The sequence below is a fragment of the Grus americana genome, chromosome 2, assembly GCF_028858705.1.
Source record: "Grus americana isolate bGruAme1 chromosome 2, bGruAme1.mat, whole genome shotgun sequence".
NCBI lineage: Eukaryota > Metazoa > Chordata > Aves > Gruiformes > Gruidae > Grus > Grus americana.
In genome coordinates, this window is record NC_072853.1 from 151,297,630 (window position 1) to 151,410,221 (window position 112,592).

The 112,592-nt window shown below is 38.1% G+C and overlaps 1 protein-coding gene across 1 annotated transcript; it reads right to left on the minus strand.

Moving 5' to 3' along the window:
- Nucleotides 1-17,683: 17,683 nt before the first annotated feature.
- Nucleotides 17,684-103,194, minus strand: ODAD2 (outer dynein arm docking complex subunit 2). Its single transcript, XM_054816445.1, has 20 exons — nucleotides 103,001-103,194; nucleotides 102,646-102,888; nucleotides 101,324-101,481; nucleotides 99,771-99,966; nucleotides 99,101-99,207; nucleotides 98,507-98,643; nucleotides 97,368-97,484; nucleotides 94,348-94,569; nucleotides 92,515-92,651; nucleotides 92,164-92,308; nucleotides 73,255-73,401; nucleotides 72,760-72,969; nucleotides 72,361-72,597; nucleotides 70,882-70,992; nucleotides 70,206-70,360; nucleotides 66,559-66,801; nucleotides 58,848-58,962; nucleotides 45,322-45,510; nucleotides 44,515-44,736; nucleotides 17,684-18,055 (listed from the first exon to the last, which is right to left on the minus strand). The coding sequence occupies exons 1-20, from the start codon at nucleotides 103,012-103,014 to the stop codon at nucleotides 17,942-17,944; spliced, it is 3,219 nt and encodes a 1,072-aa protein (XP_054672420.1). The 5' UTR covers nucleotides 103,015-103,194; the 3' UTR covers nucleotides 17,684-17,941.
- Between the last annotated feature and the right edge of the window lie 9,398 nt (nucleotides 103,195-112,592).

Genomic DNA, 112,592 nt, shown 5'->3' on the forward strand with positions numbered 1-112,592 from the left:
TCCCATCTACGCCCCTAAATACAGTCCTCATTTCTGGTTTGCACTCCCAGCAAAATGTTGCTTTTGTCCCTTGCTTCGTGCTCCAGTTATTTTTTAAACGTTTTCAGCAAACATTTCCTTGGCGCTGCATTCTCACAGCTCCCCTCTCCAGCTGCGGATTCCTTCACAGTAAACATATATGTTTGAAATTCAAAGAATTTCCTCACATCCCTGGTACACTCTGCACTATGGCATGCTGGGTGGCTAAATAACTACGGCCATGTATGTCGAAGGGCCTGAGAAGTCAGGTAGGTGAGAAATTGTTTAGGATTATGCAAAATGCGGTGCTATCTACATTGCAAAATAGACACACTCGCAGGGAGAGCAGCTGCAGAGACCTGTTGCCATCCATGGCAGCAGCTGGGTCAGTGCTGAGCAAAGTCCTGAGGCACATGTAGGCGAGGATGAACCTGCTTAACCAATTTGGCTGAAATGGTGCCTCAAGGGGTGTGCTCTGCTTCTGCAGGCAGCCAGAGCTGGCAGAGTCACAGCCTTAGCAGAGGCTCTCCTTGATCAGCCTGGCAGCCTCCAAAATGCTGGGGCGAAATAAAGTAGGGGTGAAGTTAAATCTCATAACGTAGAGTTTTGTTAAATATAATCCTAAGGAAGGAAGAAGAATTGTCCCCTTTGAACATTTTGCAGAACCAATGCCTAGAATAGCCCTGGCTTAGAGCAAGGGGGGCTCAGTGCTCCATCCTTGGGAGCAGTGGGGTTGTCATGGGGTTATCATACTAGGCATATGACATCTAAGAGGGGATATAATTCTGTTGTTGTTCTATTAGAATGGAAAGATAGGCTTCGAAGTTGCCACCTAATTTTTTACTTTTTTACATGCAAAGAGCTTGGAGAAAGGAGCATTGGAAGGTTTCTCAACAGCATTGAAGTAGCACCTGAAAGATAAAATGTGTGCTTATTTCTCTTCTTTATGGGTATTTAATTTGGAGGAACTGGTATGAGGGTATGCTGAAATGGAAACTTGTCTGCAGGAAGCAAACACACCATAACCTGTGACCATCCCTAAAGCAGCTTGGCTGGTGGTGCTGCGGCTGGTGGTGCTGGTGGCGCTGCACGTCCTGTGGGGTGGCGTCCCTGGGGACACCCTCAAACTCTGGTAAAAGCACTGGGGTTAGTGGCAGCAAAAGCCCCAGACAAACCACAGGTAAAAAAAACCCCTCAGCCTATAGCTGTTGCTTCATCTAGGAAGCAACTGGAGGACCCGGTTCTGTTCTGAATTTTCTGCATGAGAATTCCTAAGTATTAATAAATAAAAATGTAACATGAGCTCCAAAGAAGGACTAGATCCCAGTTCTTTCTACTTTCACATGAATCTCTCCAAAGAGTTGGACAAACAAGCTCCTGACTGGTGCTCAGGGGCTTTATTTTTTCTCGCCACTTTATTCCATGTCCCTTTTTTATTGCATTTTTTTTAGATTTCCATCCCCTGGGCCGTGTAAAACAAAGCACCTTCCATAGGGCTTCTGCTGCACTTTGGCTGCTGCATGCGGTGGACACGGAGAAGGAGGAGGGCCGCGATGTTTGCAGGAGCCGTGTTTTCCCACCACCCCTTAATTCAACCTCTTTGTGAGCTCTGTGACCAGCCACAAGGGCAAAAGGGCTCCAGAGAGGGGCTGGATGCTTTTCCTGGGAATGACAACGGTGTGTAACACAGTGTTAATTAGGGGGAAATGTGGTTAGCGGGAGAAGCTGTGCAGTTTGGTCTGGGACAGAGTGGGTGGCTCAGGGCCAGGCCTTTTTGTTATTCAGCTTCCTTCACGAGCGAGAGCTCCTTCTCCATTTTGTGCTCTTAGGAGGCAGGTGGGATCTCCTGTGTGTGCCTCACTGAAGACCCCACTCGTGGGTCCCCAGTTCTTTGCCCTCCTTCAAGTCAAGCTGTGTGGTTGCTCCAGTCTGCGCCATCCCCCCTCTGCTGCTCATTTTCACTTAACCTCAAGGAATACAAAGCGAGAGACTCAAGCCTTACATACGTACATGAACCCTTTTTTCTGGACAAACTGGAGTTGAAACATCCCAAAAGAGGCTGATTTTCCTAATTATATGATAATGTCTCAATATAATCAACATCGATAATTTTGCTGTTATATATACTTTATTCTTTTCATAACCATGTTTCTTTTAACTGAGTTTTAAAATCTGCATTTAATATTACCTCAGGAAATTCACATCTGCAGTGCCTTTACTGGCCAGGGAATGATTCAGTTCCATTTAATGTAGTATCTCAGATGGCTGATGGCTCTGCATTTGAAAAATGAATGTGGATTTGATGGATTTAACCTTAATGGTTACAGGTCACATTGCAGAAATCACTGCATTGAAAAGTTAAGGATAAATGTTGAACAGTTGATAACAATAATAATGATAATTCTAATTTTTCTTCAGCCACCTGTGCAAATATAAACACTACACGCTATGTTATTGAATTCACTACTATTTATTCCTATTTTTCCATCTAGCGCCATGGGAAAGCATAAAGTCAGGTATTTTTACAACCAATATTCTTCAGTATTACAGATATAGAGGTAAATTCATCATTTTAAATAATTTTCTGCAGAATGGTTGCAACCACGAGGAATATTTTCTCAAGTCTGCCTTTTCTGGGCAGGGAGACAGAAGGATGTGTGTAAGTGAAGGTGATGCAATAACACGCAGGGACACCGTGACTCACGTGGCATCTGCCTGGGACCTGTCCCCTGGGATTTACCCTACCAGCCCCAGCTCTCGAGCATCCCCAAATACCTGAAAATGCGAACCAACTTGGCAAGGTGGAGAGGTGCATGTGGGCTGAGGGGATGGAAGGGGCAGCTGCGAGGGGCTGACTCTGCTTCCCACTTGAGCCGCACGCGGTTTTGTGTGACCTTGAGGATTTCACTATCCCGGTGCCTCTCTTCTGCAGCTGTAACACGGGAATAATAACGCTTCCTCCCCTTTCTCTGCTTCCTACTCTGCTTTTGGCACATGGCTAATACAAGAGGGCTTGATCTCAGTTGGAATCTATCAGTGCTACTGACATGTTAATAATACCAGCAGAAACGTTTCCTCTTTCCTTTGCACTGACAAAGCTCTGCGCGGGGTAGCAGCTCCCAACACGTCAGCCCAGAGCGTATTCATTTTCAACCCCAAATCTGAGGCATTTTCCGGAGACAAGACAGAGAGGATACAAGATTCAGACTGACTTTTAGGCTTTTAAACATGGAGAAGTAGTCATAACATGCTTCAGTTTGATGGCCCGACAGTTATTGAATAAAAAAACCTCCAAAATATCTTCAGCCTCTTGGCTGCTTGCATGGTGTAAAACCTTGTGTGGTTGAGTCAGGGTTTCAATGATTTTCTGTCTAGAAGCTCCCCTGGTAGATGCCAGGTCCTGGAGAGGACAGGCAGAGTCAGAGCATGTTACCTCAGCAACACGGATGTAATTGAGGGGATTTTTGTCTCTTGAAGTAAAACCCCAAAGTTAATGCCAGTTTCTATAAAAGCTGTGTGGAGTCAGGCACCCGTAGCTGCCTGGGGAGAGCTCCCTCCAGGACACAGGATCCCGCTCTCTCCAGCTCAGCTCAGGAGTCACCCAGTAGTGGGTTGTTTTCCTGCAGAGGAGGCCTGAGAAAGTCTGAGGATAAAATAACGTTGCAGGAAGATTTTCTAGAGATGACTTGTGATTAATGTTTTTGGCCCAAGTTTGAAAAATCTCCTTCCTTATTGCTTGCAGTCATATAAAAACATCTTCCTGGTTGCTCTAGCTTTTACATAATTGATAATTTATAAATCTCTAATGACTTAGAAGATATCTTAAAGTTTTCCAGAGAATCATAGAATCCTAGAATGGTTTGGGTTGGAAGGGACCTCAAAGATCATCTAGTTCCAACCCCCCTGCCGTGGGCAGGGACACCCTCCACTAGACCAGGTTGCCCAAAGCCCCATCCAACCTGGCCTTGAACGCTGACAGGGATGGGGCATCCACAGCTTCTCTGGGCAACCTGTTCCAGTGCCTCACCACCCTCATGGAGAAGAATTTCTTCTGAATATCTAATCTAAATCTGTCCTCCTTCAGCTTTCCAATAACAATAAATATAAATGTTTATTCAAGTAGATTAAAAAGTCAGGCAGATCATATTAATCTGTTTAACTGCTGCTGATAGCTGTATTATCTCCTTTTTAGTGGAACTGAAGTTAAAGCTCTGTAAATAGTTTTAAAATACACAAATGCTACTCTAGCAGAGACTACAGCCAAAGACTCAAAATGCAGTTTGGCTTTCATAGCTACTGCCAGCCTCAAATGTCAATACTCAAGGACAGGCAACAAACTCATACTCTGTCTGTGTTTTCCTCCTTGTGTACAGAATAGATGGGTTCTGCAGGGTGCAAAACATGAGGTGTAGCAGCATAACTCATGTACAAACCGTTACTATTTATTATTATTGGTGAGGCTGAGGCATGCAAGCCAGCAAAGGAAATAGCTGGCACATCTTCATTAATTCCTTCTGGTTCTAAAGTAGTTTTCAGGAAATAATTCTCCAAGACCTTGGCTACACACACAGCGTATTTATTTGGAGTTGGCAGGGGCACCAGAAACCGTATAGTTCATAGAGTCCTCGTTTCTTTGGATACTGAAGGTGTTTATCAAAAATGATTTTTAGACTGATTAGAGCCACACACACGGTACCAGTCCTATGACAATTGCTGTCTTCACTTTAGGTTTAATCCTAACCCCCATCCACCCTATGAATAAGCTTCAGAAGTTCCCCAATGGCATTAAGGGTTATTTTGAGAATGAGGAGCCATCCACCTTATCATGTCAAGTGAATATTTTCTCTGCAGTTGTGTTGGTTTTTTTCCCCTCCAAGTTATTTGAATATAACTATTATCTGTTCTTCTATATTGTGACTATTCGACTTGTGACCTCAGGGATACTTTTCTTGTTGCTTTGAGATCTAGCCATGACTAAACCCAGAAGTTTAGACATATATTCAGACTTTTTTATCTGAAAAATAGACTGAAAATCTTGAATATCAGTCTCTCTCATGAGATGTCCTGATTTCATGCATTACAGCAGGGCCAGAAATAACATGAGAACAGCTTTTCTCACAGTATTTCGGTAGTTCTTTTCTGGCCATTGCCAAAAGCGGGATGTGAAGACATGCACGAACATTAAAGCAAACTCTTATTAGGATAGTTCAAGTTCTTTTTGTATTGTGGTAAAATTTTGTGTCAATTTTTATTCTATTCAGACTATTTCAAGCCTTTCAGTACTTCAGAAATCTGTCAGTGTTTTTTTCTTAATAAATCATTCTCCTAGCTTAGATGTGATTTGTGGGTTTTCATCTTTTTTTTTTTTTTTAAACACAGTCCAAGAATATGACAAAGTGCTCAGACCCAAATTGCACATTTGATTGTGCACATAAGTGTTGGCCATCCCGCTGGCTATCCCATTGGCTTTGTGAGCATTCCTCATTTGCGTAATATTAAGCATCCAGTAAGTGTTTGCTGGACTGGGACAGAAGCTGCCCTCAGACGCCCGGGAAGGACTGCAGCTGCCATCAGAAGGGACGTGCCCCAGGGCATAAGAACAGAACCAGTCTCAGGTTTGCATAATTAAATTGTTTCCTTCAAAGCTGTCAACAAATTCAGGTGCCCGTCACCTCACAGCATTTCCACAAGGTAGCAAAACAGTATAAGGTTACCTGCTTCAACTGCCAGGGTAAATACTGGGAATAAGTGCAAGCACAAAGCAGGGTCGCAGCCTGCTCCCGTGTGCTGCTCCGGCGTGGGATGCGCCTGGGGCAGGCAGCGCTGGCAGGGCCAGGGCAGATCTTGGTGCTGCGCCTGACCCATCCTGGCAGTGCCTGTAGCGGCGCTGGTGGCACTGTTGTGAAGTGTTCCTGCCTCTTTTCAGAGCAATAGTCTAAACATTGCTCTGCCCAGACAGTGGCTTGGCCCCTCCTGGAGACAGGCTCTCCACCTGTGCCAGAGTGGTGGTGGCATCAGCCAGGGTTATGGTCCTCTCTATAGAGCAAGGCTTTCCAGACCTGGGAACGTGGGTACTTCCCAGGGTGCAGTGGAGGTCATAGAAACATAGAATCATAGAATGGCTCAGGTTGGAAGGGAAGACCATCTAGTTCCAGCACCCTTGCCATGGGCAGGGACACCCTCCACTAGACCACATTGCCCAAAGCCCCATCCAACCTGGCCTTGGACAAATCCAGGGAGGGGGCACCCGCAACTTCTTTGGGCAACTTGCTCCAGTACCTCACTACCCTCATTGTAAAAAGTTTCTTCCTAATACCTAATGTAAATCTACCGTCTTTCAGTTTAAAGCCATTACCCCCTGTCCTATCACTCCATGCCCTTGTAAACAGTCCCTTTCCAGCTTTCAAGGCCAGCAAAGCCTTATTGGACTTCACCTTCTCCATCAGGTTGAAGCAAGGCAGCCTGTTTGAATAGACCAGGGCAACCTGTGCTTGCCTATGTTTCCTCTTCCTCAGTTCAGTAAGGAAAGAAACATGGGGACATGGTGAGCAGCTTGTCCACACAGCACCTACAGGGTACCTTGCTGCCACTGGCAGGCTTTTCCTGATGAGGAGATAGGCACCTTGCCCATAAACTAGGTTTTCCAGCCAGAGGGAAAGTGGACAGCATTTTGGAATGCCCAGGACAGCAGTGCAAGCCCACATCTCCTCAACTGTTCTGTTCACTAGATGCTAACCCCAGATCACAACATATAACCAGGCGGTTGGCTCAAGCACTTGGTCTTCTTAGGAAAGCTGTCACCCCATCGGGGCCTGGGTGGAGTGGGTCAAGCCATAGAGAGGAAACCTCTACTTCTGTGCTGAGACTCTCCCCAAGGACAGCTGAGGTATCACTGTCTTACTCCAGATGGGTGAATCAGAGCGTGAAAATAACTGCCTGGCAAGCCACAGACTGCCAGGTACTTCAGGGTTTGTGGATCCATTGCTGGGATTATAGAATCATAGAATGGTTTGGGTTGGAAGGGACCTTAAAGATCATCTAGTTCCAACCCCCTTCTGCGGGCAGGGACACCCTCCACTAGACCAGGTTGCCTAAAGCCTCATCCAACCTGGTCTTAAACAATTCCAGGGAGGGGGCATCCACAACCTCTCTGGGCAACCTGTTCCAGTGCCTCACCACTCTAACAGTACAGAATGTCTTTCTAACATCTAATCTAAATCGACGCTCCTTCAGCTTAAACCCATTACCCCTTGTCCTGTCACTACACTCCCTGATAAACAGTCCCTCTCCAGCTTTCCTGTAGGCCCCTTCAGGTACCGGAAAGCCGCAATTAGATCTCCCCGGAGCCTTCTTTTCTCCAGGCTGAACAATTCCAACTCTCTCAGCCTGTCCTCATAGGAGAGGTGCTCCAGTCCTCTGATCATTGTCATGGCCCTCCTCTGGACTCGCTCCAACAGTTCAATGTCTCTCCTGTACTGGGGGCCCCAGAGCTGGACGCATGCATCCCAGCATCTCAGATCTAGAGGGGACTTCAGGAACAGCCGAACACTAGTAGAGGGTTTTGCTGTTCGCCTTTCTCTGGACAATAACAGGGCTAAATCCACCTGGCTATGAACTACTGGAGTTGCCAATCAACTTCTCAACATTTGTTGACCCTCCTTCAGGGGTCTATAATATCTGCCTCTGGGTGACACACTGCTGGTTTTATTTAAGGAGCCCTTGAGGAAGACACCCTCAATAGCTGCTGGGCCTTCTGTAGTTCAGTGAACTCAATTGTGAGACCTTTTTCAATGTTGTCACAGCCCCTGTCCTGTAAAAGGCTGTGACTGAGGTGCCTGTGCCTGCTTGGAGCACTCTCTCCAAAAAAAAAAAAAAGGCACTTCGATTCGTGCCTGTGTTTACGTGGGACACTCTCCACAGATTGAGCCATAAGGTCCCAGTTAAGGTAATTCTGTCTGGCAGCAGCACTAGATAGTTTGCAATGAACGTTTACAAACAGGCCAAGGAATATGATTGCTTACACAAAAGATCCAGTTTTTTAATGTTCTTACCCATGGAGCTGCTTCAAGCAGTCCTGATGCCTTCGATCCTCCCTTGGATGGACGCCGCAGCCCTGGACCAGGTGGCTGATAATACAGAAATGTTGAAAATGCCTGGAAAGGACACAGTCGTGTCAATCGTCTCCAATGAAGGTAGCAGTCACAAACACATGGGTTTGCCAAAAGTCTCTGGCTAGTTCCAAGAAGCCTTCGTTTGTTTGCATTGCTAATCTACCAGAGACTGAGACTGCTCGGAGAGATATCAAGCCTTTTGTAAGCTTTCTTTCACCCTGCTTCTGTTGGGATCTGCAGGACAGCAGCCATCTGAGAAGGTTTTGGGAGACTGCACGGTTATCACACTGAGACAGAAGGAAATTGGCTGAGCTGGAGGCAAGGCAGCCCATGGAGCTAAATGCACGTTTTCGTTCTGCAAGTCCTCGTGCTTCTCCCATGGCTCAGCTGCTTGTCAGGGCTGGCAAACTCAAGGTCTTGCTGCAGCGGGGTCTGGACAGGCTGGAGGGATGCTCTCCTGAGGGTGCATGCCCATCAACTTCAGTGAATGCTGTGACATGAGGAGGGCGTTTGACTCACAGATTGTGTTGGGATCTCCCACTGCAAGAAAAAAATCTGTAAGGTTTTTTGGAGCTCTCTTCTCATAGCAGAGCAAGAAGGGTAATCTGTATCGCCATATACTTTCAAGTTTTTATGGAAAGGGGAGCAGCATGCAGGTAGTATATGGTACATAGGGCACATGCCCTTTTCCTGAGTAGAAGCAGCACTGTTTCATACACCTCGTTGGCTGAAATGATTCCCCAAAGGAGGGGTTGCCTTTGGATCCTAACAGTCTGGGTTGCCATCCCACCATGCAGCATCCCAAAATCTGCATTTATTAAGGTAAGAAACTAAATCATCTTTCTTTGCTTCTTAACAAAGTCCTTACTTAATAAATCTTTCTTTCCACCTTGCTTCCTTCCACAGAGTGATGTGACTGGCCAGCACCTCTCCCTGCAGCTGAGGATGCGGCTGCACTCATGTGGGCCCTGTGGCAGAGAGCAAGGTGAGAAGCAGAGTGCGTGCGCGCAGCCGTGCTGCCCCGGTGTTCCCAGGGCTGGAGTACATTGGGTACCTGCACATTAGTGGCAGACGTGGGAATCACTGGGGTGACTCCTACATCCCTCCCTCTAGATTTTCCTTGGGCAGGAGTGATATACTCCCATTCATCTTTGGATTTTTCACACTGTTACCTATTGCCCAGAGCTGCCCAAGGGTCACAGCAGGCTGGGTTTGCAGCACATCCTCAGCCGTTGGGAGCTCTCCAGAGGCAGCCTGCAGCCCCCTTTGGCTCTCGCTCAGCTGTTTTGCCATCATTTTGTTTGCAGTTATTCAAGACACGTTTGCCCAAATCACACTTGCCAATGCAAAATCTTACCTGCCCCAGCAAAGTGAGATTTCACCTATTTTTCCACAAACCTTATTGATTAAAACCTTGAAGGGGTACCTGCACGTGACAGCCACTTTTTGTAACTGAATTCCCTCCACATTCTTAATACTTTGTAAAACTGCTAGTAGTTGATTAGAGCAGCACAAGCTTGTTACTCTGTTGGCCTGTTTTATTTTAGAAATGTAAATCTGGTGGACTTCTGACAATTACTAACTTTCTCATTGGATTAAATTCTTAGACAGTTTTATTGTTTCATTCTGCGGGGTTTTCCAGGGTTTTCTTTGGCTGGGTCAGCCTTTCTAAACTGCCACTTAGATTTGCTATGAAAATATATGCCTCCGTGTGCCCAGTGCACACCGCGCCAGACGCACAGTGGAAGCCCTGAGCCCAGGCTGCTTACCAAGCCCCTGCCCGGCACTGCAGGATGCTTACGGATCTCCAACAGGGCCCACGGCACTGGGAAACCCTGTGGAGAAGCTCTGTGCTCGATCTCAGCCCTCTCAGAGACATAGGCACTTGCTTTAGGTTGCAAAGAGATGCTTTCACAGCCCTAAAGCTACTTCTGGAGTTGAGCATTTTGGCCAGCACTTTCTGAAGCCCTGGCATCACAGCTGTGTTTTGTCCTAGTTGTAATGGTTGTCCATGATATGCAAAAGCTGTTCCCAGGCCACGAGAGTCCTCTCTCACGTTGGCTTTCTGTGATGGAGACTCTCTGAGACTTGCAGAGTCCCTGAGGGTGCTGTGGAGCACTTGAGCCTGCATTTCGCATCTCCCAGCGTAAGGACGAACATGGTAGAGTACAGAGTATTTCCCTATTAAAGCTGAAATGATTTCTTTGGGATGGTGGGTGTGGATGTGGCAGTCATGTAGGAGAGGAGACACATGATTCAAATTCAGTTCTAGCAAAAGTTAAAGTGGTTTCTATTACACATTCCTACAAAGTTCAGAACAGATTAAGTGGTAATTAGATATCAGTAATTGCCAGTGGAACTAAAATCATAACACAGATCTCAGTAACCGTGTTGATTTAGAAAAGTCGGCCATAACGAGTCTACACTGGTACTTGTAGAGCCCTAAGACTGGTGAAAACGAGCATGTCCACGCAATAGAAGTGTCTTAAAGATATACAAAAATCTGAAAAGTAAAGCAGGAGGACTGAAAAGAGTTCTGTTTGTTTTTTGGGTTTTGGTTTTTTTAATGCTGTTTGGAAATAATTAGGCCTCAGTTTCTTCAGAGAAATCACTCCTCTTTGTTTTGTACCTCTTCACACCACATCAGATCCAGTGCTTGGCAGTCACCTATATTCCTTAGTTGCTGCGCTGAAAAACATTCACCTAGTCATTACATTCTGGGAAGCATACCAAGGCTGGCCCACAGATGTCCGTTTTTCCAAATATTTTTCCTTTTACATGACACCCCACCACAGATAGTTGTGGACCGGGCTGGAAGGAGGCATCAATCTGACCATAACTTCTGCTTCTGAACATATTTTGCCCCTCATCTGCAAGTGCACAGGGAGTATTTCTCTCCAAGAATTGCTCCAGCTCCACTTTGAATATTCTCCTGCCTAACCTCATGCAGGGGTAAGGACTAGGTAGTCTGCTTTCCAAATGGTGTAATTAAAAATGAAAGTCAGCCATAACTGAGTTCAGTGAAGGTCTGCAGAGCAGGACTGGCAGCCATGGGGACAGGAATTTTCCATATACTGGGCAAACACAGCCCAAAAAGCGGCAACCCTAGAGCCTCTGCACCATCACCCCCCTTGTGACTGACCGCAGTTATCAAGGATGATGTGACCTTGACGATCAGACTGAAGCAGCACTGATCTCTTCTCTCAGAACATCAGGAACTGTTTTTCCTTTGGGCTGGTTGCCCCCTGGAAAGTAGGAAGAGAAACCCACATGGTATCATCCTCCAGCGGTTCTCAGCTTGGCCCTAATCAACCCCAGTCCCAAAACCAAGATTTACTAAACTGCTGACCATCTACCACCAGCCTCCTTCTCCTCCTTTTTTTTTTTTTTTTTTTACTTTTTGAGTGTCTGTTTGTCCCAATATGGGTTCCCCCACCCTTCCGTCATTGGAAGGTTTAATGCTGAGTGAAAAACCACGAACAGCCTTTGAACGTGTTCTGCCAAGTCTCTTTACAGTACAATACTGGCAGGAGTAAAACACTGGGGCCAGGCAAATATGCAAGCTTCATCACATTAAAGAAAGCAGAGCAGCACGGTTATTGCATCATTCTATGGCTTCCCAGACATTGTTGTTATTTTTTCATTAAAGCAACAGAACTGCACTTGGTGCTTTTTGCTGAAGAGCCAAGGAGGCCCCAAAAGGCTGTCAACTGGAGAAGAGAATGCAGCAACTGGAAAGATGAGTGGTTTACTCCACTAATTTTATAGTGCAGCCTTTACCAGTCTGTGGCAGAGGGAACCAGCAACATGATCTGTGTTCACATTTTTTTTAAAAGAAGACACGTAGCCAAATGCTTAAAACTATTTGCTTGTTCAAGACAAGTTATTTGGAAATTTAACTACTACCAAATCAACCGACATTTTTCAACACTAAATCATTTCAATTCCATATCATATGTTTTTAATTTTATCAGCATCTGTAACTTTTTAATTACTGTTTTTATTAAAGCCTTTTTTTTTTCAGAAGCAGTAGACAAATCCTGAGTTATTTAATCTGGATATTAGGAGGTGCAGTTCAAGGCTCAGCCATTGGAGCAAAATTCTGCTGGCAGAGGCACCCACTGAATCACAGGTGCTCTGTGTTGCTCTCCTGCATTCACCAAGCCCCTTGGAGAAGTGGGGGATGTCACAGCATGGCTGGACAAAACCTTACCACCAAGAGCGTAATGAACAATTTTGCTCCTCCAAAGCTTCTAGGCAACTTCTCACCTAATGAAGAGTGGAGAAGCTTTAAAGGCACTCCAGGATCCCAGCACAATGGGGAGTTGACTGCAAACTGCTGGTTCATGACCTATTGTTTCATGGTTCAGCATTAGTATAATGTCATTCTTCTGACCTTTCTCCAATACACACTCAAAATATAACAACAAGAAAAGGTTTTGACTGGACAACTACTATATTGTCACCATGTCAGGGTTCCTAAATGATGGAAGAAAACACATTAAATTCATGAAGATGGTTTTGTGCCACTGGAGAAGTGCAAAGGTGATAGGATTAGGTCATATCTCATAATTTGGTAGCCAAAGTCAAAGCTTCCTTATGTGGGTTTATGAATCTTTCAGAAAGAAAACATTTGTGTTCAAAGCAAAATTGATTACAGTCATTGTCAAAGAAAGATCAAGCAGCTGAAGGGTAGGGTGCTGCATGTAGACTAGGATAAAACACATAACTTGCCAATGACAACAACTGGAAAAGAGAGAGGAACTTGCCAACCGAAAGGTGTCTGGCAGATAGCACAGAAACAAGTCGAGAGGATAAACACAAGCCATGGTGATGCTGCCCATGGAAACCCTTCCCAGCAAGGCCTGAGTATTACTGAACTGACAACTAGGCAACAGGACAAAAAGGACATTTTACAATGTAAAGTTGTACTCAAGGAAAAGTTTCATGAGAATGGATGACTTTTGACTGGCTTCAATAGCCAAAGCAGCAAAATACTGAGCATTCAGGAATCTCTGTTTAAGCAGGGGAAGGGACAATAATTGGTAAAATTAATTCCTTCAGAAATGGTGCAATGTAACTTCCCACTGCAATGGCTGCAGCTGCAGACATGCTGGTCCTGACACGTGCTGGTCACCCAACAGCAGCAATTAGGTCGTCTGAATTGAGAAGTGGCGAAGGTGCAGCATTGCTTCCTTCTGTTCCGGATCCTGAGCAGTGTGTGGCAAAGCTTAAGTGGCTAGAGAAGAGACAAACCACAATTGTCAGTGGGGGAGCAGTTAGCTTCTGACTGGTCAGAGAACCGTCAGTCAGCAAACAGCTGTGGTGACCGACCCCCCCATCTCCCCTTTCTTAGAACTCCTGGTACGTGATGCGCGCCAACAGGATGCACACCGGTACACGGCGCCGCAAGAAGTGATCAGCAAAAAAGCAGAAGCAGCACCTTACGTGTGGTTTATGATTCGATCCTGGAGCACGAGCTGCAAGTCTCAACTTGTGGTGTGATTTCGGATCATAAGTCACAAGTAATTGCGTGTAGGTAAAGCAACTCTATAAATTGTGGCCTTAGAGCAGAGTGAGCTGAGGATCTCACTAGCGCGATCACATCCTCCTGGTCAGGGATGGTAGGCCGCATGACACCGTCAGCCGCCTTAGTTGCAATCGTGAGAATTATTTCTGTTATTCTTGTTCTTATTACCACTAAGATTTTATATACTTTTATCCGCAAATACCTGGATAAGGTTAGATCCAACATAGCAACTATTAGCAAATATTTAGATGCTTCATAAACATCTCTTTATTGTCAATCCTGATGTTTGATTGGTGTAATTCCTTACCTGCTGGAGCCCAGGGGGTACTATTCTTTTACCTCCTACTTTCAAACATTGTTTGTTGTGTGGTCGTTGGTTTGGTATTGTATACATACCAACTTTGGAAAGTTGGGCAGAGGTAGGACGGTCGAGGAGGAATCTGGGTATTGCACCAAGCTAGTGATCACCTCGCTAGAAGGCAGCCTGGATTTATCTCCTCGGCAGTCTGAACCTTTACCAACGCAGAACCCCTCAAAGTAGTAGGGTTATGACAACAGCCCGCATGGAAACTTGAATACCACTGCTGAAGAAACACGTTACACGCTTCCATTACAGTCGTCCTGCTGTCATGTGTAAAACAAAGATTATTTTGGTGGAAACGTGCAAGGAACAACCATTTAATTTATTATGAGATGAAATTCTTAAACTAACATATTATCTAGTTCAGCCTCCTGGGACGATTTACATCTGACCCCTGGCGTCAGCAGCTCATTCAACTCATTTTAGGAGACGTGGAATGAAAGAGGTACCACGCTTTCACACAAAGCGATCAGTTAGCCTTAAGCAAATTAGTGAGTCAATTCTCAAGACAGCCCCGTGAATCTCAAGCTCGTTTACTCGCCAAAGAAAAGTTTCAGTGGCAGAGCAGAATAACAAAGCCCCTAATATATCGCAGATCCATTGCACCCAGGCCGTGAAGTTTATATTTCCCTAACAACTTGGAGACAATATTGTGTGTCAGAACACATGCACTTGTCATTAGCATGAACATTAAGAGGAAATGAACATAAATCCCAAATTCAAATGTGCAGTTTGGGACAATTAAATTATTGATAATGGTTATCTGTCACCAAGCAATAAATCATAAAGTCATGGAGTGGTAGAAGAAAAGCTATCTTGCTGCTGACAGACGAGTAGACTGAAAGATGTGGTGGGCCTTTAAGGTTCCAGAAATAATTGCGTAAAGGTGAAAGATTTCTTCTCTTGCTTTTTTTCTCATCAACTATAGTATTTCCATACTCAAAACAACACTTTCCCGTGACAACTTTTCTTACTTGGCCTCTACGTTTTCTGACATTTTAATGAAAATGAGGAACGAAGCTGAAAATGAGCAGCTGGTGAAGAGCAGGTCTGGCTTTATGACTGTAAGTTGGAGCACAGCGCTCCACGCAGAGCTGGGACCTGGCTCCCAAAACTGTGAAAAGTGATGGATACTCTCTGCTGATGGTAACATCAATGGAAATAAACTGGAAAAAACCACCCCTATTACAAGACTGTGAAAATACAGGAATTGCGTAGAGAAAACAAGGAGGGAGCAGACTGAGCAGGTGATGGCAAACGAACAGGACAGAGGTCGATCCCCCTTTTTAAGTCACTTCACTTTTGACACTAAAAGAAGACTCTACATTGAATTTGTACATCAAATTGCTCTGCGCCAAATATAATACTGATCTCCAGTGCTCAGTATAACCGTATTTCCTAAGAGGCTACAGGTTTATGCGGACAAGGAGCAGCTGGTGGAAAGAGAAAGGAGCGAAGGCATTTCCTTTCCAGGCACAGGAGCCGGGGCGCGGGGGCTGGCTGGTGCCCGGTGATACACGGTGGTGGGAATGCCCAGCCGGGGCGGCTGCGGCTGCTCGAGTCAGTGCCAGGGCTTGAATAGGCTGGCGGGCGCTGCCAGGAGGGGTGTGCGAGCAGCAAGCGGGACCCAGCTTTGTGAGGATCCCTTTTCAGAGGGCTGCAGTGCTGCGAAACCCAGCACAGCTCTGCGGAGAAAGTGGAAGCTTTTCAAATGTACACGCTGTCCTACACCGCTCAGAGAGGCCAGGGATCACATTCGTTTATTCGTTTTCCAACAATGAAATCTCTTTGTATTAATTACATGGAATCCACCAGTTTTGGCCAAAAAGATGTAATGTTTTAATACTGATCCTTTGCCTGTGTGGTGATCTGTATCGATTTCAGCATTTAATCTCCTTGTACAGAACTTAAAAACTGCAGGCATGGTAAAGGAAAAGCAAACAGCACAAATAAGTCTGCAATTAACTGTAACTGTCAGAGGTCTTAAAATAAAGACTTCAGATGAACCCTCTGAGGCGTAAGGGCCACCAGTGTGAGCGAGAGCGTCAAGCTGAGGCCGTTGCATTGCAGGAACATGATGTTTATTGCCCCGACACCTGTATCGTAAAATTAAGTTTACTTTAGAACTTACTCCATTTGAAATCCACGCTAAACGGTCAAGAGTGCCTTGAGAGGTCATGTTAAGGACAACAGTTATTGTCAGGGAGTTTTTTTCCCCTCAATGGTTGGAAAAATAAGCCACCATTTTACGTATTTTTCATAAGCAAGATTCACAGATTCACAGATTGTGCTGAACTATTTGTATCTACAGCTTCTCTCACAGAAAAGACAAAAATAAAATCAAGCCTCTCCTCTTCCAAATGAATTTGGCAATTAGCATTTATTTTAGAAACATTTTTGGGTATAGTAATGAAGCATATGATACTACTACAGCTGTGACATCAGTATAATAATATGGATATATTTATTCAAAAATAACATACCAGCCCTGTGCGGGAGAGCTAGAAAATGCCTAAAATAGTATTTGCTTGATCACTGGTTGCTGATGGAACAACTCCATGACTACGTTGGTGTTTGCATTGATCAAAAAATACTACTTGGATTAATAGTTTGATCTCCACACTGTCAGCACCTGTCTGTAGTTTGTTTCCTTTAAAATACTCTCTACACCTTCCCTAAGGGCCCTGTGCAATCCTCCTTTTTCAGAATTGCATCATTCTAAAATGAAATTTTAAATGAGCTTTCATGTCTGCTGCAGAGAAAAGACAAATTAAAAGTTGGATTTGTATTATGTCTTCCTTAGAAGTTTCCGTTAGCAGTAAAATTAGTTGCCTTGAGTAGCCATGCTAGTTAGAAGAAAAATAATCAAATTACAAACTGCTTCCAAAGCAAGAAAATTGTTCATCGTTAAGGGCAGTAAAAAAAAATCATTCAGAGGCAAGTACTTGACAAACACAAGTTATTTAAATATTTGGGTTTTTTCAGTTTTGTCAGCAGTCTGTGCTTGTAATTAAGACATTACTGCTCTCAAGGAAATGCTTTAGTGTTATTTGTTGAGCACAGTACATACAGTGGGTCTGTAATCTATAATATAAATCATTGTTTATGTGGTTATTGAAAGCAACTCTAATTCTGAATATATTTTTATGCATAAAAATAAAGTAACTACATCAATACAATGTTGTCAGTTTAAAAACAAAAAAACCACAATGAGATAATGTATAAACATACGTGTAATTCTCCACTTTTTATTTACAGCTGGTAAATTTAAATTTGAGTTAAACACATGTTAATTAAAACACATTTCACCAGCTACTTATAAAATTAAGCACTATTTTGTTTGATGTTGGTAGAAACAGGAAATTTGGAGTGATGTCTACTGCTACAGCTGTTTGCAGTCCTTATATAACACCAGATGTGAGATTGATGTATCTGTATTTTGTCCTCTCCTGTGAATTGCAAGTCATCAAACAGGCAAAAACATAATGACAGGATGATTGGACAAGTTTAGCACCAAGGGAATTGTTCAAGACATTCATAAATCACTGCACAGCCACACACACAATGAAGGAAAATTTATTGCAATGTCACAGATATGCAAAACCACTTATATCTACAATGAATTTCAAATACAAGTGTATTAATTGTAGAAAAAGCCTTTGACATATCTTAACTGATAGTCTTTTCAAAGATGTAATATTAAAAGACACACAAAACTAGGTGTGTGCATTTTATAAAACCTAGATGTGACAAACCAGTAACGTAAAAACAAACATAATTTTCCGCAGATTTATTTTTTGTTATTAAATTACCCTCATATAAATGAGCTCTGCTATGAAATACAGATGCTAGAAGGAGTAACCATGTAGTTAAATGTAGCCGTATTGCAAAACAAGTGCGCTGGTAAAAGCTGCTAAAGCATCAGCCATACTTTGCCTTTTCTGCTGCTAGAGCCAATCTGCGAATGTTTGCTATGCAACCAGCTGCTGCCTCCTGCAGAGTTTCATCTGTGGAGCCTACCATAGCCAGTAGGAGCTAGCAAAAATACAAAAGAGAAACAGCATGAGAAAAACAAGTAAGTATGCTACTATTTAAATAATATTCAAATCATATCTAGAACAGTTGCATGAATTTACTCACACACATAATAAATAAAATACTAAAAATCATATTAACAACACCGTATGTGTATGTATGTATACCTATATAAGTATACTTTTGTATACCTATATGTATCAACATACACATAGAGCACAATGCTTTATATTTTGTCATATTTGCACCTGTAATTTGATATTTTTGTCTGATTTTCTCTTTATTGTAGCATGCCTGTCTATTGGTTGTGACTTAGATTTTTTTCTTGTTAAGTAGAAATTGCATATGCTTTAATTGAAATCATGGTTTCCCCCCAGGTACACTAGTATATTTGTACATGCTCAAGATTTTTAATGAACAAAGCCATACTTTTTTTTTTTTTGGCCTTGATCATGAAACTGGATCCACGTAAACGGACCCTTGTGTCTCACTGACTGCAGCAGGTTTCTTTATAGTCACAGCAAACCACTCTTGTTAAACTGCTTGAGGGATACAGATCTGGACATATCATTCTTAAACATTTGCATGTAAAAGTAAGAAACAAAAGCTCAGAAAAGGCACCAAGCTTTTGGAGGTGATTCAGCTTTTCAGTCACGTGGAGTAGATCCTTTACTCTGTAAGTCACTCCATTTTTTCAGTGGAAATTCCCTTGGAGTAAGTACTGTTCAACACAAGTATGACGTAAGGCAGACCTTCATGATCAAACATTTTTACATATCAGAAAGCCATTAATAATGGTTTTGGATCTCACTTCCTCAGTGTGTTGCAAGTCAGTGGTGCAACTGCAACTGCAATATATGCAGGAAAACAGAAGACGCTTAGCTTCAATCGGCTCCACGCAATCCTGGGTTTTCTGAAAATCTGCCAAGCTTAATGTGCATTCAGGTATTTTGAAGCTCAGACAGCTCTAATTAAAACCTGTATTTTCAGTCTGAAATACTTAGGATTCTGCATTCACCCAAGCAATGTTGAGTCAAACCACAGAGAAATCTGTTATCACTCAACTCTGCCACGTATTTTTCATACAGCTAAAATATTACACAAAATTATGAACTGCTAAATATAAAAGCATAAATTGAATGCAGACATCAAATTCGTATGCTACCTTTTTCTAACCTTCCAGCAATCGTGAGGCATGGGCCACAGCTGCACACATATGGCATTCGCTTATAGAGATCAAAGCATTTTATACTTGAGGAAGTATTTGTGTTAGCCAAATGTACAAAACAAGCATCTTGCCAGTCACCTTTCACCCTTTGACCTCTACATGTAAGTTGTAAAGGTGCCTGCGATGGGCCTGAATTATGTCCAAAAGAGTATTATGTAAATTAAGCATCAATGAGATTTTTTTTCCCTAGCAATTCTTCCTATAATTTCTATTAACGTAATCAGATGTCTATTACAAATAGCTAGATAAGAATTCTTGAAGTGTGAGCACTCCTGAAGGGATACGCCAGAGTTAAAATGACACAAGAAGAAATCATATGAGAAAGCTTTATATTCTTATACGTTATGTCATGCAAATATTGGCCCAGGGGCAGCAACCAGAGAAGTCAGTGGAAGTTTCACCGCCGACTTCAGCTGGCAGGAAGGCCGAGTAGCACGTCTCTGTGTAGTGACACAGCTGCTCTACAAAGCACAAAGGCCAGAATGCAAGTCTTATCAGATGCTTAACATTTTTTTTTTTCCCTTAAGAAATATTGCTGGATGAAGATCTCCTATCCTTGCTATTTTCCACCAGCTGATTTCGCATCAGCTTAAACTATAAAGTGTTTCTTTGGGTGCCTCACAACTTTCTTGTATAACTTACAGAGGAAAACTGGTATAGATCCTTCATATCCCTGACTCAAAACCAAAAATATGTATGCACGTACTGTTCATACGGTGGTTTTGGTAAAGCCATAAGTTTCAAATTTGGGGGCAAGGAAACTATATGCCTTATGTGATTATTCACTGCATCTTCACAGACCTAATGGAAGGCTTTTTCAGCGTAGTGAGTGTGGATCTCAAACTTTTGTAATGATTTCAGCATAAGATTTATCAGTTTGTAAGAGCAGAAGTTCATCACAAAAATAACGTTTTGGAGATACATTATGTAGTAGAAATATAGCAAAAAGGAAAAATAGACCTTTGCCTTCATTATGACTATGTTAGGTAGGACTCAGTTCAAGGTTATTTATTTCTTTTAGCCAACACTTCTTCCTAGGCTCAGAAAACTTATGGAAATAGGTATTTTTCTGTCACTTTCCATGCAGAGCTCAGTATTAAGCAGTGACAATAGTAGTAGGGCGGAACTGCGCTCTTTATTGCAGGTGCATTTTGGAAAATCAGGGTTAGGTATCAAAGTACAGCCTACTACAGGACACTGGCTGAAAGTACCCAAAGAGATATCTAAAGAGTTACTGGTACGAATGCAACCAATGCAAATAGCAATTTTTATAAAAGTATCAAATACTGATTTTTTTTTTTTTTCCTTCTGAGCTCAGGAGAACAAGGATCAGTTCCTCTCTAATTCATTGTTATTTTAAATCACTTGCCAGTGGTAACATCCATAAGAACTGCCACGTCATACGAAATCCAGCACTACACTGTGTCTCAAGATTCTCACAATACGACTTCAAAGAAATATTCTTGGAAACACAGTCTAATACAGTGGCTGCCTCTGAGGACTGAGGATATACAGCAACATTTGACAGTCAGCCTACTCCTTTTGTGCTAACAAAAAGGCAGCTGAAGAGACAATTATTGCAAATGCAAAATATTTCAATATAAGTAGGTAATTCCATATTTAGGAACCTAACTTTGAAGATTTTGATATAAATCCTGCCTTAAATGAAATAAAATTTTATTCTTTTTGTAGGTACCAAGAAAGTTGTAATTCTTTCACTTCCTGACTGCCGCTCCTTGACCCTTTCCTGGGTTCAGTTCAATTTACTAGCAATTTGGGTCATCCAATTCAGGTATTCATAGATAGTATACACAGACCATACCCACATATTAGAAATATTTGACAAGTCCAAGAAATCTTTTTTTTTTTCCAATGCACCAGTACAATATAACATGTCCTTTTTCTTGATGCAATGCCCTTGAACTTCATGTATCCCTTCCCTTTACTGTTCAGGTATTGTTTTCTGACATATGTAAATGTTACCAGATGTGCGAAGCAGTAAAAAAGCATGTGGTATAAACGCTTCTTTCTGGCACACAAGCGGCACTTTCCATAGACAGAGAAAGCATTTGCAGCACTATGTAGCCTTCATTTTCAGTTGGCAGGTATCTATATTCTAAGGCGAGGGTCCAAAATTTTTTGCACACTTAGCACGTCATACCAGCAAATAAGCACAAATACAAGCTGTTTGGAGAACATACAGAGCATATGTAGCATTTCTGGGTTCCAAAAGCAAGAGCAATGCACAGCCAAATCATTTAAATATTCAGAACAATTAAGAAGATTTTGCTATTACTATCCCAGCTTTAAAATAGCACAGAATTGTGATACTATATTGGGATTGCACAATCATAGAATAATTCAGAATGGCAGGGATCTCAGGAGGTCTTTAGTCCAAGGTCATGCTCAAAGCAGAGTCAGCTACAAGGTTAGACCAGGTTGCTCAGGTTGTTATCCAGCCTGATCTTGAAAAGCTCCAGTGATGGAGATGGCACGACCTCTTTGGGCAACCCAAAGGTTTTCCCTACATTCAGTCCCTCATTTCATTTTATGCCTGTTCTCTCTCTTCCTCTTGCTGTGTATCACTGTGAAAAGCCTAGCTCCATCTTTTTGAGGACTGACCTCCCTGTAGGTACTGGAAGACTGCTATTGAGTCTGCTTGAAGTGCTCTCTTCTCTAGACTGAAAAAGCCCACTTTCCTCAGTTTCTCCTCACAGAACAAGTGCTCCAACTCTTGACCATCCTGGTGGTTCTCTGCTGAACCTGTTATAGTTTATCCATGTCTTTCCCATACTGGAGGGCCAAAGTTGGGTGCAGTACTCTAGGTGTGGTCTAACAAGTACTAAGGGGAACAATCACTTCCCTTAATCTCCTGGCTGTGCTCCTGCTTATACAGCCCAGTATTGTGTCTTCTTTGCTGTCAGGACATACTGTTGACTATGTTCTGCCTTCTCTTTACCAAAATCTTTACACTCTTTCAGTAAAACTGCTCCTCAGCCAGTCAGTCCCTAGCCTGGATCACTGCAAGTGCAAGTGCAAGTCCTTCTCAGGTGCAGGACTTCGCATTTGTCCTTGCTGAACTTTATAATGTTCCTGCTGGCTGGCTCCAGCCCTGTCTGGGTATCTCTGAATGGCAGCCCTTCCCTTGACTGTATCAAAACCGTCCCCCTGCCCCAACTGGTGAGTTGGTGTCATTGCAAACTGTATGAGTAAGCAGTCCATTGCTTTCTCCAGGTCACTGACAAACATGTTAAATGGGACAGGTCCCAACAGAGAGACCCGTCGGCACTCCCCTTGTCACCAGCCTCCTGGTGGAATGCAATCCATTAGCTACTACCCCTGAGCTGGATCATCCAACCATCTTTAATCCATTGGTTCACAGAGTCACAGAGTCACAGAATCACAGGGGTTGGAAGGGACCTCCGGAGATCATCTAGTCCAACCCCCCTGCTAAAGCAGGTTGCACAGGATCGCGTCCAGGTGGGTTTTATGAAGGAGAAGGAGACTCCACAACCTCTCTGGGCAGCCTGTCCCAGTGCTCTGTCACCCTCAAAGTGAAGAAGCTTTTCCTCATGTTCAGATGGAACTTCCTGTGTTCCAGTTTGTGCCCGTTGCCCCTTGTCCAGTCGCTGGGCACCACCGAAAAGAGTCTGGCCCCATCCTCTAGACATCCACCCTTTAGATATTTATAAGTATTGATGAGATTCCCTCTCAGTCTTCTCTTCTCCAGCTAAACAGGCCCCGCTCTCTCAGCCTTTCCTCATATGAGAGATGTTCCAGTCCCCTAATCATCTTTGTAGTCCTTTGCTGGACTCTCTCCAGTAGTTCCTTGTCTTTTTTTGAACTGGGGAGCCCAGAAGTGGACACAATACTCCAGATGTGGCCTCACCAGGGCAGAGCAGAGGGGGAGGATAACTTCCATTGACCTGCTGGCCTAATACAGCCTAACTTGGACAGAAGTATGCTGTGGGAAACAGTGTTGAAAACCTTGCTAAAGCCAAGGTAAATGACATCCATGTCTCTCTTCTCACCTACAAACTTAGGCACATAGAGGGCAATCAGGTTTACCCTTGGTAAATCTACGCTGACTGTTCCAAATAATCTTCTCCTTGTGCCCAGAAATGTGTTCCAAGAGGACTCCCTCCATAATGTCCCCAGAGACCAATGTGGGGCTGACCAGTCTGTAGTGTCCCAGACTGGGAGAAGGAATTGTTGCTCTGAAGACATACTTTACAGACTATCATTGTTGGGTCTTATGCTTTCTGATATACCAAAGGTGTAAGAAAAATGGCAAGTCTTTTGTTCCTCAGGGCAATAGTAAGAGGTAAGGGGGTAGGCCATAATTTTTGCTTGGATATTCATGCATCATGAATGATGCCATCTTCCACCACCTGATAGAACAGCTTCCTTAAAATACTACCTCTACAATCACAAAATAAGCAATTGAGAAATGATTACTTCCAACAAGATAACTTAAGCATCAACATAAGAAGTTGTAAAAGTGTCATTCCAAAATGGGTATGGATCCCTGGATGAGTCAGGCAGTAATAAAAATGGGCTAGTAATTCTCCTTTCTATGAAGATGTCTTTCTAGAATTGTTCACTTCTACAAAAGAAATAGCTCAATGGGATTTTAAAGCAGAAAAAGTGTAGACAAGTTCTGCAACAATAAATCCTGACTCTGACAAAATCTCAGACGTTAGTGATGCTCCATGTATGGGTACAATAATTCATAAGTACTCAGTTTCCTTTGGGCACAGTCATTGCAGCTTCCAGGCTCAGAGGTGGGAAGCAGGAAACATAGGAAGTGGTGATTTCAGAAAGAATACAGTTTTGCATGTATTAATCTTTAAATAAGGGGTTAGTCGTGTGATGTTTCTGGAACAAGTTTTCCAAAACAGTGGAAAGTGTCAAAAAATACTGCTGGAAAGAGGTTGCCTTGCACATATAAAACAGATAAAAGATCAACCTATTCAATACTCTGGAGCCCTGTGAACATGAATGCAAACAATGAATAAAGAATATAAAAAGAATATTTAATGCCCTTTTATTCTGGCTTCTTTTGGTTTTCTGCCCTGTAAAACAAATTTTATTTGATTTTTTCTAATCAGAAGGAAATATGGACAAACTCCTTCAACAAGATTCATATCTATACTGGGAAGCTAGTCAGAGTTCACATGGAGCTTAAGATTCCTGGAACTAAAGATATTTACTTCAGTACAACTGCTGCTTCTATCTGCTGTGCTGGTGATGACATCTTGTAGATTGACATAACATTTCCAGTTGGTGGTAGGACTTGCCATTTTTTTTTAAATTTAGATTTAGTATCTGACTTCTTTTACATGCAACATTTCCTAAAGGATGCTAAATTTCTAGCACTGTGATTTTCTAATTGCATAACACTTCTTTTCCAAAAAAGACATTTTTCACATGCTTTTTATAAATCTAACCTAAAAGAAAAAAAATACTTTAAATAAAAGCATATGGTAGAAGCTTATCCAAGAAAGTATCAGTCTAGATCCAGCCAGCATTTTGCTAACTTTCAACACCATATTGCACACTGGAAAATATTAAAGCACCTAGTTCGAGTGTTATGTTACACATATCCCTGTGAAAATACTTCTCATAAAACTAAATTATAAATAATAAAACATATTCCACAATCAACGTATAATGAAGGTTAAGCTAAGTCGCTCTTTCTAAACTAAAATTCAGGCTGATTTCCTGATTTCCTCTGTCAGCTGAGTGAAAGGGTAAGACAACACGTACCATGCATGGTCTCCCAAGACGAAGATGCTCGTCTAAGTTCTGAAGTGTTTTCTGTTAATTTTATTTTTCTCAGGTGGCACAAAGAAAATAGATTTCAGAGGGAAAGTCCCGTGTGCCAGGGAACTCTCTGAGCTAGCAGAGGTACAAAATCCAGTACCAAGAAATTCCAGTAAAGCCAAAAGATGGGCAGGGCAGGCACCTACTGTGCTGCTTCCCTCTTTTATAAGGTCTCTCCTCTCTGGGACTAAAGCCAGAGCAGCCCCGGTGTAGCCTAGGTCACTCACTTTGAATGCAAAGAGGTGGGAACTGAAGCTCTCTGGCTGAGGTGGGAGAAATCCTAGCGAGATTGCACCTGGCTTCTTTTCCCTTCCTCTTATTCCTGTCTTTCCTCTTCTCTCTCCCATGAAACACATCTCCATTCCGGCAGCCATGGAAAAAGGATAACAAACTTTGGGAGTCACTCAAGCATGGCTGGGGAGACGGGGAGGCCCAGAGGGTGCAGCTTTGGCTAAGGTACACCTGAACGTGGTGGCGGTCAGCAGGCTGGCCAGGACCTGACTCCTCTTTCTCATCTTTCCCTTCCTCCCTCAGAAAACCAGTGAAACAGCACAGGCGCAGGCAAACCCCTGCACTTTCTGCAAACAGGTGCAGGACATATTAGGATGAGAACAAACTCGTCTGCCGTTTGTGGTGTGCTTGCAGATATTAAACCATTTCACCTATCTCAGGACTTAACACAGGTGACTTGTCCTCTGCAAGTTGTTACTTTTTCCTGTGTGAATGCCTATGACAAAAAAAGCTGAATCCCACAAAATGCTGGGAAACAAGGGGACAGAAGAGTAGGGCTTGATAGATTCAGTCAAGTGTTCTGAACATCTGAATTGTGCCTACTACAATGGGGATAGCACTCTTGAAAAGAAATCCTCTTGAGCACACGCTAATAAAATACAAAAGAAGAATATCGCTCTCATCCTCTCCAGTAAGGTTAAATGTTGCATTGCATCACTTTGGAAAAATACATACAACTTGCATGCCTAAAGGGAATTACAATACAGTACATAGTTTAAGTACACATATATACTTGCAAGTTTTTATATGAATAAACCCTACAGCTCTGTATTAATTGTATACACCTCATCTGTATTAATTGTCTATTTCTTATACAATTATTTAGAGAAGGATGTCCCCTTCTGTGCAAAGACATAATAAATGGGCAGAGAACTCTGAATATCAGTGACAAGGAAAAAGTGAACAAAATGCTAAATAGTGAAATGTAAAACAGTTTAAAACCTGTACACTTGCAGGCCACTTTAAAATACCCTAAGTTTAAAGGTTTTCCCATCTCAAGTTGTTACTTGTAGGACTTCAGAGGGATACTACCAACAATTTCAGCTGTAAGTCTAACTAAATATAAACATACCATGCAAAGGTAATGTAGCTAAATAAAACTAGCAATAAAAATTATTTCTAATCTTTGTTTAAAAGATAAGATTTTATGTAACCAACTGGAGTCCTTAAAGGCAGATAGTTTGAATCTACATTCAGCTGTAAGAAGTTCAGTGCAATATTAAGAAAGAATTCAATTATCATGAACATTCCAATGTATAAAAAGTCTTACGGGATATGAAATTCATCCCACAAAAAGCAACAGGCAGATCTGATAATCCAGAAGTGATGAAGCCCAGGGTCTTACAGCATATTTTTATTTGAAACACCTTCTCTATTTTATTTTTATTTCATTGTAGTTTTCAAGAGAAGATTAACATATAAAAGACTTCTGGTGGGGTAGGGAGAATAAAGAACTTTTTTGTAATCTCAACAGAGTGACATTTTAAAAAAAGGTTTTTTCAATTCATTGGAAATTCATTTTCCTAAGATTCAAACAGGAGCCTGCTTACTTACTACATGTAATGAACATTCAAAACAGTAAACTTGTATCATGGATGTTCCTTTCCTTTCATAATTTAGTTTGGCTCAGCAACACGTTGGGGACTATCCTCCCTTATATTCATAGAATCATAGAACCTTTAAGGTTGGAAAAGACCTCTAGGATCATCAAATCCAACCGTCAACCCAACACCACCATGTCTACTAGACCATGTCCTGAAGTGCCATGTCTACACGCTTTTTGAACACTTCCAGGGACGGTGACTCAACCACTTCCCTGGGCAGCCTGTTCCAATGTCTGACCACCCTTTCAGTGAAGAAATTTTTCGTAATATCCAATCTAAACCTCCTCTGGAGCAATTTGAGGCCGTTTCCTCTTGTCCTATCACTTGCTGCTTGGGAGAAGAGACCAACCCCCACCTCACCACAACCTCCTTTCAAGTAGGTGTAGAGAGCGGTAAGGTCTCCCCTCAGCCTCCTCTTCTCCAGACTAAACAACCCCAGTTCCCTCGGCTGCTCCTCATAAGAGTTGTGCTCCAGACCCTTCACCAGTTTCGTTGCCCTTCTTTGGACATGCTCCAGCACCTCAATGTCTTTCTTGTAGTGAGGGGCCCAAAACTGAATACAGTACTCGAGGTGCGGCCTCACCAGAACTGAGTACAGGGAGATGATTCCTTCCCTAGTTCGGCTGGCCACACCATTTCTGATACAAGCCAGGATGCTGGTGCTCTTCTTGGCCACCTGGGCACACTGCTGGCTCACATTCAGCTGGCTGTCAACCAACACCGCCAGGTCCTTTTCCACCAGGCAGCTTTCCAGCCACCCTTCCCCAAGCCTGTAGCATTGCCTGGGGTTGTTGTGACCCAAGTGCAGGACCCGGCACTGACCCTTGTTGAACCTCATACAGTTACCTTGGCCCATTGATCCAGCCTGTCCAGATCCCTCTGTAGAGCCTTCCTACCCTCAAGCAGATTGACGCTCCCTCCCAACTTAGTGTCATCCGCAAACTTACTGAGGGTGCACTCGATCCCCTCATCCAGATCATTGATAAAGATATTAAACACAGATATTGATAAAAGATATTAAACAAGACCGATATTGCTGCCAGCCTGATTAATCTTTCTTCTTTGTATTTCCCGATCCTTTTCCACACTTATCCGCCTTTTCACACTATATTTTCTTTTTCATTTTACAGGAGTATGACTTTAACCTTGCCTTTCCTTCCCAAGTATTACTGAGGAGGTAGTATAGGAAATTGAGAAAGAATTGCTAATTCAGTTTTGGTTTTCCAAATTTGTTAACATTACTATCAATATGAATACTGTCATTTTGTCTATCTCTAGCAGTCATATGAAGATTATACACAAGTTAAGAGGGACAGTTGCAAATAAACTATCAGCAGCAAGTCAGAGGAAAAAAAGGTTTAAGCTGTCCATTAACCATCACATACTGAAGGTATTGACTTCTCAGCAACGCCCTAAAAACACAGTGCCCTTTTTTCCTCTAGTTTGTCTGATACTCCTGGAGTGTGCTATAACTACTCTGTCTTTGAAGACAACATTGAACCGCAGCAAAGAGACACCACAGTTTCCAGACTAGTGACAAATTTTGCAATGTTTATCTCAAGTCACACCTTATCCTGAGAACAGGGTACAAAATCTGACTGTACTAGTATTTTAAAAGTATGTTAGATTGACTGGTATGTGTGAACTGACTTCAAACTCTCTTCTCTATTCAATTCCAAATACTGATTTTGATCCCTAAAGTTAATATAGCTTTAGGTCCAATGGTCTAAGTGTCTCTGCCTATATATGATCATTATAATCACAACCAGTGAGGTGCTTTTGCTAGTAAACCTTACATATCGAAGTCTGGGGATAAAAGCAGGATGTTCTCACTGTACATCAATACAATAGCATTTATTTCAAATAGCGAGCCAAGGTATTTTAAAGCTGTTGTTTTTGTGGATGCAAGAAGACTGATCTATAATCTCATGTTTTCAGATGTGTGGGTGGCAACAGTGCATACATTTACATAAACTGGAAGATGGGTGGTTTTGTTCAACTTATAGTCTAGTTTTAGACTAGTAAATGTACTAGAAAATGTTCAATTAGAACACAGCATAAATAAATATATAGATGGTATGAACACAGCTCAGCTTTATTCATACAACTATGAAACTCTGAATGTGATGAAGCAAGAAATGAGCTGGGGCTGTTCACAGGCAAAGGCCCATGTATAGTCCACATATTCATTCATATCTGTAGATTTAAGTGTATGATATCAGAGATTCAAATGTATGATATCAGAAAAAAATGAAAGCCATGATGAACATAGAGTGGAAGTTACTTTTCAAGTCTAACTGCTGCTTTTTTGCTATTAGAGAAAAACATAAGGGATAAATTCTTTTATACTGAGGAGTCAACTTCCTATAATTGGCCCAAATTTCTGAGTCACTTGAGCATTTCTTGATGAACAGAGTCTGATACAGTGGTCATAAAATATATTTACTAGTGCTAGAAACTTGTGTGCTTTCCTAAAGTCTGTGCTGTGGGAAAAAGGTTATCATGCACACTTAATGTGACAGAAAAATGCTTTGATTTTTTGGTGATTAAAATGCAAGAGGTAGCTTGAATTAGCACTCCATTCAGGTCATATTCAACTAAAGTATTTGGGATTTGCATATAGTTCTCTAGAGTGCAGTTGGATATTTTTTAAAAACGAAGCAAAACATCTCCCCAAAACCACTGAAGGACTCCCTCTGGACACAGACTGCTTGAGTGGCTGCTAGATTTTGGAAGCTTTGCGAGATCAGAGATTTTTAAAGACACTGTGCAGCCTGCAAGCAAGCAGTAATACCTGCCTGACTGACTTGTGATTGTCAGCCCGGAAATACTAGAGGCCTTGATCTGCTTCCTTCCCTCTCTAAAGATGTTAACTAGGAAGTAGGGAATGAAAAATTAACTAATAGGATTTAAATTTAAATTTTTCCTCCAATTAAAGCAAAAGTCTGTTCCTTAATTTTTTCATTGAGTAATTGCTTAACTTGAATTCCAAGCGTCAAGTTTTGGGGATGTTTTTGGCTTACTCGTTTGCCTGGGCTTTTTTAGTTGTATAAAAAGAAAGTTATAGTTGTGCTTGGGCAAGTGGAGGTTGTAGCACCCATGTAAAAGCTCTGCTAAAGCTGATTAAAGCATGTGGGGGAAGATGTGAAAATTAATTTTCTAAACCCATGTAACTCTATGCTTTAATATAGAAAGAACAAATTCATGTGGGCCTTCTAGCTGAATGCTACCACTGCAAAAGGGAAAAAGACTCATGATCAATGCTCTAAACGCCATATGGTGGTTACTTTGTATCTCAGGTAGGATAACATGGTTGGAAAGGTTGGTTAACTAGCTACCCAAAATATTATTTCACAACACTAATGCTAGCACAAGAACAGTATTAACAGCATGTTGGACATTCTTGGGTGAGTATACCTGGGACACACTGCCACCTAATTATAATAATATGTGGAAGCTGGTGTAAGACAAAGCACTACTCCTACATGGGGAATGTACTCTCTTTTTCATCAGTTCCCAACTCAAAGAGGCTACTTTTTCATGAAAATAGTGCATCATGTGCTTGAATCATGATAAAATTAAGGAACTTAACATCCTTTCCTGAGCAAGAGCGTCTTTATGCAGAATATTGGCATGCATTTGTGATGCTGAAGAACTAAACAGAGTATCAGTTTTTCCTTCCCAATACATATGTAAAGATAAATAACTACTACATTTAACTGCAAATTTTATGAGAATTCTTGGATTATGAGAAGAAGAGCAGAAAGATTAACAGAAACAGCCTGATCAATCAGAAGCAAAACCAAGATTGAAGTCAGGGCTTCTGGGTGTCCCCAGCTGTATGATACATTGAAAATATTTCTGTCCAAATTGTTTGCGAGGACTTTATTACCTCATCCAGATATACGGACATCTTTTCAGTTCTAACAGATAGTTACTGGCAGTCCCTTTGCATCTGCTGCACGTGTTGTGTGTAATTCTGTCCAGTGTAGTAAATCCAATGCTTTCATGAAAGGTAAAAGCTTTGCACTGAGCTGTGATGGACTTGTGCAGGAGATTTGACCTCCATGGCTCAGCATTGTGAATTGCAATTTGCAATTGGCTCTCGTCTCTACTACCATGAAGAAATTTATTGTCAGCAAAGTTTGCAACCTCACCATTCATCATCCTTCCCATTATCATTTATGAAATACTGAATGGCAAGATCCCTTGGCTGCAAAACTCGATCCTAATCCCTACACTTTGATTCCTCATTTTTAACCAATTATTTATCCTTTCTAGGACTTTGCCTTCTCATCGCATAGCAGTTAAACTTCTTTAAAAGTTTTTGGTGAAGAGTACTGTTGAACGCTCTTAAAATCCAAGCACGGTCAATTCAACACTTCCAAATAGCAACAGGATTATAGCACGTGAATAGTCTATACAACTGATGAAAAGACAAAATGCTTTGAGAAGCAAAAGAGTAATAAAATATTCTCTATACAGTGAATGCCCAGCAAATACACTACAAAAGTATGACAGACTTTCCTTAGATACATACACACTCCATTAGCCTACAATGCCTCTGGAGTCCAGCAATTCTCTCTTTGGAATTCTGCAAAGGAGCTAATCCAGTCTAATGACTGTTGGATTTGTGCAGATTGCACAGATACAATGTACAGAGATAAAAAGAGCAAATAAACCTGGATTCATCCCACATACCTGTGGTCAAGGTAGACAGTAGACAAGAACTGGCGAAAGACGGGATCTCCAGAGGGCAATTCTGATGTCAGGTGTTCTAAATACCTTCTGGAGATACTTAACTTTTCTATATTGCCACAGAGCCCTAAATTACGTATCTTGGCCTGAGTCTAGTATTTGGAACTGTCATACCTGTATGGCAGTACAGAAACACCTTTATGAGTGCCTGTTTTCTCAATTCTATGTCATGGAGAGGGTTTTTTTGTTTTCATCTTTGTCTTCAACACAAATGCAATGAGTAGACTAGATACAACCTAAAGTCGCTTTCTATCTAGCTTTCCAGTTTCCTCAGATCCAAAGATATATAATTTGCAGTGTATCAGACTCCTTTGGTAATTAAATAGTGTTATTGGCTGATATTCTCTTACTTTAACATTTTTTTTTTTCCTTCAAAACTTCCCGAGATTAAAAATTATCATAAACTGTGGCAAGAAATCCAGGACTGATTAGCAGCTGGTAAATACAGTCAATTATCATCCTTGGAGATAAATGCAAAATTAAATAAAATAAAATTTCTGATAAAATGAAATAGTGTGGACTTACACTCATAGTCTAGAAGATGCATTTTTGCTTTTACATACAATTGATTGTTATATACTCATAATTGCATCAGCAATTCATAACATGACCCTGCCCTCACTCAAGTCAGGACAGAATTCTCATCAGCCTCATGCTGCCTGGCAGCGTCACGAGGTCTTTAGACTTTATGCCAAAATACAGAACACTGACCGGGAACATCAACAGTAGAGCCCATCCCATAATCTACACATTGCAATGGACTTTTTCTTAGATTCTTTACCTTCAAAGTGACAGCAGTAAGATGTGCCATATTACTTAAAAGATGCCACAGACTGCTCTTTGAAAGGGCAACATAAAAGAGATTACAATGGGTAGGGCTTGAAGCCAATTTGAACTGAGTGATTGATTCTACAGGAAGAAGAAAAAAAAAGAAGTTTTCATAGATGACAACAATGAATGCATAATTTGGTACATTAAGGACTCCCGAGTGACAATTCAGCCTCTATTTACACATCTGTGTGTATATATATATATATGTATATGTATGTGTGTATATATATATGTATATTGTTCTTGGTATTTCTTATGTTAAGCTTCTTTGAATAGCTCCTTACATACAAGGAAACTATTTTTGATCAGCTGAATGCCAAAAATAATTAACTGGCATTCTGCCCTTGTGCATTAAGCCCAGTATCTCTCAATTAAGAAAACTAATTTTAGTATCCGACAATTTAGTTAAGATATTATTCCATAAGCATAAAAATATTTTAATATTCTTCTTCCTTATTATTGCCAAATTAGAAAGAATCATTTCACATAGTCACAAGGATAAGACTGGTGCAGGGAGCTAAACAATTGCAAGAAGCTGCTCTGTGTATTTCTGTGGTTTGGAAATTGTGCCAAGTCGGAAGGAAAAGACATTCTCTGCATTTTCTAAAGCAAGATAAATACAGAAAAGAAATATAGATGAAAGATGGAACTGCTATCTATGGACTCTGCCAGATTCCTTGGCTTTTTGGCACACCTATTGAAGCTGGCAGACTTAGCCAGTAGTAATCTTTTCCATTAAAAGGAGCAGCATATATTTTGGTTTAACATACTTTGTTTGTGCATTTTTAAGCTTCAGAAATGTCTATTTAAATTTTTTTTAATGATTCCTTCTGCACAGTTGGCTGCAATTGCACTTATTTGAAGCGGCTCATTTATCACTAAAAGAGCTGCAGGGCACAGCTACTGTTAAACAGCTCCAACAAACCTACAGCTTAGTGGGACAAGCTTCTTTTTACAAGACTAAAAGATGTTTAAAATGTGCCAAGAGGAGCTGTATGCCAGCCTCTAGGTTTGTTATCCAAACGTTACTAAATTAGAGGTCTCCTGAAGCACAGAGTTTGGGCAAAGATAAGCTGATCTCCCTTAGGCTGCTGTTTTTTCCCATTTGGGATCAGCCAGATTTTAACAGAACACTTGCTACATATCATAAATTTTAGTAATGTGAAATTTTGAAAAATAATCTAAAGTCTGAGGCTTAATCTACACTGAAGCCATACTTCATTACCTTTGGCAATGGTGCAAAAGCAAAATGTTTTACATGTAAGTACCCCTACTTTATGTATGGTGAAATTTTGCTTATTATGAAGGTAAAGGCTTACTGGTTTCTGTTTCCTGGAGCTGAAACTGTAAGGAAAATGTTCCCACCTGGCAGTTGCTAACACAATACAAATTGCAGTGGTGCAACATTGTCAATTTTCATTAATCCTTCTGAAATGAAACAAAATATGCCAGTATTGGACTTCATGGAACTTCTTCTATTTGAAATTTTAAAGTGTGATGTGATCAATACATTTGTGGGTGAAGGGATTGGGCATACTTTCTGTAGACAACAGATATGCAGAAATTTTGCCATCTAGTGCCCTCTTTCTTGATGTCCAAGAACTGTAACAACTAATGTATAAAAAGCAACAGGCATCAGCTTGGAGTACATGCCAAAGACGCTGTATCTCCAGCCTGAACTGTGGAGCCTGAATACAGCCAACCATGACAGTTACGAAGTGGGTTCTTCTGAACTTAAAATAAAAATATAAATATGTAAATATGCAAATACATAATATTGCACCCTGATAATATTACTGCATAGATATATGAAATATTTTTGATTTGTAAAGATCTTATCTTAAACCTTGCTTAATAATGTAAAACCCTATATTCTGTATTCAGTGTTTGCACCAAAGGTCCCCACAAAAACCAACCAACCCAATAGCCAAGAAGTAGGTGTCAGTGCTTTTGCATTGCATTTTCTAAACTTCAGATATACATGGTTTGTGGCAAAAAGTTGGTTTTAGAATGTTTTCAGTAGAAATTACTAGTAATTGTCTTCCATATTTTGTAATTCACATCTATTCATTTCACAAAGACGGTCTTATGAAAGTCTTTTCACATAAAATGGTTAGCCAAAACTTCTTGTAGGGATTTATGGCTTTAGCAAACAATGACCAATATTCTGGAAGCTCTGCACAATAAAATACACAAAATTTATTTTTTAATACAGGCATTACAACAAAGTATAAAAGAACTCTCCAAATATTAAATCTACATTTCACAATAACTTTCATAAATCATGGTTAAACCAACTGATTTTATATCTTAGATTATTATAAGGGGATGTCTATATAAGCCTACATGTGATTAACCTTTCTACCACTAAGAATAAAACTCAAAAAGCACAAATACCTCTTTCTAATTCAGCACAGAAATCAGAAAATACATGACAGCTGTTATACCTTCTTTGCAAAAAAAAAAAATTAAAAAAATTAATGAATGGAAAAAAAGCCATGCATCTCCTGAGGCTATAGTTTGATGAGAAGAAAAGAACAAATCTGATTAATTAATTAAAAATATATATATAAAAACATATGAATATACAAATGAAGTCCCACTCTTAAGAGCATGAGTCTCTGCTTTGCCTGCCTTATTGTACCAAGCACTTGAAATTAGGTTTGCATCATCCCTGGTGAAGTTCCTATAAGCTACAATTGATATTCTAGAAGGCATCTATTAATATTTTGTGATATTAAGAAAATGGAGCACTTCCTTGTTGTGCAAATAATTCAATAAACCAGACCACAGAGTAAAGCTAAACATCAGTTCTATGCACTGGTAAGTTGGGGACTCACTTTCAATATTAAAAAATGTCAGAACATGAATGGAAAGTCTGATCTTCTGCATTTTAGATATGTACTGTAATCATTAAGTTAAAGGTTCCTCTAGCCCAAAAGCAATTAGTATGTACAATGGAATAAGACCAGGAGAAAATGGACTTGTTCATAGTGCTGCACAGCAATACTATCTTTAAATAAACTTGTTTGTTTGGATAATAAAAGCAGCTCAGAACAATGCAGAGCTCAACAGAGGCTAATTTACTCTGACTTCGTGTAGCCTTCAGCACAGACACACACATGCCAAAAACTGCCAACAGCACCAGTTATGGTTCCCATATGGTATAAGTGCCTTAAACGCTGGGTGACTGGCTACTATCCAGTGGTCCTCCCTTTTCACAAAAAGCTTACAGACAGTATTTGGTATTTACATTTTACTTATGATAATTGAGTTGCAGCTATGAATTAGCAGTAATTGTATCTTGGTTTGCTCGAAGTATCGAATATGACCAATGCAATTTTATTTTTTTTTACCACTCCATTCCTGTCTGTTTGCTCCACTCCACCTTGTGTGCTGTATTTAAACTGAAAGTTTTCTGGGGCCTTCTTCTTCTTACGTAGGTATACATCACTCCCTAGCAAAGTGAACTACTTATCTGTGATCAATGACTTTAGGCATCATCACAGGACACAGAAATAAATTAATAAATAGAAAAGTTAATACCTTTACTATTTATTATTTAATTATTTGGAATTCAAGCACAACCTTTAAGTCAAAACATCAAAGGATCCTCATATGAGATACTGGAAATTATCTCACTGGGAAGATTTCCCTAAATGTTTTAGAATATTTATGTACCGTCTGATCAGGTACTTGCAAATGTAGAATTTCACTGGCAAGCAGAACAGGCATTTTTTAGCTTCATACTTTACAACCAAAGCCACTGGTATCTTTTCACAGGCCTTAATCCATTTGTGTCTACATAATTCAAAAGCATTTACTACTTTCTCAGCCAGTGAACTCCTTCAGTTTGCTAATGAATCGTACCTCTGCCAAACCTGGAATCTTTCATTGTGGAAAGGCAATATTTTGTTTTAAAGGCATTACAAGAAGAGTCAGTGTGTTGGTCTCTTAAAATTTTCCTCTCTAAAGCAATAAAATGCTTGAATATATTTTGTGGCTGCTTTTGAATTGTGAATTATTCTTACAAAAATGAGAGCTAACTCATCTAACGTTTATAAAGTATATTGACAACAATTAAAATCTGATTTAATCTCCAGGAAAAAAACCAACTTATATCACAAGGGCTAAATTTACTGGTGATTTACATTAACAATATTATCTAATTTTTACTCCTGTGCATGAAGGCCAACATTATAGCATGCAAAGGTCTAACCTGGGGAACAGTTTCCAAAAAGACATGGAAATCAAAGTAGAAAATTGGCCGAATATGAACTTTGAGGGCAATAATGTGGCCAAATAGAATAATGAAAATTTCTAATGTTCAAACAGAGCTTACATAGAAACAGGGAAGTTATTTTACCTGTTTTAAGTATTCATACAAATATTATTGGAATACTGAATTCTGTTCTGAAGTATGTTGAAATTCAGTCCAAAAGGGAAGCTCAAGAACTAAAAATTCAGAACTGACACACGAATATAATTAAAGAATTAAAAGGATAGAAATTCCATCAGAGATTACATTTGCTTAGCTAATTAAAAAGATGACAATATGAGAAGCAATTTGGTCTTACTCAATGAGACTGTATATGAGAACAGCAGTTATGCAGGGCTTTTCAGTTTACCAAGCAACAGTATCATACATGTAATTGCAGAAGATAACACTAGACAAACCTTAGACTACAAATAAGGTGCAAATGTTTTTATGGGGAAGGTATTTAACTACTGGAACAAGTTATGATGGCTCTAGTGAATTTTCCATCGCTGGAATTTTTTAAGTAAAGAGTCAGTGTTTTTCTAAAAGATATACTCTATTCCAAACAGAAATAAATTGAAGTAATGTCTCTGGTTTGTATGAGCAAGGCTAGTCAGACTAGATCATTAAAATGATCCCTTCTAGTATTATTATGTATGTACCTATGATTATTTAACCTGAGAATAGTGTCCAGTTTACTGGACTATAATCTCATTCAGGCTTTTTAAATGTTGGCACATTACCTTTCTTCCAGCCTTGCAACTTCCCCTGTACTGCAAGCTTGTTGAAAATCAACATTCAGGAGGATATTAATTGAAATTCAGCTGTCTGAAAGCTAGCTGTTTAGTCTGAGCTAGTCACCTAGGTCCTTTCTATACTCTGTAGAGAAAACTAGGCACTTCGTGAGTCTATTCCTTCCAGATATCCTGGGCATCTATTTTCAGCTAGGACAAGTCTCTTTCCACTGACTACAGAAGGTGTCTTAGTTTAAACTATTTTTAAACTCCACACCTAAAAGTGGCCGAACTTAGATGAAAGGATTCCATCCTTAATACTCCAAAGATCTTTTTTCAAAATCCCTGGATTCAAGTTAGTTAGATCCAGTAATTTAAAACATCTGGCTTTATCAGATCATGTTCAAAGTGTGCTTCAGTTACTGCTGGGCAGATAGTGTCTCATCACCATCATAGCATATAAATGCATCTCATCTGTATTTTTCTAGAAAAAGAATAAACTAATTTTTTAATATCTCTTTCTTATTGTGCTATTATTCAGGATTCTGTCATTCCTATCTAATAATGAACTGGCCTGTGTATTCATTTAAACAAGTTCTCCACTGCCTTGGGATGGGATTCATCCCATTAAACATAGACACCCACAGTAGGGATGTGCCGATCTGAACTTTGAACCTGCACTCCCATTGTAGCCAAAGGAGACCTGAAAATACTGCGGTGCCTTATCTTTGCATAAATGTCCAAATTAGGAGAGATGAAACACAGTAAAGAAACTATTCTTATTCCTTGACTACTGTAAGAATTTGGGTGACTATTTCAGATAGGCATGTCCACAATACAAGCATTTAAAGTTAGTATGAATGATGACTTTGATGAATTTTGTTATTCCATGGCCTGATTTTGGGTGCTTATTTTCCCTTGTTCTTACTTTTTTCATTATTTTAATAATCTCCTCAGAGGTGTCATTAGCCTCATCATAAAAGACCGGCCTCAACTCTGTAGGTGATGAAGCCATTCAAACTTCCTAGGCCTTCTTTACACAGAAATAATAATTATATTCCATTAAAAAAAAATTCCCTTATATCACTTACAAAGTCAGAAATTAACTTCCACAAACTTCCACAATAGATTACCTTTCATCTTTTTTCATTTGCAAAGTAAGAATGACCAGAAATAATCAGTTACATATTTTTCACTTGTATATACTTTGAATCTTTTGAAATATCTGAAGTCTTTTAGAAGGTATATTACAAGCAGTTTCACAAGTGCCTATACACACCACCATCCTCCCTCATTCACTTCAGAAGCACATTCCAGTCTACACCTTGCCAACATAACCAAGAAAAAGCGTGACTGTAAACCAGAGAAGCATCGTATTAATTTGACACAGTGACATGGTCTCTAGGACAATGATTTAAATATTCTTTCAGGATCTTCAGATAACTTGAATTCTTCCTTTAAAACATGTTTAGACTCATCTTTTCACTACTAAAGTAGCTGCACTGCCTCATCTGCCTCTGCCTTGCAGAACAGTCTTTCTACAATTCATCTTAAAATAGCATCCCTACTAAAAAACCTGTACTCTTTAGTGGACATTTGGAGATCTTTTCATGAACAAGCTTGATTGTTCTAAGGTTTCAGCAGCAGTCAATATAGGTAGACATCTTTATTCCTTTGCAACAGCTACATTTTAAGAGAGATTTTCTGCTGTTTCCATGACAAATGTGGTGATGGCTGGATACTTCCAGTTGTCTATGATATTTCCTGTTTCTCTTCCCTCTAATTGTGACAGACTCCAAGTGTGAAGAATGTTGCCTGGTATTCCTGTTTATCTTGGCTATAAACGGCCAATCACCCACTGTATTTCTCTTCTATCTCCAATCTTGAATTCAGGTTCATGCCAGTTCCTTAGTCTGATGTCTAAAAATTTCTCCTGCTTTCTAGTGTCCCACATGTCATTAGTGGGTCCTTGAAAATACAAATCTCTTTTCCAGCACAGTCATAATTTTTTACTTCAGAAAGAGGAAATATTTTCTGGTGTTTGGTAGAAAGAAAGCATTGATTCATGTGTCACAGGTCATAACCATTGTTCCATTCCCAGTCGTAAGAACACTGAGCATGGAACTGAACAGAAGAAAAACTTCATAAACTGCCCTTCTAAACCTCCTCCAAAATCACCCTGTTTGTCTACTCAGAACTTCACATCGCAGCTGACATACACCGGTGTTTGCCAACCTTTTTTGTCACATAGCCTTGTTTGAGAAAACTGAACATATTTTGGGTGCGGTTACAAATAGGTAAAAACTTGGAACACTGGTTTTCTCTCACAACTGTGTGCATATACCTGTTGTTTTGTGATCAGCAAATACTGTTTGCAGCAGTGGCAAAACGTGAAATATGAGAATCTGGCTGAAATTACTTTCCCTATATATTTTTATTCCTGGTTTCCTGGACAGAAACATGTATTTACACATTGCGTAGTGAATGGTCAGAAAGTCTGATGCTTTGAGAAAGTCTCTGACCAACTGTTCAAGCACTCAGCAACTGTGTCGTTCACACAGAGTAAATGTTTCCCTGAAGCATCAGACTTTCTGTGCACATGAACATAGCACATGAACATGTGCGGAAGAACACCTGGGATTATGCATGTATTACAACCTAGTCAGAACTACAGCAGCTGTGACATTAATACAACTGGGCATGATTACTGAAACACTAGATATCTGGTAAAACGATGAAAAAATATCAAAGGAACACAGACAAATTTTCCAGAAGCAAAAATATGATTGGTCCTGGAAAAATCTGTACGTAACAACCCCTACATAAATACAAAGTATGCTTTCAGTCAACTATTCACTGTAGAGGCTAGAAGAATGAAAACCCCCGGACATTCTGTCATCACTGAGAAGCATGGTGCAAAGATACCCAGTAGCACAGACACAGTGCTGCAACTACTCTCTCACCTGTGCCAGTCAGACCAACTCAATAGACCAGGCAAGATTCAGCACTGTACTGATTTGCATTTGAGCAACTAAATCTCCTCCACCCACTCTCCTTGCCATCTGAGAATGCCTCTTTAGCCTTTCTGAAACTCCAGTAATTGATTCTTGATGGTAATTCCAACAGTGCCAGCACAGAGGTCAAGTTCATAAGTGTTGGTGCATTGGCCAGCTGTGCCCTGTGCTGTCATGGTGCATATGTTGATTTGCTTCATGATCTGCTCAGCTCTGACAACACAGAACAAAAGCACTTGGACCAGCACATCTGCAGAAACTATCATAGGTTCAGCAGAACATATTTTCTCAGACTGCCCACCATATTTCTGTTATTATATGGGCATCCTCACTGGATAAGAACCACTGTGTCTCACTGGTCTGATATACCCTCCAAAAAAGGCCTATTTGTTGCTTCTCTTTGCTTTGTCGCTTTGCCATTCTAGGTATAACACAACATATAACCATTAGAAAGTGGTTGGAAACATCACAGCAGGATAATTGCTAACTAAACCATGCTATATTTAGGGTTAGAAACTCTGGATGACCGTAAGTGTTTTCCTCTTGTGGGTGGCAGAATTCCATTCCCTGAAAAATAGGGGCAAAACCAAACTACACACTTTTAAAAAAATGGATATGTCTATAATGCAGTTGTAGTACTAGAATAAGGCAAATCATTTGACACTGAGCTCCATGCTACCAAAGCTAGACAGGTAAGAAAGCTCAAGATGGCTTAAGAGAGCTAGCCCTGATGACCTCTCACTGCACCTTTGTCACTTTATGGCCTAGGGGGAATAGACCAAGGTCTAGGTTCTTCACACTTTATTAACATGGATCTCTGCGCCATGTTAACTTCAACACAGACACTGGTATTGGAATCTCTCTGGCTATATCACAGTTGAAAGGCAAATGCATTTTGCTGTATGCCCTGCAGTCCTGATTCCCCATTGTTCATACATATTGTGGTTCCAGTTCTGCACCTGCATTTTTTTTTTGGCACAGACCAGAATGTATGCATCCAGGTTTAGCCCTAACGTGCAATCAGTATGTGGCCAGGCTATGCAGCTGTACGTAAGAGCTGGGAACTGCTCCAGGGTCCTACTGTTTAGACTTACCCATTTTATCAGTTTGCCTTGTGTTAAGGATTTCTTAAAGACTTAAAGGAACAAAGCTTGCATAACAGTTCCATTTATACTTCTTATGCTAGAAAAAAATTTCCATAAAATACTATTTTAAAATATCTGGATAATTAAAAATACAGAAATATTATTTGTGAAGAATGTTTTTGTTTGTTTAGATATAATCACTTTCATATTCTCCAGATTAAATGTCTGCAGCATTTGTAATTAAGCATTTCCATGAATGTTTACCTGAATGTAACTGAAAACACATAGAAAAATGAAATACGTGCCTGTGTTGAATAAGATAATTCCATGTAGCTCTTAGCCCTAATTATGGGATGTGTTTAAATAATTTCTTCAGCTGGATGGATTTCTTACAGTAATTAACATAATCTAATTTAGAAGTATCAAACTTGGTTTCAAGGCTCAATTTACAATTGTAAGTTGTTACACCTCATTGTTACACATTTGCTGGGTCATGCTAGGACTTCAGATTCTACGGTACACACACTGACTTCAGTAGGACACTGAACAGAAGACAGTTTACTTGAACAGCTGGACAGATCTCTTAAAGATTTACACTCATTCAGTCCATTTGACTGTGCATTGGTTGACAGTCTTTGGTATGGATGACATCAACCATCTGACTAGTTTGATTTAGTTTATCTGAAAACACTCTCCGCCAAACTTTGATTATTTTTGCTTTTTGGGGGACTAACACGAACTACTCCTTCAGATAAATTAGTGTCTTCCAAGGATATTTCATTTTTTACTGCCAGTAAGCAAAATGGGCAGTAAGGAATCATAATGTTTCTTTTCCCGGTTATGTATTTGGTTCGCAGTCACCTCCTGGCTATGAAGAGATTCCATTCTACCAAACTGAACAGCTTATGGCATGAATCAACAGTGCAGGCTTTTAAGGTTAGAGGTGATTTCATTAATATTCTGAATCACTTCCAAAAATCCTTCCCAAGACTTTTGCATATTGTGATACATAGCAGGTATGAAGAATTATTCCAGGTCCTTCACGGCAATGTGTGGTCACAGATGTTTTTATCTTAATGCTCTTTAACCTCTTAATTCTTGATCAGGTTTTCTGCATTTTAAAGTTTCATTGCAGAACCAGTTTTGTTTGCAGTCAGACTGCTTCCCGCCCAAAAAATGAAATCTTGTGAACTGCAGAGGAGGATTAGTCAAACCTCATGGAATTTTGAAATATTTCAAGGTATGTGGGTAGCACTGCATCTCTTATTCACATACATTTGTAGACCTGACCTAAAATTCAAGTGAATTTTCTGTTCATGGAATGAATATTCATTTCTGAATGATATAGAGTGGAATTCATACACTTTATCCTACACATCTCCCTAAGTATCTAAACAACAGAGTGATTAAATCTGTTCCTCTGACAGTATTTCTTTTCAGACACCCATCTGACTAAGAATAGTCAAGCAGATTTCTGCCACGTTTGACAGGGTGACTGTTTCTGGATACTGAATGGCAAAGCCCATATAAATGTTTTTAATTAGTCTAAATATTTTAACTATGACTGAAAAATAAAGATGAATCTGGACCAAGGTGGAATTATTATAAAAGTATATGATCAGAATTGACTTTATACAGTACATTCAATGCGCTACAACTTACAAAACCTAAAACCTGCATAATAAAATGAATGAAAACTACAGATAACAGGAGGGCAGAAAATGGGTTGTGTCAGTTGCATGGAAAGATAAGCAACATTAAAAAGTCATCAGACACTAGTATCAAATGGAGCTGTAATACAGTATATATGGCTCTGTGCTGTATAGCCAGTATAATGCAACTGTGATGGGAAGATGTTACTTTCCAGCACTGAAAGGGTAGCTTAGATTTGAGTCAGTTCAAGTACTGGCATTTAAACTGAGTCTTTAAACATTTTGGACCAGTAGATCTTTTTAACCCGACTACAGATATAGGAAACTACAGATAAATGTATGATAATGCAGGACCACTAGACTGTACCAGAACTGAAACTGCTCACAATGAAGTGCACCATCATTAGTGCAGGCATAAAATCAACATTAATAATAACATTGCATCATAAGTCAACTCTTACTTTCAATACATTCACCTGATCATGAAGTAAAATGGAAAGTCTGCAAACAGTGAATCTGTCAAGAAATGTATAACAATTGAGAACTCCTACTATCTCCATCTCTAAGGTCATAATCCTTATCTCACCTGTGCCAAAGGAATAACTCTTCTGGCTTCAACTACTGAGATAAGACTTTTCTAGAAAAATATTTTTGAGAGAAAAATTCTTTCTAGGGTAAGGTCTTTGCAGAATGTGCTCATACTTAACTCCTAAAATAAGAATTTTTACAAGTAAATGCAGAATTCACTGAAACAGCTCCAGGTAAACTAAGCCTTTGTATTATTCTGTCTTAATTTGTCCTCAAATCTAGTTACCCTCAGTTCCTAGGTGACTTTCTGCCATACTAGGCAACTATCCGTTAAGATAACCCAACTTCTTTTGCAAAAGTCACTTGAGAAAGACAAAATGCTGATGTAATGTCACTACCAGCCTAGGTCAGAGTCAAGTACTCTAGAGATGAAAGCCCGCATCGTATTTCAGTTCCCAACAACCACCTAGCTGTAATATCTTTAGCACTGCTTCCTAAATTGCTACTTGACCATACATTTTTAGGATAAAGTTCAGAAAATCTGAGGTACGCAGCAGTATTCAAGAACTATTTCAAACGAAAGATCTATTCTTTTGACCATGCCAAACCCGTCCAATTGAACTCCAAATAAGAAAAACCTTCCACCTCACCTTGACCACTCCATTTTCATGCATGGTGATGCAGTTGCTGGGATCCTCTGAAAGTTGATACAAAGCCTGGGCTGTAGCTCTATGAACTGATGGATCATTTGACTTCAAGTAACGTACTAAAGGAGCTACAGCCTTGGTCTCTCCAAAGGCAACTCTATTGCTCCCCCACATGCAACAGTGGGAAATGGCCTCTGCTAAGTGACGTCTTAATTTGTCATTGTTCTGAAGAAGGTAAAAACATAATAAAGACAATGTAATACAAGAAAAATTTCATAGGAAAGCAGAATTGTATTCTCAAACATCTTTAAGGCATCTCAATTTAACTGCAGCACAATTAAAAACTGGAGAGAGCTGTAAGGCATGGAGCTAGTGGTCCCTTATTGCTCTCTTTGTAGGAAGTGCTGTGAATTTTTATACTATTTCAAAGGTGCTTTTAGACTGACTGGAAATTAGGTAAGATTAGCATTAAAATGTAACATATAGCCCCATCATTGAGATTCTTTGCATGGTTCAGATTTATTACTCTCTCGACCCTTTGTGCTTTCTTTCATACAGCAGCCGCATCTCTCAAAAGCAATATTCAGCAACAGTGACTATTAAAATGAAGCTCATCTTCCAAAGCAATTTTAGTACCAGCCACAGAGTGTTTTCACGTCTAATACACATCTCATAGAAGAAGGCTTCTACAGCTCTTCCTTGTAGCTGCTGCAAAATCTACTGCTCTCATCATAACCTTTTAGTTGGGTATAATGCAGTCTAACATAAGAAATTCAGATGCTTAGTATAATATGTTTAGATGTTACTTACTGTGTTTGCTAGTTTGGACAACAGAGGGACGACTCCATGATCTGTTATAACAGCCAAATTTTCTTCATCTTTAGCTATATTTGTAATGGCTGCACATACACTAGCTAAAACTTCTTTATTCTTTGATTTTAGCAAATTGACTATCAGTTCCAAGCCACCAACAAAGGATCGAACCATTTCCCCAGCATCCTAAATGAGAATCAAAAGAAACATTATTTTTAAATATTCAATCTGTATTTATACGCAAATGTTAAAAAAAAGAGATTGGAATGACATAATTATTCAAAACTGCAACTATTGCTGTGTTGCCTTCACCAAGAAATATGGCTAATTCAGAACTCAGAGCTCTCTTGATTGACGTATAAGAGTTCGACTGTTTTACGTACCACCACCTAGGCAGAAAATCAATGCCTAAATAAAGGTATTTAGTGTCATTTTAGATACCACAGGGTATTCCTTACGATCTCAAGCTGTCACTCCAGAAGGGTGCAAGTGTTACTTATCTGCTGTATCATATTTGCCAGGTGGGTGCCTCACATACCTTAGGACATCTAAAACAGCAAGAGACACCCTTGTTTAGGCTCATATAGTGTCTTCTATTTCCTACATTAAGTCTGACAGCTAAGACAAAGGAGAGGTAATATTATTTTCTTGTATCAATGCAAATGAGTATTCAGGAATATTTAAGAGGGGAGGTTACACAAGTCATGACAGCAACTGTGGGAGAACCATGGCACACCTCAGAGAATAAACAATCAATGTAAAATGTGACTAAAGGACACAAACATGACTCTGGAACAATGTTTAAGTATGGTCTCAGAAAAGAAATAGAAAACTAAACCGTGTGCCTTGATCCTGAATACAGTATGCAGATCTGGTCCATTTTTTCCACCTTGAAAAAGTTATAGTAAAATTAGAAAAGGTGTAGAGAAAGATGCAAGAATAATCAAAGATAGGGAACTGCTCTGTAGAAGGAATGACTAACCAACTAGGACACTCAGGGCTGTAAAAGAGAAAGCTGAGGAGCGGAATGATAGAGGTGTATAGAATCTTGAGTAGAATGGAAAGGGCACACAGGCATCTCTCTCCTAGAAGAAGAGCTAGGAGCATCAGATGAAATTAGCACGTGGCGTGTTTAGAATAAAACAAAGTTCTTTTTAAACAAAGCATATTTAAGATGTTCAAATCCTTAGGGCAGGATTGCAGTGGCTGTTAGACGTTTGCATGTTAGAAATTAACTAGACAAATTCACAGGAAAAAAATCCAGTAAGGGTTATTAAATATAAAAGTATTCCCTCTGATTGAGAAAGTTCCTGACCCACAGATTTCTCGAAGGTGGGAGAGTGTTCTGGGGAGGGGAACCACAGCTACAAGTTTGCCCTGTTCTACCTTTCCCTAGGCATCCCTTCTGGGCTAGTATCACAAACGGAATACTGTGTCAGTGGACCTTTGGTCTGACACAGCACTGGCTCTTCTCCCACTCTTGTGTTTATTAGTCAACTCAAATTATCAAGTGTATGTTTACATATCAACGTGTAAAAGAGAGAAAACCAGCAGTTTTGGCACTGTGAGACTGAACCTAACTGGTATGGAATTAGTTTGGTTGCCTCAGGCAAAGACAAATGGGCAGTACCTAATAAAGTGACATGCAGCATACAGTACTTCAGGTACCCTTAAAAGCAGACAGGGTATAAAGTTTTGTTTAAGCTCAAATTCTTAACTAAGTTGCATAGTCACTGACCAACACTACACCAAGATTCATTGCACTCCCTTAAACTGAGATGCTTGAAAATATACGTATCTCTTTCTTTGGTAAAATGTTCCACCATGTCGGATTACATTTTAGACAATCTCTTTGCAGTTTCCTTGTGGATAGAAATAATGCCAGAATAGAAAAATATCTACTTCTTTGATTTTTTACATGTGTATTCAATCTGTGGGTAACTTTAAGCAACATGTTGCGAACAACCATCTAGAAGGGGTTCTCAGGATGCCTAGTTATACAGAGCCAGAAAGCCAACACCACAAAATGCAGCAGGATTTTCAGAAACTTCACTGTAAACATAACAGTTAGCAAAGGGGTGGATGGAACTTCATGTGCCTAACCTGAGTATATCAAGTATAGCAATGTAATCTCGAGAAATCACCATTTCTGCTTGAATGGGCCCATTAGTTACTTTAGTTGAGTGGACCTTTATATTAAGCATAGATATTTGTGCTTTATCAGGACTTGTTTATACAATCTATAATCCAGCCCGACATTTTTTGTTAGATTTTCAATCACTCAGATGTGGATGTGGAAAGATGAGTGGTTATCTTAAAGTTCTTTGTCCAATGAATATAGAAACCAGTGAATGACTTCATTATGGCTAATTTATGGATTTGTTTAGAAACATAAGACTTCAGAAAAGCAAATGAACTACTGATTACAAAATAGATACAGGACAGAGATCACTGTGGGCAAGAACTTCAGGTGGTTTTTGATGGTCATCTAATTTTTATGGAACTATTTACTAAAAGCATGCCATTAGTGCCCACATCATATCCTTCACAAAGGGTACTGAAAATAGGAACTGAAAATAGGTCAGAGATTATTGGTGACCTCGTAGCAGCACATTTGCAGGTGGCATTGGGTGGCCTGGTGTCCAACTGTTATTACACCGGAAAGAGAGTTAAAGTGTCAGCAGAAACTTTGTAGAAAAAAATCAGCCTGTGCACCTCAATGATGGTAAATGTCCACAGGTGGAAAGAAAGGTCTGCAAGTGGAATCTCTTTCCTTTGCTTCCTTCAACAGATCAATAGTAGAATTTTGAATAAAAACTACCAGACATTCTCCTTAAACCCTTCTGGGCTGAAAGGTCTTAGGACTTCATGGAAGTGCAACATGGATAGTATGAACTTTCCTAGGGCTAGGGAGTGACCCTGAGACTAAGAATGGTTTTGATTATATTTATTTCTTTTTGGGGGCTGATTTATGAACAGAGTAGGGTCCAATTGTATTGTGTTAGCTTTGCTGAGCAAATCCATCAAATTGCTCATGGACTTGGTAAATAAAAATTCCACAAGATGCTGCAGTTCATCTTTTTTAGTTCTGGGTCTAAATGCCAAACAGAATCTTAGCTGTGATGTTTACTTCTCACAGAATGCAAAAGCAGTGAGTAGGCCCATCAGGAACGAAACATTTTTCACCACAGGCAGTGCAGTTCTGGAGACTGGAAGGGAGAGGTTAGAGCCATATAGTGTAAGCGTCAAAACCAGAAGCCACAGCATGTGGAAAAAGGGTGGTATCCAAGAGCAAACTTTGTGCTGAAGTCCTAATAAACCCAGAATGAACAAATAACAGATGTCCTTACAGAAACTAAAAGAGAATCTAAACATTTATGCAGAAGAAGGACAATACAGGTTGTGACCCAGAAAAGCAGCTGAGAGAAACAGAGAAGGAAGAGCAGTGCTCTGCCACTTCTGTTACCACGTGAGCTGTGTGTAAAGGAAGGAGGATTACAGCATGTTTACCATCGATATGCTAGCACAAAAGTTTCTCTATCATTGCTAGTGTAGACATATCACAATGTAAATGTGACAATCACCTGAATAAAATCAATATTTCTTGATATCAGTTTTCATGTCTGTCTTGAAATTTTAAAATTTGACCAAAGGGGGTACATAATGTGTTACAGAGAAAGATTTCTACACAGAAAATTTCTTACCTATACATATTAGAGAGCTAGACAGCTAAATGACCAGCCACAGGACAAGGAAAGAAAATGAGATATTTTACATTTACTTCACTTCCTTGAAACTTACCACAGAAGTGTCATTACCTCTACCTTGTGTCTAAATATTAGCTTAACAAATAAGAAAGGCTTCTGTTCAACAGGTAAACTCTACAGTAAAGTGTCTAAGATTTAAAAGGGGCCCTGCTATACATGAAAATGATTCTGCTTTTCTGCATGGTTCAGATATCTGTGTATTATTATTCATGTTCTTGAAAGATGTTTCATGAAGAGATAAGGTAATCTGTATCCCATCTTAATGAACTAATATCTACATTTTATATTTTCCTACCTGTACATATTTTTTTTCCAAGTGATTATAACCCTACTTGTTAAATTTCTCCTCTGACAAGCTTATGCTTTCCACATTTTGTAAAGGAGTACGATCCAATTAAACTGATGGAATAATATAAAAACAATTCAGCAGTAAGTAAAAGAAAAGAGTTTCAATAATCATCTGTGAAACCAGCTAAACACAAGGACAGAACCTTCTACCAGTGACGAAAAGCAGAGGGAAACTGCAGAAACCACATGTCAGGAAAGTTTCGCAAATGTGATCGTGGGTGTAGTCTGGTGGTCTGTGCAAGACAAAGAGAAAAGTAAAGAAGCAGGAAATTCGAAGAACAATGAGCAGAAAGGACAGAAATGAGAGCTTTAAAATCTGTTATGTTACTCACAAGATCTTTTTTTTTTTTTCCCAAAGAAATTTGAACAACAAATGCAATCTTTTTGGTATCATTTCGCAAAACCACGTACTTGCTTTGTACAGTAAATTTCTACTAATTTTTTACTGGAAGATGTGTATTTGTTATATACGATTGCCATACTTCAGAGAAGAAATTATATGAAGTTGTGCCTGTGATTGTGGAGGTCTGGATTTAATTCTTTTGAATCTATGTTCTTTGAGTATACTTGTATTAATGATCAGATAGCTATTCATACCATAATGTCTAAAGTAACTTCTGTGACTTTAGTTTCCAAACACTCTTGGGCATTTTCATCCATACTTATTTTTGTAACAGAAGAGAAGAAAAATCATATATAACATGTCTTTGGAAATATTTTTTGCACTTTTTGTTTCACATGGAAAAAAAATGCGATTTTTAATTTCCACCTTCTAAATTAATCGACACACAACTTTTTTGTGACACTTAACCCAAAGGGTTTGTCATTTCCAGCTCTTAGGGTATAGTAAGCTTTCATATTTACCTGTAGTCCTTAACTTCACTGTAGAAATGTATGTGTCATTGTTTCATAGTCTGGGTAGTTTACCATTGGGTAATAACATGATTTTGATACTGAACTTGAAGTTCCATTTCCAGCCCAAGACTACATTTATACTTCAGTATTTACATACGGCAAACTCTAGTCTATTAATGTAGCCATTAAACTACATTTACTTGCGTTAATGTTACATATGAAGTTATTCAACAAACTTCAAGTGTTTTGAAAAGCTTAGAGAACATCTTAGGATACAGCTATACAAAAAACAGCTTGAAAGAAAAGAAGAATGCATCTAAGTGAATTTAGGTAATTTACTCCCTCTCTTACCTATTGTGGCAAAACCTTACCTCTTAGATGTCCTAATAAGGCTACTCAGTTTGAGTTAGACAAGGGGAAAAAAAATATGGTAAGAATAAAGCCCAAGGAACAGCCTTTTTAGATAAAAATATTGATAAAGTCACTTGGACTGATAAGCAATAAAATAGATACTTTTATTTTATACATCTGAGTGTATGTGCTAATGATAGGTTGAATGCTTCTGTTTTAAAAATAATATTTCCTGAGCTGAACAAAGTAAGAGGTCAAACACAAAGACATTTAAAGAAGCAATAAAAATGTTTTAAAAAATGGGGAGGGGAGCAAGAACATTTTACTGTATTACCAGGAAATATCTTCATTTTACATCTTCATCATTATTATAACTTTTAATCTAATATTTAACTTGAGGTGACAGATATGAAGAAATATAGTTTGTTAAACTGCATTTTAAGTGGCTGAAGAAGACGGGAAGAGATAACAGGATTTTTCATGACTTCACATGACTACATCTTCTAACTAGTGGGCAGCAAAGTTTTTATCCTCAGAAAGTACGATAAATATTATTTCAAAACTGGATTCAAAGGGAGGAGTTTGCAAGCTCAAGCAGTAAAAACCCCAAACTATCTGGCATAGATGTTGAGGGCAGCATAGTTACCTGCTGTGCTAATAAAAGCTTCATCCTGCTACTCTTCAATCACATATTTTGATCTTGTTGAACTGTATGATTATTAACAAAATTTAGTTAACTTTCCCTTTTCACTTATTTCTCCACTGGCTTCTGCCAAGAGCAGAAATACTGTGAGACAGACCAGCTTTACACATCTTTTTTTTAATTAGGAGCAGAAAGCATTACAATATTTGCAGAAAGACAGATTTGGAAAAATCACTTGATCTTTGCAGTATTTATACAAGGAGAACACTTGGGATTTTTGAGTTCTCTTGTCATCATATTATATGTTTTTTTGTGGTTATTTCCATTAAGTAAATAAAGTTCATCAGCCTTAAGTTGAGACATACAGTTCTTGTAAAAGAACTACTGAATTCTTTTGTAACTGAATTCCTTTCTTATTTCTTCCAAATTGAATACTGGTTTCTTTATTTGAAAGACTTGAAGTTAAACATTGTATTACAAAACCACATTGTGTTTATCTTTAAAAATACTCCACTTGAAAGATAAAAGTTTCTCCACTAAAACCAAGTAGTATTTCACTCTTAGCACATCTTAAAAAGCTTAAGGTGTCAAAGCTAATTTGTCAAATTGAATTGCTTTTGCCCAAAAAAGTGATGGTATGGCTGTGGAAATAAACTTCAGTTATCAAAAGTCACCTTTAAACTACCTTTTCTTTAATGAAGGAAGCTGTCCATTTCCATTCCCTACTGTCAACTGAATAACTTATGATCATAATGCACAACCTAATTTAAAATTCAAAATAAAGAAATGCAACAGATAAATTTCCATATTATAGCTGTTCAGTGAAAAAGGGAAGCACACAGTTTATCTAATGAAGTTTCTATTAATTTTTCTTATTAAACAACTCAACAGTATTTTAATCAAATTACTTTACATTTAAAGGCTAATTTTATTCCTGTCTATACAGCTGTGAAGGCTTCCACTGTAGCAGAAGTAATGAAGAAACACCTTGTAGGATGAGACTACTTCACCACATCTCACAAGTCATCTTCTGTGTTGCAAAAATGTGATGTGTTGGGAAAACAAAAGCAGACAATCTACATGGATTTTCCTGTCGTCTTCACCTCACGGAAGCAGCTAAAGCCAGAACAGGAAAGCAGAGTAACATGTCTTCAATGCTACTGTGTAGCCTGGAAGAGCAGAATTCCTAACTTCTGGCTCTTCGAGGATTTGATCAGCACACAGTTAAATACTTGGCAAGTATATTGCTATTGATAGTTTCAAGAAACAAAAGCAAAGTCCATTAGCCAAGCGTACAGCTCAAGAAAGTCTGCAATGCATGTTGTCTAAAAGATGGTAGGGTAAAAAGAAGTTTCCATAGTCACTCAGGCAACTTCTAATAGTCCTTTTGTCTATTGTTTTCCTTACTTTTCAGTCTGGTGGACTACACCTACTCTTCCTCCCCCTCCTCACAACTCTCACTGAAGTTCAGTCCTGGGTAAATGCCAAAATCCTAATTTTTTCACAGAAGCAGTGAAACTACTGATATCAAAGTCCATTGAGGCTACAGTAGAGAAAACATCGTGATTTGCTTTAGATTACTTTGAAAAGCATTTTAGTAATGGAAGTATGAGAAACAGATAATATTGAATAACTGGAAAAACTAAACATCGTTTTCATTGGTTTTGAACTGAATTGAATCCAAATAAGTATCTAAGCAAACTTCTTGTAATTATTAATGTGTTTATGAGATAGTCATCACTAATATGTAGTTTAATATTGTAGAGATGCAAGACAGCAATATTGGAATGTTCTGAGGACAGTATAGGTAAACAATCAATGCAGTGACAACACAAACGAATAAATTGTTATAACAATTATTGTTTGTGTCTTTGCATCTCTGGCACGGTTCCATAAATTAGAGTGGCATATGAGAAGGCAATCATATCATATTGTACCACTTACCATTACAGACCACTCAGAATCTGAATAACAAGCATGAAGTATAAAATATGTTATAGTTCAATCAAAAGCCTCTGCACTACATAAAATGATTGTTTGAAATTTTCTGGTTTATATTATGAAGTAAATCAGACACAATGATCTCCATGCTCTTTTGTTGCCTTAAAATCTATGAAGTCCCATGTGGTAACTGAGAGGGTAGTCAGGAAAAAAGATGGACAAGAAGGAAAAACAAAGAAGAGATGAAAAAGAAAAAATATGAGGAGGATGGGGTTTAAACTTTTTATAGATTTTAAAAATCCAATTAGCAAGTCTAATTTAAAAGTACAGAAGCTACATGACAAGCTGTTGACTAGCATGTGTAGATATTATAAACTAAGTTACAAGGAAAGCTGGTCAAATATTTTCCAGTGGAACAGTATTCCATCAGAAAATGCTAATGGAATGGAACCAAAACCTTCCATAAGAACACAACGACTTCTTGAAAAGTTTTGACAGAAACCAGGCAGAAAGGCAGGCTAAATTACCAACATGCCTCTTCATCTTTTCTCTTGTCAGCCAGATGGCTGGTGAGTAGCCTGCCAGGCTGCTTGGCTTCTGGTTTTCACAGAATCCCTGACTTCTTGCCTGATGGGCTGCCAAACAGCTGGAAAACCAGGTCTCCAGGAGCTCCTAAGCTTTTTGGCTTCTTATGGTCTTCAAGCTCTCAAGCAGCTGCTTTGCATGGAACTTACAATCTGAGGCTCCCCAATGAGGGAGATATGGGTTATGCTCTTAGTTTCCCTTTGCTTCCCAGTTTTCAGGATATGTGTTTTACAGGAACCGTACTCCTGTATTTGTAGACATTAAGGACCTCAGGGCAATTTATGGCAGTTCATTCAGGATCTCTATGGCAACATACCTATAGGAGGCCCAAACTCCTCATGATAAGTGGTTACTAAACTTCTACACAGCTTGTGTCAAGAATCATTGCATAGGCTGGTTTTGCAAGCACCCTGGCGAGCATGGCAGCCAGCTATGGATTCACTAAGTCAAGTCTAACTTGCTGGGCTTCCTAAATCTCCAAGGACCCTGGTGCTCTGGAAGGTCTGAGGGGCAAGCAAAAAATTTCTTTTTGTCTCTCTTATTGTACTCTTTTGAAGTTTAGCTCATAACAAACACTTAAACGTTGGAAAGTACATCCAGATATCAGGGATTAAAAACTGCATAAAAATGAGATCAAATATAGAGAAGTAGGTATGATTTATGTTGAAAATGATAATGTTTAGAGAAAACAAATAGGAAAATGGATAGGAGCAGTAAGAGCACTACGTTTGAACTGCCAAGGTTTTCTGTATAGAATTGCAAGAAGCATAGCAAGGAAAACAAAGAAACTGGAAAATGCTGTATATACTCAACCAGGGAATTTTGACATTATAGGCTTAACCAAAGAATGATAAGTAAAAAAAAAATGTATTGGTACTACTTAAGTAAAATTTTTAAAATATAAACAAAATCAGCAACAGTGTGTGTTATGGGGCATGACTGATCTTTATACACTACAGTTTTAAATTAGTAAAATATGTAAACAAAGCATCTTAATTCATTTAAAACAGCAAATAATTTTATTTGTTAAATATTAGAAGAATTTCCAAATTGAACTACCTTTCTTTGTTACTTTTAGTAAAGAAATGTTCTCTGTAGTTTTATACATATGGTTACATTAAAATTTCCATAACAAGCAAAATCTAAGGATCCTAAATAGCATGGGTCATCAGCAGCCTCTTTTCCACCTACAGGTTAACTGCAGACTGCTGGCTCCAGTAGAAGTCACTTCCTCAGTATATAATACTTGCACAAGAGTGAAGGCTACTTGGCCTTCACACGTACCATTCTCATAACCCTTCGCTCTTAAACCTGGTTTAGTTTTGATTTTGGTTTTTTTTGTGTGTCAGCATGGACATTCTCTTTCCCCATGTATAAGAAATACACAGACAACTTTAGATGGCTGATCATCCTTCATCCCACCCATGAAATTCCACTGCAGAGCTGAAAGGGACACATTAACTTGAAGAGGAAAAAAATCACGCTTTCTCAGAAAAGTGTGAGATGTCATTTTGCAAGTACTTTTTAAGAAAATAGAATAACTTTCCCTCTCTCTTCCCTCAAATCCCCAATCTCAGACTGTTTACTTAAATTATTTTGACAGACTTTGTACGTAGCTGGCTTCCTGAAGTTCTTTAAGAAAGCCTTTATAGTTGTAGCTATAACAAAGGCTAAAACTGAAACTTTGAAAACTGATACACAAGCAGAGACAAAAGACAGAGGAAAGGACGAGGCCTGAATCTACCATTCCTATTCTAATATTTGCACCCAAAACTCTACTAAATATGAGGATGGAAAATAACCTCTACAACTTTTTTTTATTTTATTTCAAGGCATACTATTTAAAGGTTACTCTGTGAGGAAATAGGTATTTTCATACAAACTCAAGCTGGCAGTGTTCCTCTTATTGGCACAATGCCTTTGGATGAATTTTATAATAGCCCAAATAACATCTTTGTAGAGTTCCTCTAAATTTTTCTGTTTGGGATGATGTACATTGGGAGAACACTATAAATACTATTTTTCAAATAAGCATCACAACCAAATATTGCTGTTCCAACATCAACACAGTTGAGAAGACTTTTCTTAGCCATTTTTCATAATCATTTGTGTTTCTTGGACAGTGCACTTACACTTTGTCATTACCAATGTGCCTGCAGTAGTAGCTTTTCCTTTTGGAAGTAAGGAACTAATTAATAAGAATCTGCTTCTATTAAGATAATTCCTTTGAATAAACTACATTCTTGTCTCTTTAAGTCTTATATTTTAAAGAAATGCATGAACTAATTTATGCAAAATCATGAGATATTTGTCTAAGACTCACAAGTCGCAATCACAGGTGCTGCGCAAATTTCCTCAGGAGAGTTCGACCACCCAAATTATATTGCTGCCAGCCTACCTGTAAGATCTTCACTCTGCAAGAAATTCTTAAGGCTAAAAATATTTAGAACTAATGCTGGCATACAGAAGTGATGACTGATACCAAAGCAATATCATGGCTGTCAGAGCTGTAACAGTTTATGTACTACAGCATACAATTTATATCCTCTATTGAAAAAGTCTTAGATCTGTCATGAACCAAATATCACTGACCTATATCCTATTGCTGTAACAAACAATATCACTTTGCTGTATCACACTGATACAATTCTATTCTGTGGGAAGTACCGTGAACCAGCTACCATAATGTAACTGTTGATATATATAATCTAGGGTTATGGGAATTTGGATTCTGCTCCCTTTGCAATTAACTTCCTGTCTAACAGCAGGCAAACTAGTTAGACCCGAAAGCTCAAAACCAGCTAGCACCTAAACATCTTGAGAATTCAAGTCTGGGCCTTTTGTGACTCTTATCCCACTAATGGTAACACAGAAATGGTAGACTTTCCAATCTTAGATTATAGTGAGAGTAAGTGCATGAGAGAGAATCGTGTATTCACATACTATGGCAATAACAGCCGTATCAGTATGATAGATTAGCTTCTAAGATTTCATAAATATCATATAAAATAACCTTCAAGTTGTATTTACAGAAAATGTGCAGAAAAATGGATGCTGCACTACTAAAAAATCTGTTTCTGACACTATTAACAAGTTCTATTTCATCTATGAACCTCCACATTACAGAAGAGAACCACTACTGCTTCCACAAAAGAACACAAAAAGAAAACAAATCCAGATTCCAAGCTCACAGCTATTTGAAACATGGTTTGCAGTCCCAAGCACAGCCTTGGAAAAGCCAGAATGCACATAATCCTTTTAAAGTCATATACTTATTACTGCTTTTGAATCAAGCACTGTGTAAACCAAACTGTGCTTCTTTGAAGATCATGTAAATTGTTGAATATTATTAACTTTGAATAAAAAAAAATAAAATTTTGTTTAGATAGAAACAGTTACTGCACTTCCACAGTGCGGCTATAATTGCTGCTTTATACATATTTCTTTCCATTCAGTGTCAGAGGAAAGGGTATTATTGGTAGGTTTGTTTCAGTGTGCCACTCTGCCTCAGTCTCACACAAAGGACTCTTTGTGGGGTCACAGATTAGCATTTGGGCAGGCAGCCAAGAGAGATGAAAGGAGGATGGCTACACTAAGGATGTACATAGCCTACACTCATCAAATACCCAGGGGGGAAAAAAACAAGAAAAAAATCCATGTAGTCTATAATTTCAGTAGCTGTCCTCTATCACCTTAGTTTCTGAAAAAGTGCTTTTAGTGGAAGCTCTAGCAATGTGGAGTTCTACTCCAGCACTACAGGTTGCAGAGTCTTACACATAATAAGTATTACCTCAGGTCTGAGACAAGTAATATTTTAACATTCAGTTATAGCAACACTGTTCAAGAGAGAGACAGGTATAGTCATATCTTGACAGATGAGACATGTAAACACCCCACCATTAGGTAACAAAAAGCTTCATTATACTAGAGTGTATGTTTAAAAAAAAGATGGAAAGATAATTCAGAATAACCAGTATGCTTGAAAAATGGCAAGCAAGCTGCCATTGTGGAAATCACTGTGAAGAAATAGAAAATGCTTAAGTTATAAAAATCAAGACCAAATGTTCTCACAATACTTTCATCCATGTATCTGTACCTACATCCATCCATCTATATAAATTAATAACAACTGTACAGTGCTTAGTTTCAAATAGGAAATACTGCCTGCAAAGAACGCTAAGGATATCTAGCACTTTGAAGGAATTTCCCTTCTTTACACAGTCAGGATCTCAAATGATATGTAGAAGGATATATATTTGTGGTACAGTAGAGAGAAGATGCAAAAGCTGCATTAAATATGGAGGTAAATTAGAAATGGAAGATATTACTGTACAAGGATTAAGGATAAAAGTCTACTTAGCATTCCAGGAAACTTCTAATGGGAAACAAAACTTTCCCCATTTATTTTATCACAGGCCAGTGGTAAGAATTCACTAAAGATGACTTACAGCTTATACTCACCATTTTATCTCTATTTGGAAACTGACACGAAATAAATGAATAGCTCAGTCTTCTGTGCACAACTGACCTGCACAACAACCACTATTCACAACTGGCACTTTTTGTTGGCAGTCCGAGCAGAAAATCTAAGGATTACATTGGCACTGAGTCTCAAATATGCTCTGAAACCAAATGACGGTCTCTGGAGAACATAGCTGAAGTACCTCATAGTGGAGAACAACTACAATTACCTGTGCTATTCATAGCCTGTGAGTAGAACTTTTCTGTTTTCAGCATTGTCAGATTTTCAACATGCTTTATTTGGGAACAGTAAGTTTAGCTCCTGATAAGTTATTAAAATATATTTTCCAACTACAGTAAGCACTGTAAAGGCAAACCAGAATGCTATAATGAGAGCTAGATGGAGGACTATTCACTTTTGAAAGGTGAATACATTTTTTTTAAGCAGTTAACAGAATGAAATAAAGAGAGTGTAAGAAGGCAAGAGCAAAGCATTGCTGGAAACCATCCAAATATAAAAATTATATGTGAGTATATACATAGCAAACCTATTACTTTAAATACTTTCTTACCTTAGCATTTTGAATGCAAGGACAAATAGCCCAAGCTGCACTTGCTTGAACATCCGGATTAGGATTTTTCAACAATGACCATAACAAACGAACTCCATCTAGACGGTCAATTATCCTATTGCAGAAACAGATCAAAAAAAGAGATAATGAATTAAGGAGTAGAAAATATTAAATTTTAAATTATATCAGTTTGTCTGGAACACTGCTTTAATAAATATTTTCTTTAACATACTGGTTTGCTTTATGTAACTGCTTGTGTTTTATTGTCAGCTGATCACCATCAACACAGTCAGTAAACATTGCTTACTATAGCAGACAGGTGTGAACAAATGATGTAAAGACAGAATATGTTTTCTAACAATCTCATTAATGCTGTTTACTTTTTTCTCAGCACTGTCATTCAAAATGCTTATAGAAGATAGAGTAAACTACATTATAACCAAAACTCATTTAAACATGAAAACAAGCATGAGACTTTTTAATGATCTGCATGCAAAGTGAAATCCGAATTCAAGCATACTGGCTTCTTTCATATAGTAACAAATACTTTCCAAAACAAATATTTATGCCCAAAACTATGTACTTAACTTTTTATTCAGTCTATGCTTAATGTATTTACCTTACTCTATGACATATTTTAAAATACTATGTTTCTAATCTAGCATTAGAAATTAAAATGGTCACACCACAGTGCATCCTTTGTTGGGCACGAATAATGTGTAACTTGTTTCCCATGTGTTCCTTACAAACAAGACTAACACTGAACACTATGTTATAATTTCTTAAACACACTGCAAAGTATCTTCGTGACTAGCTGAAAAATGAATTATCATCAGAATCATCTCTACGCCATCTGTGTTATGTTTACATATCAATCGGGCTTGGGGATCATAACTTCACATTAGGGTCCAGTGAATACCTTAAAAGGAAAGGAAGGTCAAACAAAACTTAATAGCCATTACAAACATGCCTTTTTTCAAAAAGATATGTTAAACCCAAAGAAGATGAGCTGAAGATAAAGAAAAGCAAATATACCTTCATTTTCTAACCTCAAAAGTAAAAATTCAATTGTATAAAATTAGTCTGTCCAAAATAACCATGGATTTTATTCATAATGATTTTATGCAAACTGGTTAAACAACTATGTTTTTCAAAATAATACTTTTTTTGCACAAAGCTATGGTTGAGACACTATAACTTATTTCAGATCTGTTAGTTTTAATACAGCTTATTTTACATACTCAGCTCCAAATCAATCAGCATTCAAATGACAAATTCAGAAATCGTAACGCATCACTCCCTTTCTGGAACTGTTCAAGGTCAGGCTGGATGGGGCTTTGGGCAACCTGGTCTAGTGGAGGGTGTCCCTGCCATGGCAGGGGGGCTGGAACTAGATGATCTTTAAGGTCCCTTTCAACTCAGGTCATGCTATGATTTTATGCAAATAAACCAGCATGATCACAAACTACATATTTACATATATATGTTCAATATAGTAAGGATGACTTAATTAAAAGCTTCAAAACCAGCTTTTAAATCCCTCCAAACTCCCAACACTTTTAAGCAATGTTAACATTACTTTCCTATAATTTCAGAAAGCACAAGGAACTTTTTCCTAGATTGGAATTAATTAAAAAAGAACCCATGAATCTTTCTTCTAGTCAAGCAGAGTACTGACCATTTACCAACACGAGGTACTTCCTCCCAAGAGGGGCTAAATATAAATGCTCCAACCAGTATATAAAATTCAAGAGATAGAAGCCAAACACTGAGCTCAAATTTTTCCACCACACTTAAAAAAACAACCTCTAGGCTGATTTATCTTTCCTTTCTATTTTTTTAAAAGTTTCCTTTTCAATTGAAAGTTTACTTTCATTTTCTTTTCAGTTTTCTTGACTTCTTTTCATCTTTCTTGACTTCTTTTCAGCTTTTCAAGGTAAACTAGCCTTATTCTATGGTTCATTTTCTAAAGAAGAGTTTTGCCTTTTTGCTTGAAGACCAGAAAGACCAGTTGCCTTACACCCAACAGAACAGCTCAGAATATCTGAAAGTGTAGTCCTCCATCCACACAAGATGTATAAAATCAAACTAAAAAACAGTACAGACAAACCAAACAAATCTCCAAAGTACATTGTTCATCTCTGATTACTGCTTTCTCTCAGTTACACTAAATTAATTCAAATGAAAAGAACTCTACATACAAGAACGATGCTCTTAAATTCTCATATTGGAAGAATTATCATTGTGTAATCACAATACAAGCGCAAACCCTTTTATTTTCATCTTGCTGAGAATATGTATTTGCCAATTAAAGAAAGCATTGCTAAACAAGTGATTAATCCTTTCTCAGTTCAATTTTTTATCTTTCTATGGTTTCACTGCACAATGTAGCAGATGAAGAAACTGGGTGTTAAATGAGCATATCTGCCATAAAAGCAAAAGGAACGCTAAAATAAATGGCCCTGAAAAATGTTTCTTCTATAAAAGTGCTTAGACATTAGTTTCCTTTCTATGTGAAAACTCCATTTTAAAGTGGACAAAAATACACTTTTAGGCTTCTTTACAAATAAACAAAGAAAGAGATGGGAAAATAGACCTGTAATCTTGAAAAGTTCAGCTCTGATGGCATTACACTAAATATTTGGATTTCCTTTTGTATATAGCTTTTGTATCTAATTTTCTTCCCAAAATTTATTATAACATTATTAGCAAGATGCTGTAATAAAGCTACTTACCACAATAAATACAAGCAAATATACCTTAAAATTTACTTTGGTTGGCATTCAATTCTGTATTCATCCATAGCTAGTACATTAGTCACTCTGTGGTTACAGTCACTTAAATGATATATTTTATAATAATTTGACGACATGATGATGATAAAATTAAACTACAGTTAAACCTGTATTAAAAAAACACTCATGGGACTGTTAAAGGACAGTTCTTTTAATAAAGATGCAGAACAGTTCTTTTGAAAGCTGAAGAGAATCTCATAAAAGCTGAAATAATACAGTATTTAGTTGACATTAAAAAATCTTGAGATTTCACAGATTAAAGTTCAAATATTTAACTGCTTTAGGGAATAGCTGAACTACATGTATGTAACCTATCTCATGTATTAGTCAAAATCTTAACAGGCATGAAAGTCACCCAAAGTAGAAATGTAAACTTTAGTATAGGTAATTGCCACCTGGTCCTTCACTAGAAGTACAGAACAATATATAAATATGCAGAGTTCAGAAGCAAGAGCCCAGATTCTGAACTATTGTTGCTCTGTACCTTAACATAGCAGAGGCATCTCCCAATAGACCGGACCAAGATAGCCAGCAGCCACCTCTTCTGATTCAAAACTCTGTGCCTTGTCATAGATTGCTCTTATTTGATCACTGATACAATTCAGACAAGGCATAAATTAGTCTGCTCCTCAAAATAATCAAAAGTATTTCTATTGGCAGTTAGAAATAGTTGGACTGAAGAGGCACTCCTATCATGCATTGCTGTGCTGTCCAGCCGTGATTAGAGCAGAAATGAAAGCGTATGCAGCTGACATCACTCCTACAAAAAGGAAACTGCAAGGTGTTTGAGCAAAACATCTTCCTGGTTTCAGAACAGCTGACATATGGAATACGTGGAATATATGGGCAAATAATTTTAATGCAATTAAACCCATTCAGAGATTACTGGAGTGTCTAGGACAGCCTCTGGGAAATCTCAGATTACTGTGCACTGATATTTGCTATTTGACCAGTGAAGATAATTTAACAAGATAATTTTTTTAATTACTTTTGTTGGCTGTTTACAGTCAACAGTTGTTTAATAAAGATTTTTTTCACATTCTTTCATTTAAGAACCTTGATATCATGACATCATTGAATATCATGAGATGTCTCTGCAAGATGTGGGTTACAATTCTAGAAATTTACTTTGGGGTTTTTTATATATCTGAAACTAGGAAAGCTGTTTATCTGAAATAGTACTTCTCTTTCAAATTCGAACTTAATATTGAACATTTCCAGTAGAAACTTCAACATGAATTGCTTAAACACACATGCATACACACAGCCTAGACATCTGTTTGTCATATCTATCATCTTTTTCTGTTACAGTTATTTGCCAGAACTTTTGAGAAGTCTAGTTTAATTGCCTGCCAATTTAGACCACAAATACAAATGTAAATAAACAAAATTATACTGACTCTGTAGTATTGTGCTCACTGGTAAGATTACAGGGTTTAATTCTGGCAGAATGTAATCTTGTCTTTTTTGAAACCACAATTTAGCATGTTTCTTAAAACTTTCACTAGTTGCTGTGGACTGCTTTGATAAATAGTATTATATACCAATGACTCAAACTCCATCTGTTTGGCAAAAATAATTGTACATTTTAGTTTATAAGATTCTGAACCCTCAGTTTTGAATGCTAGAGATGAAGTCTATAGGTTTTCAAATGAAAAGGGCAAATGAAAATCTAGTGGCAGTTAAAGAATACACACAAGTCCTCTGTTTTTAGTAAGAGAAAGAGAGTAACTTGTAAAAAGTTCCTCAAAAAGACAAATGCACATAAAAGATGTGCAGCAGCATCTCTCTCAGTGGCCGTGCAGCAGACTGAGTATGGAGAACAACTTCACGCTGTCCACATAATAGTAAGGAAGTTCAGTCACATAGTTTTGCTTTTTTAAGAAAAGTCAACTTATTTTTTGCTGTGAGAGAAGGTGGCTGCTGTTATTTTACATAGCTCAATCGAGTCAATAAGAATCACTTCATTGCTTGAAGTTGCCTTAAAGTAAAGGCTTGGTGCAGAAAAGCAACACTATTGTACGTTCTACTCAGTCGATGTAGAAGTTAAAGTGTCAACTAGGAAACATGATAGAGATAAAATATATAAAACACATATAGAAGCTGTAGATTCACCTATGCCGATCTACTAGTCTTCTCTCTTTGTCAATGCAGGCTTCCTCCATGGAACATTTGATAAATGTACAGTATTTCCCTAAGAAGTTAACTGCACTGTTTCATAGAACACTCAAGTTTTTATTTCTTATATTAATCCCATCCTGTTCATTACATACCCTTGAATCATTCACAGAAACTACATGAGCTCCGCTCCTGGTCTGTATGGTTTCCACATACCTACTGCTGCAAGTATAACCACATTCAAAATAGAACCCTGCTCAACTGAATATTTAGTCTCTAATCCACACTTTGCTAAACACACACAGAGCTAGTGAAATGTAAGAATATATTTGAAAATTCTCAATCCTTCTAAGGGCTTGATACTCCCTTTAAATTTTCCTGCTTTGTTCTGGGTTTCCAGTACATATGAAAGCCAATGAAAAGTCCAGAAAAATCATCGTAGTTTTCAGAATTTCTGTAGTGCCAAACTAAAAGAGTAACTCTTTAAACAGTGTTTGTCTGTACCAGATGACAAAGAAAACAAGTTTTAAGACCTGTAACCCAAATTTGCCAGCAGAAAAGCTAATAGCGGAGAACAACTCATCTCCTAGAACTTGTCAAACCATTCTGAGGAATAAGTGGTTATGAAATAAGGAGTGTAATAGGGATCCAGCCAGATGAACCAGGAAGACCAGAAACAGCTAAGTATCAAACTGCAACAGGAAGTTCTCATCACCTGTATAAGCTTACAGGCTACAAGTGGCTTTGCTTTACTTCTTTCTAGAAGACAATCTTGGCACATCTCCACATCCTTGTTAAGATGTGTCCTTTTGGTTAAGAACTTCAGAAAATGTTTACAGAAAGAGAATGAACTCCATAGTACTTTCTAACAAGACTACTTACTGTTTTAGTAAATGGAACAAAATGATGCTACAGACTTTGTACGCTTCATGTCTTTGGTGACTTATTTTTCCCAAAAAGGAGGATAGCAGTTTGGATGAGGACAATTTAAATTCCTACTCTACTGGTCTGAGAGGAGGAGAAGGGAGAGGAATGGATGTCCTTTTTTTTTTTTTCCCTTTTGTGTGTGCGTGTGTGTGAATCTATTATCTTAACCCTGCAAGAGGCAGAGCACTCAACCAAGCACATACTTTAAACATGTGAGTAGTTGCACTGGTGTCAATGTTTTAACTAAGCATTGGTTTTAAATATTTTGCTGGATTGGTATCAACCTTATCCACACCTGGATGAATCACACCTTGGAAAAAGATAGCAGCATTTTCTCTTCTCGTACTACAAGTCTAAATAGCACAATACAACAGGTACATGTCACAGTCTTGCTAATAATAATAATAATAATTTCTGTGCAACCTTTTTTTTTGTAGTCATAAAAAGTATATTCTACTCTTGATCTAAGATTTTGCTTACTTGTTAATGTTTTAAAATGTTTTTAAAAACATTTTAAAAGTTGAGAACCTTCAATAGAGAATTTTTTCATATGAACCGAATTCAACATTTGATCACTTTGTCCACTCTTTGCAAACTCCATAAAATTTTGTCCCAAACAACCTGTACTCTCTCCTTCTTAAAAACAAGATGCACTTTGTTCATCACAATTTTAGCAGCAACTTGTGTTATTTTTGGTGCTTATACTGGATCATGTTCCAGTATGAAGCTATCCGTACTGGATACTACAAATGATATTCCTGAGTACTGGAGTATGTCTGAGGTTTTATAAATATCAATTTATATTTATTGGCATTTAATTTTCCCAGTTGATTTACAATGTTAACTCTGTTAGGTTAATACATTACTCTAAAGGTTGATTTTTAGTGAGATATGTCGTGAAAGTGATTTCATTTATGTATACTTCTATGCTACATGGCTAACTGTTCGTACAACCCATGTTTACAGTTGTGTACCATCTAGCCTTTTGCCACTGGGTGACAGCCAAAGCATGAAAACAAAAGCCCTATTCAGGAAAAGAATTCCCTGCACTGCTATATGAATATCAAGTGAATTATGCAAATCAGAACAGGAGGAGCTTAATAAAACTCTCTTTCTGACCTTCCTCATATATAAGGAGGGAAATATGCCGAGAATCTTGAGGTAAATATCCCTGTAAGGGAACAGTAAGCACAGTAAATGCCGACCTCAACATTTAACTGGAACACTTAATCATAAAGCTCAAGGATCTTTGTAAGCTGTACAAATCTACATCACAAAACCAAAGGGAGCAGCAACTCTCTCAGTAAAAAGAGTCTTTTTCTTTGGTTTTGCAAAGGAGTAACAGGGGAGAAAAGGGTCAAAAAAAATGTCTGAGTTCAAAAAGGAATGATGGAGAGGTACAAAACAGATAAAATACAAATAATACTCTATTTTATGAATTTTAAAATTATTTTTCAGGACAATAAATGTGCACATTTTCTTTTAGAATTACTTTCTCTAATTTAGGCTATTATTTATGATTCGACAACAGATGTAAAAGGAGAAGGCAAAACAGTTACCTATCATACAGTACTTTAAAAAGGTGCTCTGTAACTTTGAATTTTAACTTTAATAAAAATCAATTTACTAAAGGTTTATCTAATTTCCCCAAAATGTAAAAGCTTTACATTCTATATACTTCCTTAATTAATTTTATATATATTTACACAGCACATTTTACAGTAGGATGTAAACTAACTCAAACAGCCCTGTAGAAAACAAAAAGTAAAATATCCTCTAAAGTCAGATTAGACTTGACTATATTTGTGCCTGAATTACTAAAAAAAAAAATTCTATTCAATATTTAAATGCGATGAATACGAATAGCTTACATCATGTTTTCAGGTTCTGTCGCACAAGCTCCCAATGCTTTGGTGACATTAACAAGTAGTGCCTGATCAGTGCCAGTAAGTAACTTCACTAGAGGTGGTATTCCACCACATTTACGGATAATAGTTCGATTTATTGGCTCTTGGCAACATTCTCCCAGTGCTCCGACAATATTTACAAGAACTTCTTCAGGCTGGTCAGTGAGCAGTTCTACCAAAGCTTCTACAACTTTATATTCTCGAAATCTGAAATAGAGAAATGCAACCAAAGCTTTTATTTTCAGTATGTTACTGTTATAAGTTTAATTTTATAATTAAAGTATAATTATGATTGAATTATAACATTTCATTTCTGTATGTAAAGTATCTTCTTGAAGAAATCACAATACAGGTAAACCACTTCAATCAGTTCTTGAAAGTGTGACATACAGCAGAATTTCTTACTCTACCTTTTTTAATATCTTTCTCTAATTTAGCTATCTAGGAATCTGCAGAGTAGTTTGAAGGGTTTTTAAAACTTGACTTGTGGACGCAACATCTATAAATAGCTAAAAACATACTGGAAGACCAGCAAGTACTGTGGCATCCTAACTTCCAGTACTTTTTCCTGTCATGTTAACAATAGCTAGAGTAGTAGTGTATCAGAGCCTCTTCCACCCCTCTGGGCCAAAGGATCACCCCACACTTTTCACTAAATGGTGCCTTTAGAGGGTTTGCCCTGGCCAGTTCTATACTTAGTTCAGGCCTAATAAGTGCATTTTCCTAAGGTCAGACCTATAGTTCTAGTACTTTGCTATTGTACCATGTTAGATTCCATTTTGAAATCAAATAATTGACAGAAATGTGAGTTGACTGCTATATGAATACTTCCCTCATTCATCATAGCACTTTCAGTACTGAAAATCAAAAATATGTTTTTAAAAATCCTGGAGGTCCCATCCTACAGACAGATGCATGCTAAACCTCAGAAGTTCATCTTTCAGAACAGGACTTTACTCCTCAGTACTGAGGTTGTTTTCTAACTTCATTTTGTTCAGAACTTAGAAGATTCTTGACACAACAAATACTGTATCTTCCTTTCACACATTTTCTATGATACACTTTGACAATTCTACTTGGTATATCAACCTAGATCTAACCTGTATATTATCTAGTAATTATGCTTTGATTTATACCTTTGTGTAAATACACATAGCTCCTCCACTAAAGAGATAATTTCTCTGAGGGTACAGAGTTCTCATTTGTGCTTCCCTCATGGCCACTAGCTTCTGGAAATGTCTACTGGAGCTACAAATACTCTGTTTTCCAGGAACTGTTGTACATATGGCTTTTCATCAATACAAAAAAATAAGTATTTTTGAGATTTTGATGGCAGAACTAGAACCATTTCAATAAAAGTTAACCTTTCCAAGCTGGTTTATCAACAATTAAAATAACTGAGAAATGAGAAACTTTCATTTTTCATGATTCAAAACTTTGCTTAAGGAGGAATATTCCTCTCTTTGTTCACTATAATTTGGAAGTATTCCTACAAATTTAAGAGAAAACATCAACAGTATGAAAAAAGTAAAAAACCAAGCAAACAATTAAAAAAAACCCTGGTTTTCTCTGGCTACTTTATCTGTGTTGCATATCAACTGCCTCACAGATGGAATGATATGAGCTGGCTCTGCAATGGGCAGGCTACGCTCTGACAGAGCTGCTGGCTCGGGCCATCTTGTGTCCAGAAGCAGTACGGCTGCTTGCACGCAAATTGGAATCTGAGGTAGTCAGGCCCAGGCACCTGCATCGGCTCATTGCTGAGTCAGCACGACATCTCAGCAATGTGCTTCAGGTATAGGAAATACTGTGGAGTAGTTTGAAGATAATTAAGTGGCCCTGCAGGAACCAGCAGGGTTTGTTAGTTCTAGCTTCATGCCAGATTCAAGCTCATCCCTCCAGATCTACTTACATGTTTTTATGTTATCCTCCCTCCCTTTTCTGTAGTGCCCTCCCATCTTGAGTTTGGATAGGGTTTACTGCTTCAGCCTCAGCACAACATAATACATGAATTTAGCTGAAGTCTAGAGTTGCGCCTGGCTAGCAACCTTTGTGGAGTGTCAAGCACTTGCCAAAGATATGTGAGTAGCCCCGCAAAAATCTGTTTGCATTTGGACAGAATTATTGGCTACAGCTATACTAATAAATAAAACAGGCGATGGCTCATTCTCTAGCCCTGAGGACAAGAAGCACAACATAGCATCCATATGGCTAAAATCTCTTACCCTCACAATTCAGGGTGGCCTCACCCATTCTGCCTAATGGAAACAATCTGTTGCCTGCACTGTTCCCAAGGAGTGTCTGGGCATTGTCTGGGAGAGCGCTTCCTGGCACAGGCCAAACTGTGTAAGGGACTGCGCTAGCAGATAAACAGTATGGATAGCCATAACATAGTGTCTGAACCCTGAAAGGGTCAGAGACAGCCATTCAGTCTGTCTCATCACCAATTGATCCAGAACCAGGATGCCTCTGTGCAGATACCCAAAGTACATAGAAAAGGAGGATATACTCTTCTGAAAAGCCAGGTTACTGTGGATTCAAGAATGCAAAAAGTAATAGGACACTAGTAGAGTATGTAAAGACCATGGCTCTGTATACTAACAGTTTGGGAACTCATTTAGGACAGTAAAAAGCCAGACTGTAAACCCTTATTACTAGAATTCTTTCTGAGTTTTATCCAGCAGTTATCTATCATATCTGCTTGTGCAGCAAAGTACATTAAAATTAGGGCTGCAGGAAGAGGTAACCTCTTACTGATACTCCTTCCAGGCTATGAATCTTACATTCCTCTGTACAGAGCAGCATAACTTCAGTAGGAGGCCTAGCACATACTCCAGTGGAGCAGGCTTTTTTTGAGGTAAGGTGCATGAATCTGATAAATGAATTTTAGATGAAGGGGTTGAGTATTCTCAATCGTTAAGCTGTTTTCCATGAAAGGTGGAGGGTCATAACTCCTGCTGTCACATTCTCAGATAATCACTCAGAACCCTGACACTGAGAGGTTGTAGGTACCTATGGTAGGACTCTCATCAGTTAATTCCACTCATTTAGAAGTTGGGTGTCCAGACTAAGCTACTTTTCCGAGACCCTTCTGTAGTCAAGGAGAGAGGCATCTAGGCTACTTATCCTAGATTCCACCACATTTCTAAAGTAGGTGGACTTAATGTGTATTAGATATCTACCCTAGAATGAGATAATTTGCTCTCTTTAACGTAAAACATTACAGCTAAGTGTGCTAACTACTCTCTCTACCATGCAGCAGTGATTCCAGTTTGTAAGCTATGTAGACGAGCAGGGATATCAGATACACCCACATGTTAAACATTTAGTATGTGCTGGCATACCTCCTGACTCGGTGTCCTATATCTTAACTATTCTTTAGAGGCACCAGTTGTCCCCATTGACTCTTAAGATTCTAGGAACTTAACACTGTTTCCACCCTGATGAGGTCAGGTGGCAATTTTTTAGGTACTATAAAACCAAAGTTGAAAGCACAATTGATTATAAAGTGTGGTTTTGAAGAATCATGACATAACAATTTTGAAAACAATAGATGCCCATAAAATCAAACCAGGATAATGTAATAAATGTTTGTAAAATTAAATTGTTACCTTGACACATTTTCTCTACTGATTGCACATTTCCAGATTGCTCCTGTCACAGCTGCTAAAAGTTTTTTGTTTTCAGTGTTGCCAAGCAGAACAGAGAGTGGTTGTAGACCTCCATGCTGTCTTACCAGGTCACGTGTTTCTTTATCTTCTGCACACTATACAAAAAAATTACATACATATATTAGGTAAAATGTGTAAAACGATGTCTTCAAAAGCTAGGTGTATTATGTTGTAACTAGTAGAAACTAATACAGAAGAAAATACAAATATTTTATTAAAGTATCTGAATATGCTAACAACTCACTAAGAGAGTTTGACAGTAAACCACTACTGTATACGCAGCAGGGCTTATACAGTTACATGGTCCACCTTGTAGCCAAGCAAACATAAAAAAACCAAAGCAGCTCTTTGCACAGTATGCCCCACAGCTCTCCATCCACTACCTATGCAATTTAGGGCCTGCACACAAGAAGAGCGAGTAGGAACTTAATTACAATATTAAATACGCAGTTAAAATATTCTCAGAAAAATTATGCCAAAGACCATCAACATTTTTATAAAGTAATTTCTTACACATTAAAGAAACAGTAAAACTAAGAAATATTAAAACTGACAACCACATGAAAACAAAGGGCTAATCCTGGCTCTGATCTACTGATTATAATAATACAATTACCTTAAATATGGCACTTGCACAATGCATCTGAAGCTCCTCATGTTCACTACTCAGATTTTTCACAAGGTTCTCAATCATTCCTTCTGTCCTTATTGCAAGTCTGTAACTTGGCTAAAAAGATAAACCACATCTTTTAAATCATGTATATTACCACTTAAGAACACTAATCACAATAATAATACAGTGCTACAATTCTAGGCATTGATATTGAGAAGATTTGTGCTTTATTTTAAGCACAAGTCATCTGCTTTGCCTTGAAAATACTAATGATGTTCTCAAAGTTAATCAAATACGTAAATTCTCTGCAGTGCTCTTCAAATCACCTGTAAAACCAGGTGCTGCAATGCCTATTTTGTAGCCACCTGGCTTAAACAGAATTCAGAATATTCCGAAAGGTGTCCAGACTCCCTGCTCAGAGCCAAGGAAGAAGAAGAAGCAGCTTCAAAATGGGATCAGGAAGTACCCACTCATTTCATCAGGAGCCAGCAGTCAGAACAACATATCTACTACTAGAACAAGGTTAGAAAAACATGTTCTTAGAATTAAAATTTTCTAGTGATCTTTTCTTCCAAATTTTAACCCAGAGGCATTGTAACAGGGGACCATTATTTATGAGAAGGGAAACATCTGTGTAAGAGATGCATTTAGTGTTATTTCCAAATTTGGCCAGATAAGAAACCCTCAAAAACTTCACCTTCTCAGTATAGACTTACTGAAGCTAAAGTCTGCCAGGTTGCTGTTGCATGGAGCATGCATAAACCTGTGTAGTTCAAGAAGCTAATTTTGCAAATACAAAGTGTTTTATAATGTAAAACATCTTGAAAAATCATGTCTTCCATGTCTCAAATTCACCAAGGGAACTCATGTGCAATGCACCTTAATTTCAAATATGATTCCACAAATGGAGAAATAAGCACACATCTTATATGGGCAATGGTAAAAAATACTTGTATTCAAATTTAAAAACTGAATATACTCAAAGTTGTGAAACCTACCAAGGAAATCTGTTGAAAAATTACATATATTCCTTTCTTCTTTTTGCAATCGATCAGACATCGTCTTACCCAATTCACAACAACACTGTAAACCACACTGCCCTGCACTGCATTGGATCTTCTTGGATACATCTGCAAGTTAGCTTTGTAGAATTTAAATGAACTGATAAACCAGAAGATAGTGTATTAAGTTGCCAAATTTGTCAAGTATGGTGAAAAAAATGAGAAAAGAAAAAGAATCTGATTAAGGATTTCATTTTTATTTATTTTCTTTCACAAACTACTTCTAGCCTTTTAAATACAGATATGTGGTCTTTACTTCATTACAAGCTGTGACCACCTCAAAAACAGTTTGACCACACAAAGCATCTACTTCCTGATGGGATAACTGCCCTGGTTTAAGTGAAAGTCAAACATAATGCTTCCTTTTAGTAGCTAATTGTTTTAATGATTAGAAATAACTTAGCTATATGTGTTTACTTACCTCTGAGGCACATTCTTGTAGTGTCCCCACTACTGGGGTTAATATATTTGCATGCGAACATTTGAGCCATCTAGCTAATAATGGAATGCCACCAGCTTTACGGATTGCTTCTTTATTTTTGACGCTTTTGCTGCAGCTCCAGAGCGCCAAAGCCCCACAGCGTGCTATTTCAGTATCTTTTGTTTGACATGGTGTTAGACTGGTTGATCCCACTGAAATACCTTCCAATAGCCCAACCTAAAAAAACCATTTTTTTTAATTATCTACAGGGAAGTTTGATATTATACTGCTTTTTAATGATGGCAAATACTACCACAAGAATCACGTGTACAACATATGACGTATCTTTTGGACAAAAATATGCATATGACAAGGGTACAAATTTTAATGTCTGTTTACCAATCTCTTGATTCCTCCATGCTGCCTTACTGTCCTTCGTGCTTGTTTAAATCGAGCAACATTAGCAATTGTTTCAGCTGCCAAACATTTTAGATCTTTATCTGGAGAGTCCAGTATTTTCACCATGATCTGTAAGCCCCCAAGATCTGCAATTGCATGTCTGATCAGTGTATTTTGACTAATTTCCTTCAGGATTTTTAATGAACCAATCTAAATAATGGAAGATAACAGACGTTGACCATTATTGAAGTATATATAAACAGAAAAATTATTTGAAATGCTGGGTTATCAAAAACATTTTATCTTTTAAATTGAATCAAAAGAAAAGAAGGAAACAGAAAGTCAAAGAAATTGATTTTTTTCTAAAAAATCCTTGAAATCAAGAAAATACAGAAATGAGAAGTCAATTTTCTTTATACTACACAACTTTGAAAATTCAAAAAATATTCTAATACAAAAGGCATATTCATTGCTCTGTTAGACAAAGCTACTTACCTGACACTTAATTTCTTCTGTATCAAGTAAATTAATTAACACTTCAAGACACCCAATGTCTCTGATGGCCAGCTGACAAGTTTCTTGAGCTAGATTGAAATCTCTCATTGAACACAATGCGATTACAGTAGCTGTTGGATTACCTCCCTAAAATAAAGCAAATAATTAACAAATGTGTAAAGTGTATTTAATATAAAAATCTCTTCTACTAGTACCAGTAAAACTACTACTAAAGAAGAAACATGTTAGATTATTTTGATTCTATGGTGTTAAAAAACGCAGACATAGCAAGAAATGGAATTATTGATAAAGTCTGCAAATGGCATATAGATTGAAGTGAGAGTGAATAGCACAGGTGACAAATTACTAATATGGCTTGCTGTGAATGGATTAGTAAATTAGGCAGTTGAGTATTGTGAGTTTTATATGAGTGCAGAGAGCAAAAGAACACACAGTGAAGATACAGACATTACAGAGAAGCTATCTGCATTCTTTGCATTGGTATTCACTCTGGAAGAAACCAAAGAGATTCCAACTGGAATCTTCCGTTGTGGAGGACATTTTCTTTCTGAAACTGAAGTCAGCGTAGAAAGCTTCTATAAAAAAATCCCTGACATTGTGAACAATAACAAGTTGCCATTATTAGACAGTATTCAACTAAGTTATAAAGGAAACAGGGTATAATAGTTGATTCAGTAGAAGTGGCATGTAACCTCTTGCTTCAAACCATCCTGTTACCAATGTCCTGGGAAACAACAAATGTGATGTCAACTTTGAAAAGAGTTCAATGGTTGTCCAAGGCCTTTTAGCCATATGCCTGTGCTGGACAAATTGGTAACTGTAATAAAGAACAGAATTAGCAGACATCTGTCTAAATATGATATTTTTGCAACAATATGATATACTTAGAGTCACCATGGATCAGTTAAGCGAAGTCCTACCTTACAAAATTTACCAAGCTTGCAGCAATGGTGATCTAGTCAATATGTCTAACTGGACTCCATAAGGATTATGACAAGTGACTTCCTGATACCATTTAAAGAAACTAAGCCACTATATTATAGGAGGATAGGTCATTGCATGGATTGAAAAGAATGACTAAAGGATAGGAAATGGGATAGGAGCAAACTGTCAGTTCAATAAAGGGATGTGATTTAGTGGAGTTCCATGGATCTGTGTTGAAGTTGTACAATTCGACATACTCATAAACACCCTGAAAAATGGAAGAACTAGTTATGTGACAAAGTTCATTGATGATATGATGATTCAGGGTCAGTTCTTACAAAGAACTTACTAAGACTAAGACTAAGACTAAGGCGGCAGTAAAATAGCAAATGAGCAAATAAGAAGTGATGCACATCAGAAAAAGCAATCCTAGCTCCATACATGAAATGCTAGGTTTTCAGCTGACCATTAAAAATTAGAAATGATATCTTGGGGTTAGGGTAGATGGCAATCAAGAAACAAATGGAATATTAGGACTTATTTGGGAAAAAATAGTGAACAGAGAATATCACTATACCACTGTAAAAATCCATGGTTCACATAAACCTGAAAAACTTCATGCAGTTCTGCAGCCTCAGTTTCAGGAAGGTTACTATAGCACTGGAAGAGTTTCAGAGAAGAGAGCCAAGATAATCCAAGGACTTTTTCAGTCTAGAAGAGGGATGCCTGAAAGGATACGATAAAGGTCTACAATGTTAGGGATGGAATTGAGTGGAATAGATAGGGATTGACTGTCCAATGTCTCTTTTAATACAGATATAATCTCTTTTAATAATTAGGTATAATAGGATTCAGGTTAAGAAGAAATAAAGGGAGCTGGTGAATAAATAAATAAATAAATAAAAATGAGGCAACAGACTAGTGGAACTAGTTGTGAAAGGATTCTGTAAAGGCTAAAAGATTTTATTGAAGGTCAGTAAAAAAAATTATCTCATTCAATTTTCAACTCCCTGAGCTCAAAACAGGTGGGGGCTTGGAGAGTATTAGAAAGTTGTGTGTTTTCCCTGTTGTTACTTTGCCCTGGGCATTCATTTATGGTCCTGGGTTTCTTCTGCCTTGGTCCAATATGAACAGTTTCACACTCCTGTAAGTTATGCAGTCAAGTTTCCCACATTTGTGGAAATCAGAGCTCAGGACATCTGGAGCGCAAATGATGAGCTTTCACCACAGAAAACTTCCATCCCGATTATCGTATCTCCCACAACAGTCAGGTTGCAGTCAGGTTATTGGGATACATTTTCTTTTGATCTGCCCAATACAGTTTCTTTTATATCTAAATTTAAGGTCATACACTTACAAATAATGAAAACAGGACATAGCTCAGTGTAGGAGTTCTATCCTGGAAACCAGAGCATATAAAAAGACTTGGGATGCTGACTATGAATTTGAGATTACAGTGTAACATCTGATTAAAAGGATGAATTTTGGGATGTATAAGTACTGAATAGGAACATAGGTATTATCTCTTTTCAGGCACTTGTTCAACTACTACTGAAATTCTGTGTCTAATTTTCCTTTTAACAGTTCTAGAAGGAAAGTGAAAATATGGAGATGATTCAAAGAAGAGAAATAAAAATGACTGTAAGCCTGGAAAATAGTTGCATTAAGACAGACATGAGAAGCACTATTCAGTTTATTAAAAAGTAAGTTAAAGTATGATTTATTAATAGTGAATAAATAAATGCATGAGGAAGAGGAACGTGATCACAGAGAGCTCTACAGTCTAGCACAGAGGTTTGATGATTTGAAGTTAAAGGTACTAAAATTGAGATGAGGAGTAAAGTGCAAGTTTTCCATTGTGCGGTTAATTATCCTTTGGAAGAAATTACTTAGAGCGATGATAAGTTTTCCAGCAGTGGAAATTTTTCAGTCAAGATTGGATGTTTTTCTAAAAGATAAGCTCTATGTCAGCCACAGCTACGAGACTAAAAGCAAGAAAAAGATCAAAGAATACACTCTGTGGTATGCAGAAAGTTAAACCATATGGTAACAATGGATTCTTTTGAACCTATAATATAGATTTACTATTAATCAAATCAGGTACGAACCCAGCTGCGCAGAAATTAGGAGGGCTGAGCTACCATGTAGCTGCAACAGAAGCTGGAGTGCATGAGCAATGCCAACTGGTGCTAATGTGGAAGTTACAAATCGGAGCACCTAGTAAATCAAACTACAATCTCCACCTCCCACATGCCTCTGAATTCCAGGGAAGCTTTGGCTCCCATCCAGATCTGCCATGCTGCCCAAGCCCATCTCTTCCCAATGATACATTCGAAACTGTAAGGGACTGTGAGGAGGAAAATATTTTGCTAAACTGTGAACAACATACTGAAATATAGAATACTGAAAAACTGAGTAATGTTTTCTAATATAAACCAAGTAGATCTAACAAAACTAGAACTTTTGCAGCATATTTCTTAAATGTAAAAAGAAACAGTAAGACAAATATAGTAAAACATAGCAGAGAATGGCAAGTGAGAAAATACATCCAAAGGGAATTTGAGAAAAATACTTGATGAAGTTTCAGATCAGTAACTTGCATCAGACAAAACACTTCTGCTAATCAATAAAGTGTAGGTGGATGGTGCTTCATAGATAATTTTTACTGAAATTTCTTGTAACTATAGATATCCACCAAATTTCCCCACAGAAAACCGGTTAAATATAAAGGTAAATTTTTAACATCTGTAACATATAGTGTCCTAAAAGAAGATTCCTACAATTTTTTCACATTATCTCTTTTTAATCATCGTTATCATCTTGACTTCCGAAGAAAACATGTCTAGCTTTAAGAACATATTTTGCTCTGTTTTGTAAAATATGTCTTAATAAAATACTGCAGCAATTTCTCAAATGTTTTCCTGGAGAAATCAGTTTACCCACACATATCAAAATCTAAATGATTTTTTAAAAATCCGTAAGATATGATTCCAAAACTATACAGAATATTCTGTAGCTCAAAAGGACCAACAGCTGTCCTTTTATGAAGTTTGTGGTCCTTACATATAGCTGAGACTGAGATTTACTTTGCTTTGTATTATAAAAATTTTGCAACAGGTGTTTGAAAAGAAAACATGTCTTTTTATTATTTTACATAAATGTAAGAAGTATATTACTAACCTGACAAGCAATGCCTTGTCTTTTGAGGATTGCTTCTCCTACAGTGAAACTACATTTATGCGTAACATAGTAATTCATAATTCACTTATCTTACATGTATAATGGTTAGCATATGACATTTAATATGGACCAGGTTTTTAAAAGATAAACAATAAAATAATAATAATAAAAAATAGAACTATATGTAACATATATATGCATTTTAATTTTTCAGCTTCAAAAATGCACACAGCCCTTGAACTGTTTTTAAAGTAAAACCACAATAAAATATTTTTCATATGTGCTGAAGCATCAGTTCTACAAAATAAGGAATATTACTGATGGTTTCAACAATTATTTTTGTTTCTTGAAGTTATCATTACAGTAAGTCTTACAGTACTCACAGCATAGATTTTAACATGCACAGACATAGTTACATCTCCATTAAGTTGACATAAAATCTGCATCATGTTGTTATACCATTTGAAATCTGATACCTGGATGCAAAATAAACTCTATTGGCAGATCAACAATCAATTTTAAGGCCTGAAATGAAACACAGATTTAGTTTAAAATGTGACTCTCTTCCTATATGGTGATATAATGTATAGATCCACAAATTAAAATGAAAATAAAACAGTATCACTGCTACACTATCAGTAAAACATCTTCTGTGCAATGTATGTGTAATGGATCTCTTATGATACTCAGAGCTCAAAATTGAGAATTACAGAACTATGAAGAATCTGTAGCAAAGCTTGTCTTTTGCTTTTATCTTTGAGGTGTTTTACAGAACACTTTCATAATACAATAACGCAGATTAAACTAGTTAAAACTTTTAATATATGTATACAAAGGCAGCTGGTTTAGATGATGATATAAATTTGGTATCTGTAAGTCCAATTTCACCTTCTGTGATGGGAGGAAAAAAAGAAAAAAATCTCTATGAGACCTTCCTCATGAAATTCCTCCATTACAGTAGGGCAGTGTGGAGCCTGCCTTTACATTCTGTCCACAACTGAAAAGGGCATTTCAGGAAAGCTACAGAGGTGTCATGCAAAGGTTGCTGAATTATCTTTTCATTCTTAAAAACATAAATCAAGATCTAATGTAAAAAGGAACATTAGCCCAGCTAGTATGATTACCTTCATAATACAGGCCATTAAGTTTTCATCCATTTATTTTTGTGTACCACAAAATAGCTAGCGTTTGACTAACACATACTTTGCATCTGTCTGGGGCATGACTTCAGTCTTGATTTAAAGATGTCAAGAAATGGGAGAACCAAAGGCTAATCATCTTTACTGTTAAAATAATGAGCTTGCCTGACTTCACCACTTTTTTCAATACATTTTGGAAATTTAGACACCAGAACAAGACTCAGTGCTTCCAAAATCAGTCTTACCAGCACTGTATAACAAAGTAAGCTTACTTTCCTAAGCCTTTTTTGTAATCAGGAGCAGTGGGTAGGTTTTGCCACAGAAGTACTAAGCAACTCTTCAGTTCCTTGCATGCTAACTTCTAAAGCTTTTTGAGTAACTGTTTCCAGAAGACAGCTCCCCACTGTACAGGCATGTTCTGAATTTTGTGTTCTCACCTACTTAATTTTGCACCTGGGCATCGTGAAGCACATTTGATCTGAATGGAGACACCCTGCTGAGCAATTCAGACCTTGCCTTTGAGAGCTTGTCCTGTTATTCTACATATTTCCCCATTTCTGGTTTTCAAGAGTGATTTCATATTCACATCCATAACTCTGACAAACTGTTAAACAGTGCCAGGTTTAGTCACCTCCATACCAGAAACATCCTTATTTGGTGCTGTTTCTCCAAAATGACTGTATGCATCGGTTAGGCCATTCTGAATGCGCAGCAAGATGCAAGACACATGAACTTTTGGCTCCATCCAGACCCCCTTTTCAATGGCTTGTTTAATGTCCTGTTTCTCCATTTAAAAATACTCAAGCCTTCAGAAATTCTTCCTTAGGATCTCATGGAATGCCGGACACTGCTTCTGAAGTATTCAAGTACCTTCTGACACCTTCTGGCAGAAATGCATTCAAATACAGCATGCCTCTCCCTTGCCCCACTGCTCGAAAATCTCAAGTTATGATGGCTCCTCAACAATAGAAAATGGTAGAAAATAGCTACCTACTTAGTTCCTGGTGCTAATGTTTGTTAAAATTAGTATTTAAGGTCATCCTAGTGATAGGACAAGGGGTAATGGGTTTAAACTAAAAGAGGGTAGATTTAGATTAGATATTCAGAAGAAATTCTTCGCTATGAGGGTGGTGAGACACTGGAACAGGTTGCCCAGAGAGGCTGTGGATGCCCCATCCCTGGCAGTGTTCAAGGCCAGGTTGGATGGGGCTTTGGGCAACCTGGTCTAGTGGAGGGTGTCCCTGCCCATGGCAGGGGGGTTGGAACTAGATGATCTTTAAGGTCCCTTCCAACCCAAACCATTCCATGATTCTATGATTCTTAAGCCACAAGAGAGTTCCAGTAGGGGAAAAAAAACCCCAAATTAGCTACAGGGACATATTTTAATACTCTTAAGCATTTCACTTTTTTCTCTGTAAGTTTGTTAAATGAATTTTACCGTGAAAAGAACTGGCAAAGATGGCTTTGTGCTTATTTTGCAGCCACTGCCTCCTAAAGCAGCTGAAATCATCTTGATTCCAAACATAAGTCAGAGCAGTTTGAAGGCTGGCTGCCCAGGATGTTGCACAGGTACAACAATGTTTTTAAATGGCAGCGTATCAAATAGCAATTAAATAAAAACTAGTAGGAGGTCAGAAATTAATCCATTGTTGTTATGTAAATTCAGGAAACCAGAATGCACGATGTAATGGGAAAGAAGGAAAGAGGAAGTTCAGAAGAGTCACCAGTGCCTTAAAAAAATTACATAAAGAGTACAAGAGCAAAAATCTCTTTGAACAGGAAGTGTAGAAAGGGATTAATCAGGCAAAATCATGAGCTCTTCAGTTGGCTGAAACTCAGGAAGCAATCAGAGAGTGAGAACAAGATCAAGTAACTTAGAATGAAAAGAATAACACAAGCATGTAAGGACACAAACCATAATACAACTACCAAGGGACACACAAGTTGAAACCATCATATTGTTTGATACTTCTGTAATAATCAAGAGGAAGAAAACTATTAGTTGGCAGCAAGCTTTCAACAAATGCAACCAAGAAGGCTAAAAGCATTAATGAGTCTTTTTTATGCATTAGTCTTTACTATGCTCTAGTAATGTATGCTTAATGTCAATGATGACATAGTAAACACTTGGCTTACACTAAGGACATAGGTACTTCAGATATTTTCATACTAGCTGAGCTTCATGGAATCTGCTCTACAGTACTGAGAGAATTGGCTGATGCCAAAGACATTAGTTTGCAAAACTGCAGAAAAAAAATCTGGTGTTAACAATGGAACACAAAATAGATATTGCCTATTAATATCACAATGTTGTCAGAAAAAAAAAAGTAAACTTTACAGAGAGGCTTATAACCAGATTTGTAACCTGTACGATACAAGAAATCATCCTTCAGTTTGGCACCGATAAAACCACAGTTTAAGTACTACATCCATTCTAGGTATCATACTTCAAAAAAGATACTGACCAACTTGATGAACACCAGAGGAGGATAGCAAAATATCTCAAAAGATAAAGCTTAATGAAAGACTGAGTATTGCAGTATAATATGTATAATACGCTTCAGCAAGGCAATTTTTTCTATGCTAGTGAACCTCTAAACAGTCTGAGTTTTGTTTTGGTTTAAATACTAGTTCCAATTTTTCATTTTAGTTTATAAAACATACAAGCTGCAACTTGTTAAGAGATGAGTTATGGACAAGTATAACTGAGTTATGGAATAATTCCCTGCCCCATTTCCTGAATCTTCTGGCGTTCTTTGGCTACAGCCTGGCAGTATGTAAACCATACAGACTAATATAACTAAAGCCAGTGGAAAATCACAGACATCACAAAATCACAAAATCCAAAATGTTCACATTGGACTAAAACCATGCACAGAAGCTGCATGGTTTTAGTTGCAGATTAATACCTTGACCCTGACCCTTCACAGTGGCAGAAGTGACATATATGTTATGACCCAGACACAGTGAGTTTAAATTGTCACCATATTTTATGAAATTGAAAAGAAATGAATTTCCAAACAAAAGAATAAGTCTATTATTTTCCGAGTGGACCAGAAGGTTTTGTCAGGCAACTGTTGATTCCCTCTTGAAAACTCTCCCAAGACATGCATCCATTCTGTTAGCTTTCCTTTTCTGATTCATAGTAATTGGATTCTACTATAGAGGAGGTAAGAGACAATGTAGTTCATGAGCAAACTTATGAACTTTTACTTCATTGGACTAGGAATAGTAGTATGTTTTTCCCGGTAACTTCTCAAACCTCAGACTTGGAGAGAAGTGAAATGCTGACCCAAAAAACCACAGAAAACCTCGCCAAGGTAATACAGAATATCTTAACAGTGCAAGTTTATCTTCTCATTTGTGAAATTTTCAGTTTAGGAGTGTATTTGTTCCCCAGTTGCATCTGGATAATTTTGTAAAGACAAAGGACCACACCCTCTTCAATCCTAGATAAATTTGGAGAGTAAAATACAAAGATTGTAATATGCACAACAAACCCACAATCCCACTGTGATTTCTACATCAGATCACTGCAACAGACGTTAATTTGGAATTTAATCTGATTGATCCATCAGAAACTACTGTTACTGCAAAATGTCATTATTCAAAAGAATGTGTGAGTGCTGAGGTCATTCTGAGTTTTAGCTCTGGCTTAGGTTTTAGTTACCACAGGCCACCTGTAGTACCTTTGGTAGCCATACCGCAGTTCTGACTTTAGCCCATCTGGCAAAGTGTCTTGAGGTAACTGTATTTACAGAGTAAATCTTACATTGTCTCCAACTCACACCATAGTCTCCCAATGACACTCCAGCAAGAAAGAACTCAGCTTCAGCAACCATCCTGGACTTCCTCTGCCTACCATGACAGGCCTTTTTAGCATATGCAAATTGCTTTACTTAATACACAAACCATGACCTTCCACCATTCTCTGAAAGAGAAGCTATCCTCCTTACCCTACAGTAATCCTTCAGTGGCCTTCGAAATGTCCCTTTGACATAAGCAGTGAACACTTAGGGCTATTGTGTCCTTGAGCTATGCTTCTCTCCCAATCCCCTGCCATCCCATAAAGATGCCCTTTATGCTGCCCATGCAATCTCCCTCCTAAAAGATACCAACTGCACAAAAAATGTTCTTTCAGGAAAACTGCTAAATACAGCTAAATATGTTTTGCAAGAAAAACAAGCAAACAAGCTCTCAGATGTATTATGTGCCAGTACAGAAAGGTGAGAACAGCTAGTTGGGCTAATATAAGACACAAACTTAAAAGTGATTCTTGGGTAAAGAGAAGAAAAATGCTGTCTCTTATAGAACAGTGAGTAACTTAGATTCCTATGATTCCTCAAAGAAAGGACATATGTACGTTTTAGTGACCAGAAGGCAGATAAGGTGCTTTGCCTCTATGAAGGCTTTTCTATTGCTCAGACAACATCAATCAAAATCTCCACATGTTGCTGGTTTTTTGGACAGCTAATTCTTGCAAATGCCTTCCAGATGTTTATTTACTCCTGCTTTTCTCCAGAATCCAGATAGCCTCTCTCTTTGTTCACCAACACAGTATCAGAAGAACCGTCCTAAAAATGTGAGGATACTTTGCAGCCCACTCCCTGAAGAGCTCCAAAGACAGTGGAGAAGCAAGACCAACCTACAGGATGCTGATCACATGCCTATTGTCTATGTAAACAAAGCTCAAGCACAGTCACCAAGCTGGCTACACCAAAGTTAGAGCACACGTATTTAGCAGATGCCCATGAATTAATTGTCCAATTAACTGAGGACTGACAATTAGTTTCTAATGCTGTTACCAAAAAGGCTGATCTCCAAGGAAAAAAGGCCAGAGAGCATGCAAACCCCTATTTCCAAATACATAAAGAATCTGGAATAAGAGTAGGCCTTCAAAAGGCTACTTCACATTACACTCACTGATGATTTTTCAAGCACACAAGACTATGGGGATGGGAGTCATCTGTCTACATTCACTCATCTACAGCCATCCTACATTCCTGATAATTAAGACTGAGTCATCTACAGCCATCCTACATGCCTGTTAATTGAGATCAAGTCAACAATGATGTTGAAAACGTGATCCATCTCACTCTGCACTAGATGCTTAAAATATCGGATGAATCACATCCTAAAAGTGCCTAGTTTTTCCACTGATCATAAAGGTAGCCTTGAACGCCCAGCTCAGCTACAAACACCTACTCTACATTTAGACCTAGGTGAGATGAACCCCAATCTAGGTATTGCCTTTTATGTCTTGGCATATAGTCCCCTCCCTGGCTTTGGGCACTTCATCTGAGGAAAATAAAGCATATATATTTTTAAAAAGAACATGCAGAAATTAGCAGGAAATGAGGACTGAACAAGAAAGAGAAAAAAGTCTAGGATTAATTTTAAAAACCCAAAACCTACACAAACAGCACTACTGTTTTTTAATTTAACATTGATACTGTTAAATCCTGACTGCAGACTTGGAGATGTGACATATACTACCCATAATACAGATGTACTACTGACCTAGTGTGACAGTGTCAGACCTGCCTAAGCAATTTTGATTTTGCATAGCACTTGGCTCAGAAACAGAATAAAAGCCTTAATGTTATTACAGCTATTTTATTTTTATGGATCCAACTCATTTGGGAAACCAGTGGAAGTGAATCAGTGGAGAAAATTTAATGAGGTTGAACTAGGAAGGACCTGTGCCTCTATAGACTATTGGAGAGCTAGCACGCTGCTGAAGTTTCATAAGCACTGAACAGACACAAAAGACAGTATGATTTCAAACCAGCCAAAAAAGATTTTGAAAGAAAAACAAAATTGTATCAATAGTTTATGAAAAACTAAGAGAAAAATGTTGTCTGGAGAAATAAAAAAAATTTAAAAACTGAGCTTAGTGAGAGCAAAGGAGAAACAAGACATCACTGAAGCACAGGCATGCTTCTGAAATAACTGTGTGTATAGTAAGCTGTGATTAAACTGAGCCTAGATCCAATGTGGAACACTTTAAACAAATGAAGAATACTGTTCTCACTTCTTAAAACTCTTGGTAGCTTTCAGACACAATCATGTTCTAATTCTCTAGGAAAGCCAACAATTTGATTATCTACTTCATGATTATAAAGCTGTAAGTCAGGCTGAGACAGCTGTGGCAATTTACAGTTATTTTAGAGGTACAGTAGTTACAGTGTCAAAACAGTAGCTCGTTAATTTAATTACCTGCTTTTACAATAGAATACAATCCTGCAGAAAGAGAAGAATCAAACATCAGATATTTTACATTCTTTTCCTCAGCCCTTAATTTTTGACATAACATCTCTTCTTTCTTGGGGTTTTTTGTTGTTTTTTCTCTTTATTTCTTTATTTCTATCTTGTCCTTCATCTCATCAGCTATGCAACTCTTAGGAATGGGTGACCCTCAGAAATTAATTAGACCTCCACTACACAGAAACTGATCAGAGTTGGTGTCAATGGTCAAAAATCAACTGGCTGTTATGAATTTTATATGTCTCTTGTGATGAGGAATGATTGTTTGTACAGTATTTTGAGAAGAGAACTATGCAAGTGCTTCAGAGTTGCCAATTATAATAATAATAATTTGAGAGTTCGCCATTTGTCAATATTTCCTACTTAGTAAATTTATCATAAAAAGATTTCTTTTTCATGATCAGCACTGGTTAGGTTGTTAAAAAATACATATCTTAACTATAAAATGCAGTTTTCCCCTATTTTTATCCCCTTTTTTTTCAGTCATCACATTTTTTACTGAAATTAAAAAAAAAATTGGCTATCGCTGGAAGATGGGATCAAGAGATGTTCATGATCAGTGAAGAGGAGAGTGATATGAAGGCTGACAGGTTAGCCAAACATGTGCCTAGAAACACGAGCAGGTGGCAGGTGATTATGTTGCATACATTTGGTATTTTCTGAAAAATAACAGTCTACCCCTTAGCCAAACTACGCCAAAATTATTTTTCATCTTGATCTTTCAATCCAGTTGAATAAACTGCTTCATATTACCCCACCATATACTTTCATCAGGGAAGAAAAAAGATTTATTGTTATACACTCTATTAATAAGGTTAGGTAAATTATCTGCAAAGTTGGTCAGTCCTGAAAAAAATGCATTGCACAGTGGCAAAATTATTTTATATACAAAAATATTGTATATCACTTATATACATTTATTTTGTATTTAATAGCTAAAATATAATCTCATGCAAGTCTTGCTAATGAGATATTATAAACAGTTAACTCTTATCCACAGATTGTGGAAAAAATAATATAATGCGCAATATATTTCCTACATAGATTAGATACTTTTACTCCTGCTATTAGATTCTAGTATTTGCATCTATTCCACATCTAGGGCCAGATTTCAAGATTACAGATAAATTTCTTTGATAATTTTGCACACAAAATAATTTCTAAGTTGGTTATGTATCTGACCAAATTCATAACTTCTATATTAATCACCTAAGTATCCAATTATAGTTGTAAAGTTCTACCCAGCAGTAACTCTTCCTGGGAAAATGGAAGCAGAGTCAAGAAACAGAGAGTAGTTCCTCAGAATTTGTATTTGCAGTTCTCTGTGGATGTTGTTCAGGAATATCCATAAACAGCAGAGATTTTAGACTTTTTTCTATAACTACCACAAAAGTTTTGAGCAGTATTACAATGTGCAAAATAAGCAAACAAAAAATTGCTACTTTAGTGGGTACACTGTAACATTGTTCTTTTCTTGTCTTACAAAATTTAAAATTATTTTTTGCGTAGTTTCACTTTAAATTAATTAATATTTGAAGACCCATTTTATTCTTTAGGCTAATTATCCTGGTTTCAGCTGGGTTAGAGTTAATTTTCTTCCTAGTAGCTGGTATATTGCTGTGGTTTGGATTTAGTATGAGAGTAACGTTAATAACACCCTGATGTTTTAGTTGTTGCTAAGTAGTGCTTACACTAAGTCAAAGACACTTCAGCTTCTCATGCCCTGCCAGTGAGAAGGCTGGAGATGCACAACAAGTGGGAGGAGGCACATCTGGGACAGCTGACCCAAACTGGCCAAAGGGATATTCCATACCATATGATGTCATGCTTAGCATGTAACTGGGGGGATGGGCAGGGCATCGATCAGTGGGTGGTGAGCAATTGCATTGTGCATTACCTGGTTTGTATATTCTATTATTATTATTATCACCTCTTCCTTTGCTGTTCTATTAAGCTTTCTTTGCCTCAACACACAAGTTTTATTTTTTTTGTCCCCTTGATTCTCTCCCCTGTCCCACTGGTGGCTGGGAGTAAGCGAATGGCTGTATGGTGTTTAGCTGCCTGCTGGGTTAAACCACAACACTAATATGTTCTTGTCTCTTTTGAGGTTCTGCATTTTAGAATAAAACAGAATCACTTTTCTGCTAATCCCCAAATACAATTGATGTCTTAATCCATGCATTATGAAGCTGATTTAAATTTTTATAATGAGTACCAGTGTAATCTTAATAATTTGGAACACTTCCAATGCTGTTATAACTTAAGAAAGCTATACTTCTCCATTGTGCAGTTAAAAAATACTGCATCTATCCTCTATTTCATAGAAATTTTGAGAAAAATCTACAAGCCAATGTCTTCACAAGTGCCATAAATTTATAATTGGTTCATATAAAAGAGTTGCCGTATACACCACCTGTTAAACTACAGAACGGCTGAGACTGTTACACTATTTTAATTTACACAAGAAAGTAATAATTTATTTTGAAAGACTGGATGTTTTCTATCACAAAATTTTATGAGGAAGATAACTATTTTTCAGATATCTAAAACCTTAGACCTCAGATACAACAAGTCTCATCTTAGAGATAAACTTGTGACTGACTTTATATTAATGCATAGTAGTAGGGAAGTGTGCAAGCAGCAGTTGACTGCCTCCTCCTTCCCCTCCAAGCACAGAAATGTCACATTGCAAACCTTGCATATAGAGCGCAAAAGAACCCCTTCTCCCTACACCCCCCCCCCCCCTTTTAAGATTTGGTCCTCAAATATTCTGAAATAGGCTCCCTGTTTCTGTAGTAGTTTGGACTTTCCTTGTCCACATTCCTACCTTTCATGCACACATGGACTTCCTGCACTCTGGTTTGCCCCAAGCCCCTGAATTCCAACCCCCAGATGTCTCCTTGTCTTCTCCTGGGGAATAAAACTATCCCATACTGTTTATCAACAATATCTACATAAACCTCTCATTTCAGATCCCGCATCCTAGCTCCTGGCAGAGCCTCCCTGCATCTTTTCACTGTTTATTTGACTTTCTGCATTTCTAACCTGTACCTTTCTTGCCCAAGAATGCTAGTGCCTTCCATGTATAAAGAGCTCAGCTGGGGATCCACTATTCCTTCCTGGAGGCCAACATGCAGCTGCATTTCCCTAACTGATAAACTTGAGCTTTCTGAGAAGAGCAGTGGTGCAGCAGCCACACTACAGCCTCCTGGCTCAGCTCTGCTCGCACTGCAAAGGGAAAGCAGAAGTGATGGGCGGTAGATCTTGCCCAGTCCATACTCACTGCAACACATGCACCAGAAGAACTAGACCCACAGCTTTGATCTCTTAAGACTTTCATTTCCTTGACCCAATTGCCTAGAAATAAGTGAGGACTTTTAGAGGGAGTTGGAGTGAAAGGAAAGGGAAGAGGCAAAGACCAGAAGGAATATTCCTGTACATTCCTGCCTCCCTGGTTTGTTTGCCATCTTTATGTAATGTAAGCCCAATACAGAGGGGCCTCCTGCCAGCTACAGAAATGTTGCTTGAACGCAACAGTCTTCCAAAGGTCCTGCCAAAATGCAGCTGTGGGCTAGACCTGAATACACTCAGTGTTTCCAGCAGTTCTTTCAACCTTTTCCTTGTCCAGTCAATGAGATTTCACTGAGTTGTGTGACAGATGTCCTCCCTTCCCAGCCATCCACTGCTATGTGGCACCAGAGTAGACAGCCACCTGGGAGCTGGTGTTCAAAGCCATACTTGGGACATATCCTCCCTAGCTCCTGTGCAGCGCCGTAGTCTTTCTCTAGCTCCTGAATCTGGTACAAAATGCAAACAGCTGAGGAGAGACGGCAAGTTTGTCCACCTATGATTCCAAAGTAGAAAAAAAACACAATGCTGTTCTGGGAATGAGGTCGTTTGAACAGGAGTAATGCAAAACAGATACGAAATTAGTGGATATTTTACATGAGGTGTGAGACTTGACTGGTTTCACTAGTGTACCACTGAAATATAGCCAAAAGTAGAATGACTTTCCAGGTAAGAAACTGAAGGAAGAATTCTGTAAGTGACATGGTCCTGCAGAACTCTATCCAGAGCTCACCCTGGCATAGGTGTACATATAAATCACACCCTTGCAGGGAACCAAAACTAAGCAGCACAGGGGCTTAAGGGATTAAAGACTAGTTCTGGAGATTGGAGTTATTCCTAGTGCAGCCACCAGCCCCAATTCACCTCTCAACATCTCAATTTTATCTTAAAACTAGCTATAATCAGTGCTCAACAGCAGGCAGTACAAAGCACTGTGCCCAGCTCTAACCTTTTTTTCCCTTTTTTTTTTTTTTGAGTGAACAGCCCCAGCTCTGCCACAAAGAAGATTCTGCATTTCTACATGATGTTCCTCATTTCTAGTAAAAAGATCATTGTAAAATGTGACCCCTTGACCCTATTCCTAAAATTTTTCACACGTAAAATGTAGTCCTTCCTCTAGAAATCTAGTACTTCCGAAGCACTACTTTAATAAGTAATGTGAAATCTGAAGGAGGCTCTCCTGAGTGAATCTCACTGTTACAAACATCATTAGAGCACTTCATTCCAATTTTATCTACTCTAGCCCCAAAAGATGCCTAACATAATGCCATCACCAAGCTCACTGATCTATCTTCACTGCCCATTCTTACGTTGATGGGGAGACATGGCAAGAGCACACATGCTCTATCTTCTGTTTCACAGCCCTGGGACGCTTGAAGGTAGGACAAGGAGCCAGACCACAGAAGCAGCTGCTTCCCAGTGGAGCAATTCCAACATGGCTGCTCTTTCCCAGAAAGGAGGGGTAATGGAGAAGGGCAAAAAGTCAGAAGGGAATTTCCCCTGCACTGCAATTTTCTCTCCATGAAGAGGTATACAAACACATAGCCTACAGGCACAATTCACACAGGACCTGGCAAGTTTGTTTTATAAAGGAAGCAACCATCTTTTTAAGTTTTAATAACAATCTAACATTGGTATAAAAACTAGGAATCTTTCAGGTTTTATGGAATTTTTGTGTTTGCAAATTGATCTTTTATAGAGTCTTGCTGAACTGTGATTCACATTTACTTCAGCAGAAATTTAAAAAATGGTTGCACCCTCAAATTATTATATTTTCTAACTTGGTATCTCAAATATCTATTATTTAAGGCATTTTATTAAATTTTTAAGATGTGCAAACAATGTATACAACCTTTGAAGACACACAAGCCCTCTGAAATTTGTGCTTCTACATAGCTATGCTTGTAGATACTTAAATATTGCAGTCATAAATTTATTTTCTCTTATGTTGCATGTGTCATGAACACTTGCCTACATGAACAACAAGAATGCCAAAAAACCTCCTAAGTCTGGCCAGAAGTGCAGTATTTATACTTGAATTAAAATGAATTCCATGTGCAAGCTAAAGTAGCACTCCATCAATAAAAAATTTCAACCACTGTCTGTGGTATGGCACCGAGGCATCTCTTTTCAGCTTTATCTGACACTAGGGATTTCTTGCTTTACGTAGCTAAGAATCAGCAGAGAACTATTTTAAGCATATCTTCAAGTAATTTGTTTAATTTATATCTAATTTAAAGAACTATTGGAAGACTCGGGTGTGCATGAATACATAAACAAGAATACATTTGAGTTTTCATAACAAAACCTTTTCAGATGATGGAATTTTGTATTATAAACACTTAACAGGTACTCACAATTTGATAAAAATGCTCCTCTTTTTCTACTTCTAAGCCATTAATTAATTTTTCTTGTTGACAGCTGGAACAAATATGCTTAATTTCTAAAACAGAGGAGCATGAAAAGTGTATTTTTCCATTTGCCATTCTCACTCTTCATTCAAAATGGTTTCATGCAAGTGTAGATCTGTCTCAGCACTGCATCAAATCCAATACTAAAATCTAAACATGACTATATGAAGAATCTAGAGATTAAAGAGAGTTTGAGAATTATGTAATCAGAAGACAAGAGCCTTGTCAATAAAGAGGCTGGTCCATAGATGGGCCAGTGAAAAGATTTCTGGGAGTTCGTCAACCATAACGAATTTCAAGTATCCTCTCCAGGAGGACCTCAGTTCTTTACTAAAAAGTAGCATGGCTAGTTCTCTGAGCTCTCAGAAAAGTAAAAGAAGTAATCCATAAGACACAAAGAAGCAAGCTATTAGTAGACTGAAAGATTTGAAAACACCACCTTGAACTCTAATTACATGCAAATAGAAACAACTGTATCAGGCAAAATGTATATATAGTGTGTTTAGCATTAGCGGATAGCTTGGCAAGTTACACGCTGAATGTTACACCAGATTATGCTTACAAAGGGTTATTTTGGCATAGGCAAAATTACAAGAATATAGAGGTGCAACCTAGAAAAGATAATGCATAAAGAATTGTGGAGAAACCTGTGTTATCCACGCTTTTCTATGTCTCTTTGGCTACAACCATGAGCACAGGTCCCACATACGTGAACTGAGAACAAGCAGTGTGAGCGCACTGAAAACTGTTCAAGACACCAAGTTATTCTGCTACAATGGTTAAAGGACTGAAAGGAGCCAAAACTTTGCTTATTCCTCACAAGTATTTCTGCTGTACCACATGCCAGCACCATCATTTTATCAGTCGGATGTATATACTCTGTAGCTGTACTCAAAAAAACAAATAAACCAGTGCTTTTATTAGTAACTTACAGTACATAAATTCCAGTACAAACTTGTAAAGGAATTTCTCCTGAGGGAAAAACATAATTAGTTTTAGAGTTTTCCAGAATAGTAGAGGGTTGTTGGGGTTTTTTTACATGTTTCAGATATACATAGAATTCTAAACATCTATATTTATCTGTTCCAAAAGATTTTCAACAAGTCTGTGTAAAAAAAATTTTTTCTGTTTTAGAGGATGCCTGTTTATCATACATTTTTTTGTCCACTAACAGCATCTATCCAGACACAAGACCATGTTAGAATTACTTCAGTCATGCATTAATCATAGTTGATGAAAGACTTTAGGCAAGCATTCAGTTTTAATAAAAACTCTTGAAAGTTATTATCCACATAAAGAAATATCTTGGAAAGTTTCACCCAAAAAGCAAAACAGAAACCCAATAATTAATAAAGAAATTATACCATCTTAAGTTTTAAATAACACTGAACAGATGGTTTAATCTAAGGGTCTATATAAGCCAAAACCAGCAGATTAAAAAATGCAGGGGAATCGGGTGGGTGATAGGAAAGTCCACAGTTCCAGGATTTGAACATACTACATGGCAGGGCTATTCTGGTTATATCTGGTTATAAATATTTTATGTCTCGTGTCCTCAGATGTAGAAGGTAAAGAATAGCTTTTTTTTTAAATAAAATTTACCAATGCTTGTAATTTACCTTTAAATATTTTGCAAGTTTCTGAATTCCCCAGTATTCTGATGGCAAATCAGTGTTTCCTTCCTGATGACGTACAGGCTGTTCTTCATCTTCCTCAGCCTCTGAGGAACTTTCACTAACTTCTTCAAACCTGCCTGATGTTTTACTAAAAATAAATAAACAGCATCACCCACTTTGAACAGCTATAAACTAATAAGAACAAATACATTTTAAACAGGTATGACAACACTGCCTAATAACAGAATCAGAAAAACATAACTGACATTACCAAATACTAAGTATGGTGATAATTACTGCAGATACAGAAAATAAAAATAAAAAACTGAAGGAAGAAAAATAAGTTACCCATACCATTTTGAAGCTGGTTGTACTTTAACAGATTCAGAAGAAATGCCACTGGCTTTCTTTTTGATTTTCAGCAACATAGTACTACTTCTTCCTTCTTCTTCAGTATCTTTTTTTGCAGCCTTGTCACTAAAATATTTGGGTTTATTTTTTAAAAAAAGTTATTATATATACATAGAACCAAAAAGCTATGGTTGGGCATATATCAGTACATATGAGCTTATGAACCTGTACCGTAAACTTCATTAAAAAGAACGTATGCTGTGTCTTAAATGATTAATTTTGCCTTAATAAAACAGTGGAATATTAGAAAAAAATGTATTATGCTGACCTGTATGTGATACAAGAACAAAGAATGAGTATATACAGCCAGACCACAGGTCCATCTATCCTAGGATACCTCTCCAACCATGACCAATAGCAGCTATCTCAGTAACAGCAAAAGAACAATGGAAGAACACAGAAACTTTTTTTCCAGAATATTCTTTAGCAAATTGTGATTCAGGGAACTTCTGATCATCCTTGCATTAACACTTTTGGTTGGATTCTTCTTCCACGAAAGTGTCCGGTTGCTTTATGAACTCACATAAACCAATGGCCTCTACCGTCCTGTGGCAAAGAATTTCAGAGCTTAGCCATGTGCTGTATGAAGAAGTCTCTCCCTTTGTTCTGAACTGGTCTCACTGGCTCATTTTCATTTGATGCCCTTTATTCTTGTATTAGAACAGACAGTGACTATCTGTTCCCTATTTACTGTCTCCAGTTATGATTTTTTTTATTTGTCTTATTGTCCCCCAGTCATCTTTTTTTCCAGGCAGAAGAGTTCTAGTCTGCCTAGTTCTTCCACACACTGAGCTGTTCCATAGCTTTGATCATGCTGAATACAATATATTTTGCTTTCCTCATATTCCAAGAAGACTCCTAGGCCTATCTGGGTACAATCTCTGGTGCTTTTTTGTCCCTAATTTACAATGTTATGAAAACAAAATGTCCTTTTGAGCCTGGACTGGTCATACTATCACAGTCACAATAATAAAAGAAAATACTACTCATGATTACAGCCAATTTCACTGCATCTAGACTCATTGTTAACAATGACTGTGGAAAAAGATAAGCTCTTGCCCCTGGAAAACCACTTTTTTTTAACGGATGACTGTAGGTCCCATCCAAAACCTCTTAAAATGTTTCTTGCAACATGTCAAATTGGCAAACTTGAGAAGACACTAACTTTTTTTGTAGGATGGCAATCAAGCCTTTCCTTCAGATATTCTTCTTCCTCCATTAACACAAAATCAGTAAACATTCAGAAGACAAATCCAACAATATCCAATATATGTATACCCTATTTTTGGGTGCCCAAACTTTGAGATAATCTCATTAGTGAAGACCGTTGCTAAGCAGAGCTAGAAAGTGGCTCATATAAAATGAAATCATTAACAATTGGTAGTATAAGTAAGAGTCATCCTGATTTTCCATTCTGGAGCTCTTCTACCTCCCTCAGAAAGTGTGGGTTAGATTACATTGTTTACTCTGTCTTGCTTTAAAGGGCATTTTACACCAAAAATATGATAATATCACAGTCCTGGAGGACGAGTACTGCAAGGTATTTCCCTGCCTTGCTGTGGAAATGACCAAACATCATCAAAGTTGTTGCATGACAGAAGAAAACTGAGAAATCTCTTTGGTAGTCTGTACTCTCTTCTTAGAAATTAACATGTAGTAAATTTGGGTCGTTGCTCCTAACTTCAGATAGTAATGCAAACCTACAACAAGCAGTCCAATCATTAGCACAGTTTAGAGAGATCTATAGGAACATTCAATTATAAAGATAACTACTTATCTGTGGGAAGCAGAAAGCCCAGTATTCTTCCACTTCATAGATGGTTCTAATTTCTTCTTGTCAATGGATCTCCTTCTTGCTGCAGAACTTTTCACTTTCTCACATACATTCTTTTCTGTAAAATCATAAAGGTTCTGGGATTGGCCAGAGACCTTGGCATCAACTGCTTCCATACACTGATAATTCTTCTCATGTGTTTGTTCTTTAAAAAAATTATATTCCTAATAAAAGAAGGAGACATGGTTTGTCAGTCATATTGCTATATGAATAATGCATATTAAACCAGTAAGTTATAAGCACAATTCCAGGATGCTATGCTTAAAACCTCTATGTAGTAAATGTATAATTAGTTTAAAGAATGAAACATTAACCTGGAAAGTAGCTGTTACCATGTGCAAATTAAAGTTTTTTAAGTAAATGAACTAGCTAAATTTGGAGCTTCCTGAACATACTTGAATATTGGGTGTTGTTCAATTTCTAATATATTAAATAATTCGTGACACAAGCACTTTTATAGAACCTAATTCCAAATGAGTTTTAAGATCTGGAATTGCAAAGTCAGTCATTTTGCTTTCAATAGGTGATTTATATAAAAATTATTTCCCTGCATAAAGGATTTACAAAAAATTCCCACCAAAAAATTATGAACATAAAACCGAAAATAGGCTCTGATAAACCGCTAGACTTCAGCTCCAAGTAATTTAATTTGATATAGTTTAGAATTAATATAAACACATTCCATTTCAGTTTTTTCATCTTCTGTCTCTCAGGACAAAGCATTGTTGAACAAGTCACATACAAGAATGGTGCTGAGTGGCACCTACCAATCCTTCAGCTGTCTGTGTCTACTACCATGGCTGATCAAAAATACCCAGAACAGAAAGGACTCTTGTCAACTCTTCTTCTCTGTTGGAACATATTCAATTTTTACAGGAAAGACAGCATACGAGCATTACATTATTATTATTATTGCAGCTGTCTCTACCATATAGGTGAAGACATTCCTTTATGTATCTGATTCAAGGCAGTTTTAAGGAGACTGTCACAGTATGATCTGTTTTCAACTAGTCCCTGATGTGAATCGGCTGTTCCAGGCTTGCTGACCCAACTGTCTAATCATAAACTAACTCATGCCAATTCTCTCATTCTGAAAATGTACTCTAGACAAGACAATTTAACACACAATAAACCAGACAAATCATAGGGGGATTGATGCTGTAGCTTGACCAGCTAAGTGCAAGTTAAAAAGTACGCTTCCTACAGCACTATATGCCAACACAGCAATTCTGAATGTTAGCTTAAACAAGGCCAAGAAGATATTACAAAAGTTAATTGGTTTTGCAATATATGTGTATGTAATGAGTTTTTTGAAGCTCCACTCAGAAAATAAATCAAAACTATTTCCAGTCATAATTTATTTGATGTAGGCAACCTTGGAAATACAGCTTTTCTCTGCTTTTCAGAGTTCTAGAGTAGAGAAGATTTTCCGTCGAATACAAATGCTCTGCAGCTCTACTATATTAACTTGTTTAAATTCTCATTTTAGAATGCAGAATGTACTAAACAAGCTCTTCATCAAGGCAATATGATATGATACTCCTAAACCATTCAAATGGTGTAATTTATACTCTTCAGCATAAACTTATTTACACAGTCAGGGAATACTAACTGATTTATATAACAATTGAAGGGAAACAGAAAAATTCTATTTATTTACTCTTATTTAATAAGTGTACACATTTCTTGAATAGCTACAATATCTCTATAAGATCAGAAAACCAGTAAATAAAGGTATATTATCTCTATTATCAATATTAACATTAATCTATATTAACATTTAGGATTAGAATGGTAAAAATTACTAAAATGTTACTGTATTTTACCTTTCATGACCATCAAATTAAGCCAAATCACTTTGAAAATACATTAAATCATTAATTATGTCTAAAAACACCAATATTTTCACATTTATGAAATGTAAACCAATATGTAGATATAAATTAAAAAAATACTTGCCCATGGGATAAATATAACACATTTTAGAACTTTTTGCACTTTCAAACAGAACAAATGGAATTTCATTACTGTTAATATAAGCTACTGTAGTTATGTGTTCAACTTGAAATGTTCTGTTCTTTCAGAACTGTCAAATATCTATATCTCAAAAAAAAAATCAGCCCTATATCCCAGAAAAAAATCAGAACTAAAGCATAACAAAATTTCCTTGTTAATGACTTCCTTCTTGCAATAATTAAAATTGCATATAAATAACCACAATAAAACTTTTGATAAGTTTTAGCCTGTAACGAATTTTACTACCAAGTTATTAATCTGCTATAACCACACTAGAAAACTGAAAAAAAAGAGGTTTTTATTAGGAATGATGAAATAACTAAAAATGTAGTGGCACTGTGTGATTGTAGCAAATATATAGCTCTATACAAAAGCCAAAACAGTTGCATTTTACAGTGGCTGAAGCAACACAGTGTAAGCTGGATGCTTAACTCTCAGCTCTGATACTTAAATCAGGCAGTTCTCGTAAAAAAGTTGGGCTATTATTTATATTTGGGTTACAAAGAATGAAGATAAAAATTCAAGTGGTTTTGATCACAGAAAAATATTGTCCTAAAAAAAGTTGACCTTTTCTGTGAGGATATCATATTTCCCTTCTTTAACATTTCCAGTGCTCCATAAAGAATAACACTAGAAGATGAGCAAAATTTTTTAATGCAAAATTAGAAGCTGACCTCACATGTTGGATCAAACCTCATAATAAGGTATAATAGAACAATAGGTGAAATAGTGTATTATTTGCTGTTTATGAAAGGAACATATTTAGTAGAAACTGAAACAAATCCAAAGAAAAATAGCAAATGCACTTCAGGGTCTTTAAAATTCATTTATCACAGATTTATCATTGAACATAAATGTTCAGCCAGGTTTATAATGTAATTCTTATCAATGCACAATGTACGTTTGTACAAAGTAGAATATACATCCAGCATCAGTAAATACATACCTGTTTAGACATATTTTCTACAAATCTAGGCGATCTCTCCCTTAAAAATGTGACAATATCTTTATATACATCACTTTTTCTTTCATAGTCAATGTCATCTTTACCCTTTAGTTGACCCTTAAAAAAAGAATAAATTTAAAATTATTAATAGCATTGCCTTACACAGGTAATTTAAACTGTGTCATAAAATAGTGCTAAAGAGCACAGAGGTCATACTGTAATAAATTAGGTACAGAAGTATCACGGTCAGCAGAGTCCATCAAACTTCAATAATGCTTTGTAAAGATGCATGGATCATCTCCATGGATCCCAACAGATAATCAAGATCTTACATAGAATTCTGCAAGTCATTACTATCAGTTAATTGTACTGTGTGTAGTTCTACTGAAAAGAATGTTCGGCTCCTGGCAAACAACCAATATGAACTTCCAATGCAGTACGATAGATGTCTAAAAGGATCAGAAAATAATGTGACCTGGCTAGCCTAAGTTTTATGAGCTTCATCCATTAAAAATGTGCTAAGTCAGAATTTCCCTGGGTTTTTTAACTCTTAGGAAATCAATTTGTGGAGTTATGCCTGATGGACATCAGTCTCTCTTAAAAATGAATGTAAGAGCTTTGGTCACTGCTTAACACACATAAGGGACTATTATGCCTAAATAAAACCTATTTGTAAGGAAAGAGGTAACCAAAATGAAAAGTAAAAGAGATAATTTCTAAAAAGCTTCCACTGAAAGAAGAACTGCTTATTATTTATAAAAAGACAAAAGCAAGCTATATTAGCCACACACAATAATATTACACCTCAGATCAAGAGCAATGAGGCACAAGAGAGGCATCTAGTCCCATAGTACCTTTAAATAGGAATAGTATGAAGGACGGTTAAGGCACATTTAAAGACTAAACAAACACTGCCAGCAAGAAGTGCAGAATACACTCTAGTATAAAACTTATAGAAAATGCACTCAAAACATATGGGAAGACTAGCATACATTTATTACTGTGTCTTCTCCTTCTGTACCAATAAACTAACTCTGCAGGTCTTACAGCCTCAACACCACTACCCTAAACCTGATGGATTTTTGATTTTAGCACATAAAAATATGCATTACTCCATGGAATCCTTTATTATTACTTACTCCATTTAAAAACACTCCTGCTGTGCTGCAAGTGATATACAAAGGATCAGTGTCATGTGGTTTGATGACTAAATAACAAATTTCTCCATGCACTTGTCTCCAGGGAGGAGCTCGGCATCCATTAGAGAACATGTAATCTGTAACCAATTAGCAATAGTGTTTTCATCCAGTTTAAAAGTATTTTTTAATAGTTATGCTTGATGATTAATATAACATGTATACAAATAAAATTCCCCCCAAAATACCTTACTCTTAAGAATACATACTCAGTTAACAATTAATCATGCAAAGCTCTGTGACCCGTGGCCTGATCCAACTAAGAACTGCAACTGTGCTTAGTACTTCTCAGTATCAGGGACTCAGTTTACTTCTTCTACTTCCACTGAAGAAATTCATATGATTGGAGATTATTTGTATAACTAAAGGCTGAAGAACAGCATTCCATATCTGAAAATAGGTCTTATTTTACTTTATAACTTTAAAGTAGAAATAAACACTTTAAATTCATGACTGAAATTAATTTACCAAATTTCACACAGAAGCCAAGTACTTTAATAAGGGTATATATATATGTGAGCTATGATAGATCTGCACCTGATGTATATTCCAGTGATTCCAGTACTGTATCTTCTCCTTTCCCAGAAAAATTCTTGAGAAGATTCACTTCATTATTTATAGCAGCTGGATTTAGTCTTACGTCTCTGCAATTAATAGAAAAAGGTCTAAAATGTATTCATCAAAAGGGCGTACTCAGAGAAATGAAAAGAGAATATTATATGAATTTTTTTCTTTTACATTTAGTCTTAACAGTAGCAACAAAAATCTGGAAATTGTTTTTCTTAATTTTATCTGTTAGTTTAGTGAAATTTTAGTTCCATAGCTAATATGAGGTCCTTGTAACTACGAAACAGACTCAATGTAATACTTAATACGCTTCCATGAAGAAATAAATATTTCCTTGAAAATATTTAACTGTAACTTTGTTGTTTGTACAAATGATTTCAATTTGCTACCAAAACGCAAAACATATGCCATAAAAAAACCCACCCTTGCAGGCATAGACTCACATACTCACACCTACAGCAAAATCTTCAGAAAAAAAAAATGTTTTTTCAATAACTTAGTGAACACTGAAAGTTATTTCAATAAATTTCTTTATGTCACACCAAAAGCACATGTTGTGCATTGAAACCAATCTGATTTAACAATAAAACAAAAAAATGCACTGGCTGACATGCTTAGTTTCCATTTGAAATGCACTTACTGTGAAAACTGTTTCAAAGAACTATTAAGCAGTTGCAAATCCAGCTGATGAAGAAGACGACTGATTTTCATTTTCATCTCTCTTTCAGGGTCATCATCTTTTTTCACCTTGTCAAGTAAATGCAACATGGACATATCTTCTCCTTCAACAGTCCCATATTCTGGGCCAAGAATTTTCACTATAGGATCTCTGTTAGCTGTAAACATGAAACAGAATCATATATTGTTAAAAACGATTAGGCAAGACAAACACTTTTTATCTGAATTGCTAAATAATTTCAATGCTATTAATCTACAATAAGAACTTTAATAATATGCATAGTTATTCATCAAATATTACTGTATGATGTACTGTCTCATATCCCTCTGTTGTAATTTGAAATGCACTTTCAAAAATATGAAAACATTAACAACAAAAAAGAAATTTTTCATAACAAATAAAATTGCTTTCCACAACAAAGACTGAGATTTATTCAACCAAGAGGTAAATATTAAATAGTTCCCTTTATCAACAGCCCCCTTTCCAGAAGATATGCCTGAGTGATGATCACTAAAACAGGAAATCAATGGGTTTAACTCACTGAAAATTTATCATTTTGGAAATATGATTTAGTGTTAAAGAACATCTTTAAAGTTTTCTGGCAGTATTCCCAATGGCCCCATTACTTCCTCAGCTATGCCAGCTGTTCTTTTTTGGTAAACAATGACATAACTGCATGTCAATGGATTTTACAAAAACATTTTCCTCTGTTCCTGAAAATGAAGTCCCATGAATCTGTGAACGCCTCTGCATGATACCCTGTCCATATTATTCTTCTCTATTATTCCTGGTTGATCACTGTCACTGACAGGACCCTGGATTAGATGGATCTGAAGTTTGATCCAGTATGAGCATTTATATTTTAGTATTGGAGATGCAATTTCTACTAATATTACCAAAGAATATTACTGATCTCTTCTACCTCGAATGGGAGGAGGATATCCAGTTTAGTATATCAAGGGTCTTCTTGTCAATTTGAAAATCTCAGACTTGAATATGACAAGTATTCATACCTATATTTTAAAAGCCATTGTGAGAAGGACCGTGAAGTGGTCACTGTGAACCTTGTGCAACTAAAAATGTCTAAAGCATGTAAGTTTTTCTTTGGCTATTTTTTAAGGATGTAACATTTTAAAAGAGGATTAAACTATAATCATAGGAAAAAACTGCTATTAGCTTTCAATAAGACATTCTTTTTCAGAAATTTAAACCTACTATCTGTTGAAATAGCTGGGGTATTACTCAGTATACATGAATTTGTATATGAGATTCAACACTTTTATTTTAACTTTATTCTAGATTTCTCTGTTATTGATTTCAGTGAAAATAAAAGAAGAAATAGAAACTTCATTAACGTCTGGATCAGCGCCTTTAGCCACCTTCATGAATCAACACTTTCTTATATATATAAATGAAGGCGTGCCTTTCTTTCTTCACATTTCATAAACATGAATTGAAGGAGAAGACACACATTTTAAGAGAGAGGAAAGATAAAAAAAAAGAAGAAAAGAAACCTTCGAGGCATGCCTGTGCTTCCTTTAACCTTTTTTCCATAGCAATTTGTAGGAAACAGGACAGCTGGTCAAAACTGCGAACTCTGAGTGTTGATGCCGTGAGGAGAAGCAATGGCTGGCCATCTTTACCTTTGGCTTCAGACTGAACAGTTGCTCCACTAGAAAAATTAAATTATATCTTTTTAAAATAAGAATTTTAATAAATGGCAAATTTCAGAGAAGAATCTTGAATGTTATTCAAGCTTCACATGATAAAGCATATACAATTTCTTTAAACTTCAGAAAACTTCTCAGGTAAAACCAATTTATTCACTGCAAATCAGCAGGTGGAGACACCTGAAGGACACTCTGGTGCTGTGGGAAGCTTGCGCTGGAGCAGGCTCCTGGCAAGACCTGTGGCCCTGTGGAGAGAGGAGCCCAGGCTGGAGCAGGTTTGCTGGCAGGACTTGTGACCCCATGGGGGACCCACGCTGGAGCAGTCTGGTCCTGAAGGTCTGCACCCCATGGAAGGGACCCACGCTGGAGCAGTTCATGAAGGACTGCAGCCTGTGGGAAGGACTCACGTTGGAGAAGTTGGTGGAGGACTGTCTCCCTTGGGAGGGACCCCAGGCTGGATCAGGGGAAGAGTGTGAGGAGGAAGGAGCATCAGAGACAACATGTAATGAGCTGACTGCAACCCTCATTCCCCGTCCCCCTGTGCCACTTGTTGGGGAGGACACAGAGAAAATCAGGAGTGAAGCTAAGCTTGGGAAGAAGGGAGGGGTGGGGGGGATGTGTTTTAAGATTTGCTTTTATTTCTCATTATCCTACTCTGACTTTTGATTGGCAATAAATTACATTAATTTCCTTGAGTAGAGTCTGGTTTGCCCGTGACAATAACAGGTGAGTGAACTCCCTGTCCTTATCTTGACCCATGAGCCTTTCATCATATTTTCTCCCCCTGTCCATTTGAGGAGGGGGAGTGATAGAGCAGCTTTGGTGGGCACCTGGCAGCAGTCAAGGTGAACCCAGCACACAGGAGCCACTCCTAGCACTAATAGAAGTCACAGGGTTAATCACTGTTAGATGCATGTTGTAAAAAGTCTTAGGAATAGACACTGCAAGTTGTATAAATCACTAACTAAACAGGTCTGTATCACAACCAAGATAGAATAGCCTCAAACGCTCAAAAACCCTACAAATTTTAACTCAAAATTTTCAATACATATCAGTAAAAAACCTCACCCATTGCAGCCTCCCAAATACACTACGGCTTTCTTTATGCTAAATGAGCAGTTTTGCTTCATAGTTCACCTTCAAAACACATTGCAATTCAGACTTACTTGATCTCATAACCCTCTCCGAATACTGAGCAATCCAATTGCGTTTTCCACTCAAGGGGCTCTCTGAAGACAAATACTGCTTCCTGAGGATGTCTAGTGCTGAAGTTATCCACAAACTTAATAATTTGATTTAAAAGAGATTCATTCAAAGGGGTGCTGCCAGTTCCAGAACCAGCAGCAGTCCACTGAGCTGCTCTTGCCAATGCCGCTCCCATGGTCTCAACTAGTATCAAAGATGCACACCTTAGCAAAGAAACACAGAGAATGACCAAACTGAGCTCAAATGATAAAGGCAATACGCTGTAGATGCTATAATTTGAAATAAACATATCTATGAATGATGACATTCTTTTACCTTGTTTTTTTCATCTTGATTAATTAATTCCTGGTGCTATTAGACACTCAGGGAGTTGACAGCAGAAGGGCTCTGTTATGGCTGTAACAAACGGCTCTCAGGTTCTCCTTTGTAAAGTCAATGCCACTGTTAAAAGCCGTATGTGCAGGGGGGACAGGCACATACAACCCCCAGCAACGGCGCCCTCAGACACCTTCTCTGAACGGAGGAAAAAGGGGGGTATCAGACCGCCCGTAAAACCTGGCGGGGCCGAGAGCCACCGACGTGAGGCGGGCGCGGAGCGCCCTTGGCCCCGAGGAGAGCCCTGGGCGCCCGGCATGGCGCCGGCCTACCCGCGCTCCCCGGGGTGCCCGGGGCAGAGGCTGCCCGGGGCACAGGCTGGGGTCAGGGCTGCTCTAGGGGGCGGGAGGGATCCTGGGTAGTGTGGAGCCCCCCAGGGACGCAGGGAGCCGGGCGGATAGACGCCCCTCACCGCCCGCCCTCATACCTTGCCCCGGGTGAGTCGCGCCGGACCCCGCCATCGCTGCTTGGCAGCGGCCGGCGGCGTTGCTATGGGGACAGGGCCCGGCGGCAGCCGTTACCGGGAGAAGCGGGTAAACACAAGCGGCGCCCGGCGACAGGGAAGGGCCGCTGCCGCCTCGTTGGAGGTGCAGCCTGGCGTGGCGGCCGCGGGTGCAGGCCCCGGAGGGTGATACCCAGAGGGGAAGGCCGAAGGTGTTGAACTCCGGAGCGACGGGTGGTTGCAGCTACGGCGGCACCCCATCATCCACAGCGTCCCTCAACGTCTGGTGGGGTCGGGGCACCTCAACAGGGCTTGCACTGTGGAAAACAGACATTGCTGAGTGGGAAGGGGGGCTGGGGGCGTGTGGTAGTTGGTGCCACTCGGGAGGCTTGTGAGCAGGGTGGTGGGCGATGGCTTGTGGAGCCAGTGAAGCCAAGGCTAAAGCGGTAGGGCAGTTCTCGTTAGAAAGTAAGAGGAGCTATATTAAAAATAATTAAACAGGCTCTATGGTTTTGGTGTGGAATTAAATAATGTAGTGATTAGAGTTACTTTACACCAGAGTTTAAAGGAAGACCGCCTTCTTTTTAGCTTGAATTTTAGCCAATATAGCTTAAACCTTTCACTAGCTTTCAGTCATTACAAGAAAAGAGCTTTAATTCATAAGGTTAACATTGACCAGTTTTAGTTCTTCAGGCAGCGTGACAGATTATGCTTGAAATGCTTTTTGTTAAAATGCAATGTAATTTAGTGTTTCTTGAAAGAAGTAAAGGAAATCCGTGTCTCTAAATTGGAGAGACACGGATTTGATTGATGGACCACTTGGTGGATAAGGAATTGGCTGGATGGCCGCACTCAAAGAGTTGCGGTCAACGGCTCAATGTCCAAGTGGAGAACAGTGACGAGTGGTGTTCCTCAGGGGTTGGTACTGGGACCGGCACTGTTCAACATCTTTGTCGGCGACACGGACAGTGGGATCGAGTGCACCCTCAGCAAGTTTGCTGACAACACCAAGCTGTGTGGTGGGGTCAACACACTGGAGGGAAGAGATGCCATCCACAGGGACCTTGACAGGCTGGAGAGGTGGGCCCGTGCAAACCGCATGAAGTTCAACAAGGCCAAGTGCAAGATCCTGCATGTGGATCAGCGCAATCCCAAGCACGACTATAGGCTGGGCAAGGAATGGATTGAAAGCAGCCCTGAGGAGAAGGACTTGGGGGTATTGATTGATGAGAAGCTCAACATGAGCCAGCAATGTGCGCTTGCAGCCCAGAAAGCCAACCGTGTCCTGGGCTGCATCAAAAGAGGTGTGACCAGCAGGTCGAGGGAGGTGAACCTGCCCCTCTACTCCGCTCTTGTGAGACCCCACCTGGAGTACTGCGTCCAGCTCTGGGGGCCCCAGTACAGGAGAGACGTGGAGCTGTTGGAGCGAGTCCAGAAGAGGGCCACGAAGTTCATCAGAGGACTGGAGCACCTCTCCTATGAGGACAGGCTGAGAGAGTTGGGACTCCAAGGAGATCTAATTGCGGCTTTCCAGTACCTGAAGGGGGCCTACAATAAAGCTGGAGAGGGACTGTTTATCAGGGAGTGTAGTGACAGGACAAGGGGTAATGGGTTTAAGCTGAAGGAGGGTCGATTTAGATTAGGTGTTAGAAAGAAATTCTTTACTGTTAGAGTGGTGAGGCACTGGAACAGGTTGCCCAGAGAGGTTGTAGATGCCCCCTCCCTGGAAGTGTTTAAGGCCAGGTTGGATGAGGCTTTGGGCAACATGGTCTAGTGGAGGGTGTCCCTGCCCATGGCAGGGGGGTTGGAACTAGATGATCTTTAAGGTCCCTTCCAACCCCAACCATTCTATGATTCTGTGATTCTATGAAATGTGTATGGGCAGTGCCAATGAATGAAGTCCTTTCACATACTGAGGACAACACAACACTATAAACATGCAAATAAAGCGCCCCAAATACAGAATGGAAATTAATACTATTTCCCCAATCCTAGTCTTGATTCATAATGTGAATGAGCCATCACTCTTGATAAATTTGTAAGTTATAAAGTTGCTACTGCACTCCCACCTGCCTGTCTCCTCTTTTGTACCGCTGGGCTGATTAAGAACTATATTCTCTTACTTCCCTTTCCACCTGTAAATCCCCCTCAGTTCAATTATCTGGGTCTACCAAAATACATATCAGATGATAAAAATTGGACTTAGATTTGACCCAGGACGAAATGGTTACCTGTTGCACACTAGCTGCGGTTAGGAAGCTACGTTCAGCTTTCCAGTATAAATGTCCTTCTGAAGGCATAGGAAAATAATCCTTTCAAGGACAGTCCAACAGAGGTATCGAGCTGTCCCAACACCATAGAATTAATGTAGCCAAGAGTTATTTTACTAACTGAGAACTCAGCTGGGTAAGAAACCTCTAATAATGAGGAAGGTCATGGAATGTATGTGGGATGCATCTCAAAGAATAATAGTGTGGGATTAATACTTTTTTTTTTTTTTCATGCAGTTGGTTGTCCATATACATTTTACTTACTAAAACTTTCAAGCAGTAACTACGGATAAGTACATGCAGTCCGTACAATAATGACTTAAGAATAGCATTGGCTTTTCTTATTTCACTCTGTAGCTTTGAGAAGGTAGAAAAGGATTCATTTGATTAGGTGAAAATGAAAGAGCATTTTTAGTAAAAAGCCTGGGTAAAGGCTTAATGTAATTTCTTTTCTTTATGGACTACTATGTATGAAGGCATTTCCAGAAAAGATTAAAGCTCTTATTTTACTGAAATAATGACTATTAAAAAGTTGAATTTGATGGGCAGAAGGTGCAAACAGCAAAATGTGAAAGGGAGTAAAAGTATCCCCACCATGGGTGGTGGGGAGTGAAGACAGTGAGTTTTCACACAGAGCTGAGTATTTTAAGCAAGAAGTCGGTGGAGTAAGAAATAGAATTCCTAAATGAGATCATTCTGTTCCACTGATCAGCAAGAAGGAAAGATATTTCGGTGGCGAAGATAAATGGGATGATTTGCCCTCAAAGAATATGCATCTCCAAAGAGCATGAAGCTCCATAAAAGGAGTTTTGCTAACTAGCTTAGGGTTCATTACCAGTGGAAATTCCAGTGGGCACAGATAAGTCAAAAAAATGAAAAAGCAGAACATGTCCTGCAAGCCAGCAGCAAGGAATGCTGCTGGGATCTGGTATTAGAAGCTAAAGGGCTATGGATGGTCTAAAGGCTGGAGGTGCTTTTCTGCTTTTTTCTTTGTGGTGGGCAAATACTGAGTTTGTAGTTCAGCTGTGCTCATAGGAAGATTGCTCTAGCTCTTCTGAAGGCTAGAAACCATCTGATTTAATTTCTAATCTCAGTTTGTATGACTAGTTTGTGTCTATTTGTTCTTGCACCAACACTGGTACTTTACCTTTTCTTCAATGGCTACTTTTCCTCAGATCTTACCCCCAGCTTCTGAGTTGGAATATTTTCTATTAGACTTCACTTTGCTAGGCTAAACAAGTTTAGTTCCTCTAGTCTCAGCCTGCAAGTTCTTTGTTTCTCTTACCATCTTAGTATCCTTTATTTGCCTGTGTTCCAGTGTGAGCTTGTTTTTCTTAAGTAGATTTGACACTATTTGTTAGGTCGTTTCACCAGGACCCATTACAATGGCATTAATAGTCTTTATCTCTTTTGGAAGTTCAACTACTACATTCTAGGATTGCATTTGTTTTTCAGATTATATTAGGGATTGCTGTCACGTTGCAATTGAATAATACAACCAATTTTTAATCCATTACTTTTATTTTCAGCTGATGAGTTTGTAGCTTTCTGCAGGATTTAAGCATATAGTATTGCAGTTTGCTCTTCTAAAAACAAATTCCATTTCTAAAGAAAAAAACCTGCAGCACACAGTCTCTATCTTTTGGTCCCTATCCTCATCATCTTTCCAAAGTAGTTTTTGAACCTGAACAAATTTGAACCATATTTCACAGAGGGTTTTGGAAATAAATAAGCTTCTACAAGTTTTGTAAAACCTGAGGTAGTTGAATTGAGGGGAAAGCAAAATTGATGCTCTTGCTGAGGTAAAGGCAGGCATATGAACTGCAGATCATGTTCTGTAGCAACCACATGTTTTGTTCATGCTGTGCTGGCTAATTAGAACATGAGTAACCTCAGCTTTGCCCAGTGGGTGTTTTATGGAGAAGGTGGACAGCAGAAGATTAAGGGAAAAAGCATGTAATTCCATAAGAAATCAGATCTCATTACTTTTGCTGCTCGTGAACTCTTTCCTGACTTTCAAGTCTGATGAGAAGGTTAGCAAGCCTAGGGCAGAGTTTGTGGGTGCAGGGACTTCCAGGTGGTGCCTGTTCACACACAAGCACTGTGCTGTGCCTACCCTACACCTCGCTGGGTTCTGTGAACTGCATTCTTCAATGCCAAAACTCTTCACTCATTCCCTTATGTGATATGAACTATTTCTGTTCCTGCTGTCTGCTCATAGTCTCTGAGCTCTGTAGTCTTTTGCGTGTTTTCAGACACGTATTGGCTGTAGCAAGTCATGACTGCAGTTACTGCATTAGTAGTTAAGCTCTGGGTGATTCCCTTGGTTGCGTTCAGGCTTGTCTTGCTGGATGACAAGAAGTCATGCCTTCTTACATCAGCTATCACTGAAAAATAAGCACTTAGGAACTCCTTCACTTAGCCAGACTGTAGGATATTTAATACCACCTTTTGCTTTCACCAGATGTGATTGATCAATGCTATTAATACCTCCTAGCACAAGAGTATAAATGGATATCTTAGAAAATGTTGTCTGAAAGCTAAAGTGTTAAGTAATCACTTAAAGAATTATGAAAGTATTCTCTTGGTGACTCAAAATCAGCATGCAAAAACTTCCAGGCAATAAAGTCATAATGTATTCTCAAAAGCAGTTTACTCAGGAACTGAGTACACCCAGGGATGGCATTTGCACCATGTTTGGCTAATTCTATAAATTAGTAGTAGTACATTTATGTACTAGTGACTTTTTACTGTAACTTATTTTTGGTTTTTAATGTAAAAGACATTTTATAAAACAGTAGGTGAAATGGTTGCCTGAGCGTAGTCAAAGATGAGATCATTTGTTACTGGCACAAAGAAATGGGGAATATGAAAAATTTGTTAACATGGAGAGAAGAGCAATTGGAAATTTTTTTTACAATCTCAAAGTTGCAGCCAGAATGTGTAAGCAATTTTTCTTGTATATTTTTCCTCACATTATTGTACAATAGGGTGTAGATTATTACTGTTAAAGTAGAACAGTAAGACAAGTTGTAAAAAACAGTTGTAGAGGCTTACATAAAATATAAAAGCCATTCAAGGTAAATAATACCAGCTATTCTTTCTGTAAATAGCAGTTTAGCTGATTGCCTTCATGGGCAGTTTGCCAGACAAGTTGAAAATCAAGAGAAAACAAGATAATATTTGTTGATTTTCTTTTATTATTCATTAGCTTGCTTTTCTTGCAAAATGTACATATTTTTGGCATTCACAAATCAAACAAAAGTCCCACTGTTTTGGTTAGAAGAGCTTAGCTAGAGAAATAAAATATCCAGTTGTGCTGCATTTATTTCATTTTGTATCAGTACAAATGCCATATTTATTTAGGTGCCTACGGTTGTTAACAAATATTTTTTATGCATCTTAAATTCTTGCAATCCATTGTTAGTTTGTTGTTAGTATTTTTTAAATTAGGGAGCAATTAAATTAGGAGTTTTGTGGAAAGGCAGGGTTTCAGCTCAAGAGGTGACCTACATGAGAATGTAAAAAAGAGGGAGAGGACATGATGAATCTGTTGAGGTCTTTTCTTTAAACATGATTTTATGGAAAACAATGTTCAAAACCTAATCCTTAGAAAGCAAACAAGTACTCATTTTTCACTGAGGCTCTGATTTCTGTGTTGTGATCTCCTACTTACCTCTTGTTTTCTGAGTAATTATATGCTTCAAAAAATGCCACATGACCTGAAGTGAGGGTTTTTTAATGATTGGACATTGTGCAATACACTGTCTTGGCCCTAGAAATTAAAAAGTAGAAAAGACCATTTTTCAAATGGGACTCAATGCAAGGGACAAAGAGGTATGCAATGTTGTGCACGGGTGTCTGGCAAACAGAGAGTTACTTCAAAAATCTTCAAGGAAAATAAAGCGGGACAATATTTTGGTTAATAAGTTATAGATTAACAGTATCTGGATATTTATTTTCTGAACAATGACAATAACAGAGATTCTGCTGTTCTTTTTTAGAAATGGCTTCCAGATGGGAATCATGGTTTACAGTCCAAGATTGAATGTGATTTAATAAGTTTTTATCAGTAAATAATATAATATTTCAGAATATGAACTGTGTTACTAGACTGTACTTCCCTCTGTTTGTAGATAGATGGTTGTTTATTTCCTTTTGTTCATTTCTGTTTACTACTGCCCAGGTCTTTTCAATATTTCTGAGTGTAATTTGGAAGAAATAATCAGTATGGTGTAATAACCAGAGGACTGTGACTATGTCATAATAATATTTGGAGTACCAGGTTAGAAGACTGTGATTTTTAAAGATGTAGTAAATTAATTCATGTGTTTTCTTTGTAACATCAGAACAAGATACAGATCAGGTTATCAGGGGCCTTAACATGGTGGGATATCTTTTCAATAAATCTTAGGCTGTTTTTCCTGGGTTTGTAATACTTTAGTGGGAGATAAATACATTCAAGGATTTTTGTTTTTAATTCCTACATTATCTTTCTGCATCTTCAACCTCAATTACTTCTTCATGTAATATTTTGTCTTGAAATTTCTGCTATTAAAATATGTGTACATAATTACACTGAAGGAGAAAACTTCAGAGAAAGATATTCTGGAGTAGAGTTATTTAAGTATTTGAATAAATTTTGAATTGGTTTACAGTGCTGGCTTTTACAGGAGGAGTCACCAAAGTATCGACTCCATTAGCCACCTTAATTTGTTCATTTTCTGATTGATTCTTCCCTGCATAAAACATTTATATTTTACTTATATTTTTTCCAGGGAGAAAGAACAGCTATGCATTTTTGATGTTTATATAAAATGCTTTTCTAGAACTAGTTAATTATTCTGACCTTAATAGTATAGCAATTCAGTATTCATAGAAGCTACATAATGTCTTTTAAAACTTGCTCATTGGTTAGTTGAATTAGTTTTATGAGTGGATTACAACTACAAAGTTAATACAGTTTCTGTACAGCCATCAGAAAGATACAGAAGCCTTTTTAAGGCTTCAATCTAAATCAGGCATTCTAATTTATATTATAAAAAATAATGGCACTTCAATAGCGATGCTTTTCTCCAAAGTAGTAGAGATTTAATTAAAACAAAACAGAGCAAAACCAACAGAGTATTTATCCAAAATAGTGTGTGCCAAGTGGAGTGGACAAAGTGGTAACCCTGCAAATTAAAGCACCTTACTCTAAGTCAGAGATATTCAGAACGACTTTTCGCCTTTGCAATTTAGAAAAGATTTTGACTTTCTGGCTAGTATAACAACAAATGGAGAATTTTAAAATGTAAGAAGAAAAATTGCCAGCTACACTTATTAGTTATACATTTGGCCTGTGGTGCTAGACATTTGAAATAACTTGATATTAAAAGTAATAGTGCAGACCAGTGTCTCTTGTGCTGTGATCGAAGACTGTGTCTTTAGCTTTTGAAGATAAACCCTTTGCAACTGAATGCTACTGACATGCCCAAATGCCTTTTGCTTTCCTAGTGGTTTCTAAAAATTGCCTCCTTTTTCAAGGGGGAAAAGGGAGAAAGGATTGGGCTCTTTGATTTGGGGTGGGAGTGTGAAAGGGAGATTGTTTTAAAATCAGAAATAAAATGTCATTAAGTAGTCTCCATTTGTGGATTTCTGTTCCTGGAGGAAAAATGAGAGGTATTGGTGGAAAGTATTTTGGACTGCAACTTGGTGATATTAATCAGGAAAGAGAGTTTGGCTGTTTCCTGAAGACCGGATTCTCACACTAGGTGCTAATACAAACATGCAAAAGACACTACACAGTTAAAGAGAATTCTAAATCCTTTTCGTTTCAGGTATTCAGCTTCTGGTTATTACTGTGCTAGTCCCATTTCACTACTTAGGCAATCACCAATAGTAATTCTGGGTAATTCTGGGTAATTCCCTGCATAGTTTTTATGAAAAGTAACATAAAAATTTTTAAAAAAATCCAAATTGTTTTTCCCCCGTTATATAATCAGAAAGAAAGCCAAGACTGACATCAGGGCGTTTTCTCTTCTTTGTAGGTCATTTTAAGGCAGAAATTCAAGCACCTTGGAGCAATCACTGGTTTTGAAGAGACTGCTTCTATCATTTATGGTGGTACGGTAATATTATATGGGAAAATGTGAAATTGTGAGAGGAGTGGAGATCAGAATAAAGCCAAATCGCTACAGGGTTTGAGCAGCAACTGGCTGTAAAATTAATATGGAGCAACAGTTGGATGTTGCAAGGTTGAGCATTAATCCAGTGCCTGGTAGAAAAATAATTTATCTAAATTTCCTTTTCACAGTGATTGTGCTGTGCGAGCTATTAAACAAAACAAAATAAAAAAGCAAGTCTCCTTCGAGTCCATAGAATATATTTGATGATACTGACGTCTTCATGAAACTTGGATGGTCCTACGTGTATGAGAATAGGGATTATAGCTCCATTCCAAATCCATTTACAGTAGAACTTCAAATTGGGGAGGAAAGTTGCCTTTTTATCAAAATTATTTTTATTGAGAGAAGCAGAACTGCGTGTTACATATACATGTCTTCTTGCATAGTGTACATTCTGATACAGTTAATTCAGCCAATTTTCTGGTATTATTCTCAAGATCTGTGCCATGGATATTAGAGTCCTCCATATGGGTACATTTTTCCTCTGATTTTTTCCATTTCTTCTTCTGGTAATAACTGTATAAAATCAAGCATTTTAGTTGAAATTTAGGATCATTAAGGTTGTTCTGGAGGATCTGATGCTCTCCCACATTTTGCTATTTAGTTATTTTATTGTAGAAAGAGTTGCATCTAGCTGTTTTATCTTCATTTCT

Bases quoted from the DNA above. Each gene is read 5' to 3' on its own strand.
- ODAD2 (XM_054816445.1), bottom strand. The intron at 99,208-99,770 runs GTAAGTGCATTT...TATTAATTGCAG, and splicing joins TCTTTGAAACAGTTTTCACA to AGACGTAAGACTAAATCCAG. The intron at 97,485-98,506 runs GTAAGTAATAAT...TCTTTTTTTAAG, and splicing joins CAGGAGTGTTTTTAAATGGA to GGTCAACTAAAGGGTAAAGA.